The 116,770-nt window shown below is 34.5% G+C and overlaps 5 protein-coding genes and 1 long non-coding RNA gene across 13 annotated transcripts in view; 5 read left to right on the top strand and 1 right to left on the bottom strand.

The window, feature by feature from the left end:
- Positions 1-8,222: 8,222 nt before the first annotated feature.
- Positions 8,223-19,853, top strand: LOC101898941 (protein late bloomer). Its single transcript, XM_005179629.4, has 5 exons — positions 8,223-8,495; positions 18,419-18,601; positions 18,663-18,830; positions 18,890-19,087; positions 19,151-19,853. The coding sequence occupies exons 1-5, from the start codon at positions 8,436-8,438 to the stop codon at positions 19,226-19,228; spliced, it is 687 nt and encodes a 228-aa protein (XP_005179686.1). The 5' UTR covers positions 8,223-8,435; the 3' UTR covers positions 19,229-19,853.
- An 11,225-nt stretch (positions 19,854-31,078) lies between these two features.
- On the top strand, positions 31,079-37,523 carry LOC101899117 (tetraspanin-9). Of its 2 annotated transcripts, none has more exons than XM_005179630.4 (6): positions 31,079-31,238; positions 31,494-31,699; positions 36,515-36,724; positions 36,790-36,954; positions 37,011-37,208; positions 37,274-37,523. In XM_005179630.4, the coding sequence occupies exons 2-6, from the start codon at positions 31,640-31,642 to the stop codon at positions 37,352-37,354; spliced, it is 714 nt and encodes a 237-aa protein (XP_005179687.1). In that variant the 5' UTR covers positions 31,079-31,238; positions 31,494-31,639; the 3' UTR covers positions 37,355-37,523. The 2 variants fall into 2 exon arrangements, with proteins under 2 accessions (XP_005179687.1, XP_011290944.1); XM_011292642.3 differs by having other exon boundaries at positions 31,176-31,318.
- LOC109611938 (uncharacterized) lies at positions 31,707-63,233 on the bottom strand. 3 transcript variants are annotated; one of them, XR_002194198.2, is made up of 4 exons: positions 63,026-63,233; positions 62,785-62,957; positions 49,846-49,904; positions 31,707-31,811 (listed from the first exon to the last, which is right to left on the bottom strand). It is a non-coding gene; the product is annotated as an uncharacterized LOC109611938 (long non-coding RNA). The 3 variants fall into 3 exon arrangements; XR_002194197.2 differs by lacking the exon at positions 31,707-31,811 and adding an exon at positions 49,591-49,735; XR_009342884.1 differs by lacking the exon at positions 49,846-49,904.
- On the top strand, positions 48,727-59,588 carry LOC131804043 (tetraspanin-2A-like). 4 transcript variants are annotated; one of them, XM_059126298.1, is made up of 6 exons: positions 48,727-49,052; positions 49,477-49,582; positions 57,343-57,504; positions 58,742-58,903; positions 59,071-59,268; positions 59,328-59,588. In XM_059126298.1, the coding sequence occupies exons 2-6, from the start codon at positions 49,517-49,519 to the stop codon at positions 59,409-59,411; spliced, it is 672 nt and encodes a 223-aa protein (XP_058982281.1). In that variant the 5' UTR covers positions 48,727-49,052; positions 49,477-49,516; the 3' UTR covers positions 59,412-59,588. The 4 variants fall into 4 exon arrangements, with proteins under 4 accessions (XP_058982281.1, XP_058982280.1, XP_058982285.1 ...); XM_059126297.1 differs by having other exon boundaries at positions 49,474-49,582; XM_059126302.1 differs by having other exon boundaries at positions 48,728-48,777.
- A 3,619-nt stretch (positions 63,234-66,852) lies between the features above and the next one.
- LOC131804036 (23 kDa integral membrane protein-like) lies at positions 66,853-78,922 on the top strand. Of its 2 annotated transcripts, none has more exons than XM_059126277.1 (6): positions 66,853-67,105; positions 67,341-67,405; positions 78,016-78,174; positions 78,237-78,395; positions 78,464-78,664; positions 78,736-78,922. In XM_059126277.1, the coding sequence occupies exons 2-6, from the start codon at positions 67,346-67,348 to the stop codon at positions 78,805-78,807; spliced, it is 651 nt and encodes a 216-aa protein (XP_058982260.1). In that variant the 5' UTR covers positions 66,853-67,105; positions 67,341-67,345; the 3' UTR covers positions 78,808-78,922. The 2 variants fall into 2 exon arrangements, with proteins under 2 accessions (XP_058982260.1, XP_058982258.1); XM_059126275.1 differs by having other exon boundaries at positions 66,858-67,064.
- Positions 78,923-98,011: 19,089 nt separating this feature from the next.
- Positions 98,012-116,770, top strand: part of LOC101899963 (protein late bloomer) — a 19,747-nt gene continuing 988 nt past the window's right edge. Inside the window, exons 1-2 of the mRNA XM_005179636.4 lie at positions 98,012-98,363; positions 116,667-116,770. The exon at positions 116,667-116,770 is cut by the window's right edge and continues 55 nt beyond it. Of these exons, the coding sequence (XP_005179693.1) occupies positions 98,304-98,363; positions 116,667-116,770 (164 nt within the window). The 5' untranslated portion in view covers positions 98,012-98,303. The remainder of the gene's footprint in view (positions 98,364-116,666) is intronic.

The following is a 116,770-nucleotide window of genomic DNA, read 5'->3' as shown; positions in this document are numbered from 1 at the left end:
GCCATTTATTGTGCACCAAACGTGTAATATCAGTCCGAATAGTATGGAATTTAGTACGTACGATCATATTGGACCTGAAAATAAGTACGCCAAATTTGATCGAAATCGGTTCAGATATTGTTATAGCTCCCATATATATTTTTCATTTTTGTCCTCCGCAGCCGTAATATGCACTCTGTAACAACAATATTTGGGGAAATATATCAAATACAGCTCAAAAAAACATTTGCTAAATTTTATCGAGATCGGTTCAGATTTGGATATAGCTTTGGATATATAACTTGTCCGATTTACCTTTGATTGAGCACCAAACGTCTTATATTTTGAAATTTGGCACTTACGACCGAATTGAGTCTAGAAGCTAGTATGTCAAATTTGTTGAAGATCGGTTCAGATATAGCTATAGCTCCCATATATACTGTTCGTCATATTTAGATCTTTGAACTTTAAATTATATTCATAATCGTAGCGTGTATGATTGAATTCTCCCACAAAAACTTTTAACTGTTATGCGGAGCTCTACTAAATAAGCAAAGTGGTGTAGGGTATCATAAAGTCGGCCTTGCCCGACTTTAAGACTTTTGTACAAAATACTTTGTACATACTTTTGAGTGCGGTTGAGGCGCTGGGAAAATCTAGCAATAAACAATAAATATTCTAAAATTACATTTTTCCCAGCCGCCATAAAACACCACAGTGAACAATTCGGTGATCTTGTGCGCTGACGCATACGATAATGTGTGAGATAATAAAGGTTCTGACCCACACGCACAGATATCGATGCGCTCAGTAGATGCACAAGACCACTTGAATGAGATGTCAAGCAGCCCTGCAATGTTCTCCATTCAGTATTAGAATAGATAAGAACAATTGTGTGGCTGCGACTAGGTTAAGTTAGATTAGTTTCAGTAGTACGTAAGAAACATATTCCTTAAATAAAATTAGAATTGAATCTACAGCCAAACCATTCGGTTGGTTTTCTCTTCTCAATCAACTTTCTTTACTGGTTTATTCTGATTTCGTTGGCGAATAGAGCCAAATATCGTAGATAAGCAAATCATATAGATGAGTCTAAAAGTGGAAATACACGGGGCCCTTTGTTTTGGAGATGATCTCAAAATATTTAGGGGTTCAAATGAACCAAAAACAGAAAAAATTCCTGATTACACAATTGAAGCAGTCGACACGTCTGAGAAGAAAGTTAAGAACAGGGAAGAATTCTTGCATTTTGGATGACCATTGGATTATATTTAGCTGTAATATGGACCACAACAACTAACAGCACGACGGAGTGCGTAAATATTGGACAAATGTCCCTGTTCAATATGCTAAGTGTAATATCAATATGCTAAGTGTAATATCTGGGCAGTGATCCGTGACATAATATCAAAAGAGAAATCTTCCAAAATGGATTTGGACATAAGGGGGCTTCTAACATATTGTAGTGTTGTAGGGTATCACATGGTCGGCCCCGCATGACCGTAGCCTTTGCTTACTTGTTTCAAAATGAAAATGTAAATATAAAAGTAAAGCATATGTTTAGGCGACTGTTAGGTTAAATAAATAAAAAACACTCATACATTTTTCGAAAAGCTGGTCAGTTTTAATTATTCTAATGTATTGTAATTAGTTTAAATAATTCCATTTTAATTTAATTAATATTTGTATTTCAAATGGCGTGACATTAATATCAAATAAAAGTTTAATTCAATGGCGAAGTATTGGATAAATTTAATAAATAAAAAAACACTGACCTTGCGATCGAAAAATATGTGTTTTTATATGATTTTTATAACTCTTGGAGGGAGTATTCGATTTGGCCCAAACTTGGTACATCTTTATATTATTTTCAAACTTACATCGAGTTTGGAGTTGAAATATATCGGTACACGCCTTCTGTGACCACTCCCACAAAAGGTTAAAATTTTGTAAAAAAATATTTTACTTCAGAAAGGATTGATGATCTGATTATGCAAATCCTAATATATCAGTATCAGTTCTAGATCAGGTGCAAAAATATCTGCTCACTCAATCAAGTATCTCCCCCACAACGCGTCAACATTTTGAATAAATATAACTCTCATAAAATGCGAAATAAGCTTCCGATAATCTTCAAATTTCACACATTCCAATATTTTTACTAACACAATATATGGTATAAAGATTGTCCTCTTCTTTTGGCACCTCCCCCACGAAGGAGTCACAATTTTGAATAACGAAACGCAGATCAGTCTCTCTTAAAACTTCACACATCCGAATATTTTTTTACTAACGCACGATCTGGGGTCAAGATGATAGACACCTTCTGAAGTGGGTGACGAATTGGATTACTTCTACCATACCTAGTATCTAACGCACATTTCAATATTTTCCAAAAATTATCACATTTCTCTTGTAAAGTGAAAGAAATAGTCGAAATCTGACACGTAATAACATTTATATCCGAAATGGACAATATGAAATGGACAATATTGTGCCATTTCTTCTGAACCACTCCCATGAAGAATAACATATAACGCAAGTCAAAATATATTTGAATAAACGACCATTGGCTGAGGGTGTACAGCTGTCGAGAATATATAACTTATAACTTGTTTTTTATATGTTTTTATTGAATTGATGGAACAAAAAGCAACATTATATAATATAAAAATAACTTAATTTCATTGCTGCATGATATTTAGTAATACCATTAAACAATTATAATTTGGTTATAGTTATTTTTCTCCATTTGTTGGAGCGAGTTTATCTATGTACTTCATTTTTCCATTTGAACTGTATAAACATTTAGCTTTTTTGTTGCACTCTTTTGTATTTAAACAAGTGAAACATAAAAATATCAAATTTTAGAAAATTCAGTTAAAAAATGGGGCTAAAATGATCAAACTATAACTATACACTAATATAGATCTATTATATGGGGCTATACGGAAATGTTGGCCTTTATGGATAATTTATACATATTTTAAATAAATAACAAATTTAAAAAAAGTTCAGTTGAAAAATGTGAAAGAAAATCCAAATACTGAACTCGGGATGCAGAGTTACATAGTTACAGTTTTTTGACCATTTTAAATACCAAATACAAGTTTAAAATAATTTTGTCGAATAATGTGATTAATATTATCAAAATACCAAATATCGGGAGGAACTTACAAAACAGCATTATCACTGGATATGTTACAGGAAGTAGGCACTGCCACCAGGAACCAATAAATGAGTTATCAAATTAGTCGTTCCTTGCAAGTTGCATTGATTTATAATTCTAACTAACGTCATACTTATACCCTTCAACACTATGTTTAATTGGGTCTAACATTTATTATATTTAACTTCATTTTACACTGTGCAAGTCGGTCGGGTTAGCGCCCGAATTGAAGCGTATTGGTTTTGGAGATGCTTGTCAAATGTTAAGAAATTGAAATGGAACAAACACAGTTTGTTGTGAGAAATACCAATATTTAAATTTGACCGAGAATATTTTATAAACGCGAAAGTTGCTTCCTGGCGAAATCACAAAAATGTGAAAAGGGCACTTCTAACCTTTACATTGATGATGATTTCGATGACGTATATAGTCAGCTACAGCAAGGGTTTCACATGGTTGGGCCCATCCCACCATGGAATGTTGTTCGCTTTGTTGTCTGATGATGGGGTTGAACTGGCGATTTTCGGATGTTAGTAGGTCACGACTTTGAATTTTGTTTGTACCACCTATAAATATTCGTCATAGACCCTATAAAGTGTATATATTTATGATCAGCGTACAAATCGAATCGAACGATGTCCGTCCTTCTGTCTGTATGATGAAATTAGGATACATCCCATTATATGACGTAGAGTTTTTGAATTTTCGCACCATAGTTTGCATTATGCCTGCGATGGTTTGTATTGAAGGTATATCGGTCCACCTTTTCGACCACGTAACGGTACTTCTCAATATTCGGCATTTAATTGATTCAAGTCACCTTTTCTAAAATATTGTCTATATAGGTCCACGTTTTCGGTGCTTCCCGATATTCTGTATTTTGAGGATTTTAGCCACATTTTCTATGAAATTGTTTCAAATTTGGTGTTTGTAATGGGTTTAACACCCTGTGGAAAAACATTGCATATAAAGGTTAACGTTCTTCTACTATAGCCCCATATTACGGTATATCCGGATATTCAGTATTTTGAAGATTTTGCCCACATTCTCTAACGGATTTGTATAAAATTTAGTATTTGCAGGTCTAAATGGGTTATACCTTCGGTATCAGAACTTTATCCATATTGGTCCAGGGTTTCTATATAAAGTAACGACCAATATTCGGGTTTTTGATGATTCTAGTCATATTTTTCCAAGACTCGCTATAGATTGCATCTTTGTATTATAAAATTATCTATATTTCTCTCACACCGCGAACACAAACTGCCAATATACAGCAAATTCGGTTCAAAACTATAACTAAAACACCTTAAATCTGATGGAATCGTTGTGTGGGGAGAAATGCAAATTTTACCAAACACATATTATCATTCAGATGTTAAAGTGATGTCTACAGACGAACGGATATGGATAAATCGACATATAATTTTATGTTGCTCAAGATTACTATCTTATTTCGAGGAGTTACAAACGGAATGACAAGTTTCATTTTCCCTCCACAGTATGGTTGAGGTTAGAAAATAAACTACAAAAATTCTTAAAACTAAGCGAATAGTTCAATTAATTATTGATTTGCACAAACAGTTGTAAACAAATTCCAAAAAAGTCAATGGTAATTGGCTCGATTGCATCGAAGTAACATTGAAAACATTCTGAACCACAACCCACTCGTTTCGATACCTCACGACTTGTATCAGGTGTCTGCCTGATGCTTCAACATTTTATTTATTCTTTTCCATTGAAATCTGCCGCCATTGAATCGCTGTTCGAGTGAGTGCCTAAGGAATGTTATGGTTTAGGTGGTGGATAGATGATGTGGTCGTTCATATGCGTACATACATATATGTGTGTATTACTAATCTGACCCACAGTTTCCATATTAATTTTCCGCTTCATTTGGCCCTACAACAAAAATCGATTAAAACAATGTTCGTGGATATGACAACGTTTCCTCAGTGATTTTTATGGCCCTAATGAGTGTCATAAAACCATAACGTCCAGTGAATGAATTTTCGTCATTGTTTTTCTAATTTCTATCGAACATCAAACATGTCTTCGGATTGTGAAGGAGAAACAAACAAAAACACGAATGTTTCACTTTTAGTCAAAACAATTTCAGAAATGTTATGGATTTTGGGTGTATGGTTTTGCATTTTATTTTGGGAAAAGAACACTGGGATGGGATATTTATTTGTAAGAAATTTCAATTTTACTTATTAAAGAGTCATTAACATATTTAAACACTTCAAACCATTTTGAGTATCTAAGTGGAATTAATATGAATATGAATTAAGTAATACGAACATGTCTTCATGTCATTTTAACGGCTGTTTAGCCTATCTAAGAGTGAAAGGGCGAAGAGTATTTTTTCATGACAGTCTAAATTTGCAAAACAATTGTTTGTCTTTAGCCAGGTCCTAAGACATTTTAGGTATTACATTTCCTGAGTTTTTAGTACGGAAATAGTTAACTGAAAAAGTACTTAACATTGGTCTAATTGTGATGTCCCTAAAATGGTCAGTTTAAAATAAGAACTTCCGAAGGTGGAATAATGTCAAAAAGTCTTCATTATCTTTCATTTTGATGTTTTCCGTACCATTTAGTACTTTTCGAACAATTATGGTATGCATTTTCACAACAGTCTCCATATCACAACACCAGATACCAATAGAGATCTCGTTATCAAATTTGAGAGTTCCAGCTTTTCAGGGTGATATACAAAAACTGCAAAAAAGTCAAATACCATAATTTTTAGATTATTTTTAAATTTTATTGAATGAAAGCAAAAAATGTCGGAAATAGCAGCAAATTTTAGAATAAATTTAGATTTGTTCGAATTGGTCACCTTTGGTAGGAATTATGGCCCTTTTCCGGTGAAGCGCTTGCATGAGGTGATCGATACTTCGGTATTTTAGTGCCAACCTTGTTTTCCAAAATACTCGAGACACAGTAGGCCAACGGATTGGTATCCGGAAATTTTGTGCGCTGGAAATGAAGCGAGGAATCTCATTTTGTAACCATTCTTCCTGTTGGAATGTCCGAGTTCTGCGGCCAAAATGTTTGCGTGCCCAAGGCTTTAATACACCCTCCAGAATATTCACTATTTATTCTGATGCCATGGTCGATTAATACGAGCGGAGAGCGACCATCGGCTGTTATGGCGGCCCACACCATCACCATTGCCGACGCTTGAGTTCTGTTCGTTACTTTTCGAACCATTTCTGCTGATGTTGCTGTTTTCTTCCGTCCATTTCCTTGATGTTAGGCTACGCTACCAGTATCAGGGTAACGAGCGATGGTACGGAACACAAAAGATTTATTCACATTTAAATGCTGGAGTACTCTAACTATAGCCACTTATAAAGAAATCACACTATCACGTTTGAATTCCATCACAAATATTTTTTTTTTTGTGGAAAATTCTCACCAAAATGCTTTTGTACGTTTATAATGAGCTCACACGGGAATAATTTGAACAGCTGTCGGACGAGTGGCTTGGAAATGACAGCAGTCTGAATTTTGTTGCAGTTTTTTTCATCTCACCAGGTATATATCACATTTTAGGATACCAAATTTAATACTCTTCAGTACTTTTCGTACAATTATAATACACATTTCCAAAACCCCCCAAATGTCAATTCCAGATTCCAACAGAGTTCTCAATATATAATTTTAGGACCCTATCCCTTCACCCACTATCAATTTTAGAATCATTTAGTACTTTTCGTACAAATATAAGACGCCTTTCCAAAAACATGGATGCCATCAGTAATCTACATATAAAATCTCAGAATTTTATCTCTATCCCTTCACCCAATACTAAAAATAGTACCATTCAGTACTTTTTGTTCAATTATAGTACACATTTCAGAAAACCACTCCATGTGTCCAGCCTACATATGAACAACGACCCTAATACCAAGTTTTAAAACTCAAGCACTATCTGGTCATCCAGTACCATTTTGTAATAAATATAATATTTTTCGTATATTTGTAGTACCAAAACAACATCTTTCTCACCTACCACCAACATGGACCCCAATACAAAATGTCAGCTTCATCCCTTCAACCTAAGCCAAACTGTTCCATATGTAGTACTATTTACTACAGTTCGCACACTTAGTACACATTTACGAAGCCACCGTCATTTATCAAAATTACTTTTCAACCTTGATTCTCATACCGAATTTCAAGCTTTTAACTATCCATTCGCATAATACCAAATTGTACCGTTTTAGATGTTTAGTACCATTTTAGAACTTTTCGTAACCTTAAAGTTCGAATTTCCAAAAACACTTCTAGCGCCCCATCAGTGACTCTCCTACCAAATTCCCTTTGTCCAATACAAAATATTCTATTTTTAGTAAAATTTAAATTTATAAGAACAACTCCCACCAACCGCTTTGCCTGGGAGTTGTTCTTATATAAATACATATCATTATAGCAATATCTATCTGCTAAATATTTTACTAGGTAATATGTTAAGGAGTTCATAATAAACTTCTCAAAATCGGTAAAAGCGAAATCGTTCATATCAAACAAAAAAAAAAAAATTAATAATAATAATAATAATAAAATAAAATAAATAAATAATTTCATTAACCTTGGGAATAAAACAGTAATAAATAAAATGGTGCCATGAATCGGAGTGGTGTAATCTGAAAAGGTTGAATGCATCATTTTTTGGAATGAGCTATTATAGTAATAATTACAATTATAGAAATAATTTAATTTTAGAGGGAGATCATAGAAACCGTTTCAAATTGTTCACTTGTTAAGTTTTTGTCAGGAAACCCTGAATTCTTTTTACTTTCTTAACCACTGTGCAATAATATGTGTGTAAGCAAAAACATGCGACAATGTTGAAGGCAAAAGAGTAAACATGACATCAAAACAAACTTCTTAGGTCTCTCATTTGCGGTCGCACTGTTAGCTTTTTCAGTCATTAAGAAATGAAATAATTTCGTTTTCATTCGCCGAGAGAGGAATTCTCTCAGCCGGTTGTTTAAACATTTGTTGTTTTTTTTTAATATTTTTGCTTTGCTCTGAAGAGGGAAACAGACAGCATTTGTCACACGTTGGCGTTTAGTTCGAACAACGCGCGAATCTTCAACGGATGCTTTTGTGCTGGCGGATCGTCGGTGCCATTTCGTCGATACGAAATACGAATTTGTCGAGTGCGAAGCAAATCTAATTGAATGCAAATACCATTTCTACGATTTTGCATAAATTCCGAATAAACAAAAAAATAAATAATTCTAGTTTAAGTTCAAGTCCGGTCATCAAAATGTACATCTCTAAACGTACCTATAAAATAATTGTGATTATTTTGAATGTGATTTGTGCGGTAAGTCGTTGCGCCAAGGCTCTTTTTTTGGGTGGTTTGACAACCTTGTAAACGATGGTGATGATGACGATGATGCAATTTTATGACATTAAATGTCTTGTAACCGACCACGGCCGACAATGCCTAGACCCGGAATAATTAGTCATTCAACGTCGACATCATACCTATTTTAAAAATCAACGAAACAAAACAAATTTTCGGTAATGTTTTAAAAGACACGACCACTCATTAAATACCGGTTCTAATGCAAAATGTTGTGTTTGAAAAATTGAATTGGTCAGTCATCTGAAGTGGCTCAAAGCTATTTGTATACCCTCCACCTTGGAAAGGAGGGTATATTAACTTTGTCATTCCGTTTGTAACATCCTTAAATATTCGTCGTAGACCCCATAAAGTATATATATTCATAATCAGCATAAAATTCTAAGTCGATTTAACGATGTCCGTCTGTCTGTCTGTCTGTCCGTCTGTCTGTCCGTCTGTCTGTCTGTTGAAATCACGATACAGCCCACATTATTTGACGTAGAGCGCCAAAATTTAGCAGAGCAATTGGTATTGTGTCTAGGATGGTTGGTATTGAAAATAAGATATATCAGTCCACGTTCTGGTATAGTCCCCATATAACGGTACCTCCCGATATTCGGTATTTTGATGATTTATGCCACATTATTTAACGGATTTGTCTGAAAATTGGTATTTGTAGGTCATAACGGGTCCCTGTATGTGTGGCAAAACATAGCATGTATAGGTTCACGTTTTGGTATAGCCCCCATATAATGGTACATCCCGATATTCGATATTTTGATTATTTTTGCCACAGTTTTTAACGGATTTGTCTAAAAATTGGTATTTGTAGGTCATAATGAGTTCCAGCTCCGGTGGCGAAACATTGCATGTATGGGTCCATGATTTGGTATAGCCCCCATATAACGGTACCTCCCGATATTCGGTATTTTGATGGTTTTTGCAACATTTTTTCACTGATTTGTGTAAAAATTGGTATTTGTGAGTCATAATGGGTCCTAGTTCGTGTGGCGAAACATTGTATGTATAGGTCCACGTTTTGGTATAGTCCCCATATAACGGTAGCTCCCAATATTCGGTATTTTGATGATTTTTGACTGATTTTTTCACGAATTTCACTGAAAATTTGGTAGTTGTAGATCATAATGGGTCCCAGTTCGTGTGGCGAGTCATTGTAATTATAGGTCCACGTTTTGGTATAGCCCCCATATAACGGTACCTCCCGATATTCGGTAATTTGATGATTTTTGCCCCCTTTTTCACGTATTTGTCTGAAAATTGGTATTTGTAGGTCATAATGGGTTCTAGCTCCGTTGGCGGAACCTTGCATGTGTAGGTCCACGATTTGGTAGAGCCCACATATAACGGTACCTCCCGATATTCGGCATTTTAATGGTTTTTGCCACATTTCTTCTAATGTTTCCTTTACCCTAAGGTGGAGGGTATTAAAAGTTTGGCCCGGCCGAACTTAATGTTTTTTTACTTGTTTTCTTTGGAAGTTGATAGGGAAAAATATTCTTGAATCAATGCAAAAGTTGCGGAAGTTTCTCTATTTTTATCAAGATTTGTTTTGTTTTCCTTTATTTTATTAATGAATCATTATTGGCTAATGCTGTGTATACATGTACATACATATGTGTGTTTAATCATACATGTTTGTATGTTAACAAACTGACCGCGCTGTGTTCGTTGTGCTCTATAAAATTTTTAAAACTACACTGTCATACATTCAAATGAAATGAAATGGACATTTTTGACATTGACAAATTGAAATTTGATGATTTTACCATTTCTCCTGCAGATGGAAATGTTTTCCAAAGGCAGAGTCAAGCAAATATTGTTATTATTTATTCAGTGAGATTAACTATCTCCGGAAGATGGAGAAATATGGGGGAGATCCCGTGAAAAGCGAAGTTGAATAAGAGAAAGGGTGCATTGCCCAGCTCATAAGCAAAAGCAGTTATCTGATGGAAAATTATTTAAGTTTAAGATTAATGGGGAACGAGACTGGGTTGTAGCGGAGGACGATTTCAAGGAGTCTCTGCATTACATTTTCACTTTTTTTTAAGCCGTGAAGACGTTAAGTTCTAATAAGAAGCAGAACACTAGTAAGTCCTAAAGAAAGACAAAAAGTGACAACTCGATCTCGAACATGAAAAACAATGGTGGCCGTGAAAAAAATATGCTGAGTGGTGATTGAAACCAGTATTGGTTCTGGCAAACTACAAAACTAAACCTAAACTAAACCCCCTTTGAAGAAAAAGATGTATCATACACTTAAAATGCATTATGCTGTGGATAAACTTCGTTTCGCAGGAAGCTTAGAAAGTACGATTAAATTTCGAAGCCTTTGGTCTTCGAAACAAGGTCTTAGTCTTGGTCATCAAACGGGAAGTGACACAAAGCCTTTGGCAGGGATGAGATCCTCTTTTTATATCCTCTGAATCATTTGATACCTCATTTTATGCCTAATCGAAAAAACGATTTTAGACAGAAGATGTCATTCGACGAAATCTGTTTCAGAACATTTGGAGTCTATCTAGCCATAACCATTGGGTCCAAAATTGGTACATCGTAATACTTTTACCATCCGCTACAAAGTAGTACCATCCCCTACGAAGTAAGGACCCGATATAATTCAAATTTTGTATAAAACTTAAATCAGTTGTGAAATTGGACAAGATTGTTCAATTCCTTCTGATACCTTCCCTACAAAGGAGCAATATGTTTATACCCTTCACCATTCTATGGAGGGTATATTAATTTTGCCATTCCGTTTGTAAATCCTCGAAATACTCATAATAGACCCTACATAGTATATTCTTTCTGGATCGATATTCTCCAAATTTCGTATTTAAAGGTCTTTATGTGTAACACAGCCTATGACAAAAAATTGCGTACACAGGTCCACTTCTTCGAATAGGTCCCAACATAACGGTTGGTGTATTTTGATGATAATGGCGACATTATTCACCGGAAATGTTTCAGGATCACGTCTTCGTATAGCTCCCATATAACAGTTTTATTTAAACGGTATTTATCGACGGAATTTTGAAAATTTTCAAGTTTCTACAAAATGGTGGAGGGTATTAAAAGTTCGGCCCGGCTGAACTTAACTGCTTTGTTACTTGTTAATATTCATAACTTTTATATTATGTGTAATCAGTGTCGGGTTTTCGTCATATATTATACCTATATATAAATCGGTCCGATTTTCTTCAAATTTTGGTCATCAAAAGGTCTATATTAGAGCAAGTGTGACAATTATATGTATCGGTCCACACTTTCTGATAACACTTCCACAAGATTCAAAACTTTCAAAGACAAAAATCATTAACGCCCTTACGAAAAGGCTGAAGTTACCATCTTGAATTTTAGCATGCATGGTCTGTGAGAAAAGTTGGGGTTTTTGAAAATTCAAACTAAAAAGTACTAAAAATTTATTGGTCAAATAGATAGAGCTTGATTTCGGAAAATTCGAGTGAAGGTCGCTGATGGGATGTATCAACGGTCTTTTTTACAAATCATTTTTGGAAATTCGAACTATAAGTGTACTAAATGTACTGAAAAGCAGCACCGTATTATGTCAACGGATAGAACTAAAATATTTATAATTGGTATAAGAATTAAGTTGGGTCCATTGCGTTTAGATGAAGAGGTGAATTTGCATATCCATGCTATTATCTGTTCGAAAAGTATTTAATGCATTAAATTATAAATTCCTTTTTCCACATATAAAGCAGCGTGTATTTGCTAGTCTCATAAAAAACGAATTGGTCCATTCTTGATTTCTGGTAGTAATTATTGGCTTACTGCTTCCAAAAAGAACAAAAGAAAGGTTATGACATGTAAGTCTTTACTACAATCATTTGCCAATTGTCGGACCACCGACTCCTATTTTTCTACTTGTTGAAATAGGTATTAACTAACTTTCCATGATTAGTCTATTGGCTTAGTCATAACATTAACACCCATAGAAACCGGGTTTAAATCGCTTAATTAACAACAACGGTTTCCTTAAAGCAACTGTTTGAACATGCTAATCGCTTTCATTGCTACTAGCGTAGTATCCGTAATAAAAAGTAGAGCCCTAGTTTGAAAGTTTGCATATCACCTACCATAATAGAGTAAATGTTACATGTTTAAAAAAGTCAGTCGGTTTTGCCCAACGATGAATACCCTCAGCCTATGTCAGTTAATTAAAATATAACCAATTTTAACTTTTGTGGAGAGGTACGAGAAGGAGTGAGTATATAAATTGTGGGGAAGTAACAAAAAGAGTTGACCTATATACCCCATCTTAAAACCAGATCTTTTGTGAAATTTAAAGGTGAATCTGACGTTTATTTCGCATTTCATGAGAGATATAATTATTCAAAATGTTGACCCGGTGTGGGGAGACACCAGAAGGAGCTGTCCGACATATCTTGTGTGGATGGAAGTATAGGGATATGCCGACTTTCAAAATAATCGAATGCTCATTTTGCGTTTTATGAGCTTCATGGTTATTCAAAATGTTGACTGCTTTGTAGGGAGCTACCGGAAGGAGTGGAGATCTAGGGTCTAAAACCGTTATATCTATGAGGCACATCATATATACCCTCCGTAGCCGTAGGTTGAGGGTCTAAAAAATTTCATTCCCATGGCGCTATACTTACCACATACATATCTAGTTTCCAGATTTCTTGTTTTTATTTTGTTTTTGTCAAATATATTTGACATTTAAAAGTACTCTCTTTCTTTGCCATTTTTTGTTTTTCTTACGAACCGTTATTTTTGATATTTTTTTAATAACAGACACGTTCGCGATTTAAGAATATTGCAGTTCTATTCTATTAGTTTCGTTTTCGAATTTCTGAGCACATTTTAGTAAATTAGTATGGGATTTGTGAAAGGAGTACATTTCTGATCCAAAAATCAGATTTACTGTAACCGGAAAATATCGACAACAATTTGTGAATATTTCAACAAGCGTAAAAAAGTCCGTATAGCAAAAAAAATAAAAAAAAAAAACATTGTGTGGTGCCTTTCGGAAACATTTTAGGGTTGTCGAATATAATCGACATTGGCCTGCAAAAGTTGTTTAATTTTTACAGTAAATAGACGTTTGTTGGCAAACTGAAGTTTTTTCTCCTCATTTTCCCTAGAAAATGGGATCATTAACAGACGATGATATCATGAATAGACTTGAAGAACATTCGGATATTGATGATGTAATCGAAGATGATGACGAGGTTTTATTTGACGTGCCACAACTGCGAGCACAGGACATTTTGGAGAACATGAAGCAATAGCAGATGAAAATATTGACGAAAATCGCCATGCGTATACGCCAAAATGTAAAATAAATTGGCGCGACGTTCGAAAGCCAGAAGATCATGAAGGCATTCCTGTTGTGCCAGTTTCTGAAAAAAACAAACCCAGTTGGAATTGGGACGCCGTTCTCATATTTCAATAAATATATAACAGATCAGTTCTTTTCGAATGCAGTCTATTACACAAATATTTATTGACCTAGCATGGGACAGTTGTCATTCAAGCCTTGCTCGGTAGACGAATTACGAATTGTTTTTAAGGAATCACATTATGATGAGTGTTCTAAAATTTCCCAGAGTAGCTATGTTTTACGATAAATACTTAGGCATGATTAATATTATTATTAGATAAAGCGAAAAGCAAGAGCAATATATGCCTCTGAATGCCAATGTCAAATATATTCGACATTCGGTCTCGAACCTGGGTGACAGGTAATTTCAAACTTACTTTTTTTTTAAATAATGTGCTATCAAATGAACTTAAGTACGGAATTTCAGATTTTTATCTCGACAAAAAATTTCATTGACACTGAAAGGGTTAAGAAGTAAATATATTCTTGATCAGCATGAAATTTATGTCGAATAAGTTTTGTCAGTCTGTAAAAATTAGTATAGGAATGAAGTAGATTGATGAAAAATGTACTCAAATGTCTGTAGAATTTCTGGTATTTCTGAACCACATATAGCCACGTTTTGATGTAGTCTCCATAAATGATACAATTTAGGTATTTTGAGGTTTTGTTTTAAAGCTGGTAGTTAGAGTTCACTGCCGTCTTTGTTTCAGCCCCTTCATAGGAATTGATTTAAATTTCGCTCGTTAATGTTACCATTAGTCGAAAACCGGTATAGACAACAGTTTTCGCAACAAAAATCATCAAAAGTATTGGAAGACATCCTTCTGATGCTTAGTATTTTGTTGATTTTTTGCCACATGTTTCAATAAAATTGTTTGAAATTTGGAATTAATTTCGGAATTTCGATGTGTTTGGAATTTTTGGAAATTTGATATAGTAAGTTCCTAAAAACAAACATAAAATTTACAAATGGTGGAGAGTGCTTAAAGTTCGGCCCTGTAAGTCTAAATACTTTTTTTAAATTGCTTATATGTTCTATGGACCAGGATGTGGGGAATATCAAGGGCTGGTGACTGTATTCGGTTAGTATATCAAAACCCCAAAATCGTTTTGGATTTTCATGCCAAGCCTTTTCAAGGAACCTTTATATAATCTCAACCATACTCAAAGGGTCCCCAATATTTTGTGTTGTACATTTCAAGATTTAAGATAGAGCTCCACTTACCTAAACGAAATGGTGTTGGTGGTAGGTGAACAATTCCAAGAGAAGGTGGATTTCATTAGGTCTATAGAGGAAAGCCGCAAAAGGGGTTCGGGTTCACAGAACGAACGTTTATATTATGGTTCTCAAAATCTACTAATTGTTTTCTTTATCACATTTTTTCACTACACCTTAATATGGAAAGTATATTAATTTTGTCATTCCGCTTTTGAAACTCCTCGAGTATAGACTCTACAAAAATATATCTTTTTATACCCTCCACCATACTATGGAGGTATATTCATTTTGTCATTCCGTTTGTAACTCAACGAAATAATGATCTTAGACCCAACAAAGTATATATATTCATGATCAGCGTAAAATTCTAAGACGATTTAACAATGTCCGTCTGTCTGTCTGTTGTAATCACGCTATCTTTTGAACGAATTGAGATAGAAGTCTAAAATTTTGCACACATGTTCATTTTGTCAGTAGGCAGGTTAAGTTCGTAAATGGGCCATGTAGGACCACGTTTTCATATAGACCCCATATAACTGTTTCTTATATACCATATAATGGTACCTCCCGATATTCGGCATTTTGAGGATTTTAGCGACATTATTCACCGGAGTTGTTTCAAATTTAGCATTTGAAGTTCGAAATGGTTACTACAGACTAGGAAACAGAAAATTGTCTGTGCAAGTCCACTTCTTCGTATAGCCCCCATATAACGGTACCTACCTATATTCGGTATTTTGAGGATTTTAGCGACATTATTCACCGGAATTGTTTCAAATTTGGTTTTTGAAGTTCGAAATGGATACTACAGCCTAAGGCAGAAATTTGTCTATGCAGGTCCAGGTCTTCGCATAGGCCCCATATATCAGTAACTCCCTATATTCGGTATGTTGACGATTTTAGGTACAATACTCACCGGAATTGTTTGAGATGTCGTATTTGAAGTTCGTCATTGAAGCTACAGCCTGTGACAGAAAATTGTCTATGCAGATCCAGGTCTTCGTATTGCTCCTTTATGTACGGTATTTTGATGATTTTGGCTACATTATTCACCGTATTGTGACAAACAAATGCCTATGTAGGTGCACGTCGTACAGGCCCTAATATAACGACTATATTCGGTATTTTTAAAAAAGTTAACAGATTTTTTTGCGAATGTTATTTTTTTCGAAAATTTTCAAATTCGTTCCAAATGGTGGAGGAATTCAATGTTCGGCCCGGCCGACCTTACTGCTTTTTTACTTGTTTTTAATTTTATTGAATGAAAGCAAACAATGTCGGAAATAGCATCACATTTTAGAATAAGTTTAGATTTGTTCGAATTGGTCACCTTTGGCACGAATGATGGCCTTCAAACGGCCAATAAAACCGTCACACGCTGCCCTAATGTTGCTCTATGGTATTTTGGCCCATTCCCGGCGAAGCACTTGCTTGAGGCGATCGACACTTTGGTATTTTTTAGTGCCAACCTTGCTTTTCGCAATACTCCAGACACAATAGTCGAACGAATTGGTATCCGAACGAATTGGCAATTGTGCGCTGGAAATGAAGCGAGAAACCTCTTGGGTGGTGCTGGTGCTGAGTCCTGTTGGAATGTCCAAGGTCTGCGGCCAAAATGTTTGCGTGCCCAAGGCTTTAATACACCCTCCAGAATTTTTTCGCTATGCTACTCGGCATTTATTCTCATACCACGGTCGATTAATACGAGCGGAGAGCAACCATCGGCTATTATGGCGGCCTACACCTTCACCATGGCCGACGCTTGAGTTCATCAAGCGAAGCAACTCTTTAGACTTTTCTTTCTGTTGCGGTGTAAGTTCTTGCACTTTTTGGTATTTCAATGGCTTTACCCCGAGCTCATTTTTCAATGTTTGCCGAATGGAATATTGCGATATGTTCAGCTCACGAGCCATTTATAGGCTACTGCGACGCGGGTTTCGATCAATTCCCTTTTTTAATTTTTCGAACCATTTCTGCTGATGTTGCTTTTTCCTTCCGTCCACTCCCTTGACATGGGGGTACGCTACCAGTACACGTTAACGAGCGATGTTACGAGACACAAAAGGTTTATTCACATTTAAATGCTGGTTTTCCAGCCAAATATAAGGAAATCACACTATCGCGCTTAAATTCCATCACGAATAACTTTTTTTCTGGAAAATTCTTACCAAAATGCTGTTGTACACTTGTAAGCAATATAATGAGCTCTACTGGAATAATTTGAACAGCTTTCGGACGAGTGGTTTAGAAATGACAGCAGTCTGAAGTTGGTTGCAGTTTTTCCTGTATGTCAATGAAAGAGTAATTTAATTGAATGAGAGATTTAATGATTTATCAACGCCCAGACGAAATGGCTGAAGCTAGAATTTTCAAAATCTGGGTAAGGATCAATCTTGGTCCGAAGGTGTCAGGAAAAGTACTAGAACTGTTGCATTTGGAATGTAGGTCAATGATATAGGGTATTGTGGATGCACCCAAGGGTTTTTGGAAATTTTTCCGAAAAGTACTAAAATGTTCTATATGTGGTATCACGTGAACGGTTAGAGGTAAAAAATTGAAATGTGGAATGGGAGTCAAGGTTGTAGAGTAGGGTAAGGATGTAGTTATGGAAGTGGGTACTCGTGTATACGAAAGGATTAAATTTAGCACAGTTTGAATCTGGCGGATCCGATCCGGTCCCATCCTGAAATGGCGGAGTGTAGCATTGGGATATGGAGGTAGTTTTAGAAATGTTTACTTATGTGCACGAAAAGTACTGAATAGTCTTAAATTTGGTACAATTTTGATTTGGGTGAAACGATACTGAAATGCTGAAATTTAGAAATACAATTGCTATTGCATATTAGGACTGATGTATGTAGGTAGTTTTTCGTACTTGTGTGTATTAAATGGTACTAAATTTGGTACTTGGGAAAGGATCGCCTTTAGTGAGGTTTGGTTGATACATAGCGGGGAATTTGGAAATACGTATTAAAAAGTACTAAGTAGTATTAACTTTGGTATTTTGGGGTAGGAATAGAACTGGAAATTTGAAATTTAAAGGGGGTTTTCGAAATTTTAACAATACTTGTACCAAAAGTACTTCAATGCTTTAAATTTGGTACCATTGCTAGTTTATTTACAAATGGTGTCTTTACGTCATAATGGATGGTATTAAAAATTCGGCTCGGCCAAACTTAAAGTTTTTTTCACTTCTTTTATTGTGGAAAGTAAACAATTTCGTCCGGTCGAAGTAAACATCATTTTCAATTGTTAACATTGCTTGATTTATTACGTTACCTCTATTTTCAGATTCTGGGTTCCGTATTGACGTGGTTTGGATCATGGCTCTACAAAAGTATTGACGATGAAAAATTCGATCATGGCGAAAAATTAGCATCCATTGTTATAATGACCTTGGGCGGAGTGTTAATTTTCACAGCAATCTATGGAACATTGGCGACCGTGTTTGAGCTGTCCAATATGTTGATCAGCGTAAGTTGTACTATTTTTAGAAACTTTAAAATATATATCCTGAATTGTATTTAAATTTCAGTTTGCAGTTCTTCTAATCGCACTGCTAGTAATGCAAATCGTATTGGTCAGCATTAGCTATACGGCATTGAATAATGGCGTTTCGAAAAGGCTGGAGAAGGGCTTCGATGAACTATGGGATCCGTTGCATTTGAAACCCAGCGAAAATTTGTCATTCTATGAAGAATGGGTAAGTGGAGAAAAAAAAAAAAAGAGGCTTAATGTTTAAGTTTCTCTTTGACGTTTCAGCTGCAATGCTGCGGCAAGAACAGTCCAGAAGACTATTACCTGCTTGACAAATATCCGCCCACAAGCTGTTGTAAAGATCACAACTGCATTAAGATCCATAATTTGTACAAGGATGGCTGTGCTGACAAATATCGTGATTATGTCAAATCGAAAGTGGAGAATTTCGATATTCTTAGTTGGGTAATCATTGCAACCGAGGTTAGTGAAAATAATGCTTCTCTTCCCACAAAACCGTTTTCTAGTTTTCCCCTACATTTACAGTTTATTGGTTCCATTTTCTCCTGCCTTCTGATCGATAGCATACGAAATTACCGAGATTTGCGGCGATTTTATAGTTGAAGCGAAACACCAACATTTTTATTTTAAGTATTTATTTCCAAATATTTCCATTATTCGAACTTTACAAATGTAATTTACTGCTTAAGTACGAAATTAGTTTACTCTAGTCATATTATTTATTACTATTATTACATTATATAATATTTTAATAGAGTAGATAAGTTATTAACGGAAGTAATTTTTACTGAATTGGAAGACATGATTCTGCTCAGGCTCTTAGAAAGAAGTTCTAATTACTTATTGGTTTAATTGGATCACAGAGACTTAGAGCTTAAAATATGTCGTAGGGCCGGATAAATATGTGATGACCCACACTACTACATTGTTTACAAAAAAATTAGATTTTTTTTTTCAATTTTTTAAATTAAATAATTACGGAAAAAGGTCTACCAACAAGATCAAAATCGAATTTCATGTAAGAATTATATAATTAAAGAAATGAATATTTTATTAATTATGTGCGAAAATGTGTATGAATGTATTAAATCATTGAATATTCGATTTTAAAATTTTAAAGATCCCAGTACATGCGAAATAATAAAATTCAATTTTTTTATAAATGTTAAACCAAAAATGAATTAATTGATTGGAGACTACAAATTTTAAAATTAAACAATAACACTGTACCCTGCGGAGCCGACTATGTGATAGCCTACATAAATATAAACCGCGATAAAGTTTCTGTTTGTTAAAAACCCTTTTCGAATAGAATAGATGGATATCTCAAAATATTGAGATAACAAAATTCCCATTTTTACGAAAGTTATACGATTCTTCAATTTTTAGGGAGTAATGAGTATGTCGTTATGTATGGACGAGCACAACTTGCGCATCTCGGTATCACAGTTTTTACAGAAAATTGCATATCTCACAAACTCTAAGAGATGTTGGGAAACATTTCACGACAAAAGCTTTCACAATCGGAGCAAAACTTAACCCATTTTTTGAAATTTTGATTCGGACATATTTTCGACAATGGTAATAGATTTCGATAAGTTTAAACGACACAAATCGACTCGCAGAGTCGATATCGCAAATGAGCACAAGCCGTGTACAATTGAGGGCAATTTAATTTTTTTTCGAAGTTCCTGAATTGTCAGGAATGTCACAAAATCCAATCGGAATGGTTTGAATTCTGAAATTAAAAATCGATCATTTTTGTTTTAGCTCCTTTAGATTCCCATCGGTTTGGTGAAATGGAATTGCGAAAAGAATTTTAATTTTGTAATTTTTTACACAATGCCGGGAGTTTCGATCAGAATACTGAAGCAAGTATAAAAGCAGAAACTTCGGCACTTTGAATAACCTCCACCATTTGGAACGAATTTGGAAATTAAAAAATAAATAAATAAATAAAATCCTTTAAAAATTCTGTTAAGATCTAAAATACACCGATATATGGTGCCTATACGAACTTAATATACCCTCACCATACATAGTGGAAATACCCTAGAGGAATTTCAGAGATCCCTTCTTGGATCCCTTGTCCTACCCCAGTGGACAGTACAAGTTCCCATAAAAATACAATTCCACTTGCAAAATCATATTACAAACCGAAAAAAAATCATGTTCTGAAGAAGCTAAATACAGAATTAATGCCATTTTCGGTCGGAGTTCGTTCCCGATACATGCCTGTGTAATTCAGGTTTTATCAAATCAAAATTGTTTCTTTTTTCAAATATTTGTGCAATTTCTTTGAATTTAAAAACAATGGCGCGCAATTGAGCACAAACCTAATACTATTCATCACACTTATTTGATCGAAATGATCACTTCAACGGACAGCACATTACCTTTACCGAATATTTAGATATGACAATTAACAAATATCAATTACTTTATATATTCAAACCATTAAAAATCTAATGGGGCTGTCAGTCATTCTAAATTAATCCGTTAAATAACATGTAAAAAGAAGTAAAATTCGGCCCAGCCGAATAACATCCAACATGTGGAAAATAACACTTTTGAAAACTTGTCTATAAGTGATGATATACAAATTAATCTGAGCAGATGTGAGGCATCGGCGTTGATTTGGCCTGCAATTTTGTTTCGAAAGTCTGTGTCTTACTCTTTCTAAGTAAAGTCGAAATAAATTTACCAGAGACTATGGTTGATGACCTATCCAACTAAACATTCCGAGTTCGAATAGACTTCAAGTCGAGATTTGCATGAAACTTCGGATTTCGGCTGGTTGTTTGGTCCGACTTTTGTTCGAACATTTTATCTAGTGTTTAAAATGTTCTTGAACCAAAGGGTCGAATGAGAGACTGAAGATTTTGACGTCGTCGAACCGAAGTGGAGCCAAACTCGATAATCTTGGGAAATTGGCGAAAGGAAAGTTAGAGTTGTCAGACAGATTCTGGACCGAACACGAATATAATATTGGGTGGATTTCTGATTTTTTGCCGACTTTCAAACAGTTTTCGATTCGAATTAGGAAGAAAGGGCTTAGAAATTCTGATGGAAAAGGAAAAAGGAACAACAGTAGACTAATCATGCAACATCCAAAAGAAAAGGTCTAATATTAATCTAAAAATTCGATTAGCTTACCTTTGGCAACGTGTCCACAGGAAATATTACTAAAATCTAGTACCAATAACATGCAACTCACTTCCGAAGAAAACAAATTCTACTTGACCGCTTGATAACAATCACACATTTTTTTTCCACAATGCGTAATAAAAACAAGTTAAAAAGGAGTAAGTTCGACCTGGCCGAACAATGAATACCTACCACCATTCGGAACGAATTTGGGATTTAAAAAAATATAATAATAATAAAATAAAATAAATAAATAATAAATAGATTTGTTAAAAATTTTTTAAAAATCTTAAAAATACTGAATATACGGAGTTGCTGGGGATATAGGAGATATACAAAGACCTTGACCTGCATAGACAATTTTCTTTAATAGACTGAAGTTTCTATTAGGAACTTCAAATCCGAAATTTGAAACAGTTCCAGTGAATAATTTATCAAAAATCATCAACATACTGATTGGGAGGTACCGATATTAGGGGCCTATATGAAGACCTGGATCTGAATAAACAATTTTTTGCCATAGACTGTAGTAACTACTAGGAATTTCAAATACGAATTTTCAAACAATTCCGGTGAATAATGTATCTAAAACGATCAAAATACCGAATATAGGATGGTATCGATATATTCGGGGCCATACAAAGACCTGCATGGACGATTTTCTGTCATAGATTGAGTAAAATTTGAGTAAAATTCTATCATCCATTTACATTTGAGTAAAATTCTATCATCCTACTTCAATTTGGTCGGAAGCTAGAGTGATTTCCAAAGACGGATGGTCATCGTTACATCGACATAGCTGATGCTGATCAAGAATATATCTTCTTTGTGGGGTCGGAAATTTATATTTTGAGGTGTTACAAACGGAATGAACAAAATATTAAGTCCACACTATTGTGGAGGATATTAAAATAACATCTCAAAGAGAGAAAAGCTCTTGTTAACCATAAAGCATACCACACAAGCTAAACAGAAAAAACTCTACAAAAAGACAAAAAATCCTCAGATAAATAGCACCAAATTCTAAAATTTTTCGGAAAAACGCGTCGGACAAAACTTCAGAAGTGGTTCGCAGGGTTGAGAATGATATTGAATTTTGCAGGCGCCGCCAACTTTTTGATGAAAGATATGGGCTGCTGGTCCTTTATGGGTTACAACCCAACTCTTGGACACGAAACAGACAACCATAGTCAATTTTTAGTCTAAAATGACTATGGTAAAAGCATTCGGAAAACTAGGTAACTAGTCTTCCTTTTTTTCCTCGCAAAATTCTTCATCTTTTCTTTGTTTTTTTTTTTTTTTTTTTTTAATTTTAGATCTTTTAGAGTAGACACAATTGAAGTGATTGTCAACCGTAATAAGCGTCAACGCAGCATATCAGTTGAAACATTGCACAATGGTTCCACATCCAGATTTCCTGTCCAAAACTATTTCAACGTTTTTTCATCATAAAAATTGGCCATCACCATATCCATGAAACCAATAGAGACATCGACCAAATCCCAAATTTATTAACATACTTTTTGGTAGAGTTATAGTAGGCATGTCCAAAAACACCTCCTGTTATTCACCCAACCCACCAAAAAGGACCTCGATACCAAATTTTAGAATTCCATCTTTATCCCAACGCCTAACCGCACATTTTGTGGCATTTTGCACTTTTCGTACATTCATAGTACGAATTTTCAAAATCACCTTTTTCTCTTAACTACAGACACAAACATTAACTTCATATCAAATTTCAGGGTTAAAGATCTATACCTTCACCCAATAAAACAAATTGGTAGCATTGGTTGGTAGCAAGTTCTTTTCGTACAGTTAAAGTACGCATTTTCAAAACAATCTGCATATCCTAACCTCAGATACCAACAGCCACCATAAGGATTTAAGCACTGTAATTTCCCCCATTGCCAAATTTAGTAGCAATAAGTACACCTAAATCTTTTTTTACACGGTAGATTGGTTCCAGAAGAAGCCGTGTAAAAAAAACGTGTAAAAAAAGACATTGATCTTATACAAAAATGGGTGATTTGTTCCTAATCTCTTAAACCTATTAAAATTAGTGAAAAACAAGAATTTTTAAGAACAAGAGTTCATGTTTACTTTATTAAATCAAATATATAATGCTTATTTTCACAAGCATAGTAATTAATGATAAAAAGATATGCACTCTAATCTTTAAATTAATATAAATTAAATGTATGGCAAGTTCAGGAACTAAAAAACTATGTTGTGAACGAAAAGAATAGGCTATTCAATTTTTAAGGTAAAAAATAAAGTAAAATAGAATAACTACCGATGGTTTCAGACTTTTTTCTTTCATAAATACTTTTTTGTGATATGAACATACTTCACAAAAATTAAATTTGGCAAAAAAAAATTAAGTACATAAAATTTAAAATCGTGCTAAATGGAATAAAATCGTGTAAAAAATTAAAAACATTCAATTTTCAAACCGTGTTATATCAAAACCGTGTACAAAAAGAACGTGTAATAACGTTGTTGTAGGTATTGATAGAATTTCGAAAAACGCTTTAGTTTGCCTATTCTACCCACCAAGACTCTCAAACCAAAATTTAAATTTCTAGCACTATCCCTTTATCCAATACCAAATTTAGTACTTTTCGTACATCTTTGTACTCATTTCCAAATCCACCACTAGTTACAAACAGAGATCTAAATATCAAATTTCGGAATTCCAGCCATATCCCTTCACTTAATACCAATGTTAATGTTATTTAGTTAACCAAACCGCACAAAAGGTGCAAATTTTAGAATTCCAATTTAACCCCTTAACCAACCTTAGTAACATTTAGTACCATATTTGTTGTACACATTTTGAAAAGCATCTTTTTATCACAAAACTACCACCGACAGGATCCCAATACAAAATTCAAAATTCCAGCTTAAGCCGTTCAACCTAAACTGTTCTAAATTTAGTGCCGTTAAGAAGAGTTCGCAGACTTAGTACACATTTTCAAAACCTTCACTTAATACCAATGTTAATGTTATTTAGTTAACCAAACCGCACAAAAGGTGCAAATTTTAGAATTCCAATTTATCCCCTTAACCAACCTTAGTAACATTTAGTACCATATTTGTTGTAAACATTTCCAAAAGCACCTTTTTATCACAAAACTACCACCGACAGGATCCCAATACAAAATTCAAAATTCCAGCTTAAACCGTTCAACCTAAACTGTTCTAAATTTAGTGCCGTTAAGTACAGTTCGCAGACTTAGTACACATTTTCAAAACCTCCTTCGTATATCAAACTTACTTTCCAACCCTGATTGTCATACAATTTTTTTTTGTATAACTCTATCCGATAACATTTTAGAACTTTTTGTAACCTTAAATTTCGAATTTCCAAGGTGATATATCCTGCACTCATCAGTGGCCATCATTTCAAATTTCAGAATTCTAGCTCATTCCGTTTCACCAATACAAAGTATGAAATTTTTAGTACATTTTAATACTTTTCGTTCCTTTTAAGTAGCTTTAGCCGTTTCGTCTGGGTGTAAATATTCGATCAGTCGGTCTGTCAATTATTTCACATAAGATGAATCGAGAACCCGATGCAGTTCAAACTTTATCCTTGTTAATATTTATATTAGACGGCTTCTCGTACCTCTCACCAATAGATCAATATTTTGAATCGGAATTACTCTTAAAAGTATGTAGTTAGTGTTCAATTTCTATCATGCTTTGCATATTGTTAATAGTCAAAACTCTCATAAAATGGCTATCTTTTGGTACGTTTCTTAAGTGGTCATATACCAAGAGTATATTTGTCCGAAAAATTAAGGATACTTCCTAACTCGTTTCCTAACGTTTAAAACAATTTCACGAAGGTCTCCATCACAATTTTCGGAATCGGGCATACAACTCTTTTTAATAAACTCTTTTTATTTATTTTAGGCGAACAAGGTACCCAGTTGAAATCGACGATTTCATTGTACAAATAAATTACATGCTTATGAAACGCCATCTTATATAATTCCATTTGACAAGGTCTTCGTCTTTTGGTAAATAAATCTTTTACAATATATTGATATGCTTTCTTTCAGTGTATAGAATATTGTTAATGCGCTGAGCGCGTGGGTTTCATTCAGATAGCCATACATCACAACTTGCTGCAGTAAAATATGGTCAAAACAACTATTAAAAATAACAAAACTTTACAGCCGCCCAGTCGAAAGCTTTGCCCACTTACCGAGCGCAAAACAATAACAACGCCAAGCAAAATAGCAATAACTTGCTATGGAATCGTTGTGGGAGGCAGCAAGAATAGATTCAAGATCACTGCCAGCGTCGTTACTACGGCAATCGATTGCAAGAGGAATGATTATTCAGCGGCCACAAACAGTTCTTCAAAGCAGAACCACAGCGCGGTAGAGAAAGCAGCAGCGACAGCCGCAGTCGCTGTAGAAGATAAAATAGTGTATATGGAATATAAAAATATAAACAAACACCGATTTGCTATTTTGAAACATGAAACAGAAATGGCAGTGGCTGAGGCAGGAAATAGTGAGACGTAACGAATTGTAGGTACCTTACATGGAAAACATCATTTTATTTAGAGATAATGAGTAATTTGACATTTTCATGAAGCTATTGAACATAAAATAAATTTATTGAAGTGAAGAAAATTTATAATATGTTATTTACAAAGAAAATCCGAAATGACGAATGCAATGCTATTTAGATAGGATGTGAAACCTGACAATTTTATTGGAAACGTCTTTAATTGTGCCCAAATATTCGTTCTAATTTGTTAACTTTCTTCTTATGCTAGATATAAACGGATGATTGAAAAACGGTACTTAAAACTTGGAAATGTGTCCTTACGGATGTACGCCTAACCTTACAGATTTCAATTCTTTTCTTTAGATGACATCAATATTATTGGCGTATTACTCTGTAGATAGCGAGAAAAAACATTCGAACCGTGTACTTTAATTTAAGCAGTAAATGGACGATCCGATTACCAATACGTCTGACCATAAAAACAATATAAATGTTATAATATCTATTTTTTTCTGGCCAAGCAAAACCTTTAAATAATTTCAATTGAGGACAAGCGTTCAAAGGTGACAAACTTTACTTTTTAATTATGCCAAATCACGCTGCACCTAAAAAATGCATTTTTCAACAATTTTAATATTTGTTTTTGAAAATTCTATCCCTTAAATAATTTCCAGATTTGGCTGGAAGCCATAAAATGATTAAAAGGCTCTCATATTCAAAGTTGGTCCATCCAACAGTTCCAAATCAACTTTTTCTCTACAGAGATTATTGACGTCACTTTCTTAAATCGAAACCAGTAAGAAAAGGACAAATGACGAGCTGGGCTGACTATATAACAAAAAGCGTTGATATTGGGAATTTATTTGATAGAATTCATTTTTATACCTCCATTCTATGGAGGGTATAATAAGTTTGTCATTCCGTTTGTAACTCCTCGAAATATTTATAATAGGCCCTACAATACATACACCTAAGTCTGTTTTTACACGGTCTTTTTGTACACGGTTTTGATATAACACGGTTTGAAAATTGAATATTTTTAATTTTTTTACACGATTTTATTCCATTTTACACGATTTGAAATGTTATGTACTTAAATTTTTAAATTTAAATTTAATTTTAACGCATTAAGATAAAAGGTAAGCCAAAAAATATTTTGTATTTATTCAGTTATTTATGTTTTTTAATTTTGTTAAATATTTTATGTATCCCTAAAAGGAAATGTCAGATAAAAAACTAAAAGAGAAGGCAATTTCTTTGGAAACCAAGATTAAAATTTTAGATCGTCTTCAAAATGGAGAAGGCTCAACTGCTCTTGGTGAAACGTTCGCTTTAAATGAAGCCACAATAAGAACTATAAAGAAAAATGAAATTGCAATTAAGCAATCGGTGATTTCATGAATTCTTGTTCTTAAAAATTCTTGTTTTTCACTAATTTTAATAGGTTTTAGAGATTAGGAACAAATCACCCATTTTTGTATAAGACCAATGTCTTTTTTACACGGCTTCTTCTGGAACCAATCTACCGTGTAAAAACAGACTTAGGTGTATATTCTGGATCAGCGTGAAATTCTAAGACGATCTAGCGATGTCCGTCTGCCTGTTGTAATCATGCTATCTTTCGAACGAATTGAGATATATAGCTAACATTTTGCATACATGCATAGTTTATCAGTAGACAGGTTAAGTTCGTAAATGGGCCATGTCGGTCCACGTTTTCGTGTAGCCCCCATATAACGATATCTCCCGATGTTCGTCATTTTCATGATTTTAGCGACATTATTAACTGGAATTCTCTCAAGATTCGTATTTGAAGTTCGTAATGGGTATTACAGCCTTTGACAAAAAAAAAAAAAAAAAAATTATATGCAGGTCCACGTCTTCGTATAACCCCCATATAACGGTACCTCCCGATAGTCGGTATTTTGACGATTTCAGCAACATTATTCACCGGAATCGTTTCAAATTTCGTATTGAAAGATCTTAATGGGTACAACAACTTATGGCAAATAATTTCGTATACAGGTCCACGTCTTCGTATAGCCCCGTATGACGGTACCTCCCGATACTCCGTATTTTCATGATTTTTGCGACATTATTGCGACATTAAGTTCGTAATGGGCACTACAGCTTATGACAGGTTTACGTCTTCGTATAGTCCCCATATAACGGTTTTAACTTGAGTGGCCCACCGAACTTAGCTGCTTTTTTACTTGTTATTTTTAATGTTGTATGAAGATCTCCGAAAAAACTGCCCATATTCAAGTTAACAGTGAAACCCGCTCGAAGCTGAGCGGGAGAACTTTTAGAAGTAAAAAAAAAAAAACAAAAGAACAAACTCTTAAATTTCTTCGAAAATGGGCAGATTTTACTCTTACCAAGCATGCTTTAAGATTTTGTCATAGCGTTATTGTATTTCTATGTATGTATATTTTCCCAAATCACAATAGCAAACGAAACCAAACGAAAAACGTTGAGGCGTATAGTCGCTAATTGGGTACCAACAAAGCCCATAAAAGAGTTGTTTCTTTTATCCACAAAATCCACAAGGCGTTTGCTTCTAATGTTTTTTTTCTTCTTTGATTGGTACACGATCACCCCCTCTCCCACATAAATATCAAGATCGTCTAAAGAAACTATGGGGCTATCTCGTAGTGAAGGGTAAAATCATTTGGGTCCACTATTTGGTAAAATCCCATCACTTATAATAGAAGCTTTCAACGCGTTTAAAAGCAAATTAACCGCATTACGCTATTGCTGGTTTTGTTTTGGGATATACATAATTTTTTTTAACATTTGGTATAGTTACTATCTGATACTTGGAGGTCCCAATATCCATTCGAACCGTATGTAATTTGGGTTCCAGAGAATAAAAAATCGTCCTATGAATTTTATCAATGTCAGTTGGAATAATGGAGCAAGACCACAAAATCGTGCGACGACAGAAATGATAACAGCGTCATCCAACCACCCCAGTATTCGTTGACCTCGTAACGGACAATTCAGCTTTCGGTAATATATCGTTTAAAGCATAAATCAAATAATTCTCATTCTCTTGGCAATACTTTTAACATATAGTGTTCGGTTTGGGTTACGCCAAAGTATAGTTAGTGATTTTCTGAATCATTATCTGTCCTCCGACTAATATAATCTTTAGCTGGAAATGTTTTTTTTTTTTTTTTTTTTTTTTTTCAAAAATGTATTTTGTTGACCAATGTTGAGATTATTCAATATGGGTTTATTGGGCTTTTATGGTCAAGTTAATCAAATGAAAATAAACGAATTTATTTCATATTTTGCTCAACGTTTCGTTGGCTTGTTTCCAACTTTTTCAAGAGCGTTTTTTATTGAATTATCAGTAATTATGCATTATTTATTTCTTATTAATATTAATAAAACGGGACTCCACAACATTTAATTAATATAATGTAAAAATAAATAATCAATACAATAAGAATCACAGTTAAACTTAAGCTAAATCACAGAACCGTTTTTAAATAATCGCAATTTTTTTTTTTTAACTGGCTTACATTAATATGGCTGGCCGGCAATGCATTTACCGTAACCGTATTACAGCTCAAACATTGGTAATTAATTAGAAGTAGTCATAAACCTTAGTGTTAGCTAGAATAGTTTCCTAGCCATGTTTCCAATAGACGACCCAAGCAGCTAAACATGAACATACCCACAGCGAATGAGTTCTAAATAATCGGCGAAGGCTTAGCCATCGTCTCCAGAGCATACCACACAGATTTGTTGAACCCAAATCCCGATCCATCTTAGAAGGCCTGGACAGTGTCTTATAAAATTATCACCCGTTAGCTGCCGAACCCAAGCAAACTAAGTCGACCTGGATATCTTCTGCCAAGTATCTCTACAGTAAATTGCCATCCCATAACTATTACATCATGAGTTTCCAATCCATCTTGATCCATGATCATCAACGTATACCCCATTATCTACCACCTGATTCATAACCTCACATCATATACGAGACGATCTCACAATACCCAAAAAAAAAAAAATACAGAGAGATCCCTACCACCTTAGCATTGGGACCACCATTAGCGGTACTCCTCGACGTTGTGAGTTCCTTTAACCACTCGTAGACATCGTATTGTACGCGAACATGATTATTACAAAGCTGAGTTTGCGATGATCGCAACTTCAATCCTACCATCAAGCAAACAAAATATGAACTGTGGGGGAAATAAAATACAGATCTAACTCTTTTTAAAAAGGAGCGAATGCTTTTTTTACGTATTTATTGACTCTTGGAAAGTCTATATAAGTTCGGTCAATAAGCCCACCTGACTACTAAGTTTGCAGTCAAAAGAAAGTCAATTCATAATAGTGTAAATACTACTGAGTTTATAGCCAAAATTCTTGTTTTCTATAATTTGCCTTCTCAAATTTAAATTCATTGAAAATAAAAACTACGTTATATTACGTTATAAACGCAAACGTGAATATGTCTGAAACCGAATTCTTAGGAACTAAAAATATATATGAATAAAAATGCGAAGAACGGTTGCGAGCGTCGTCTAAAATCAGAGCTTTTGTATTTTCTACTAAACAACGAACACCTAAACATAAACATTGGAAGCTACCAAAAAAGTATTTGTTTGTCACGTAAATCAGCTAAAGTGCATTTGTCTTCGAATTCATTCAATGTTCAGATACACATTTATTTATATTTCCTTCAATTCAATTTTGAGTCATAGAATTTACGAATCTTACGGGGAATTCATTTAACTGCAAATAGCCAAGGGTGATTTTGTACTCCGACAAATCAGACGAGAAACCAAATGTATCGGCTATACGAAGTGTAGGTGCTCTAAAGCACAGCAGATGGAATGAAATCTTCTGATTTTAGTTGAAAATTGTGAGCGAAACGGAACAGTTTGCTTGTGTGACATTTCCATATCCGATTCCGGTAATGAGATTCTAATCAAGAAAAAATATCATTTCGTGACCAGATATATAGATAATTGTCAATGTCCATCAGATGACAATGTGTGATCATTCATATTCGTTTTAAAATATTTGAGTGACAAAAGAAGAAAATTAAAAAGCAATGCCAAAAAATCAATTTCAGTTGCATTAAAAAAAGAAGAAAAATCGAAAGTTTAAACAAATGCATAACTTACGTCATATTCTATCTATTTTTGTTTATGTTTTTTTTTTTCAGTGCCACCGTGCGAATGAACGAACGTATGAGCAAGTGATAGACAATTAGTGATCATTCTTAAATTATGCCAAAATAGAAAAACAACAACAAATAATAAAGTGCAAAAAATAAAACCAACGCCACAAAATAATAAACAAATATTCAATATGGGATTCGAAACATCAACACTGAAGCACATCCTGCTGCTGCTGAATTTTGTTTTTGCAGTAAGTTCTGTGAATCATTAATTCATCGTCATTTGTTGCATTAATCATTTCACGATAATCGCCATCGTCACTGCACCATAGAAAGCATAGAGAAAGAACTTTTTCGATACATCTAAACCACAATTGAGAAAAAATATGTAAATTGGTATGCTTTATGCTTTTTTTTTAAATAGATAAACATTTTTGGTATTGGAATGTGATTTATTTGCAGATGATATGAGAATATGTATATCATCGAATAAAAAATATTTTAGATCATAAATACTAAAGCCAAATATAGCATTTACCATATTTAGAAAGTTGACATTTGTAGCAGCATTCTATGAGAGTTTGATTGTGTCAGAATATCTATATAATTTTACATATCGCTCAATAGTAAAATTCAGTTTCGAGAAAAGCGTATTTAATGCTGTTGATTGAAAAGCTCAAAAGTCGGTGGGGCCGACTATATGTTATCCTACACCACTATGCATATTTAGTAGAGCTCTCGTATAAGAAAGGTTTATATTGGACATTTCTGATCTTTATGAGATATCTGGTCAAAAATATGATTATGGTAGAGTGCATATTCCGAAAGTTGGAGATTTAAACACCAAATCGGATGAAACATATATATGGGAGCAAATTTGAAATTTTTGCTTCTATGCTAGATAAGTTGAAGGGGTTTTATAAATTTTTCAACTATCTTTTTTACCTTCAGCCATTTGGTAGGGTTTTTTTCATTTCCGCAATCGAAATATTCAAACTTCCATACTTAAAGTTTTAAACTCAACTTCAGTATCTCACTACACATACAGGGCGAGATAAAACAAACTGCAACAAAGTCAAACGCCATAATTTTCACATTCTTCTTTAAATTTTATTGCATGAAAACAAAAATGTCGGAAATAGCATCAAATTTTAGAATACGTTTAGTTTCGTCCAGAGTGGTCACCTTTGGCACGAATTATGGCCTTCAAACGGCTAATTTCAAGTAAACACGATCATTTTGTTTGTTTACAAACTGCTGGACAACGAATGTTTTTTCATCGGAGAAAACCAAATTCGGCATTTCACCACTTTCGGCTAAGCAACTCTACCTCTTTTGAGTCTATTTTCTTTCAGGAGCGGTGTAAGTTCTTGCACTTTTGGAATTTCAATGGCCTTACCCCGAGCACATTTTTCAATATTTGCCAAATGGAATCTTGCGATATGTTCTGCTCACGAGCCATTTTTCGGCCACTGTGACGCTGGTTTCGATCTTTATTTTTCGAACCATTTTTGCTGATGTAGCTGTTTCCTTCCGTCCCCTTCCTTGACGTCGGGCTACGCTACCAGTATCACGGTAACGAGCGATGTTACGAGACACAAAAGATTAATTCACATTTAAATGCTGGAGTGCACTAACGATAACCACTTGAGGTTTCCCTGCCAAATATATTTTGTTTGGATGAAGAGCACGTTTTCACGTTTCCTCTATCCGAAGTATCTTCCAGTCGGTTGACAGCACACTTATCAAAAATCTCATTAACAAATAATGAGCTTATTATTGTATCCTTTAGAAATTGTCGTACATTTAATTCGAATTTCGTAAAACATTACTGCAGAGTTTTAATTTTCCACACATTATACCAATTTGGTACTTTGGCAAATAAAGCGTCACCAAGGCTGGCCCTAATTATCAAATCTCAGAATTCTACTACTGCCCGTTTATCATAGTGGAAAAAATGTTTGTTGATTTGTGTGCGTTTGTGTAATACAATAACGGTATTACAAAAAGTAAGTTAGTACTCCGCAAGAGTAGAATCTACTCCGTTTCGGGTACAGTTTACTCTCACTCTTAATCGAGCAAAACATCCTCGCTGTTATTCCAACGACATTGATTATTTGATTTGAGTGTGAAACTCTCATGTATTTCGGAGGTCTATAAAAAGTTCTATGTTCTCTTATATGTCTCGTTAGTGTCACATGTATGGAAATGGTGTTTAGGTAAAAAAATTTACAAGTAGTACAATATAGTGCTATATTGCATGTTCTGGAACATAAAACATTATGCCTTCCATCCAGTTTAATATGTATTCCAATTTAAAACCGCAATATGCATTACCTTAAAGACTGTGACACAAATTGGAACTCAGTATCTGGGTGTGAGAATTTCTTTTTGGGATTAATAACCCTTTTTGAGAATTAATAATCTGAGAAAAAATAAACCACAATCGTTACATCACAGCTTGGGAGTAATATTTTACTGGAATGTTTACTCCCTACATAACTCATATATAATGTGCATTGTATTATATTCGGCTTAAAAAGGTCGTACAGATTAAATGAATGAGGCAAGTAAAAAAGCAGTTTTGGCACATTAGGAACAAAGGGCTTTATTGTGAGAGAAATCAGAGTCGCTGGGAGAACGGAGAATCAAATAATAGTGTGTTTATACCCTAGGCCACACTGTGGTACAGGATATTGCGCCTTTGTGCATTAGTTTATAACATGCAGAAGAAAACCGAAATGGACAAATATTTACTTTTGATTATCCTCATAGAATCACATTTTGAGTCGGTTTTTGTATGTCCGTCCGTCTGTGCAGTATTTTTGTAAACAAAGTACAGGTCACTTTTATTGTCCCAAATATTTTTTTTTTGGCCCAAGGACGAAATTGGTTATAATCGGTGATAATCGGATCAGTTTTGGATATAGCTCACATATACAGGGCGCAATATCAGTCCGAATTCAAAAGTTTGTCTGGCAATCGTGGACAATAGACAATATCGGTTCAGATTTAGATATAGCTTCCATGTATAGTTTCGTCCGACTTTAATATTCATCTAAATGGAATGGATTTCGGCACAACTGAGGGAATTCAGCCCAGAAACACGTATTTCAAATCGGGTGGGAACCGGTTTAGATACGGCTAAAGCTCCCAGATATATATGTTTCATACGATTTGGGGTTTATCTCCCTCACATGTTAAACTCCTTATCCATATTACGAATAGCATTTCACAACAATTATATTATGTAGATACAACTCAGAAATATCTTTGCTAAATTCTATGGAGATCGGTTTGGATTTTGGATATAGCTTCCATATATATCCTCAAATGTGTAGTATCTACTCAAATTGAGTGGGTTTTGCCATATATACCCAAATTTATACTGGAAGTAAATTAGACTTTAGTGAAAAGAAGTCATGCACTGACTACAATTCAATGTAATTTGGTACGAGAGGTACAAAAGCCTCCGTCAAACCTATCATATATTAGTTCCTTCTGATTCCAAAATATAACTGCTCTAAAATCACAATACACAATTGGTATGATCTACTTTAGGAAATGAACGATTATTTTACGGGAAGCTCTACTAAACATGCATAGTGGGACCTTTCTTTACTTGTTTTATTTCGGGTTTACAAAAGTAAATGCCCCTTGTTTTGTAATTTCCTAAGCTCGGTATGATTTCTTTGCTTTTTAAACGAAAGTTTTATGAGTGGCAAGAGTTATTTCTCATCCGGTGAGTCAAAATCACGCTAAAAATCGCCCCTCACAAATATAAAAAATTCATTTAATCGTTCGATAATATTCGGTTTTTACATATATTGAGTAAATTTAGTAAGAATATGATTGTTTAACATTATCCATCCTAATATATAATAACTCGTAAATTATACTTTATGGATATACATGTTTTTATTATCCTAATATATTTATAATATGCGCTAAAAATTTTAATTTATTGAGCTTTTTTCAAAATCATTATAATTAGATAAGGTATCACTAATAGGGAGTAACACTTCATATTATAATAAAGAAATAGATTTTCGCAATATAGGTATACAGCACCAAGCTTGAAAAGGAAAGAAAATAATAAGCAAGGACTACAACGCTACAATTTACGGTAAAGTTTCAGCAGATCTTAAACAATTTGACTAGTGTGAAGATGACACCTAGAAACATTCCCACATCTGCTACATAATAAAAGTAAATGTTGAACCAACTTGAACCTCTTTTCAAATAATCATCATATATCTGGGATCAATATTTTCTAAAAACATAGGAACTCTAAAACAGCAGATGTCCGTAGTACATCAAATGCCTTATTCTCTCTTTTGGAAAGAACAGAAATTTCACATTCATGTATTTGTGATTCTTATAATTTTGGTATTTTTTCACACAAAATGTGGCCCATTTCACCAGCTAAATATTATCCGATGACCATCAAAAATGATAGGCTTCAGCCTTCAGGTCGCTGAACAGCCTCATAAACTAATTCCATGACTAATGGTCGTTTGTTGAAAACAGTAGGGCAATTTTTAGATTTTTGATCTACTTTAAACACTGGTCTATTAATTGTTTAACCAACATCCCCTTCTTTGACATATGAGATGCATATATTTTGCTAAATTTAACATTGTAGCTGTTAGAATTTACCTTCTAGTGTATTTATGATTTCGCTGGAATAAAAAATATTCGCGGTTTAAATAAAAGTTATTGTCTGTTTTACCCGCTAAATATTTTCCAATGACCAAATAAAATGGTAGGGCCGATTGGTCTCTAATTGGGACCTGCAGGGCAACTAGAAACAGTTTTTGGTCCATAATATCATCTCCCCCATATATAGTTTCCCATGTCTTGGTCCAACATTTCGAGGTGTTAAATAATTTTTGACCCAATCAAACTTATAATACCCCAAAAACACATAGGGTATAATAATAGGGTATCAGGTTAAAAACTCTTTGCTTTTGGAAATATCATTATTATGAGTTATTGAATCATAGACTTCTTATTCAAAATTTCACATCATCAAAATAAACAAAAATATTTTATTATATTTTCAGGTTCTGGGCTTAATATTATTTGGATTTGGAATATTTGTATTGGTCAATGCACCGGAACATAGAACCGTTGTACATGGCGAGGAGACAACGGTGGATATCGGCGAAAATCTCGCTGGTGGTTTGATCATAGCTTTGGGAGTTGCCATTCTTTTCATTTCCATATTCGGTTGTCTGGCGGCCATTCATGAATCCAAACGCAGGCTACTTATTGTAAGCGATGGGATTTTGAAATTTTTATAAAATTTTCCATTTAAATATTTTTATTGATTTTGCAGTTCATTGTCATATTGTGTGCCATGATTCTGATTCAACTTTTATTGTCTAGCATGACTTCTCAGGGCACGCGAGATGGCTTGGCCGGAAGTGTGGAAAAAGGTTTTAAAGATTTGTGGGAAGAAGAGTTGAAAGAACCGGGCGCACTGGCCTATTACGAGAAATGGGTAAGGCAAACATAAATCATGGTACCTAAGTCGTTGAAATTGTTTCCTTTTTTCAGCTGCATTGCTGTGGTGTTAATGGAACGGACGACTATGTTGCCATAAAACACGATATTCCAAAGACTTGTTGTGAAGATGGTCACTGTACAAAGGCAGGAGACTATTTCACTAAGGGCTGTGAAGCCCAGTTCAACAAGTATTTGGCCAGCAAAATGTTAACTTTTAACATTGTCAATTGCCTACTTATTATGGCAGAGGTAAAATATTTAACAATTGTTTGGTTTTGTAATAATTGTTCATTTGGGGTGGATCTCTTTTTCAGATTGCAGCTGCAGTTTTTGGTTGGCTACTCTTCAGCAACTTGAAGAATGAAAGTCGACGCTCGAATCTAACATGGATTTAAATCGATATTTTCTATTTATATGAATTGTTGTGAACTGTTGTATTATTTTAACCAATATTTTATAATAGATAATATAGATATGTATGTATGTAATAATTCTTACAAAAACTTAGCAACTGTTTGCTAACAATTGAGTAAAGCCTAATTTGGTGGAATATATGTAAACTTATTTTGAAAGCCATCGTTGTTCTTAAACCATAAAAAGAGACAGATGACAAATTGGCGAAAACACATTAATATCATAAAGAATGATGTGGAATAATCGACACCTGAACTACAATCCTAAGAAAATTAAATATTTATCTTTACTGGAGAACGCTATATGTTTGGGGTATTAGAAGTTTGCTTGGGCCAAAAATTATGTAACACCTCGAAATATTGGTTCCCGACATAGGAAACTATATATGGATCTTCCTATCTCGCCGAGCTAAGTCTATGTATGAGTCCATGTTGATTTGTAATCACGCTACAGGTCGCAATTATGGCCCGATTCCCACGAAATTGAAAATGGAGGTGGGATTAGGGTCAGAATAGAAGTCTATTATATTTCGAGCTGATCGCAAAATGTTTGGGCGTTGAAATGTACCCAAAATTGAAAAAATCTTGATTTTGCTGTTGTTCTACTGGCAACAATTATAGATCAATCGACGCGGAATTTTGTCAGAGTTTAGGCCTGGGCAGAAGCCTTGCAATTTGGAGGTCATCGGACAATGCTTGGTTTAGTATAATAAACTATAACATTTATGTAAAAAACTACGAATATTTCCACTAACCCGCAAATATTTGTAATCCCGGCGAAATCACAAATACAAGAAAAGGTCACTTCTGACCTTTACACTGATGCTGATAGCGAAGATATTGGATATATAGCAAAATAGTAACAATCTATATGTAAAAGAAATTGATGTTAGTTACATCTGGGCACGACTCTATGACGTTATTCCAAAAACGATTGTGGGGTATCACATGATCGGCCCCGCACGACAATAGCCTTTGCTTACTTGTTTGAATATGTCAAGTGACTGTTACATCGCTCGTAACCGGATTCAATGTTATTCTCCAAGATTCGTGGGTGTAGCTCCAAGTTCAATTTTATTTCCCAATTTGCTGCTGATTTCGACTTGTTTTTATACCCTACAACACTATGTGTTGGGGGTATTATAAGTTTGATTGGGCCAAAAATTATGTAACACCTCGAAATATTGGTTTCCCACATAGGAAAGTATATATGGATCTTCCTAGATCGCCGAGCTGAGTCGATCTAGCTATGTATGTCCGTCCGTCCGTCTGTCCGTCTGTCCGTCTGTCCATGTTAATTTGTAATCACTCTACAGGTCGCAATTATGGCCCGATCTTCACGGAATTTAGAATGGAGGTGGGTCTGGGGTCAGAATAGAACCCTATTTCTTTTGGAGATGATCGCTAAATGTTTAGGGGTTGAAATGGACCAAATACTGAAAAATTTCCTGATTTTGCAGTTGCTCTACTGGTCGCAATTATAGACCAATCGACGCGCAATTTCGCATGTAGCTAGAGTTTAGGGCGGGGAAGAAGCCTACCAATTTGGGTGGTCATCGGATAATATTTAGCGGGTAAAATAGACCATATATTTTGTGTTGAAAAAATTCAAAAATTTTCATTAAACCGCGAATATTTTAAATCCCGGCGAAATCACAAAGCCATGACAAGGTTACTTCTGATCTTTACATTGATATTAACATCCAACAAAACGGATATATAGCAAAATATGTGCGATATATACGTTTATCAAAGAAGATATGCTTGAAAAATCTCTTATATGTCGAGAACGGCTGAACTGATTTCCACAGTTCTCATTAATTCAGAATGGCCTCTTGACAGGAAAGTAAAAACGTCTAAAAAAATCGCATAAAAATATCTCTCTAAAGATGAAAATATTGATTTTGTAAAATTTTCTCATATTTTTTCAATTTTGTCATTTTTTTGGCATATTTTCATTTTGAATTAAACATTTGGTAATATTTCTACAGCTAACAAAACTAAGTAGTTAGGATATCAGGATATCATATACAGATCGCATTTATGGCCCGATCCTAACGAAATTTTGCATGGGGATCAGATGAGGGTCAGAATAGAAGCCTACTCTTTTTGGAGATGATCGCCATATATTTAGGGGTTGAAATGGACCAAAAAACTGCAAAATTGTCAGCAGGTCGTAATTATCGCCCGACCCTCACGCACATTTGAATGGGGGTTACCGGACATTGCAAGAGCCAAGCAGTTTTGGATGGCCATCCAAAAATATTCAATGTACGAAATGTCCATTCCAGTGACTTTTTGGAGAATTCACAAATACAGGAAAGACGCACTTCTGACTATTTCGTTAACGCTGATTTCGTTGAAGGATATAGTCAAATGTCTGTATCTCATATAGATGCGTTTCAGTCAAAAACCAATAATAAATGTTAATCTTTTGCCACTTCTGAGAGATTATAGGTCTTTGGGAAATATTGGTTCCAGATCTAGGAAGACCATTTAAGTGCAACATCTACCAATAAATTGGAAATGAGCAAATTAGTTTAAGTTGCTTCTTATTCGAAAATTAGAGAACGGAACCTGATGGTTTTCTTTTATTATTTGTCACAATATCTTGTGGAATTCTTTCGAGTATCTCGCCTATATAAACTGTATCGTTTATTATAGTGTTGTAGGGTATTTAACGGTCGGCCCCGCTCGACTGTAGCCTTTGCTTACTTGTTTTTCATTGAGAATTAAAAAAACTTATCCCTCTTTTTAGTTAAGTAAGAATCGCATATTCAAAACAAACATGTAATACGCATTTTTTTAAAAACATGTTTACAGGTACTCCAAATTTTAGCGTCATCATATCCACGGATCAAGTTGATGGGTATGGACGCAAAGTGTCCGGCTGGGCCGAACTTTGTATAACATCTAACAGGAAATTTCAAATTAAAAAAAAAAATCGTTGAAAAATACTGGTAAAATCATAAAAATACCCTATATTCGGTATTTTTATGATTTTACAAGTATTTTTCAACGATTTTTTTTATGTGTTTGTTTTCTCTTTTTTTTTAATTTACCATTATAATGAGGCCTATACGAAGACATAGACCTGTACATGCAATTTTTGTCATATGTCATTACAATATTCTAAAACGCAATATACGATACTTGAAATAATTTAATCGGTTCAGATATGCCTATAGCTCCCGTATATATTGTTCATCCGATTTGTTATTTTTGTCCTCCGCAGCCGCAACATGCACGCTGTAACAACGATATTTGGGGAATTATATCAAATACGGCACAGAAATAACTTTGCTAAATTTTATCGAGATCGGGTCAAATTTGTATATACCTCCCATATATATCTTCGTCCGATTTGTCTTTTATCGTGCACCAAACGTGTATTATCATCCCAAATGTAATGGAATGTGGCACTTACTACCAAATTGAAAATAGTATGTCAAATTTGGTGAAAATCGGTTCAGATATACCTATAGCTCCCATATATATTGTTCATCCGATTTATTATATTTGGTCTCCACAGCCGTTATATGTACTCTGTAACAACAATATTTGGGGAAATATACCAAATACAGCTCAGAAATACATTTACTAAATTTTATCAAAATCGGTTCAGATTTGGATATAGCTCCCATATATAACTTCGTCCGATTTACCTTTAATTGTGCACCAAACGTCTAATATTTGCCCAAATTAGATGAAATTTGGCACTTACGACTGAATTGAGTCTAGAAGGTAGTATGTCAAATTTGGTGAAGATCGGTTGAGAAATAGCTATAGCTCCCATATATACTGTTCATCCGATTTGTCATATTTGTTACTCACAGCCGTAATATGCATTTCGTAACAACGATATTCAGGGAAATATATCAAATACAGCTCAGAAATATCTTTGTCAAATTTTATCGATTTGGATATAGCTCCCATATACATTTTTATCCGATTTCAAATTAATTGTGCACCAAATGGGCAATACAAGTTCGAATTTAAAAGATACAAATTCTTCGGTATATTTAGTCCTTTGAACTTTAAATTGTAATTATAATCATAGCGTGTATTATTGCATTCTCCCAAAAAAAACCTTTAATTGTTGTGCGCAGCTCTACTAAATTAGCAAAGTGGTGTAGGGTATCATAAAGTCGGCCCGCTCGACTTTAAGACTTTCTTTACTGGTTTCAGTCCTATATTCCTGCCCGGAGTCGTTATATAAATTTGCTTTTCTATATCTTTCTTTTCGGAAACGAATTTATCAAATTAGCTTCTATAAAATTAGTTTTCAATCATCAATAACACTTGTATATGACTTTACTTAAAAAACAAGGAAAAAGACATTAAGTTCGGCCGGGCCAAACTTTTAATACCCTCCACCTTAGGGTAAAGGAAACATTAGAGCCCATTATGACCAACATATACCAACTTTTAGACAAATTCATGGGAAAATGTGCCAAAAATCATCAAAATACCGAATATCGGGAAATACGGCTATATGGGGCTATACAAAAACGTGGATCTATACATACAGTGTTTCGCCAAAAGAGCTAGAACCCATTAAGACCAACAAATACCAATTTCTAAACAAATCCGCGAAAAAATATTGCAAAAGTCATCAAAATACCGAATATCGGGAGGCACCGTTATATGGGAGCTATACCAAATCGTGGGCCTATACATGCAATGTTTCGCCAAAGCAGCTAGAACCCATTATGACCTACTACTACCAATTTTTAGAGAAATTCGTGAAAAAATGTGTCAAAAATCATCAAAATACCGAATATCGGGAGGTACCGTTATATGGGGACTATACCAAAACATGGACTTATACATACAATGTTCCGCCACACGAACTAGGATCCATTATGACCTGCAAATACCAATTTTTAGACAAATCAGTAAAAAAATGTGGCAAAAACCATCAAAATACCCAATATCGGGAGGTACCGTTATATAGGGGCTAAACCAAATCGTAGACCCATACATGCAATGTTTTGCCACCGAAGCTGGAACCCATTGTGACCAACAAATACCAATTTTTAGATAAATGCGTGAAAAATGTGGCATAAATCATCAAAATACCAAATGTCAGGAAGTACCGTTATATGGAGACTATACCAAAACGAGGACCGATATATCTCATTTTCAATACCAACCATCCTAGACACAATACAAATTGCTCTGCTAAATTTTGGCGCTCTACGTCAAATAATGTGGGCTGTATCGTGATTTCAACAGACAGACGGACAGACAGACAGATAGACGGACATCGTTAAATCGACTTAGAATTTTATGTTGATTATGAATATATATACTTTATGGGGTCTACGATGAATATTTAAGGTGGAGGGTATAATAACTACCAATCATTCCCCAGCAAAATATTCATAACAAATCGGCTAGCACGAAATAGGGAGTTGTGTTATGGACTTTAATATTTACTTAAATAACAACTTTTATTGCCCAAAATAAACCAGGAAAAATCTGGTGGTCGCATGTGCTATCTTCAGCATTTCTGGTAATAATTACCACATACCCTCTGCATTTTCAGTATCCTAAATATAATGACACGACATTACCTCAGCTTTATCAATGCATATTAACGTGCGGGACGATTACTAACAAATTTGACGAAAGCTTTTGTACTCCTTGGAATGGTGGCTAGGATTGGTGGCTCTTTCCGAAACCTAGGTATTCCCTGTCTTACCCCCTGGTAAACATTTCCATCGTTCTCCACTAATAAACAAACGTTGTTTTTATAAAAACAACAATAATTGGAGCGATAGATATATGGGAATCGAGTTTCACACAATTGATGACACATATATATGAGAGTGTTTGGGTCTAGGCTGATTTCGGTGGTATCTCAAACCTGAAAACGGATAAAGATATATGTATAGGGGTGGTATATCCAAATCTGAACCGATATTGATAAAATTTGAGAGAGGTAATTCTGATATCCAAATACCATTGTCGTGGGGTGCGTATTACGAATGTGAGGGCCTTAAACACCAAATCGAACGAAATATATATACGGCAGCATTATCTATATCTGTTAAAAATATTACACATATAACGCACAATAAAATGGAAATCTGACTAAGATATACAGGGTGAGATGAAAAAACTGCAACAAACTTCAGACTGCTGTCATTTCTACTCGTCTGACAGCTGTGAAAATTATTCCAGTGAAAGCTCATTATATTGGCGTACAAAAGCATTTTGTTCAGAATTTTCCAAAAAACAAAAGTTATTCTTGATAGAATTCAAGCGTGAGTGAGATTTCTTTATATTTGGCTGGAAAACCACAAGTGGCTAATGTTAGAGCACTTCAGGATTTAAATGTGAATAAATCAGTTGTGTCTCGTGCCATCGCTCGTTACCGTGCTACTGGTAGCATGGCCCGTCGTCAAGGAAGTGGACAAAAGAATACAGCAACATCAGGAGAAATGGTTCGACAACTAAAGAAGCGACTTGATCGAAACCCGCGGCGCAGTGGCCGAAAAATGGCTCGTGATCTGAACATATTGCAATATTCCATTCGGCAAATTTTGAAAAATAAGCTCGGGGCAAAGCTATTGAAATTCCAAAAAGTGCAAGAACTTACACCGCAACTGAGAGAAAATAGACTCAAATGAGCTAAAGAGCTGCTCGCTTGGCCGAAAGTGGTGAACTGCCGAATTTGGTTTTCTCCGATGAGAAAACATTCTTGTCCAGTAGTTTGTAAACAAACAAAATTATAGTGTTTACTTGCCAAAGAGGTCAGCTGAAAATGTGCACCTTCGTTTGGCCACCAGAACTCAAGGTGATGGAGTGGGCCGTCATAACAGCTGAAGGTCACTCTCCGCAAGTATTAATCGAAATCTAACGACGATATATACGGGAACTACATGCAAATATTGTCTGATTATCTCAAATTTCAACAGGGTTCGTCCTTGATCAAAGCTAGTAATGTGTGGAAAATTTCATCTCGATCGGACAAATAATGCGATCTGTACTTTTATTACAAAAGTACATGGACTGACATGCATAAATCGACCCAGGATGTGATTCAAGGAACATCATCAAAAGAAACTATGGATTTGTTTCATTTTCTTCTGCATTGTACAAATAAATACAGAACGACCCTGTACCTGTGTGGCATAGGGTATAAAATCGGGGTTAGGAAGCTTTTGTGTAAGTAATTTCTAGTGCCAACATGTGCCTGTGAACCCATTTGCTAGGAAGTAATTATTTTATCTACTTTTAGTGGTTCAAAACAATTACTTATTTCTTGCGAAATGCCCTCGTCATAATAATGGGTTTGTAGCCCGATTTGTAGTTAGTATTTTTGCTGGGTGATTATAAATAATTGGTCGGTGAATTTTAGGTTTATGATGCAGTTTTTATTTCATACCATAAGAACTTGTCAATATTGTTATTGTTCATGTCTCATCTTTGTTTTTGTTTATGCCTTTAATAAAAATTGTAAAAGATTTGAACACAAACAGAAAGTGTAGCCACAAAGCGAATGTTCGAACGCATGGCAAGTAGTTTAAATCGTGATGCATTTAGGGAGGATACAACAGCGTTCTGAAACTAAAAATGAATAACTAGTTTTTAATTTTTAATAGTTAATTTTCGACTTGCGAATTAATATTCGGAATCACATCAATGTAAATCCAAAAATGTCGGTGAAAAAGTTGCCTAAAAAAGGGAATGAAGACACTATTTAAAACGTTTGGCAACTCGCATCGACAATAATAGTTTGTATTGTTTATGGTAAAGTTTATACAATGTCATTAGAGGTGTAAGAAATTGAAATAAAATAATAAGAAAGATATTGGGAGAAAGAAGTGTGTTCCATAAAAGTACGATTTATGTTTATATTGTGGCTTTGTGTAATTCAAATTATTACCGATATAAACATAATTTGGTGGAAATTATTGCTCATATATTAGACATTATAAATATTATAATTAAATATATATAATTTATTTATAATTTAATTTGCACAAAATAAATCGTTATCGGAATCATATTTCGTGCACTAAATATGCATCGTAAATCTGAAATCAGATTCACAGACACATATAGGGTAAGTGTGCCTAAGTTCGGCATGTCCCAGTAGTCGGCACTTTTTATTTTTAAGCCCAAATAAATGAAACTATTATAACTAAATGTGTTTTGTTTACTTCAAATATATTGTCAGCTATCTTTGTGTACAATTTCGCTAAGGAAAGATGATTTATTCTAATAAAAGTTAAATTTTTGTCTGTGAAGGTCCTCAACAATCCATATTCTTCAGAAAAGTACAATAAAGACGTCGAATCAGTTTAACTAAACAAAAATATTATATTTTAATGAATTCATTTATTATTATTATTAATTATTCTTACAAAAAAATTGGTATGCCAACTGTTGGAACATGCCATACCGACAATTAGCAAGTGGTGCCGACTACTGGCAAAAAAGCATTGTATTAATAAAACTACAAATTTATGAAAATTAATAAAAAGTTATTAAAACTTTATTATTGCAAAAACTATACAAAATTTGGAATCCGAATAAATTAACTTTGTAATAATTGAAAAGTTCCACTCTGAATGGTGAGCGATTAAAAACGCGAAAATCCTTAAAGTGCCGACTACTGGTACACTTACCCTATGGGAGGTATACAATAATCTGAGCTGATTGTAACAAGTTAAATGAACGTTACACGTCTTCCACATTTTGGTGTAACATTTCAACCCTCAAAGGAGCCACAAATCCAATCGATCGAATTGGGAAAAAGTGATATTTTTTGTCAGAAATAAATAACCTTTTTTAATTGAAAAATATATGCTATTTTTGATAGTAAATACTAAGTATAAATATTTTTTTTGGTCAGAGAATGACTACGAAATTTCATCTAGAATAATTCTTACTTTGACATTTTCTCCAAAAAATCTATCTTCTATATCTTTAAAAAAGAGGAAAATGTTTGCATGTTTGATTGATTGTTTGTAGTTTATGAACTCGAAAACCGCTGAACAGATTTCCCTGAAAAATTCCATATATACTGCAGCATCGCCTGAAAGTAGCATAGGCTATAAAATTGTTTTAATTTCCACTTGGAATTGGCGATATAGCATCCGAATCGGAGGTACCTCTAGAAAATTTTGTTTTTGAATGCACATATATATTGAACGATTATAGATACAGTCTCCAATTTTAGAATGTGTAACGGAAATCGGAATAAAAATAAATTTGACAAAGGATATTCAAATCGGTTTAGATTTGGGAGCTATACCCAATACCCATATATATTTTCGACCGATTTCATATATTTGATGCACCAAATACGATGTGTATGTCCGATTCCAATGAAATTCAGGGTGAGTGACGAAATTTACTAAAATAAATAATTACGTACGATAATACATTTACCAAATTATATTGAAATGGCTCGGATTTCAACATAACTCCCATATATATTTTCGATCGATTTCGTTTATTTGATGCACCAAATACGATATGTATGTTCGATTCCAATAAAATTAGGAATGAGTGGCGGAATTTGATTAGAAAATAATTTTGCCAAATTATATTGAAATCGGTTCAGATTTGGATATCTCAAATATTTGATGCAACAAACACTATATATTTGTCCGATTCCAATTAAATTTGGAATGACTGGCGAAATTTGGTACAAAACTAAATTTGCGAAAATTATATTGAAATCGGTTCAGATTTAGTTATAGCTCTCATATATATTTTCGACCGATTTCATTTATTTGATGCACCAAACACGATTTGTATGTTCGATTCTATTAAAATTTGGAGAAAAAATCCGAAATAATTTGGAAAGCACTTGAGGCTTGGATATAGTTTCCATATATTTGCACCAAAGACGCTATGTATCTCCAATTTTAAGGAAATTAGGAATGTATGGAAGAATTTGGTCTAAACATAATTTTTTCAAATTATGTAGAAATCGGTCCTGATTTTCTCATGGTCAGTTGAATCTGGAATGTTCACGCGTCGGCAGACCGACCGATATGATTGTATACACTCCTGAAGGAAAACACATATTAAACAAAAAACAGGTAAAAAAGAAACAAAGTTCGGCCCACCCGAATTTTAAATACCTTCCACAATTTTGAAGGACATTGGAAATTTTCAAAAAAAAAAAAAAAGAAAAAATTCGTAGAAAAATTAAAACCCTTATATGGGGGCAATACGAAGACGTGGTCATTCATAAGTAATTTTTTGTCATGGGCTTTTGTACTGATTCCGAACTTTAAATACAAATTTTGAAACAATTGCGGTGAATAAGACGTGAACCCGCATGGGCAACTTGTAGTCATAGGCTGTAGTACTCATTTCGAATTTCAAATACGACATTTGAAACAATTCCGGTGAAAAATGTCGCTAAAATCATCAAAATACCGAATATAGGCAGGTACCGATATATTGGCGAAGTACGAAAACGTTGACCGACATGTCCCATTTACGAACTTAACTTTCTGCTGTCAAAATACACATGTGTCCAAAGTTTTTTGCCTTCTATCTCACTCCATTCCACAGATAGTGTGATACAACAGACAAACAAAGAGACACACAGACAGGCAAAGAGATTCACAGAAAGAAAGACGGACACTGCTAAGTCGACTTAGAATTTTACGCTGATCAAGAATATATATACTTTATGGGGTGTGCGACAAATATTTAGGCATGTCACAAACGAAATGGCAGAGTTAAAAGCCCTCCTTTAATTAAATTGTTCGACCTAATTTTATGCAATATACAAAAAACGTATTGCATTTTTTCCATTTCGTTTACCTTTCGTTACATTCTAATACACCTATAATTGCGGCATAAACACATCATTTTAATACACTTTATCCAAACAAACATTCCCCGGTAGAACTGAAAAATTAGTCTACTTTAATGTTCAACCTCCCCCACACCCAGTATTCTCAGTTGGTGCTTGATTTTTGGATAATAAGTGTTTGTGTGTGTGAGCATTGTTTGTTTGTCAGCATGTATGCAAGTGTACGGCAGAATGGTGTGCCAATGATATTCAACACTTCACCATTGACTGGTGATGTTGTTCGCAACTGAAAAAAAACGACACAAACAAACACAAGTTGCGGAAGAAAAATCGTGTCAGTGAAAACACAGAAATTTCCCTCCCAAATACACGCACGCACACATACACCGCCACTCAGATGTCAGTTTTCCATGCTATAGTTCTGCCACGAACTACGCCACGAGGAAATGAGAAAGCGTGGTGAATTTTCTGCCAAACTCACACACACCGTTGCACAAAAAAGCATCTTTCCGAGTGGCAGATGAACCTGCATAAGATGCCTCTCGTAGCTTTTCACCTCAGTAACACTTGTTCCTTGAGACAAAGGTGGTCGTGAAATATAGTCGAGCGGGTAAAACGAGCGTTGCGAACGACATGAGGAAATTGCTTTAAAAGCGAACGAACGCGTGTACATAGTGTGCCTTCAGCCAGCATAAACAAACAAAGCCAAAGACCAGATAAGCAGGAGGGAACAGAGAGACGAAGGGTCATACTGACTGAGTAGCGGACAGACAGACAGACAGACATCGGTATCGGCCACAGTATATGGTGTAGTGTTTATTTTCAGATTTTTCAGAAAATCTGATTCAAACAGCATCACAAGAATTTTGAAAAAATTTTCTCTGGGTACGGTACACATGGCATAATGTTTTGATGTATTTTGGGGGAACACGTTCCGTTCCGTTTCGATGGGGTTTTAGTTTGTTTATTAGATTTTGTTGTTGTGTCTATGAATTTTTCTAAAACAAAAATTTAAAAATTTAAAAATGATTTTGTCGAATGCTGTCATGTAAATTCACTCATCTGTGTATTATGATTTTGATTTTGCCCACAATTATTGTTTGCCGAATCACATTTCGCACATCCTGCCACTTAAGTTTATGTAACAGAGCAAGGATTTGAATGCACGTCACACTGACAGACTGACAGACATACGAAATTGACTATTGTTTGGCTTAAACGTTTTGATGTTTGTTTTCATAGCTTTCGTTTTTTCTTTCTTGGTGGTCTGTGTTTCTCTCTCTCTGTGTGTGTGTGTTATTTTCAGTAGGATTCCGTGACTGGAAAGGTTGAAGGAAACTGCCGTAAAGATGAAAATGTCATTCTCAATTCCTGTCTGGAAATATGCTCTGCTAACCTTGAGCATTGTAATTTCGGTAAGTAAAACGAGAACACCACCAAACATATCAAGTTTACTAGGCCTCTGAGAGTGTTCCACAAAAACAAAGTGGGGCAGCAACAAAACCAGCAATGCCATCAGCAAAACATTCGCATTGTCATTCGGTGTCAAAGTAAAGAAGAAGGCCAAACTAGTCAAACAAAAACACAGTTGTAATGTGACCCTGAATTTCAAAACATGCACGAGGATGGATGTACGACACCAATACATATGTACATACACACCTATATATATACTCACCATACACCTAGCACATGTCCTTATGTACTTGACTCTCGTTCCATGTCCATGTACGTTACCTGCAAAAAGCAAAAAAAAAAAAAACAAGGAAAACACACGAACGCCCAAACTAAAAATAAACTCAGAAGCAGGTCAAATTGGAATTTTCATTTCACCTTCCGGAGGTTGCTTTTAAGTTATTCATATAATGTGTCAGATTTTATTATGTGAAGTGTGTGTGTGTGTGAGAGTGTGTTTGTGTCTCGGTGCAACATATCCGTCAACAAAGTTGAGAACAAAACGACGCGTTCCAGAATGTGTAAACAAGATAGTAGCCAGCCATTCTCTGCTACTTGACATGGCAAATGAGTTGGTTAAAAATTAATTGAGTTTTTTGTTGAATGTTGTTTAAGTTTTTGAATGAATGATTTAAAGATTAGTAATTTCATGAGAAAGTGGTTAACTTATTGATAAATTTCGTTAATAACCGAAATTATGGACCATTGAGATTCGTAACTCATCGACATAATCATTTAAGCCCCGACTCTAACCTTTGTAGGTATCGATCGAGATGGCTAAATGTTTGTTGTATTTTGGGATTGAAGATCGGGTATATCGGTTCACGTTTAAGCCCCATATGACAGTACGTAAAGATCTTCGATATTATTATGATTTTCAACATATTTTCTAACGAAATTGTTTTATGGTTGGTGGTTAAAGATCTCAATGGAAGATCCTATGCCGGAACATGGGTACCACCTCCAATGACAAAAAATTGTCTAAATAGAACTACCAGTGTTTGGCTTGCTTGTTTGGGATACCATAGTATTTTGTTGTTGCAAAATCGTCAGGCAAAATCCCATTATTGTTGTGGTATCCCAAACAAGCAAGCCAAACACTGTTCTATTAACAGACACAGGCACGGTCGACGAAGGGGTTTTTGTTGTAACAGACAAAACAAACTTACATGGTTATGTTACTTCGTTCAGGTTGAACGAAAGCATAACAAGTGGAGAAAGATGTAAATGTTTATAAGTGCGGTTGTAAGATTTAGAAGATTTTCCAAAAGAATTTTAGTTTTATGTAATTCTTTTGTTCCTCTTCTATTGAGCTTACGATCTCGTCACTTGGGTAAAAAATGTTTTTTGTCATAGAAGTTATTTTTTTTTAAATAATATTTTAAAAAAATAACTTCTGGGGAGAATATCCCAGACAAGAAACAAGGGAACTGATGAGGATTGGTGGCTCTTTCCGAAACCTAGGTATTCCCTGCCTTACCCCCTGGTATACATTACCATCGTTCTCCACTCATAAACAAACGTTGTTTTTATAAAAACAACAATAATGGGATTTTGCCTGACGATTTTGCAACAACAAAATACTATGGTATCCCAAACAAGCAAGCCAAACACTGTTCTATTAATATCAAATTTTATGCGATATCATAAACTCCATTCATTCCAGGTTTCTGGGTAAGAGAAATATTTTGATATAGGAAGTTGTAAAGAAGCGCTGACCTCTCCATGTTAGGGTTTAAATGTTTGTTTGTGTGCCTTTGTGGGTGAGGTACCAGAAGAGTGGACCGATGTATCCCTTCTAGATCTTGTGTTAGTAGAAAAAGTGGGGTGTGTGAAATATGAAATCTGAATCGAATCAGATGTTAATCCTTTGATCCTTTGTGTGGGAGGTACTTGATGGAGTGCACCGATATTGTTTATTTTCGCTCTTGACTTAGCATTGATGCAAATATTGCGATTTACTAAATTGGATTATCCTATATCTTCCTGCGCAGTAAAATATGTTTTTGAAAATTTCGACTTTTTGTGGGGGAGGTACCGGGAGGAGTAGACCGATATTGCCCATCTCCGAAATCGATCTAAGTTTGACAATAATACTACGATGCACCAAGTTTGAATCAAATCAGACAAACTGACGTACGGACATCGCTAAATCGACAAAAATGTAACTAAGTCCCCAACTGATACCGATCCACTCTCCATGGGTCTCCATAAATGATAAAAATTTAAATATGATCAATGTAAACAAAAATTTAAATTTCATATATATAATCATAATTAGGCTTAATCTCATTATTGTTGTTTTTATAAGAGCAACGCTTGTTTATTAGTGAAAAGGGTGATAATGTTTCCCTGCCTTACCCTCTGGTAAACATTTACAAAGACATTTTTGGGTCTTTGACGTTTATTAGTTATTAAAAAAACAATGAGTTGATATGTTGAGTTATGCCTTTAGAGATATGCAAATGGAACTTTGTCATATATGTACCTGTTATTCATCCTGAGTTGCGTTTTCCAAAAAGTTTTGTAATGAATTTAATTTTAATTTAATGAATTTTATTATCTTTGTCCAATTACGTCCACTGTAAAGTTATTTAGATTTAAAACAGAGAAAATTATTATTGCAGTAGTTTTGTGGTATAATTATATGTTTATATTGCCACATAAATTACTACAATATAAATTCCATCAATAATTTCCTCGAAATATTTGGGTATATATGTATTCAACTACAAATAGGGTAAACATGATACAAAAACGCATGTACACATACCAATTGCAGGGAAGTTTAAATTTCAATTTAATTGTACATCTAGATTCTTGGCAGTATTTCACTTTAGTTTATTTTAAACAAAACAAGTAAGCAAAGGCTACAGTCGAGCGGGGCCGACCGTTAAATACCCTACAACACTATAATAAACGATACAGTTTATATAGGCGAGATACTCGAAAGAATTCCACAAGATATTGTGACAAATAATAAAAGAAAACCATCAGGTTCCGTTCTCTAATTTTCGAATAAGAAGCAACTTAAACTAATTTGCTCATTTCCAATTTATTGGTAGATGTTGCACTTAAATGGTCTTCCTAGATCTGGAACCAATATTTCCCAAAGACCTATAATCTCTCAGAAGTGGCAAAAGATTAACATTTATTATTGGTTTTTGACTGAAACGCATCTATATGAGATACAGACATTTGACTATATCCTTCAACGAAATCAGCGTTAACGAAATAGTCAGAAGTGCGTCTTTCCTGTATTTGTGAATTCTCCAAAAAGTCACTGGAATGGACATTTCGTACATTGAATATTTTTGGATGGCCATCCAAAACTGCTTGGCTCTTGCAATGTCCGGTAACCCCCATTCAAATGTGCGTGAGGGTCGGGCGATAATTACGACCTGCTGACAATTTTGCAGTTTTTTGGTCCATTTCAACCCCTAAATATATGGCGATCATCTCCAAAAAGAGTAGGCTTCTATTCTGACCCTCATCTGATCCCCATGCAAAATTTCGTTAGGATCGGGCCATAAATGCGATCTGTATGTGATATCCTGATATCCTAACTACTTAGTTTTGTTAGCTGTAGAAATATTACCAAATGTTTAATTCAAAATGAAAATATGCCAAAAAAATGACAAAATTGAAAAAATATGAGAAAATTTTACAAAATCAATATTTTCATCTTTAGAGAGATATTTTTATGCGATTTTTTTAGACGTTTTTACTTTCCTGTCAAGAGGCCATTCTGAATTAATGAGAACTGTGGAAATCAGTTCAGCCGTTCTCGACATATAAGAGATTTTTCAAGCATATCTTCTTTGATAAACGTATATATCGCACATATTTTGCTATATATCCGTTTTGTTGGATGTTAATATCAATGTAAAGATCAGAAGTAACCTTGTCATGGCTTTGTGATTTCGCCGGGATTTAAAATATTCGCGGTTTAATGAAAATTTTTGAATTTTTTCAACACAAAATATATGTTCTATTTTACCCGCTACGAGTATAAAATTAGCCATTAGTTGATATAACACGGATTTCGGTTGTATGGAGGAATTCAAAACCGCCCTCCAATTTTTATAATTATGAAAATTGATACTTCACCATTTTGAACTTTTTACTACATTTTAGTGCAAACTTTTAGAAGCTCAATTTCTATTTGAAAATAATTTAATTAAAGCAAGACATGTATAATTATTGATAAAATAAGTTAAACAGATGTAAGCCCTCAGCCAATGTTCAATTATTTATATATATTTTGACTTATGTTGTCACTGTTCAAATTGCTGACCCTCTATGGTGTATGTTCCGAAGGAATGGGCCAATATTGCCCATTTAATATTGGACCAAAATTAATATATTGCGACGTGCAAGATTTGGGCTACATTGGTTACTTCCTACACTTTATATGGAATATGTGAAAATTCTTAGAAAATGTTAAAATGTATGTCAGGTACCAGATACAGTCGACCGAAGTATTCCATGTTCATACTTCATCCAATATAAATAAACATATTGATATGGGCATATTTACAAGAAAATCGAACATTTATATCCAATTTTATACGAAATCATAAATTTCGATAAATTCCATATTCCATCCAACTCAGGTTTCTGGTTGAGAGAAATATTTAGATATAGCAAGTTGAAAAAAAATCGCTTATTTGTTTCGCAAGTTATGATAGATAGTATTGAAAATTGTGACCCTTTGTGGGTGAGGTGCCAGAAAGGGGTTCGCAGATATTATCATCAGATTTTGAGTTAGTAAAAATGTTTGTATGTGCGAAATTTGAAGAGGGTTGGCTCCTTATTTCAATTTCTTTGAGCATTTTGTTTTTCAAAATCTTGAGCCCTATGTGGCGGAAGGTTCCAAAGATATGGCCCCATCTCTACCATCATTATAACACATCTTGTGTTGATGGAAATATTTAGATGTACAAAGTCTGAATGGAATCGGATGTTAATTCCTCGTTTTATGAGATTCATTGTTACTCAAATTTGAACCTTTATGAAGGAGGTACCAGAAGGAGTGGAACGATATATTTCGTCTTCACACCAGAAAATAGGTCATTAATAATATTGTGATATGCGTAATTTGAAGACAATCTAACTCATACATCGCATTATATAGTCAAAGTTTTGACACTTTGTTCTGGGAAGTACTTGAGGGAGTGGACCGATATTGTCCATTTCCGCACCTGACCTAGCGCTGACGCAAGTTATAAGATTTGCCAAGTGGGAGCCAAATCGGAATATTCTTTCCCTTTTTTTTTTGAAATATCGACCTTTTGCGGGGGTAAGTAGAAATTCGCAAAACGTCTTAACATCGTCAGACAAAACTATACAAAATTATTTGAATACTCTCCACCATACATAAGTTCGTCATTCCGTTTGTAACTTATCGAAATAATAATTTTAGACCCAACAAAGATCACCATAAAATTCTAAGACGATTTAGCCCTCTCCGTCCGTCCATTTGTTGTTATCACGCTAGAGTCAAAACGAATACAGATAGGAAGCTAAGATTTTGCACCGATCTGCTTTTGTCTGCAGGCAGGTAAAGTTCCACGATATCGTACAGCCCCCATATAACGGTACCCCCGCTATTCGGAATATTGACGATTTTAGCCACATTTTCCAATGGAATAGTCTTAAAATCCACACAAGGATATCCCTCTGAGTACTTTACCCCCTGGAAGAGAATTATCTATGTTGGTCTACATTTTAATATAGCACCCAAATAATGCTACCCCGGGATATTCGGTATTTCCAGAATTTTCGCGACATTATTCACCGGAATTGCGTCAAATTTCTTATTTGAAAAAAAATCACTTTTCCAGCACCACGTCTTCGTATAGCCTCCAAGCTCCTTCCAAATGTTAGAGGGTATAAAAATTTAACTGCTTTTTTAGTTGTTAGTTCTAATTTCCTAAAAAAATTAAACTTATCTCAGGTGACGTACTAGTAATGCTATTTCTAAGTAGTAAAAAATCAGTTAAATTGACTTTTTATTTCTTGAAACAGTTAGAAAATAAATTATGTAAAAGTTGTATCTCAATACCGAAATTCCAGTATTCGAGGGGTGTGCGTTATTTCCGTCATTAAGAACATGCAATCCAAATTTCAAACAATGTTTTAAAAAGTGGTTAAAATCGTCGAAATCGACCGACTATAGAAAAACATGGACCCATGTAGGTAATGTTCTGCCACAGCAGGTAGAACTCATTATGAACTCCAAATACGAATACGAATTTTAACCAATTCCATTAGAAACTATGACTAAAATAATCAATATACCGAATATAGGGAGGTACAATTGTACAAGCAATAGTTGTTTATGTATTGGGTCAATATTTCGAGATGTTATATAATTTTTGGCCTCACCTATCGTATTTAACATTGACTGCCCAACATTTCTCGAATTTTAAAGCAAATTTGCCAGATTATTGATTGGTTTTGGGACGAATGAGTCGAAAGTTGTATTCGATGTGCGTTTAAACTCTTAAAAGTTGTAAGAGTTCCGGGAAAAAGTGATTGGATTTCTTTCGGGAGTACCTTCGAGTGTATTATTTAAAAATGACAGTTAAATGTCAAAAATATAAAAACAACATCATTAAATGTAAAAAAAAAAAAATTATGTTGCCTCAAAAAGATTTTTTTGTTTGCGATAAAAATTGAATTTGGTTGCTCTTTGTTTCCAAAATGAAGACAAGCGATTGGAACGTAATATTTAATGGCGTGGCGTAAGTAACAGTTTCTTAAAGATGGAATAAATATTTGCATATTTCAACGTGTTTTTTCAGCTTTGTTAGAAATTTTCTGACCCTAATTTTACGAAAAATGGAGCACATATGGGGCTTATGTAAAAGATTTTATGTTTAATGTTTATGATTTTTTTTAGATAGAACTTTGCTTTAATGAACTTCCATGTTTCATTATTACACAAACTTTTGTTATGAAATGCAGTTCTAACATTGGAAATAACGAAGATTTCACAAAATGAGATCAATACTAAATGTGAAATCTACATTGCACTTTTTCGACAGGTCATTTTGTATTTTTCTCAGAACCTACAACTTAAAATAGTTTTTTTTAAGGGCTATGTCAGACAAATGTAGAAATTTTAAATTTGAATTTTTGCAGTTCATTAGATAGGATATTGTGTCTAAACATTTAGAATGCCGAATATTCAACTAAAATTAACTTTAAATAAAATTACCCAATGAAATGATTGCCATTCCAAGATCTCAACAAAGGAACAGTCGATTTATATTGATTTCATTTGTTTAATTTTCTTCAATCGATTTCAAATGAAATTTTTCTTCATTTCCACCAATTGAAATGACATCATCCGAAACAAAGGTGTTTGAATCATTGGAGGAATACGTATACCCATATTTTCTTCTAAACTCATTGTAATTAATGAAAAAAATATCAAAATTTCTTTTATACGTAATGGGGTTTACTGATCCACACATACTCACACACAAGCATACTCACATGTGAATGTACATATAAATATTTTTATAATTTGAATTTCTGCTGTCTGTTTGCAATGTCTTTGTGCCAAATATTATTTTATAGATATGCCACAAAATTTTAAATTGCATTTTTTCAATCTGGCTCTCGCTGAGACTTCTTTGTGGCTAATTAATAAATAAATAAATGAATTTACTACAAACATTTTGTTTTCTCTTCGCTCTCTTCGTTGCAGATGCTGTGCGTGGTACTGATATCGGTCGGTGTCATTACTCTCGGCGGTGCCGGCTCTCCATTGGGTGCCTACACCGCCAGTCTCTTGGGTTGTCTAGTTTTCTCTCTCTGTACAGTGGGATCTTTTGCAGCTCTGAGAGAATCGCATTTGCTGTCTATGGTGGTAAGTATTTTGGTGATGCTTCAAATGTATATATATTTTGAAATTTAAAAATTAAATAATTTTATATTACAATTACTGGGTATTCGACAGAGTTCAATGATTCTTTGTAAATGATTTAGATTTCATGATGGCTTTACAATATTTATTATTATACCCTCCACTTTAAAACAGAGGGTATATTAACTTTGTCATACCGTTTGTAACATACCTAAATATTCGTCGTAGACCCCATAAAGTATATATATTCATAATCAACATAAAATTCTAAGACGATTTTGGATGTCCCTCTGGATGAAATAACGATACAGCCCAGATAAATTAACGTAGAGATTCAAAATTTGGGCAAACAATTTGTATTGCGTCTAGGATGGTTGGTATTGTAAATGATACATCAGTCCAGGTTTTGATATAGGCGCATATAACGGTACCTCCTGATATTCGGTATTTTGTCCCATTTTTCCACATATTTGTCTAAAAGTTGGTATTCGTTGGTTATAATGGGTTCTAGCTCCGGTGGCGGAGCATAGCATATAGATTCACGTTTTGGTATAGCCCCCATATAAGGGTTTTGATGATTTTTGCCACATTTTTCCACGGATTTGCCTAAAAATTTTGTATTTGTAGTTCATAGTGGGTTTTAGCAGTGGCAAAACATTGAATTTTTAGATCCACGACATTCCTATAACGCACATATAACGATACCCACCGATACTCAGTATTTTGATAATCCTAGTCACATTTACCCACGAAATTTGGTTTTTTGATAAGTTGAACTGCATTATGTAAAAGGTCTTACTGGTATTTGTAGTTTAAAGTGGAAACCGTTTGAATTCAGATACTTTTATACAAAAATGTTTCTTTACCCAATAGGGAGGGTATTCCATATATCCAAGGAATCTTACTTCAAAAAACTTCATAACAAATGTGGAAAAGTAGAGGAACTTGCCCCTTCTATTTAGGTAACATTGCCATGTAAACTTCAAACCGCTGATACCCAAGTCTTCTATTCTTTGATCTACTTTCATAATCAGCTGGATTTTCCTTGTAATTATTTTTTGAAAGAAATACTTATATTGTGTACCCACTAAGAAATGTCGTTATGAGAAAGATCATTGTTAAGAGTATTGGTATAGGGTGATACCATGATCGGTGTTTTAGCCTTTTCTAACTAGCTTTTTCAATATTTGTAAAAAATATATGGTACATAATTTTATTTTTCAATTTTTTTATATTTCAGTTTGCGGGACTTGGCGTCTTTACTATTGTCTGTGAGACCATTTTCATGATTGCCTTTGCTGTGATGAAAGAAGATTTCATGGAAATGACAAAACAACGTGTCGAAGACACCTGGCAACAGGAGTTGGTTAAACCGGGTGCTATGCTAGATGTACAAATACAAGTAAGCAGAATAATATAAGAATAACACAGATAAGAATAAAAATGAGATAGATATGCACTTCAAACGAAATGTAGCACCGAAATGGGTGACAAAATTCTCTCCAAGGACTTATTCAAAATTGTAATTTCCTATTTCCAACTTATGCCCACTTTTTATTTCATTTACAGTACGAATGCTGTGGCTTAAATGGTCAACAGGACTACCTAGAAAAGGGTGATAAACTGCCTTCCAGTTGCTGTTATTTGGGCGACTGTTCCGATAGTGATAATATATTTCCTAAAGGCTGTGAAGTTATGTCAATCAAATTCATTGACTCCCAGAGTGACAATTTAATTTTATCCTTAGTTGGCTTGGTGGCCTTTGAGGTAGGAGACTTTCGATCACTTTTAATAAATGTTAATGACATTCAATTTGTATTTTTCAGGCACTTGGCATAATATCGGCATACTATTTGGCGAAGGCTGTCCAGGCTCGGGGCGTTAAATCGGAACAAGCTGTTTTGGAATAAACTTTGTTATAGCGATTACGAATCTTGTTGAAACTTAAAATTGTTATCATAATTTTTACACTTAGAAGAGAAAATTGTCTCATTGTAAGAGACCCGTAGTTTCCAAGGTTTATTGATTCAATTCTTAATTACGTTTCAAAGTTTATAAATACAATTTTTTAATACTACTATTAAAAATAGATCATTTTATTTATCAGTGTTCATGACAGTGGCTCGAATGGCCATTGTACATTACTGAAGAGATGAATGGTGAGAAATTTGACTTGTGTTGCGATATTTTATTTTAAATTCGAGAGAATGCAGTTGATCCATACATAAGGCGATTAAGGATAGGATAAAATTCATTTGAAATTATTCAAAATCTAATTATTTACATTAATAGGCTATTTATACCCTACACCACAAGGTGGTCAGGGTATCATGTCTTTGTGCATTTGTTTGTAACAGGCAAAAGGAAACGAGATAGACCCATAGCTCCTTTTGATGATCTGCATAGAATCACATTCTGAGTCGATTTATGCATGTCCGCCCGTCCGTCTGTCCATGTATTTTTGTGAACAAAGTACAGTTCGCATTTATTGCCCTATCCAGATGAAATTTTGCACAAATCATTTGTTTGGCCCAAGGACGAACCCTTTAAAATTGGAGATAATCGGTTAAAATGTAGTTTTAGCTCCCATATATATCTTCGTCCGATTTGCCTTTTATTGTGCACCAAACGTGTAATATCAGTCCGAATAGTATGGAATTTTGCACGTACGACCTGAAAATGAGTATGCCAAATTTGATCGAAATCGGTTCAGATATAGCTATAGCTCCCATATATATTGTTCATCCGATTTGTTATTTTTGTCCTACGCAGCCGTAATATGGACTCTGTAACAACAATATTTGGGGAAATATATCAAATACAGCTCAGAAATACATTTGCTAAATTTTATCGAGATCGGTTTATATTTGGATATGGCTCGCATATATAACTTCGTCCGATTTACCTTTTATTGTGCACCAAACGTCTAATATTTGCCCAAATTGGATAAAATTTGGAACTTATGACCGAATTGAGTCTAGAAGCTAATATGTCAAATTTGGTGAAGATCGGTTCAGATATAGCTATAGCTCCCATATCCCCACAGTCCTAATATGCACTCCGTAACAACGATATTCAGGGAAATATATCAAATACAGCTCAGAAATATTTTTGCCAAATTTTATCGAGATCGGTTCCGATTTGGATATAGCTCCCATATATATTTTTATCCGATTTCAAATTAATTGTGCACCAAATGGGCAATACAAGTCCCAATTTAAAAGATACAAATGCTTCGGCATATTTGGTCCTTTGAACTTTAAATTATAATTATAATCATGGCATGTATGATTGAATTCTCCCATTAAAACGTTTAATTGTTATGCGGAGCTCTACTAAATTAGCAAAGTGGTGTAGGGTATCATAAAGTCGGCCCCGCCCGACTTTAACACTTTCTTTACTGGTTTTATCTTGAGATAAGAAAAAACCCAGAAAATGCATACATTAATTGAATTATAGTTTCATCAAAATATAGTAACTTTTTACACCCTCCACCATACACACAGGCAGGTCAAGTTCATAGATGAGCTATATCGGTCCACGATATCGTATAGACCCCATATTTTTCAATGACCCACAAGAGGAGTTCCTTCTGAGTACTTTACACCATGAAAGAGTATTGTCTATATAGGTCCACGATATCGTATATCCCCATATAACGGTGCCTCCTCATATTCGGTATTTTGATGACTTTAGCTACATTTTTCATAGGAATTGTCTAAAAATCCATACTATAAGCTCTTTCTAAGCACTTTACTCCCTGGAAGAGAAATGTCTATATGGATCTACGATATCGTATATCCCACATACAACGGTACCCCCCGATATTCGATTTTAGGAGGATTATTCACCGGAGTTGTTTCAAATTTCGCATTTGGTGTTCGTAATGGTAATATAATCTATGACAGAAAATTGTCTATGCAGGTCCAGGTCTTCGTATAGGCCCCATACATCAGTACCTCCCTATATTCGGAATTTTGAAGATTTTAGGTACAATATTCTCCGAAATTGTTTTAAATTTCGTATTTGAAGTTACTAAAAGGTATTACAGCCTGTGATAGAAAATTGCCTATACAGGTCCAGGTCTTCGTATAGCCCCGATGTAACGGTACCTCTCTATATACGGTATTTTTATGATTTTATCTACATTATTAACCGGATTTTTTTTAAGATTTGTATTTTATTATTGTAATGGCTTATGACAGAATTCACCTACGCAGGTTCACGTTTTCGTATGGATCCCAATATAACGGCGACTTCCTATATTCGGCATTTTTAAGATTTCAACAGATTTTTTAACGGATTTTATTTTTTTTTTTTTTTGAAAATGCCCAAATTCGTTTCAAATGGTGGAGGGTATTAAAAGTTTGGCCCGTCCGAACATAATGCTTATTACTTGTTAAACTTAAAATTTAATTTTGAAATCGGAAAAAAACGGAGTACGAATTGATTATAGCATTCATGTGGTTGTAAAGTTTATATCGTAAACAATCCAAAATAGAGGGGGCTAGGTCCTACCTCTTTAAAATTGTTAATATTTTAGGATTAAGATCCCTCGGAATCCGTTATTTTCCATTGATTGATCTTCAGTATCCTATGTAATGTTACAGCTATCAATACGAGGATTATTTGGTGGAAGTCGCATTTAGATGAGTTTCAAACGGGCGTTTTTATTCCTTTTTTTCCCAAAAATATGGTCAAGAACTCGCTTTCAGAGGGATCGTGGGAAGTGAAAACTTTGTACAAAATGAACATTGTACTAAAAGCCAGGAATTCATAAATGTTAAAAAGACATTCTAGGGTTCAAGCTGTACTTCACGTAAGTTTATGAAAAATTCAGCTTCAAAGCATTTTTAGAAGAATGACTCATCAAATTTTATGTCGGCAAAGAAATCTCTTCTTACATTATATTGCCAAAAAGCGAAAATAATTCCTCCTTTTTTATGAAGTTTTCGAGTTGATGCATGAAAGTAATATAAAATTCCGTTATACGGAGAAAGTATCAAGAGAAGGAACATTCTACACTAAATTTTACTAAAAATCTTCGAATGTAGGTTTAATGGTTTTTAAAGAATTATATTCGAAATTTTCGAAGTTTGGACTAAATATGATACTCCCTTCGAGAGGTATCGTGCACACCAGCCAGCCAAAGAGACAACGGAGTTCTCTTTTTTGGTGTCGTCACAATAAAACATCGAAATCTCGAGGTTTTTTAATAAAGCCTTTCGAGATTGCAGTGAACAAAAAACTTCTAAAAAGTATTGAGTTTGAAGATTTACTTACCTTACTAAATTCTCTTGAATATGAAATATAAAACTTCATTATGTTTCAAACCCCACTGGAGCTCCGATACAACGGTGTTCCTCTACATTTCTAGTTTCCGTGAATAGTCTTTTCAATCTTGGCTTTAACATGCCGCTTTTTCGGTATTTTGATGATTTACAGGGGTTCACATTCTATTTAAAATTTTCCAATATATGAATCTACAAATCTAGTTCCTGCTGATACATATAGCGCTACTTACTGATCTCATGTATTTTGAATTTAAAACCAGTTTTGCGATAGATGGAGAAAGGAAAAAATCGCCGTAGCCAAACTAACAGTTTTTCTAATGTGATTTGCTTGGAATTTCGGTAATGGAATGAAAAAAAAAATAATTCACATTCTTTTCAAAACACACAATGTCAAAATGTAATTTATTTATATTTTGAATTTATTTCATTCCCAGGCCTACCGACGTACGTCTTCAATGTTTTTAACCACAAGAGTGTATTACACATGGTACAATGAATTCAAGGTAGGGCAGAACTACCATATGATTTCAATTTTTTTATTTTTCTGGCTTAATATGTCAACTTAATTTTCTTATGTGTGTGTCTTCTTTTCAATAATAAAAAAATTGTTCACAAAATATTCAAATTCGGGTGTTTTTAAAATGCTTATTGCAACGTATGCATCGACAAAGTCTACAGTTTTTGTCGCGAAATAAACCATAAGAGATATATAGAACATGATTTTGAAAAGAAATGTTGACCTTTTATTCAGTTTTCGCGGTTTTAAAATATTTATTCAAAATCAATGCAACAAGTTGTTTGCTTTTTTATTGTTTTGATAGCAATTCTGACATTACAAGCCAAACAGGTAGACCTCTATACTTGCAATTTTTTCAAAGTTGACCTACCTTCTCTTCATTGTACCATGGTATTACAGTTTTTTGTGATACCTTTTCCAGCAAAAATTGTATAATATTGGTTCACCGATGTAGCCAGAAATACCTTATACACTAATTTACCCAACCCAACTGAAACAAGTTAAAAAGCAGTAAGTTCGGCCGGGCCGAACTTTTAATACCCTCCACCATTTACAACGAATTTGGAAATTTTCAAAAAATAAAATCCTTAAAAAATTCTGTTAAAATTTTAAAAATACCGAATATAGCCGTTATGTTGGGGTCTATACGACGTGGACATACATATGCATTGTTTGTCATAAGCCATTACCATATTCAAATTCGAAACTGGACCCGCACCGACAATTTTCTGTCACAGACTGTAGTTCCCATAACGAACTTCAAATATCAAATTTTAAACAATAAAATACCAAATTTGAAACAATTCCAGTGAATAATGTCGCTAAAATCATCAAAATACCGAATATAGGGAGGTACCGTTATATTGGGGCTATACGAAGACGTGGACCTGCAAAGACAATTTTCTGTCTTAGGGTGTAGTATCCATTTGGAACTTCAAATACCAGATTTGAAACAATTCCGGTGAATAACGTCGCTAAAATCATCAAAATACCGAATATAGGGAGGTACCGTTATATTGGGGCTATACGAAGACGTGGACCTGCAAAGACAATTTTCTGTCTTAGGGTGTAGTATCCATTTGGAACTTAAAATACCAAATTTGAAACAATTCCGGTGAATAACGTCGCTAAAATCATCAAAATATCGAAAATCCGGAGGTACCGTTATATGGGAGCTATATGAAAACGTGGACCTACATGGCCCATTTACGAACTTAACCTGCCTACTGGAAAAATAAACATGTGTGCAAAATTTTAGCCATCTATCTCAATTTATTCGAAAGATAGCGTGATTACAACAGACAGACAGACAGACGGACAGACAGACAGACAGACAGACAGACAGACGGACATCGCTAAATCGACTTAGAATTTTACGCTGATCAAGAATATATATACTTTGTTGGGTCTGACATGAGTATTTCGAGGAGTTACAAACGGAATGACAAAGTTAATATACCCTCCATAGTATGGTGGAGGGTATAAAAATAAGATTTTTGAAGCAAACTGCTCAGAAAATATCTAAAAGGTTATCCGATTACATCGGTGTACTGGTTTCCTTAAAGATAACATTCGCCAACAATTCTTTGTATAAAAATACCAAATATAGCCGTTATATTAGGACCTGTACGACATGCACATACATAGGCATTGTTTGTCACAAGCCATATTCAATTTCGAAACTTGAAATAAACGGTGAATAATGTAGTCAAAATTATCAAAATACCGAATATAGGGAGGTACCGTTATATATGGGCTATACTTGCACAGACAATTTTCTGTCTCAGGCTGTAGTATCCATTTCGAAACTCAAATGCTATATATGAGGCTATAAGAAAACGTGGACCTACATGGCCCATTTACGAACTTAATCTGCCTACTGGCAAAATAAACATGTGTGCAAAATTTTAACCTTCTATCTCAATTCGTCGAAGGACAGCGTGATTGCAACAGACAGACAGACACACAGACTGACAGACGGACATGGCTAAATCGTCTTAGAATTTTAAGCTGATCAAGAATATATATACTTTGTTGGGTCTAAGATCATTATTTCGATGAGTTACAAACGAAATGACAAAATGAAAATACCCTCCATAGTATGGTGGAGGGTATAAAAACGTAATCTTCCAAAATGGATTTGGACAAAAAAGGGGCTTCCAAGATATTGCAGTGTTGTAGGGTATCACATGGTCGGCCCCTCACGGCTATAGTTTTGCTTAATTGTTTCGGCTTATTTTTAATTTTTGCATGATTAATATCTGTTTATGACGCACCAATTGTTTTGTTTTGACAAACCAGATTATTGCTCGCAAGTATTTGCAGGAATTCCGACTGATTACTATTCATAATTTTCTTGGAAAAGAAAGAAATTGCTGGACAATTCCTGCAGGAAAAGTAACCAGATACACCTACTTCTGTGTGTGAAGATGATGAAAAGAGTTGGCAGATGTATCCCGATTTTAAGCTACATTTAACAATATTAGTTCCGATTTTAAGCCTCTCTAAAGCCGTAAAGATCATACTAAATATTCACCTCTGCTAAATATATAGAATGATGATAATTATTACATAGTTGGAACAGATTTGTTTATAATTTAACATATTAACTAATAGTCAGTAGAAGGCAATATTTCTGGGAAGATAAATATTTTCAGATATTGGGACACATTACAGATGTTGTTAGGTAAGGTTGAAAAGAGGTGCGAAACAATTCGCCGCATGCCCTGTTGGGCATACACTTAAGCCAGTATAGGCCTGTTGTACTCTAGTCTAAGGGTTTTTTCGAAGAAGACGGAGAGTTCACAGTCTGTTATATTTTTGAAATTCGCTTGCCTTTTTGAAATTTCTTATCTGTTTTATATCATTTACCATGACCTGATTAAGGTCTGGTATGGAGTCGTTCCCTAAGAATTGGGATCTGATATTTCGTCATCTACCCCGCATGCCCTGTATATGCTGTTATGCACAGCCTATCTTGTACAGATGAGCTTGTAGGCCCAGGTGCCCGTAAGGATGCCTGTTACCTCAATGATTTCCTTCTTACCTTGTAATAAAAGGTTCTTCGTTTTTATATCATTGGGATCGCTCCATAGAATTTTGGTGGTTTTCCCTACGTCCTCATTCTTCAATAGGGATATGTGGGCGTTTTTTGCCCATGTCTTTAACACTAGACGTGACGCATTTAGCGGCACTGGATTGTCTACGTTTACTGTTGCTAATTCCCTGCCCGTTTTAGAAGACGACAGATCTTGTTAATAAACTTCTGAACATATTTCTCCCAAGAATTTTTTTATTTTGAATGTTTGATTGAGTTAAAGGCAAATCTAGTGTTAAACAATATTCCACGTCTCTCACTTCAAGCTTTTACGAAACGAGCTTTTTTTAAGCCAGAATCATAATTTTATTTATATTTCTCGATTTCGCTTTGAAATTCTGTTAACAAGCATTCTCTGCTGTTAACTTAACAGCTATCATTCATTATTGCTGATCGTGAACTGTTCGCTGCCGCAGAAGGTAAGGGGAAGTCCAAAACAAAAAAACAAACGATATTCGGACAACTTCAGAATATACAAAGCGATCGTCGAAGGTGGACGTGTCTGCTCCCACTATACCGCAACTTTTTGGCATTTTTAAATTCGTTTGTTTGGACCGAATCGAATATTTGAAAACAACGCGTTTGATTTTCAACGGTGACAGCATAAAATTGAGAAAAAATACATATTCGCGCGAAAACATATAAAAACAAATTGGTATATACACATAAACCTACATACAGACATAATACATACATGTACATATTTTGGATATTTTAAAAACAAATGCTATAAAAACAAGTTGTTGTTTTTTCTCGGCATTTGTCTATGAGAAAACAAGAGAACAAAAAAAAAACAAATCACGTCAAAAAGTCAATAAGATTTGTGTCTCAAAAAAATCCCAAATAACTAATAGAAGTCCAGTGTTGTATCAATCAAAGTGTCAACAATTTTAAATTAAATTTCACTTTTGTCTTTATTTTTCGAATCTAGTCAAAATGGGTTGTACCTCGGACTGCATGAAATGCATTTTGAATATCTTCAATGTTCTCTATGGCGTAAGTATTACCAATTACTAATATTTCTCTGTAATTATAATTTCATTATTTGGATAAAGAAGAGTGTCATTGTTGTTAAAATATCCCCGACGTTAACCACTACCAATGGTGATGCCATGATGATCATGATGATGATATCATCTTCAGGCCATATTGAGAATATTTTCGTTTAAATAGAAATACAAATAAATATTGTGTCTATAGGTAAGCCTGAGAGTGTTGCTTATGTCTTAAGTGTTAATCATCAGAGATCAGGGAACAAAACAATTTGGATATTGTCTTCGGCTATGGATATTTAACAAATTTGCATAAACATACATATGTTTGTTTTATTCATATGGCCATATCCAAATGATCACATAAATAAGTATCTAAATTATTAGTTTACAGAAAATATTCAGAATGTAAACAAAATAGTGGGCATGGCTGAATTGGAATAAGATCTAAATATAGATCCTAACAAGCGTTATTGGAATGTGGCAGCCAAATCAACGTGGAAACATATTAAAATTATTTATGCGCTTTAAAGACGCTTAGCACTCAATGTTCCATATTAAAATTCTAGAAGAATTCTTGAAATAATTTGGATAAGTCATACTGCTTTCCAGCACTTAAAATGTTCAATATTGAAAATTTTCAAAAAAATATTTAGAAAAAAGGTTATTTTTGTGGCTTCTGCTCTCGATAACATTTCTAAAAGAGAGGAAAAAATTAGAAAATTATTTTGGTGATTAAAAAAGTGGGAGGAGTTGGAACTGGTGATAGATAGATTTATGTTTGACTAAAAAAGCCTTGCGAAACTACTCATTGTAATTCAGACAAAAAAATAATTATATTTTAATAAAGTCAAATAATATCGAAGACATGCTTTTAAGCTTTTAGTAGTCCAATTTGAAATGAGTATTATAGCTGGGGGAATGGTGGTACATTGGCATAACAGGTGCCCATTAATTTCAATGTTGTCTTGGCAGAGACTACAGTGGATGATAGAATTTTCCATTTGATCGTTCCCGATCGGAAATAAACCGGTAAGGCAAAGTCAGAAGACGGGCGGGCCGACTATATGATATTCTACACCACTATGCGTATTTAATAGAGCTCACGTAACAAAAAAAGTTCATTTTGGGAATTAATGTGAATTATATAACTTCGATAAGAATTATATTAAAAATGTTTATTAGATCATGTTTATTAGATGTTATGTTATTAGATCGGTTGAATATGAAAAATTCTATTCAATTTGGGTTGATATTACATATATGGTAATCGGATGAAGATGTATATCAAATCTATATGAGAATCTGAACCGATCTCTATAAAATTTGGCGAGGATATTTTCGAGCTATATCTGATGTCCGGTATTAAATATTCTTGCTGTGAAGTGCATATTACGCATTTGACAACCATATATGTGGAGCTATAGCTATATCCGAACCGATTTTTACCAAAATTTCAAGTACTTGCTTCTAGGCTGAATATTGTAGGAAGTGCCAAAATTCAGTCCATTTGAGCTGATTTTAGCCATTGGATGCAAAATAAACCTGATATGTGTTGAAGATATATGTTGGAGCTAAATCAAAATATGAACTGATCTTGAGATTATTTTATACATGAAACATATGTATGGGAGCTATAGCTATATTAAATTTGAAGTACTTGTTGCTAGTACTTGTACTTGCTTCTAGACTGAATTTCGTCGGAAGTGCCAAAATTCGGACCATTTGAGCTGTTATTAACCATTTGGTTCACAAAAAACTTGAAATCGGTTGAAGGTATATATGGGAGCTACATCCACAAATTTCAATGGGGTTTTTCCAAACAAATATTGTTTGGAAAATTTCATCTCAATCGGATAATAAATGAGACCTGCATTTTGTTCGGGTTCAGATCCTCAAAAGTAACTATGCGTTTATATTGCTTCCTTCTCCATGTTACGAACAGACACATAAAAATGTAATACGCTTACCACTATGTGATGTAGCCGCAATCAGCCGCATGAAAACAAAGAATTCCACTTGAAAAATACTAGAGTTTCTGGCTCTGGATTATTCATATTTTGTCCATAAATTCATAAATTCCGGTTATAGGTACCTTCCTTTATACCGTTACCCTTATGCCAACATAGGGTTTATATCATTTAATACGGCCAAAATGTACTTCAGCTATTTGGGCGAAATCCATTTCTGGACGTTTGTAGTCGATCTAGTCATGTCCGTCTCACATGTCCGATCACACTAATTCTCGACGGAAGTATCCGATTTGGTTCAAATAAGGTGCATCGTAATATTATTAACAAACAAACATTGAGATCGATTATGGGCGTAATGGACTCAGTCCTCTCTCATTAAAATTTGGTAAAAAATAATTCACCTTATAAAATGGAAAGATGGAATCCGATTTCTTTTACATGCACATCCTTATATTTAAAACAGCCCTCGGGTAGATGAGAAATGGATGAAATCGGTTCACTCATTCTGATGTCCCCCCCACTGAGGTGGAAACATTGCAAATCTCATATTCACCCACGAAGGGCATAATTGTTGAATATCGTCCTCATATGTCTACTGTTTGAGGTATATCTCAAATTAAACGAATCGGACGCCCTATATATTAGTCCACTGCTTCATGTGAAATCAGTGCACAAACTAGTGCGTAGCTGCTAGTTTGTTTTATGTGGCGCCCAAGCATTTTGTACCACTTTCAGTTGCATATATTAGGTGAGGGTGCAATTTTAGTCACCTTCATTCATTCAATTCATTTCTTCCTATTCTATACCTATTATATAATACAAATTCCATCCAAAGTTTGACAGACCAACCCTATAGACCAAATTTATTACATATTCTTCCGACTCAATGCAGGCTGCAATGAATAAGTAAACGAAATTTAATAAATTTTTGATATAAACGATAAAGGCGTGACGTCGTACCCTGATGTATTGCCATCATTTGCGATTACCTTTAGTTTCAATGGAACAAACTTGAAACGTACGCGTATTTGTTCTAGTCGATTACATTCAATCCACATGTTTTGAATTTCAATTCGTGTGTGTGATTTTTTGTATTATATAACTTAATAATGAGTTGAAATTATAAGCATTACAATGCTTGTCACGTTTGTTATTTAAATAATATTCGGTGATTTTGATGTACAATATATAATTATTATTTTTGTATGTATATCATATGTAAATACAAATCAATCTCATGTGATATTGTTTTGAATATTTCATTAAAAATAGTTTTTTTTTTTATTAGTTGGGGAGTCCCCAGACATGCTAAGTGTCTCTGCAACTATATCGTATTACATGCATATTATAATACATATTTTTTTATATATTTAACACCTGTTCACATTATCATCAAAATTTGCTAAATAATCATGAGAGGATAGCAAATTTATTTTTTGTGATTGCTAGCTCGACGGATCATATCTCTCATTTAAACAAATACACTCCATAAAATCTGAATGAAGAATGTCTTCACACAAAATTGATGGTACATTTAAACTACTAAAGTTTATTTCGACGTCAGCCGAATTATACTCTTCTTCCCTAGAGTAATCATAGATTCACATATATATTTAGGACGATTACAAAATCAGGCAATATTTATATTTTGGTTCGTTTAAATCCCTAAATAGATAGATGATGAATAATAATTGTGACCCACAGTTTAATATTAATCTGATAAGAATAGAGTTATGTCTGAGGGACTGACTGCCGGTTTCTTCAACGCTCAGTCGCAACGACTGAAGCAGCAATCTTGAAATTTTGCATATGTGTAGGGGTGAGATAGGGATGGGTTTTTGTAAGTTTACTGAATGTTTTTTTTTTTGGAAATTCCAACTATACAGGGTGAAATGAAAAAAAACTGAACCAACTTCAGACTGCTGTCATTTCTAAGCCATTCGTCCGACAGCTGTTAAAATTATTCCAGTCACAGCTCATTATATTGTTCATAAGCGTAAAAAGTATGTTGGTGAGAATTTTCCAGAAAAAAAGTAATTCGTAATATTATGATTTCTTTATATTTGGTTGGAAAACCACAAGTGGCTATCGTTAGAACACTCCAGCATTTAAATGTGAATAAATCTTTTGTGCCTCGTACCATCACTCGTTACCGTGATACTGGTAGCGTAGCCCGACGTCAAGGATGTGGACGGAAGAAAACAGCAACATCAGCAGAAATGGTTCGAAAAGTAAAGAAGCGACTTGATCGAAAACCGCGTCGCAGAGGCCGAAAAAAATGGCTCGTGAGCTGAACATATCGCAATATTCCATTCGGCAAATATTGAAAAATAAGCTCGGTGTAAAGCCATAGCAATTCCAAAAAGTGCAAGAACTTACACCGCAACAGAAAGAAAATAGACTCAAAAGAGCTTAAAAGTTGCTTCGCTTGGCCGAAAGTGGTTAACTGCCGAGTTTGTTTTTTTTCCGATGAGAAAACATTCGTTGTCCTGCAGTTTGTTAACAAACAAAATGATCGCGTTTAGTTGCCAAAGAGGTCAGCTGAAAATGTGCACCTTCGGTTGGCCACTCAACACCAGAACTCAAGCGCCGGCCCAGGTGATGGTCGCTCTCCGCTCCTATTAATCGACCGTGGCATCAGAATAAATGACGAATACTATTCGGAAATATTCTGGAGGATGTATTAAAGCCTTGAGGACGCAAACATTTTGGCCGCAGACGTTGGTCATTCCAATAGGACTAAGCACCATCGCACTCAGCACGCGCTACTCAAGAATGGCTACAAAATGAGGTTCCTCGCTTTATCTCCAGCTCATAATTGCCACCAAAATCTCCGTATACCAATCCGTTGGATTATGGTATCTGGATTATTTTGAAAAGCGAGGTTGGAACTAAAAAATATCAAAGTGTCAATCACTTCAAGCAAGCGCTTCGCCGGGAATGGGCCAAAATACCACAAAGCAATATTCGGGCAGCGTGTGACGGTTTCATTAGCCGTTTGAAGGCCATAATTCGTGTCAATGGTGACCAATTCGAACAAATACAAACTTATTCAAAAATTTGATGCTACAGGGTTGCCCATATTCGACGGATCCATCTGGCAACGCCATAACTTTTGACAGAGATGTCACATCGCTTAATGACATACCGCGTTTGAAGCGTCAGTCCAAGCAGATTTTTACCATGAACCAATACACGCCACGCGAGCGCTCTGAAATTTACATTTAACAGAAGAAGTCAATTGTTAAAACTCAACATGCTTTTAAAATATTAAAAAATGTGAGAAGTGCGCCTTCCCGTACAAAATTCAATTGACCCAAAGAATGTTGCCTGCGGACAAGCATCGTCGATTGGAATGGGCCCAAAGGGCCCAAAGGTCCGTCGAATATGGGCAACTCTGTATTTCCGACATTTTTTGCTTTCGTTCATCAAAATTAAAAAAAAAATGTAAAATTATGGCCTTTGACTTTGATGCAGTTTTTTATCTCACCCTGTAAGTGCAAATCTCCATACTATTTGGGCTGATATTACAAGTTTGGTGCACAATATAAGGCAACTTTGTTTATAAAAAATATATGGACAGACAGACGGGTCTATCTCATTTCCTTCTGCCTGTTACAAACAAATGCACAAAGTGATGTAGGGTATAAAAACACATTTCGTTGAGTAAATTACCTATTTTACAGTGCTGTGTTTTGTAAACGTGATCTTCATGCTTAATTTCGCAAACTGAGTTGACTCATTCCATTAGTATGTATGTGATGTCAGCTAGTTTCATGCATATTCCTAACGGAAAGTGAATTTCTCCAAAAGTACAAGATTGATTCATATGCAAATCTTCATTTTCTACACATTGTTATAGGTGAAAATATTTTCTTATTTATTTTGCAAATATGCATCTTCACGTCATATATCTTCGCATTACGTCATACAATCGCTATATGATGGCGCAACAATGCCAAAAAAAAAAAAAAAAACAAAAAAGAATTAAATATTTTATTGATTTATTTTATTATTTATTAGTAATTCGAGACATTTGAATTTGAATTTTTGAAAGCGTGTTAACAAAGACATCAACACAATGTTGTGGGAAGAACTTGTTCTTTCTAGTCTTCATTGAAGCGGAGAATCACGTAATTAGCTATTTAAATACATATCAGCGACGAAAATCTTTCTATTTGATTTTAATATTCTAATTAATTGTTAAGACTTTCTTAATAAAGGAAGGTAAATCGAATGCCTTAGACTAATCAATGAAATCCCACAACCGTCGATTCTAGATATCTAATTACCAAAAAAAAAAAAAAAAATACCAGGTTTGAAGTCAAACTCGAGTTAAAGTCAAGTGGAAGAATAATTAAAACTAAAACAGCTCTGTTAATATTAAGAAATGTATAACATAATCCATTCAATCATTTGATCAATCATTTACTATAGTACCTATAGGGTGAGATAAAAAAAAAAACTGCAACAAAGTCAGACGCCATAATTATTATTTTTTTTTTAATTTTATTGAATGAAAGCATAAAATGTTGGAAATAGTATCAAATTTTTGCATAATGTTAGATTTGTTCGAATTGGCCACCTTGGCACGAATTATAGCCTTCAAACGGCAAATGAAACCGTCACACGCTGCGGTATTTTGCCCTGCGGTTTTTTGGCCCATTCCCGTCGAAGTGCTTGCTTGAGGTGATCTACACTTTGGTATATTTTAGTACCAACCTTGCATTCCAAAATACTCCAGACACAATAGTCCAACGGATTGGTTTCCGGAGGCCATTGTGAGCTGGAAATGAAGCGAGAAACCTCATTTTGTAACCATTCTTGGGTGGCGCGTGCTGAGTCCACCAGAATATTTTCGCGATAATATTCGGCATTTATTCTGATGCCACGGTCGATTAATACGAGCGGAGAGCGACCATCGGATGTTATGGCGGCCCACACCATCACAATGACCGGCGCTTGAGTTCTGGTGGCCGAAGGCGCACATTTTCAGCTGACCTCTTTGCTGCTGGACAACGAATGTTTTCTCATCGGAGAAAACCAAATTCGGCAGTTTACCGCTTTCGGCAAAGTTAAGCAACTCTTTAGCTCTTTTGAGCCTATTTTTTTCTGTTGCGGTGTAAGTTCTTGCACTTTTTGGAATTTCCATGGCTTTACCCCGAGCTCATTTTTCAATATTTGCCGAATGGAATGTTACGATATGGTCAGCTCCCGAGCCATTTTTCGGCCGCTGCGACGCGGGTTTCGATCAAGTCGCTTCTCTACTTTTCGAATTTCTGCTGATGCTACCAGTATCACGGTAATGAGCGATGGTACGAGACACAAAAGATTTATTCCCATTTAATTGCTAGAGTGCTTTAACGATATCCACTTGTGGTTTCCCAGCCAAATATAAAGAAATCACACTATCACGCTTGAATTCCATCACGAGTAATTTTTTTCTGGAAAATTCTCACCAAAATACTTTTGTACGCTTGTAAACAATATAATGAGCTGTCACTGGAATAATTTTAACAGCAGTCGGACGGTGGGCTTGGAAGTGACAGCAGTCTGAAGTTGGTTGCACTTTTTCATCTCATCCTGTATGTATACAAGAGAGTAAAGAATGACCGACTGACTGCTTCATCAAAGCCCAGGCAGAACGGCTGAAGCTAGAATCTTGTGCGAGGGTCACTCTTTAATTTTGGAAATTCGTACTAAAATGGAAGAAAAAGTACTAAAGTGGTACCAAAATCTAACTAACTAACTGAGTACTAAAATCATCATATGTGATACCATTTGGTATTAATTAAAAATAGAGGATTTAAAATAAGATTTAAGTTGGGGAACTAGGGTTGATATGAGGTGGTGGTTTTGGAAAGTATAAGAACTGTATTAATTGATAGTAAATTTGGTTTTGGTGAACGGGTGTAGCTGGAATTTTGAAATTTTGATACTGGTTCAGTTAGAGAGAAGTATATGGAAAATCGAACTTATAGTAACTAAAAAATGTGTTTTTGAGCTGATTTGTGGTGTAATTTTGATGATAGAAACTTCATATTTAGCACGTGGGTTATTACTGATATGGTCCTGGAGAAGAAAGAAGAAATTCCAACAACTTATGTGTAGGATAGCATTGTTGCAGGTATTCGATGGAGTGCTGTCTTTGAGCTTGAATTCTGAAAGTTGATATTTAGCTTTGCCTAGCGAAGCACAATTTTTTTTCAAAACTCGATTTTAAAATACGTGTATCAAAAATGTACTAAAAGCGAGAAGTATATCTATAATTTCCAAATATTGTATGGGTTTTACTTCTAATGTGAAGAGGCGATAACTTATATACTGTTAAAGCTATAATTCCGAAATTTGGGATATAGTTTTGCCCAAAGGTGCTGACATGTTTTGCAAAATTCAATTTACAAAGTCGCCCTTTTTGAGTACCAGAAAGGGTCCAATTGAACTGAAATTCTTAAAATTGTCATAAAGGTGTAAAGGGCTGCTATTAGGAGGATTCTTTGGAAATTCAAACATATACGGCACGAAAAGTACGAAACTGGAACAAAAAGATGCACTGTCCTTACGCAACCGGTAGGGGCTAATACTTTGAAATTTTGTTCGATCATTACTCTTTGTGCGCTGGTTGATAAAAAAAAGGAACGACAAACTCAATATATCCATTATAGTACGGTGTAGGGTATACAAATATCATTAGAATAGTTTACGTGTGAGTTTCTGAGTACAGCCTACCTATTTCCTTCACATTCTTCAGACAGCAATTATTTTTCTTAAATATCATCCAAATATGGTCAAGTAATAAACTTAGAAATATTCTTCTTTTGAAGGCCAATAAAATGTGGTTTGTGGATAATGCGTAATCGCAAAGCACTTACCGCCCCAAAATTCTTTAGCTACGTTAAAATCATATTATTTATTTATAAACAAATTGAAAATATTCCAGTTTCGTATAACTCATTAAAATATTGATGCTTATGTTTCAAACACTTTCACTGATACAAATGCAATATATCAGTATTTCAAACGATATAAATATTAAATCATTTGTTTAGAATATGTGAAAATTCGTTTGCGCCCATTCGAAGATGTAGATTCTTATTGTTTATAGAATTCCATTTCACACATTATGGCAAACAAGCAAATCCTATATTTCTTTTTCATTCAACCAAAAGTTCAAAAACATTTCATACAACAACAAAGTGTAGCAACAACAAAAGCAAATCAGCACAAACGGCCATGAACTGGCCTGAATTTATTTTGAAAGGAAACAAGTGGTTGTACGAAGATGCCTTTGACTTGAGATAATCAGTCAAAATACAAGCAGATGTAAAATCATCATCATTAGGAATTTTTAAATATGTGTTTACAACAACACACGTTTCATTTAATTATTTATTTTTTTTTTTTTTTCATTTAAAATTTTTATTACAATTATCATTCAATAAATTCCAAAAAGATTTTCGACCCCACAGAAGATTTTTTTAGTGGCAAAAGTTATAAAGTTGTATGATAATAGATATAGTATTAGCAAAAGATTTGTAAATTCTGTTAAGTTTGCCAGTAAAAACAGGACAAAAGTAGGGCGTGGCTGAGACTATGACACCCTCACCTCACTATGCATATATAGTAAAGCTTCTCGAACAAATAAACATTTATATTGAGAATTTGTGGTTAGTTGATAATACGAACCATGATCGTTTTTGAACGCGTATTATGGTTTTAGAGCAGTTATAATTTGGAAACAGAGGAAACTAATATATAAGAGGTATATCCTACCCTGAATCGATTTGACGGAAGAATTTTTCACTTGTATGCGTCGTCCATAGAATATCATCAAATATCAAATGTTAACCTTTTGTAGGAGAGGTACCAGAAGGAATGAACCGATAAATACCATATTACCATCAGATCTCTGCTTCAGAGAAATATTTGGATATACCGAATTTGAAAAGAGTCGCTGACTTGTTTTGCAAGTTATAAGAGATTGAGTATGAGAGTATTGAAAATTGTGCCCTTTTGTGTGGTGGTTACCAGATGGGGTTGGCGGACATCTATAATCTTCACACCACCTATCGTGTTAGCTAAAATATTAGGATGTGTGAAATTTGGAGAAAATCGGATCCTCATTTCGCATTTTATGAGCGCTTCTTCTATTCACGGTGTTGACATGTACCTGAAGGATTGGACCGATACATCCCATCTTCACACCAGATCTCTTGTTAGTAAGACTATTGGTATGCATGATATATGAAGAGAATCAGATTCTTATTCCAAATCTCATACCTCGATCTAAGTTTGACACATATGGCCGTATCAAACAATATATACCCTATGTAGCCATGGGCTGAGAGTATAGAAATGGAATTGTGTCGCACAGTGTAATTAAGGTACATGTAGCTGTACTAATCCCTATAATTTTCTGAGCAATACTTATCTAAATTAATATAAATAACCCATTCTTATCTACATAAAATAACCCATAATACCAAGAGATCACAGTGTGAGCTTGAAACATACCAGAACATAAAATATGCCCAAAATTTAATCTATGATTCGAAATTATAATTATTTTCTAAATAAAACATTTACCTAAATATTTCTTGTAAATATTTAACATCTTTTCTTTATCAATTTTTATTTTCAGATTTCTGGAATTGTTCTAATCGTTTTCGGAGTCTCCTTATTGCAATCGGCCAATATTGTACAACTGTACATTATTATTGCAATGGGTGCCATTAATTTGATTGCTGCCATTTTGGGCTGCTGTGGTATTTGCCACGAACACGTCTGCATGACAGCCACGGTAAAAAAATAAAAAATCCAAATTCAAAATATTTTAAAATATTTTAAATTCATTTCTTACAGTATTCCCTCTTCATTCTCTCCTCATTGGTTGGACAAATCTACAATAAAATTAAGCCAGCTTCCACGGATGAAATCAAGAAGATCATTCGCAGCACCATAAAAGCAGTATGGGATGAGGAACTTAAGACTCCTGGTGCCATGGACTCTACACAAAAATCGGTAAATTCTTATTACAATTCCTATTCAAAATCCATGTCAAATAACGGGCTGTTTTATTCTCTTTTCAGCTCAAGTGCTGTGGTCTCGATGGCCCTACCGATTATCAAAGAAATGGTCGTTTTGTTTTGCCAGCCAGTTGTTATCCCGATGATGTCTCCACTGCTGGTCATGCCTTCTTCAACGTCGGCTGTGTTACGGCCAGTGAAAATAAAGTATTTAGTTTGGCCAAGTACCAAACATCCAGTGAATGGGGTGTTATTGCCGTTACCGTAAGTATTTGGCGATACATCAAATGACGAGAGTTGAGAGTAATGTTTTTTATGGGTTTTTGTCATTTCAGGCCGTGTTGTTTATCTTTTCGATTTACTTGGTATTCCGTTTCAACAGCAGAAACAAACGTTATCGTTACTAAAATGGCCATTATTTTTCGTGCATACTTCTAATGCTCGGCTATTTGTATTTTTTTAATTTTAATTTTTTTTTTGTTAACTCTGCTCAATAAATTTTCTAACTTTTGTATTGATTTATTTAGTTTAGTTTAAAGTCGTTATCATGGTACAATATTTACAAGGTAGGCCATAAAAAATAACCTGAATAAGATTTTTGCTAGTGGTATCCTTAGAATGCACTTTTCACAAAAAAAAAAAAACGAGTGTAAAGTTTCGAAAATAAATAGTGAGCCCTATCCAAAATTCTATTTCTATCGATCGCTCGAACTCAAATAAGAATATTTTGTAACTCTACGAATATTTCGTGCACTTTAAATACTAGTTTCAAAAAATATAGTCTTGTCTTAGCCCGAGTTAAAAATTGTAATGTTTAGCTCTAATTGATCGTTGTCTAATAATGTTGTACAGTTCTCTACCTTTTAATAATGTTTGCAACCTTTAAGTAAGGTCCTTAAAAACAATTTTGTACCTCTTAGTACTTTTCCTAATCTTACAGTAGAAATAAACAAGTTAAAAAGCAGTAAATTCGGCCGGGCCGAACTTTGAATACCATCCACCATTTGGAAGGAATTTGGAAATTTTCAAAAAATAAAGTACTTAAAAAATTCTGTTAAAATTTTAAAAATACCGAATATAGCCGTTATATTGGGGTCTATACACGTTTACTACATAGGCCTTATTTGTCATAATCCATTACCATATTTAAATTCAAAACTTAAAAAAAAGGTTAATAATGTAGCTAAAATCATTAAAATATCGTATATAGGGAGGTACCGTTATATCGGAGCTGTGCGAAGACCTGGACCAGCATACCGAATTTTGGGAGGTTCCGTTATATGGGGGCTATACGAAGACGTGGACCTGCACATACAATTTTCTGTCATAGGCTGTAGTATCCATTACGAATCTCAAATACCAAATTTGAAACAATTCCGCTGAATAATGTCGCTAATATCATCAAAATACCAAATATCGGATGTACTTATACATGGGGGCTATATGAAAACGTGGACCTACATGGTCCATTTACGAACTTAACTTGCCTACTGGAAAAATAAACACGTCATTTTGTGTAATTGTTTGTCATAGGCTGCAATTTTTTTGTTATAGGTTGTAATTTTTTGTCATAGGTTGTAGTACCCATTAAGATTTTCAAATACGAAATATGAAACAAGTGGCGAATAATGCCTCTAATATCATACGGAATATGGGATAAAGAGAGATACCGTTATATGTGGACTATACAAAGATGTTAACCTGCATAGAGTAAGTAGAGTAAGTTCGGCCGGACCTATCTTTCGATACACCACACCATTATAAATACAGAGTGAAAATGAGGACCTATATCAAATTTTTGTAAGGTCGTTAGACATCCATTAGAAACTTAAAATACAAAATTTCAGACTATATATGAGTTGTTTATCGATATTTTGAAGTTTGTGGGAGAGATATTAGCGAAGAGAGATGGGAAGAGATGTTAGACGAAATATCCTGAAGTCAAACGGGCTGATGCGATACCCACAACGTAACGTATTTACATTTATACGTACGCCTTAAGGTATGCTTTATAAATTTTAAAAAAAATATTTTTTTGTTAATAAACATTCCCAATTCAATTTCATTTACGGTCTGTTAATGTCGAAATAAAAAAAACAAGTAAGCAAAGGCTAAAGTCGTGCGGCCGACCATGTGATACCCTACAACACTACCATATGTTCGAAGCCCCCTTATATCCAAATCCATTTTGGAAGATTTCGTTTTTGAAATAATGTCAAAGAGCCCCGCCCAGAGGTTACCTTTGTTTTTTGACCCGAGAATTTAACCAATATTTACACACTCCGTACAATTTCACGCGAAAGTTGTGGTCCATTTTGCAGTCATCCAAAATTCTAGACTTCTTCCCTGTCTTTAACTCTCTTCCGATGCGAAATTCCGTGTCGATTAGTTTTCAATTGTGGCCTATAGAGCGACTACAAAATTAGAAAAAATTAAATTTTTTTAGTCCATTTGCACCTCAAAATGTAGATTTTAAGAACAATATGCTTTGATTCTGACCCTAACCGTACCCCCATGCAAAATTTGGTGAGGATCGGACGATAATTGCGATATGCATATAATACCCTCAAAACGTAGTGTTGGGGGGTGTAAAAATTTAGAAAATTTACAATTCAAAATTGTAGTAAAATTGAAAAAATCGCATGCGATAAAAATATGACAAAATTGAAAAAAAAATCGACAAATGATATTCACTTTTTATTGGTATATTTTCCTGCGATTTTCTTAGATATTATCGTTTTCTGGCAAGAGACCATTCCGAATTGATGGGAATTGTGAAAATCGGCCCAGCGGTTCTTGATTTATAAGCAGAATAAATAAGATCAATTCTTTTGCATATATGTTGTACCTATTTTGCTATATATCCGATTTCTTGGCTATTAGCATCACTGTAATGGTCAGAAGTGATCTTTTAATGTATTTGTGATTTGACTGTTGTTGAAAATATTCGCGGTTTAGTGGAAATTTCCAATTTTCTTATATAAAAGTTAGGGTCTATTTTACCCGCTAATTATTGTCCGATGGCCGGTTTCTGCCCACTCCTAAACTGTAACTCCATGTAAATTTTCGCGTCGATTGCTTCATAATTGTGGCCTATAGAGCAACTGCAAAATCAGGAAATTTTTCTGTTTTTGGTCCATTTCAACCCCTAAATGTTGTGCATCCATCTCCAAAAACAATAAGGTTCTATTCTGACCATAACCCCACCTCCATTTTCAATTTCGTGAGGATCGGTTCATAATTGCGACCTGTAGCTTGATTACAAATTAACATGGACAGACGGACGGACGGACACACATAGCTAGATCGACTCAGCTTGGAGAGATAGGAAGATCCATATATACTTTCCTATGTGGGAAATCAATATTTCGTGGTGTTACATAATTTTTGGCCCAATCAAACTTATAATACCCCCAACACATAGTGTTGTAGGGTATAACAATAAAATTAAGACGCCCGTTCCAATGTATGTTAGAAATTTGATATGTTTTTGTTAATTTCGATGATTTTAATGTGTAAAACCACCACCACCTTCCTTTTCTTAAGATCTAAGCCTTTTTTAAATAGTATTAACCTATTCTCTAAGATATGGGAAAAAAATGAATCAACACACTGATATAGGTTAATTTGTCAAATATTTGCTATATTTAGAGCATTACAATTTAAAATGAACAAATGGTCAAAAGGAACGACTCAGCTCATCGAAATATCGTCGGTATTATGTTTACCAAAATGTAATGAATATTGAGAGCTTTTTGAAGGAGAAGGTGGTGCCCATTATGAACTGTAAATACCAAGTTTGAGATAATTCTGTTGATTAAAGTGGCTAATATCAGAAAATAATGAATATTGGGAGCTTTACGAAAGTGTAAACCTGAAAAGGAAATATTCTAACATAAGGGGTTAGTAACCATATCTAAATGCCAAATTTTGAAAATTCCGGTAAAAAATGTTACGCAAAACATAACAATACCGAATATCCAAAGGTATAGTTATATGGGTATTCAATACCAAAATTCCTGCAGACCTAAAACACAACTGAGCAACATTTTATCAACATACTTCATTTCGTTCGTAAGCTAGAGTAATTTCCACAGACAGACAGATGGACAAACATCGCTAAATTTTGCTTTAATTTTCCAAATCCTAATATTTGCTTCAGTTCTAGGACTCGTGCCAAAATAAATAGTATTGGCCCACTCCATCAAGTGCCTCTCCCAAAAAGGGTCAACATTTTGAATAATAAAAACTCTTAAAAAATATGATGTAAGAGTCCGATTGTCTTAAAATTTCACACATCCTACTATTTGTATGAACCCAAGATCTGGTAGTAAGACGGAATATATCGGTCCACTCCTTCTGGTACCTCCCCACAAACGCTCAAAATTTTCAGACATGGTACATCTAAATATTTCCATCAACAGCAGATCTGTTATAAAGGTGGTAGAGATCGAAGCATTTCTTTTACTACCTGCCCCACATAGGATTTTGCTCAAAGAGAGCGAAATAATCATCCAACACTCTTCTAAATTCACACATACAAATATTTTTGCTAACACAAGATCTGTTGCGAAGATCCTTTATATCTGCGAACCCTTTCTGGTACCTCACCCACAAAGGGGCAAAATGTTCAATACTTTTATCTGTCATAAATTTCGAAACGACTCAGCGATTCTTTACAACTTGCTATATCCTAATATATATCTTTCATCCAAAATCCTGAGATGAATATGGAATTTATTTCTTTCCAAACCCATTCCATAGAGGGTCAAGAGTTTGAAAATTCATAACAGAAGTCAAAATATTTTAAAATGATCGAACATTGGCTGAGGCTGAGGACCGATACTTTTTTACTTGTTTTATTTTTCCTTCATGAGCATAAACAAACAAATCGATAGGTCTACTCTTACAGCTGACCATGAGAAAAACATGATCCCATTCCCATCTCTGAGTTTTCTGTAAATTTCCTTGTCAAATTTCACTGCAAAGAAAACAGGTTCCCATCTCTTACCTTCTTAATTCTACCATGGCAGGATCATACCAAATTTACTCCTCATACATGAAGAGTTTGTCAAAATTTCATTGGAATCTGTCATAATTATACCCTACACCACAAGGTGGTCAGGGTATTATGTCTTTGTGCATTTGTTTGTAACAGGCAAAAGGAAACGAGATAGACCCATAGTTCCTTTGATGATCTGCATAGAATCACTTTCTGAGTTGATTTATGCATGTCAGTCCGTCTGTCCATGAATTCTTGTGAACAAAATGCAGGTCGCATTTATTATCCGATTGAGATGAAATTTTGCAAACAACATTTGTTTGGCCCAAGGACGAACCCTATTGAAATTGGAGATAATCCGTAAAAATTTAGATATAGCTCCCATATATATCTTCGTCCGATTTGCCTTTTATTGTGCACCAAACGTGTAATATCAGCCCGAATAGTATGGAATTTTGCACATACAACCAAACTAGGCCTGAAAATAAGTATGCCAAATTTTATCGAAATCGGTTCAGATATAGCTATAGCTCCCATAGATATTGTTCATCCGATTTGTTATTTTTGTCCTCCGCAGCCGTAATATTCACTCTGTAACAACAATATTTGGGGAAATATATCAAATGCAGCTCAGAAATACCTTTGCTAAATTTTATCGAGATCGGTTCAGATTTGGATATAGCTCCCATATATAACTTCGTCCGATTTACCATTTATTGTGCACCAAACGTCTAATATTTGTCCAAATGGGATGGAATTTGGCACATACGACCGAATTTAGTCTAGGAGGTAGTATGCCAAATTTGGTGAAAATCGGTTCTGATATAGTTATAGCTCCCATATATATTGTTCATCCGATTTATTGTATTTGTTACCCACAGCCGTAATATGCACTCCGTAACAACGATATTCAGGGAAATATATCAAATACAGCTCAGAAATATCTTTGCCAAATTTTATCGAGATCGGTTCAGATGTGGATATAGTTTCCATATATATTTTTATCCGATTTCAAATTAATTTCGAACCAAATGGGCAATACAAGTCCGAATTTAAAAGATACAAATGCTTCGGCATATTTAGTCCTTTGAATTTTAAATTATAATTATAATCATAGCGTATATGATTGAATTCTCCCATAAAAACTTTTAATAATTAAGTGGAGCTCAACTAAATTAGCAAAGTGGTGTAGGGTATCATAAAATCGGCCCCGCCCGACTTTAGGACTTTATTTACTGGTTTGGCAAACAAAATTTAAAACCAAATCCCATCACACAATCCAAATTTCATTTAATATATATATATATATAGCGTATATATAGGGTATATATAGCGTGTTTGATGCATCAAAAACATTAAATCGGACGGAGCTTTATCAAAATCTAAACCGATTTCAATAAAATTTGGCGAATTTTTTTTTTTGTTCTGAATTTCGTTACAAATTTCATTGGAATTGGAGATACATACCGTGTTTGTTGCATCAAATACATGAAATCGGCCAAAAATGTATATGTGAGCTATATCCAAATCTTAACCGATTTTAATATAATGTTGCAAATTTCCGAGATTGTATCTGTAATCGATCAATAGATATTTACATATAAAATTTAATTTTTTTGGTGGCACCTCTGAATCTGATGCTGTATCTCCATTTCCAAGTGTAATTAAAAAAAATATATATAGTCTATGTTATATTCAGGCAATGCTATAGTATATTTCGACATTTTCAAGAAAATCCGTTTAGCAGTTTTCGAGTCTATTATTTAAAAACAAACAATCAAACGTACAAACAAATTTTTTTTTTTTTTTGAGGCGATTTTCTGTTTTAATACTCAAATCATTTAAAATTTGGGACCAATTTCTTTCAAAACACTTAATAGTTTTACACAATAAAACACATCCAGTTACAAAAATTAATTATTAAGTTTTCTCATTTCAATTAAAAATTAAAATTTGTTCATTAATTTTGTGTCCACTCTGTCTATACGTTGTACTTGTTTTTTTGTTTTATTTATTTCTAAACAATAAAATCGCCGCACATTCTGTCACGCTGTTGTGAACATTGAGAAATGATTTAATTATAGAACGATTACGGGTGCAAAAACAATGGCGTCACAACTAAGACTTTGTCAATTATGATTCACCGATTCCGATTCATTCATTGTTCACACAATGATCCGCATTCAAATACGCGAAAGCTGATTGATAACCTAATTGAGCTTTAAGTCGGATCTGGGGATTAGAATTTATATGCATGTCATTGTTTACAATTTTACGCACTCGTGTGGTTGTTGTCGCAAATTACAATGGCTTAAAGATTATATTTTCTGTGGGGTATGTATTACAATACAACCTTGCTATATTCATATGAAAAATGTATTTTTCTTTTCTCCCATAATCTTGAGATATAAATATGCGTCTCGAAATTCATTTATAGTTTTATCTGAATGAATCGACTAATATTTTATTTGAAAACTAGCAGCTGGAACGAAAATAAGTCCATGTTAAAATAGGGGGTTATGATATTTTTTTTTGTGGGTGTATTAATACCTCTAAAAAAATATAGGTCATATCTACACCCTTATAAAACGAAACTTCCTTAACTCAAGTTTTCATTTGGTGAATGGCCAAAATTTACTTCGTTGCAAATTGTTTTGCTGTCTTAGCTTTTTTGCCGCTGGAGAGGTTGAACTTCTATCTGAAAACGGGTTTTAAAATGTCTGGGGGTTTCGAAATCTCTGTTTTGGGAACATTTTGTAGGTTGGTCAAAACGAGAATATGCAATGACGAAATAAAAATGTCAATGTTATTAACATTAACAACAAATGCACTTGCATTCAATTCTGAAAACACCAGACAATACAACAATAGATGTTGTCCACTGACAACATGACACTTTGTCACTTATAAACGCCATGGTGAGCACGCCACGTAAACCACATAAATGCATTTCATAAACCTTTGGTCGACCGCAATTAAACAGAAAACTAAAGCAGACATTGGAACGGGCAATTAAATGGGTAAAGCGTTTCGCTTTCATTGTGATTGAGCCAAAGCCGAATATTTTTGTTTATTCTTTTGTTATTGTTGACCAAGGGGTGGGGTAACATACATCTCTTTTACTTCTTTTCTTTAGTATTTTGGTTGCCAGAGAGAAATTCTCGGACTGTGTGTTGAAATTTGATACAAGCTCCAAGCGACCAAACATATTGTAGTTCTTAGTGAGTGGACACATGCAAACAGTTAAAGAGAATGGGGCACAGTGTCGCGCATCCATTAATCTAGACCGTTCTCAGAATTCTTATTGTAAACAATGTTATTTCTGAAGAAAGAAATATTTTATAACACTTGGCTTTTGTAATGATCTCTTATTTACAAAAGCATGACTTAATTTCTTTCTTAACACCAACACAGGCAAAATCGAATTCCATAATTTGAAACATGTTTTTGTATACCCTCAATCATATGGCTAGAGAGGGTATACAGGGTGAGCTGAAAAAACTGCAACCAACTTCAGACTGCTGTCATTCCTAAGCCCCTCGACCGACAGCTGAAAAAGTTATTCCAGTGGCAGCTCATTTTATTGCGAGAATTTTCCAGAAAAAAAGTTATTCGTGATGAAATTCAAGCGTGATAGTGTGATTTCTTTATATTTGGCTGGAAAACCACAAGCGGCTATAGTTAGAGCGCTCTAGCATTTCAATGTGAATAAATCTTTTGTGTCTTTTATTATCGCTCGTTACCGTGATACTCGTAGCGTAGCCCGATGTCAAGGAACTGGACGGAAGATAACAGCAACATCAACAGAAATGGTTCGAAAAGTAAAGAAGCGACGTGATCGAAATCCGCGTCACAGTGACCGAAAAATGCTTCGTGAGCTGAGCATATCCCAATATTCCATTCGGCAAATATTGAAAAATGAGCCATTGAAATTTCAAAAAGGGCAAGAAATTACACCGCAACGGAAAGAAAATAGACTCAAAAAAAGTGAAGAGTTGCTTCGCTTGGCCGAAAGTGGTAAACTGCCGAATTTGGTTTTCTTCGATGAGAAAACATTCGTTGTCCAGCAGTTTGTTAACAAACAAAATGATCGTGTCTACTTGCCAAAGAGGTCAGCTGAAAATTTGTACCTTAGGTTGGCCACCAGAACTCAAGCGCCGGCCATGGTGATGGTGTGGGCCGCCATGACAGCCGATGGTCGCTCTCCGCTCGTACTAATCGACCGTGGCATCAGAATAAATGCCGAATATTATGGCGAAAATATTCTGGAGGGTGTATTAAAGCCTTGGGCACGCAAACATTTTGGCAGCAGACCTTGGACATTCGAACAGGACTCAGCACGCGCCACCCAAGAATGGTTACAAAATGAGGTTTCTCGCTTCATGTCCAGCGCACAATGGCAAAATTTGAAGCTATTTCCGACAATTTTTGCTTTCATTCAATAAAATTTAAAAAAAAAATTAAAAATTATGGCGTTTGACTTTGTTTCAATTTTTGTTATCTCACCTTTTTTTGCGAACGAATCGCCGGGAATCATTTGCAAACGTTTGCTGTGCGAAATGATGACTGCTACATTTTCTATTGTATGATGATATAATAAATTTATAAAAATGGCATAAATATTACTTAATATTAATTTTTACTTTATTTGTAATGAGTAAATATGCAGGGAAACGTTTGCAAAAGTTTCAAATGAGTTTTGAACTGTTTCGTTTTGAATGTTGCGTCATCCAGCCGTATACATTTCACCTTGGAAAGGTGGAGGGTATATATATTATATATTCGTAATCAGCATATAATTCTAAGACGATTTAACGATGTCCGTCTGTCTGTTGAAATCACGATACAGCCCACATTATTTGACGTAGAGCGTCAAAATTTAGCAGAATAATTTGTATTATGTCTAGGATGGTTGGTATTGAAAATGATATATCGGTCCCCTATAGTCCCCGTATAACGGTACATCCCGATATTCGGTATTTTGATGTTTTTTGCCACTCTTTTTCACGGATTTGTCTGAATTGGTATTTGTAGGTCATGATGGGTTCCAGCTCCGGTAGCGAAACATTGCATGTATGGGTCTACGATTTGGTATAGCCCCCATATAAAGGTACCTCTCGATATTCGGTATTTTGATGATTTTTCCCACATTTTTTTCATGGATTTGTCTAAAAATTGGTATTAATTGGTCATAATGGGTTCTAGCTCCGGTGGCGAAACTTGGTCCATGTATAGGTCCACGTTTTGGCATAGCCTCCATATAACGGTATCTTCCGATATTCGATATTTTGATGGTTTTTGTCATATTTTATCACGGATTTGTCTAAAAATTGGAATTTATTGGTCATAATGAGTTCTAGCTCCGTTGGCGAAATATTGTATGTATAGGTCCACGTTTTTGTATAGCTCTATATAGCGGAACTTCCCGATATTTTGATTATTTTTGCCACACATTACCCTAAGGTGGAGGGTATTAAAAATTCGACCCGTGCGAACTTAATGTTTTTATACCCTACACCACAAGGTGGTCAGGGTATTATGACTTTGTGCATTTGTTTGTAACAGTCAAAAGGAAACTAGATAGACCCATAGTTCCTTTTGATGACCTGCATAGAATCACATTCTGAGTCGATTTATGCATGTCCGTCCGTCTGTCTGTCCGTCCGTCTGTCTGTCCGTCCGTCTGTCTGTCCGTCCGTCTGTCCATGTATTTTTGTAAACAAAGTACAGTTCGCATTTATTGCCCTATCTAGATGAAATTTTGCACAAATCATTTGTTTGGCCCAAGGACAAACCCTATTGAAATTGGAGATAATCGGTAAAAATTTAGATATAACTCCCATATATATCTTCGTCCGATTTGCCTTTTATTGCGCACCAAACGTGTAATATCAGCCCGAATTGTATGGAATTTAGGCCTGAAAATATGTATGCCAAATTTGATCGAAATCGGTTCAGATATAGCTATAGCTCCCATATATATTGTTCATCCGATTTGTTATTTTTGGGGAAATATATCAAATACAGCTCAGAAATACATTTACTAAATTTTATCGAGATCACATCAGATTTGGATATAGCTCCCATATATAACTTAGTCCGATTTACCTTGGATTGTGCGCCAAACGTCTAATATTTGTCCAAATGGGATGGCACTTACGACCAAATTGAGTCTAGAAACTAGTATGTCAAATTTTTGTGAAGATCGGTTCAGATATAGCTATAGCTCCAATATATACTCTTCATCTGATTTGTTATATTTGTTACCCACAGCTGTAATATGCACTCCGTAACGACGATTTTCAGGGAAATATATCAAATACGGCTCAGAAATATCTTTGCCAAATTTTATCCAGATAAGTTCCGATTTGGATATAGCTCCCATATATATATTTATCCGATTTCAAATTAATTGTGCACCAAATGGGCAATACAAGTCCGAATTTAAAAGATACAAATGCAGCTCTACTAAATTTGCAAAGTGGTGTAGGGTATCATAAATTCGGCCCGCCCGACTTTAAGACTTTCTTAACTGGTTTTTACTTGTTTTTGTTTTATTTTGTTAGATGCGTATCTACACAAACAGTACAAAATAAAAAAGAACAAGTCCCGTTATCTTAATATCGGTATTGTTTTGAACTACGAGAAAACACAAAACGAAACGATTGCAAACGTTTGATATAGTTTATTTTGGTACGCTGCATATATTCAGAGCATATGAATATATGCAGCGTACCAAAATCTATCTATATGTTCATAAGCTCACGTAACGAATTTGAATACCACATAGATGTTGTTGTTGTATTCTAAAGGGTGATTATTACTTAATATCATTTTGACAACACTGATTTAAACAGCTCAGGCTCAGGCTCGTCTCGTATTTTGTTTCATCAACATCTTCAGTTTGGTCTATAATTTAACCATGAAACGTCTTATAAACGAACAATGCTTGCAAACCAATGGATTTTATTATCCAACGGCGTGCTTAGTTCATCACATGCCACTTCAATTTTTGACTCAATGGGTCATAAGTAAGCAGAATTAAAGATCAGCCAGAAGCATTGCAAAAGCGACCATTACATGCCGAAAAATGCACACTCTGTTGCGGTTTATAGAAAAGATACTGCGAATCATAACATAGCTGAAAATTTTGAATGCTGCCGTGAAAAGATATTCAGCCTTTTTTTGCCAAAATGCAAGAGTTTGACTTGCATGACTTATGGTTTCAACAATACAATGTCACAGCACGCGGATTACGGTTCGTACAGTACCTGTCAATTGACCGCCTATATCGTGCGGTTTAACTGTTTTTCATTATTTTTTGGGGATATGTTAAAGTCCATGTGTATACAAACGAGCCCGCTTCAGTTGACGCATTGGAAAATTACATAAAAACATTTATTCTTAAGATACAGGCCGAAATGTTGGAAATAATATGCCAAAATTGGCTTATAAAGCTGATTGGGCCATTTGGGGAGCAGCCGCCTGAAATCATACTTTAAAGGTTTCGTAAATGTGTGAACGCAACCGCAAAAATTTTTTAAGGTCAACAACTAATATAGGCCAGCAAATACCACATCGTGCTTTTTTAGAAAACATAATTCGAATTTTATTTTTAAATTTTCATATGAAAACAAAATATTGAAAAATATATTGATTGCCTTATAAAAACCGAATCAATTTCTTGATTATTTGAGCGTATTTCCCCCACTCATTCATCTTCTATTGCGATTGCATGAATGCAGATACAGTGTACACAAATTCGTTTAAAAATTGTTATCCAGAAATATGAATCCAAAATTAAATGAAATTGTTCCAATTTTAATGCTAAACAAAATTGGCAACATATATGAGGAGTTTTGACTACCATTTGTGCTATTTATTATTAGGGAGCAAAAAAAATATTAGCTAAATGAGTTGAAAATACATTAAAAGGTAATGTATATAAATGATATTCTATATTAGAAGTAGGATGAAAATATTGGTTTAAAGAGTAACAAGTACAAAACCTAAGGTCACTGATTCGTATCTCCGCGCTGATTAGATGATCAGCAGTAAAACCCCTCAACTAGGCAAACAAAATATCAAAGCAAAACATAAAGTGAGGTGAAATTAAATACAGATACAACCCAAAGGTCCTAATACTGAACGACTGCTCATTTGAACTTTTTTATTAGCACTTGGAGAATATTTAATATTTTTGTAGAAATATTACTTTAAAAATCATCAAACTTATGTTATACACCTTTTTTATAAGAATACAATAAATGTTTCATTTCCAAAATTTACTTGTGTTCCAATTTACTCGAAGTATTATTTTTCAATACGAAAATATATTTATGTACGAAAGGAATATTTTTAGAAATGTTCACACAATTTATTTCGCTGTTAAAAACGTCTAGTTACGGTTATGGGTGTTTGGCGTATCGATCAGTAATTTCTAATTGCGAACTTTGCTAAGCAGAAATAATTTATTTTTAATGATTTGGTTCGGAAATTCCGTATATTTTGGTCAGTGTTAAAATTTATTTGTACTTTCGTCCAACGGTTACACAGTAGCTAAAAGAGTGGGGAGGGGGGTAGATTAATTAAATATTAAGAATTCAACTTTGAGATAGAGTTTTAGGAGAGATTTTTAAAGTCGACATTCGTCAATCGCATATTCCGTATTGTGGAGGGAAGACAACGGCACTTACATCCCTAATGATGAGAAACCAAGTCATTCACTTCCAAAGGACTCCAAATCTATTAATGTCTCTCCCTTTCTATTGAAACCCTAAGAAGGTTAATTGACGTTGAAATCGGAACTCTACTGCCCCCGACTGACAACAGCACTGCTCGGCATGCCTATTTGAAGGCTAACCCGTTGAGATAGCGCAACATGGTATCGAGGGTCACATCGAGAAAAATATTAGGGGTTCTCTATTCACCTTGGCAGCTTTTCTCGATTCGAGGGAGCCTTTAAAATGTCACATTTATATCCATTCATAATTATCTTTCAAAACTTGATGTACGCCAGATTTTCATAAAATGGATTGATGCCATGCTCAGCAGCAGAATCATTAATTCACACATTCGGGAGATGATACCGGCCAACAGGGGTACAACGCAGGGTGGTGTCTATCACCATAACTATGATTGATAGTGATTAATAGCATAATTATGGAACAAATTGGAAAACGATATTGTTCTTTTAATCGCAGAGAAATTCCTGCATATTATCAGAAGCCAAATACTTCGGCACTGTTCTCGACCACCACTTACACTGAAAGATGCTGAGGAAGGTTCAAAAGAAACTAAGTTGCAGTTATCTCTTGCAGGAACTCGATAGGTAAAAATTGGGGTCTTAACCCGCTATATTAAGTGGATATATGAATCAAATTTTTCCCCGATTGTAGCCTATTTTCTTTGTGTTCAACGATTTATTCCAATTTTTTTATACCCTCCACCATATCATGGAGGGTATATTTGCTTTGTCATTCCGTTTATAACTCCTCGAAATATTCACAATAGACCCCACAAAGTATATATATTCTGGATCAGCGTAAAATTCTAAGACGATCTAAATCTGTCCGTATGTCTGTTGTAAAGACGCTATATTTCGAACGAATTGAGATCGAAGGCTAAAATTTTGCATAGAGGCATAGTTTATCAGTGGATAGGTTAAGTTAGCAAATAAGCCATGTCGGTCCAAGTTTTCGTACAGCCTCCATATAACGTTAGCCCCGATACTCGGCATTTTCTTGATTTTTGCGACATTATTTACCGGAATTATTACACGTCCTCGTATAACACCCATATAGCGGTACATCCCTACATTCGGTATATTGATGATTTCAGTAATATTATTCACCGGAATCGTTTCAAATTTCGTATTGGAAGATCTTAATAGGTGCTACAATCTAGGACAAATTTCGTATGCAGATCTACGTCTTTGTATAGCCCCCATATGACGTACCTCCCCATACTCGGTATTTTCATGATTTTTGCGACATTATTCACCGTAATTGTTACAAATTTCGTATTTAACACAGCCAAAAAATGACCAAAAATTTCATATGCAGGTTCACGTTACCCCCAAAAAACGGCACTTCTCGATATTCGATATTTTAATGATTTTAGCAAAATTATTCACTGGAACTGTTTCAAATTTCGTATTTGAAGTTCATAATGGGTACTACATAAAACTGTCCCCATAAATGCTTTTTTATTTGTTAAATATGAAGTTGGCTCAAATGTATGAAACAGCACTGATACTAGTGACTACATATCACCACGATGGAACTTAGAATCTCTTGACATCAACATACTTGACCAGTAACAATCCACCTTTATTCGGTATAGCTGTCTATTCTGACGGTTATGTGGGACAGATGCTGGGGTCTCCTGTGATATCCTTAATATCCGGAAATCTTACAAACTTAGCAACAGCTGCTGTGCATTCCAGGCAGAAAGGCCTGCTACTTACAAAAATTATAAAATTTAAAAAAACTATGGATTCAAAAGTCCATAAAGTCCCTTTTCAACAACGGGTCAAAATTTTTGAATAACCATGATGCTCTTAAAAGGCGAAATGAGCATCGGATTCTTTTCGAACGTGGCACATTCGAATACTTCAATCAACACAAGTTGCAGTATGTAGATGGGATATATCTGCCTATTCCTTATGGTACCTCCGCCACAAAGGGTCAACATTTTGAACAATTATATATGTCACAATATATGAATAAGGACCCAATTCTCTTCAAACTCCGCACATCCAATATTCTACTAACACAAGATCTGGTGTGAAGATATCGGTCAACCCCTTCTGGTACCTCCTCCACAAATGGTCACAATTGTCAGTATTTATACAGGGTGAGATGAAAAAACTACAACCAAGTTCAGACTGCTGTCATTTCTAAGCAACTCGTCCGACCGAACATATCGCAACATTCCATTCGGCAAATATTGAAAAATGAGCTCGGGGTAAAGCCATTGAAATTCCAAAAAGTGCAAGAACTTACACCGCAACAGAAAGAAAATAGACTCAAAAGAGGTAAAGAGTTGACTCGCTCGGCCGACAGTGATGAACTGCCAAATTTGGTTTTCTTCGATTAGAAAACATTCGTTGTCCAGCAGTTTGTAAACAAACAAAATTATCGTGTTTACTTGCCAAAGAGGTCAGCTGAAAATGTGCACCTTCGGTTGGCCACCAGAACTCAGGTGCCGGCCATGGTGATAGTGTGGACCGCCATAACAGCCGATGGTCGCTCTCCGCTCGTATTAATCGACCATGGCATCAGAATAAATGCCGAATATTATCGCGAAAATATTCTGGAGGGTGTATTAAAGCTTTGGGCACGCAAAAATTTTGGCCGCAGACCTCAGATATTCCAACAGGAATCAGCACCATCGCACTCAGCACGCGCCACCCAAGAATGGTTACAAAATGAGATTCCTCGCTTCATTTCCAGTGCACAATGGACACCAAAATCTCCGGATACCAATCCGTTGGGCTATTGTGTCTGGAATGCACAAGCAAGCGCTTCGCCGGGAATGGCCATAATACCGCAGAGCTATATTCGGGCAGCGTGTGACGGTTTCATTGGCCGTTTGAAGGTAATAATTCGTGCCAAAGGTGACCAATTTGAGCAAATCTAAATTTATTTCAAAATTTGAGGGTGTTTCCAACATTTTTTGCTTTCATTCAATAACATTAAAAAAAATGTAAAAAATATGCCTTTTGACTTGGTTGCAGTTTTTTTGATCTCACACTGTATATTAAACAACTTCCGAAATATGTCAGTGACTCTGTTCAAGATTCGTATATCTAAATATCCCTTTCAACCTGGGATCTAATGTACCTTCCCCACAAAAGTTGAACATTTTGATTTTCATTTATTCGCATAAAATTGGAAACAAATGTTCGATTTGAGGTGAAATAATTCGGTCCATTGTAAGGCGGGCTTTTCAATATTTTCCAAAAATTATCACATATCTCATAAAATGTGATATAGCCTTAATCTGGCTCGGTGTAAAATTTATATCATACTTAGGTCAGATACGAAATGTACAATAATGAACTCTTCTTCGGAACTTTCCCCATAAAGAGTCAATAGTTTGAATTATTATAACGCAAGGCTTGGGGTATACATGTGTCGACAAGACCGAATGATACTATTAAACTTGTTATTTCAAATTTTGCCATTTATGTTGGAGGTATTTAATAGAGTTGACCAATATTGTCCATTTTCGCACCTGATGTAAAACTAATGCAAAAAAATGGGAATTTGAAAATTTTGCTCAAAATTTGATGATGTTTTTCTTGTTCTATACGCTGAATTATTTTCTGTGAAAATTTTGACCTTTTGAGGGGGAGTTAGCAGAAGGAGTGAACTGATGTTTCCCATCTCCGAACTCGATCTAAGTTTGACAATAATATTACGATGTAACGAGTTTGGATCATAACGTATAATCCCTTCAAGAGTTATCGTGCGCACCAGCCAGACAAACGGACGGACAAACACCCCTAGATTGACTCCAAATGTCCTGAAACGGATTTGGTTCAAGGGACCTGCATCCGTTTTTATACCCTCATCGAATGGAGGATATATTTACTTTTTTCTTCCGTTCAGACTATTCCATTGAAAAATGTGCTTAAAATTATCAAAATACCGAATATCGGGGGGTACCTTTATATGGTGGCTATACGCTATCGTAGACCTATATAGATAGTTTTCATCTAGGGGGTAGAGTACTCACAAGGAACTCCTTGTGTGAATTTTCAGACAGTTCCGTTGAAAAGTGTGGCTAAAATTATCAAAATACCGAATATCGGGAGGTGCTGTTATATGGAAGTATACGATATCGTGGACCTATATAGACAATTCTCTTTCAGGTGCTCACAATTCTCAGTAAATTGCTCATAAAAAACTCCTTTCAATTTCACGCTGATCAAGAATATACTACTGCAAAAAAAAATATTATTTCGATGAGTTACAAACGGAATGACGGAATGACTATGTATGGTGGAGGGTATAAAAACACCTTTGTCTTATATAGATTTTTCAACGGAATTATCTCAAAATCGGTATTTTGGCTTCGCCATAATCCTTCTCTGCTAAATAATTGGCAATACTCGCTTACCCTCTAATTTTTTACCCGTTATTCGATGTTTTGATAGTTTTGTAGGCAACGAAATGTTTTCACATTTTGCAAGTTTCTTCCAAATGGTAGAGGGTATTAAGAGTTCGGTCTGGTCGTACTTTCTTGCTTTTTATTGATTTAATTTATGTTTTATATTGCGACCTCTATATAGATTTTACCAAAATGACGTACATCGTTAAATAGATTAAGAATTTTATGCTAGACATGAATATACATATATGTATCGAAAAATATTTCAAGGTGTTGCGAAGGAATGAGAAAGCCACATAACACCCATTTTATGGTGGAGGGAGTAAAACGCGCTTCTTTTCAAGAGGGGGTAAGATTTTTGCCACATTTGGTAACACGTTGTACCAACGAGGCATTTATTTGAACAAACAAATGATGACGTCTATCTTGGCGAAGAGAATCAACGTGAATTCGGTCGATGTTCGGTAAAATCGCAAACTGGACCGGACGGCTCATGGAGAAGATGATATTGAAATCATAAAAAAATGTTTTAAATTTAAGACCTAGACAAAGATAAAAATGTAAATATATTTGTCGAGATTGAGGCCACAAATCTGTTTATCCATAGATCCAGTAGATGTTGTAGCCAAACAAGTTCCAAAATCGACACGCTGACATCAAATATTACAACCAAAAGAACCAAACGAGAAACAATTTGTTTTTATTGTTTTTCCATGTTGTTTCGTTTCCGCAAATGTTGTTTTCTTTTCAGAGATTATCATTTTTGTGGTTGGTTTAACGATCGGAACACATTTTCTATTCTTTATATATTCGGAGCCAGCAACAAGTTCCGAAATTGATTTTCAATTCAAATTCAAATTGGGGGAGACAATGTGTTGGTATGTTTGCTGTGTTTGTTTTGTAAACGCTCTAATAACTCCCCCCAACAAGAACAACATCGACGAGATCCATTTGTTGGCTGGCGTTCAAGTATTCTACAGATTGTAGCTTTGCGCTCTGCCATGGATTTCTAATTCGTTAACAACCCACCAACAACAACACCAACCACCAGTGGCATCAGAACTGGCAGCTGTTGCTGTGAACTCGCTCGCTCGTTCGCTCACTCACTTGCGGTGTTTACAGATTTCAGTTTTGGGCGAGAGAGTTAAACAAAATTGGGCACCGACCGTTTGAACTGGAAGCGTTCGTCCGTTCGTCGTCTGTCATCTTTGCGAGTATGTTAATGTGGCTGAGAACATCGCCCGGTCACATATCCCCTACCCATCCATCCATCTAACCGAGTGAACACTTATGTATGTTTGTAGGTAGGTATGTCGGTTCTACTGAGCGTTCAAAGCTTTCAATTGCCAGTGTGCTGTTGTTGTTGTTTGTGTACTATTGTTTTCTGTTTACATTCTGTTTATTTTGTTTCTGTTTTTTTTTTCGCTTTGCTCTTCCATCTCCGGCTGTGTGTTTTCGCAGAGCAAATGCAAATATTAACAACGTTTGTGTTTTGTTGTTTAGTTCATTCGCGGCCGTGGCCCTTGACAGTTGTCTATTTTCTCGTTTTTGCCGTCACACAGCGTTACGTTGCGTTCTTTCGCGCCTTTCGTTCGTGATTTCATTGAGTGTTTGAAACATCGCGGCATTACAAAAGAAGTTTCGACATAAAAGTTCGTGTTGTGCGTTTCGAACACCGGAGAACACAGCTAATTTGTTTAATTATTCCGTCGAATAATTACTCAAAAATTTAAATTTTGAATACCCTCAAACCAAACACACGAAACTCCGAACCAAAGAATCATGGGTTGTGCAACCAGAACCATCAAATGTGTCCTGCTAATATTCAACACGCTATGGGCCGTAAGTTTCTATTTTCGATTGTCGTTGTTGTTGCTTTCCATCTGTGGTTGGGGAATAGACCTACTAGTAACTACCTTGAAACGATCTACTTTACAATCCTCAACTTTGATTTGGAATTTGCAAACCAGTTTGAACTTTCTCTCGTCAGTTTTTGTGGTTTTTTACAAATACCTTTGCCGTGGAATTTCCATTTCCCTTCTAGGGTTTCTATGCTAATGACAATGACAATAATGACAAATGATGTTACCGGTGATGACGATGAAGATAATGATGACCGCCGTCATGATGACGGTGATGATGTAGTTGGTGTTGACGTCGTCTCTGCCCACAGTTTGATATCAAATGTTCCCAACAACACTACCCAGCGTGTTTGGCTACTGGTTTAAACATGTCTTGTGTATCACCTTGGAGAATGATATCATCTCAGGCTAGCTCAAGTCGCTTTAGCATACATATTTGAAGAGCGTGTTGTGCGTGTTAAGTCACCGAGTTTGTTCTATTACGTTATAATAATCGCACGATTGTATCTGTGTTCATCTGCTAGCAGCAACAAATGTGGAGATTGATTGCCTGCCTATGACCTCCGACTTCCACACCCCGTTCCTAACTCGAACATGTGTTAGAACATAACCAACAGTGTTTAAAATTACAAAATTAGACGTTGAATGAAAACAAGATTTCGGTTAGTGTTGACATTTTATACCCCACAACACTATGTGTTGGACGTATTATTAGTTTGGGCCAAACAGTTTGTAACACCTCGAAATATTGGTCCTGGACATAGGATGTTACATATGGATCTTCTTATCTCGCCTAGCTGAGTCGATCTAGATATGTGTAACCGCTGGTTCGTCTGTTTAAATTGTTGGAACGGAATGTTGTTCATGGGAATAAAGTTTAGGGCTGGGCAGCAGCCTACCAATTTGGATGGTTAGAGGGTGAAATGGACCACAATTTTTGTGAACAAAAACACAAAAATTCCCATCTCTACCATTTCCATCTATTATAGCTACATATGAAATTTCAAAGTAAAAATCCAAGTTGACAAATCTAGTAATATTATCTTCGATCTAACTGGCCAAATCCTATATTATTTGCAATCAACAAATCTAAAAAAAATAATAATTAGAAATTACACACATCAAGATTTAAGTAGTCACCAAATCGATCCAAGAAATTTGGAGTTCATCAGGGAGTCATTTATTGAAAGTAGTTCTATATGATACGCTGATTTCACCTATTCATTTACTCTTCTCTATTCTGCGAAATACAAAAATTTCAGCCAAATCGATTGGAAACCAGTAAAGACAGTCCTAAAGTCGGGCGGGCCGACTTTATGATACCCTACACCACTTTGCAAATTTAGTAGAGCTCCACATTACAATTAAAAGTTTTTATGGGAGAAATCAATCATACACGCTATGATTATAATTTAAAGGACTAAATATGCAGAAGCATTTGTATCTTTTAAATTCGGACTTGTATTGCCCATTTGGTGCACAATTAATTTGAAATCGGCAAAATACATATATGGGAGCTATATTCAAATCTGAACCGATCTCGATAAAATTTGGCAAAGATATTTCTGATCTGTATTTGATATATTTCCCTGAATATCGTTGTTACGGAGTGCATATTACGGCTGTGGGTAACAAATATAAAAAATCGGATGAACAGTATATATGGGAGCTATAGCTATATCTGGACCGATCCTCACCAAATTTGACATACTTGCTTCTAGACTCAATTCGGTCGTAAGTGCCCATTTGGGCAAATATTAGACGTTTGGTGCACAATAAAAGGTAAATAGGACGAAGTTATATATGGTAGGTATATTCAAATCTGAACCGATCTCGATAAAACTTGGCAAAGATATTTCTGAGCTGTATTTGATGCATTTCTCCAAATATTGTTGTTACAGAGTGCATATTACGGCTGCGGAGGACAGAAATAACAATATATATATATATATATATATATATATATATATATATATTGTCAAGGACTAAAAATATTTTTGGTTAAGAATCTGACATTTTTTCATGGTTTTGATCTACAAACCTAGTGCTTCCAAATTATCTTGGAATTTTCACAATTTTCAGAAACGTTATTAGACAGTGAAGTTAGAAAATTAGCAGCGAAGTTCTTCATTTGTCGAAAATATTTTTTTTATAAAACAAATTAATTATTTTTTCTTGGTACATATTATGTTTAGAGACTCACAATGAAATTCTATAGCGAAAAAATCTTTCTTTGACAGTTTACCCAAAATGCGAATTAAAAAGGGAGATTTTGACTTTGTTATAATTTTTCATTTTTTTTTTGTATTAATTGAACCGTTTTGGAGGAGGTACGAGAAAGAGTGATCCGTTCCATCCTATCTTCATGTCAGATCTAAAGCTGGTGAAATATTAATATAGGCGAATTTCTTTCATATTTTATAAGATTTAAACCTTAATGGATGAAGGAGGAGGAGAAGGAGTTGATCAACTTTGTGAACTCGATTTAAGTTTGAAAATTAAATTACAATATGCCAAGTTTGGAGGAATTTACTGTCCACTCAGAATTTAAAGTGTGCATAAGATTAGATCGACTCCAAATGTCCTGAAATGGATTTCGTCTAAAGAGAACAAGGGCCCGTTATTCGAAAAGACTCATTTTGGCGGTATCAAATGGTATACATTCAATGTTGTCATGAAGGTAGCCTAAGGGTACAAATATTAGTTAGTAGTATCCAATTTTTTTGAAACTTTTCAAATAATAATATTTATATCACACTTAGATCAGGTGCATAATCGACAACTCCGCAAATATCAATAAGAGATTTGGGGTTAAATTGAATTACAGCGGTTCACTTCTTCTAGTACCTTTCCCACAAATGTTCAAGATTTTCGAAAAAAAAGTGAGAAAGAAGTGAATAGCCGACATAGTTTAAACGTCATTCACTGTAATACTTGTATCACAATTTTGCACTCCTTTTCCACAAAATGGCAACATTTTGAATGGAAATCCAATTTATGGGCTTCGTCAAATTAATTACATCTACTCCAACATTCTCGTATTTTTTTTTTTTGATTTGGTCAAACCAGAATCCAAGATACCACACACCTATGCTATACCGTGGTACGGGGTATTACATCTGTGTGTTTTAGTTCCTCTTGTAAGTTGATTTATGCAAGTTCGTCTGTCCATGTATATTAGTAAACAGGATTTATTGTTTGGCCCATGGATAAAAACTGAAATGAAATTGGCGTAAACTGGTTTATATTCGGTTATAGCTCTCATCGATTTCACCTTTATTTAAAAATTAAATAGATTTTGGTACATACTATCCAATTCAGGGTAGGAGAAGGTTAATAAAATTTTCAGATATAGCCATACATATATTCTCAAAGCTGTCTCTAGAGCTTAGAAATACCTTTGCCAAACTTTGTACAAATCGGTTTAGATATAGTTATAGCTCCCATATATACTTCATCAGAAATTGATATAAATGACATATAAACTGTGCTACGTCTGTCTAATTAGGTTAGTTTTTATATTTAAGTCTTAACAAAGTTATAAAATGCACTCTTTAGCAATGATATTTGTTAGGAGAAGTCATCATGGTAGACTTTGTAGTCTCCTTACCACCCAAGCCTAAGTGATTGTCTGTCCAAAAATATTATAAAGAGCAAAAATTTAATAACGCTTCAGACAAGCTTTTTTGAAGAGCATCCTGAAACGTAATGTTTAATTTATATTCATTTATTTATTTATTATTATTATTATTGTTATTATAATTATTATTATTATTATTATTATTATTATTATTATTATTATTATTATTATTATTATTATTATTATTATTATTATTTATTTATTTATTTATTTATTTTTCTTTTTTTTTTAAAGAAATTCAGGCTTTTCTGTCTACTTATTTTCATAAAAGTAGTCAGACATACTGCAATAGCATTTGAATGATATTATTCAATTTTATGGCTCTCTAGAGTCAAAGTAATAAGAACTCGTAAAAGTATAATTAATTTAAAACGTGTAAAAATAAATCTCTCAAACAATACTATGTTAATTACAACTACTTCAACCTATAATAGGTCTTACCTAATAATTAGTTTAAATTGGATGCTATTACATGGCAAGTTATGATTTTGATAAAACAATTTAATTAAAAATTAATTGTGATTGTGTGCATATAATGTAATTTTAATAAAAGATTGCATAAAAAATATCTAACATATCTATTAAAAATTAATTCGATTAAAATTTATTAAAATAATTTTTATTCGAATTCCAAACACTGTGCCTGTCTGCCCTCTTGTGGAATTCTAATTGATGTCATAGACAATATCTGTCACTTTATTACCCAGGTCAGGGTGTTTCATTAAATTAGACTGTTTGCCAACTGTCAATAAATCAGCGATGCTATGCGTTTTTTTTTTTTTTTTTTTGCTCTAATGTAATTGAATATGAATGTGAACAATAATCCTAGCCGCAGAAAGAAAAGTACAAACTCTACTAGGGATGATGAAGACCAAAAAAAAAAAAATAATAATAATAAAAACAATAATAATATATAAACGCAAAAAAGGAGTGGTTGCGCTAGTCTCGTGTAAGTTGTAGCAAAAGTGAGAAATGAATTATTTCATAGAAATTATTACATGTTATTATTCAATTAGAGGAAATAGTTTTAGCACGAAAGAACGTTTAGCACATATAAGTAACGATTACAAAATTATAACACACATGCAAATTTTATTTCCGCAAGTAGGTCTAGAAAGGAGTGGGCTAAATGGGGACATGGATTTTTTAAAATACTTAGTAATGCTGCTAATATTGCGATTTTTACGATACAAGGCGTCCCTTTAGAACATTTAAACAATATTTCCACTAATTCGAATAATTTCTTAAATTCTTCTTTTTTAAATGTTATTATTATTATTATTATTATTACTATTATTATTATTATTATTATTATTATTATTATTATTATTATTATTATTATTATTGTTATACCCTACAACACTATGTGTTGGGGGTATTATAAGTTTGATTGGGCCAAAAATTATGTAACACCTCGAAATATTGGTTTCCCACATAGGAAAGTATATATGGATCTTCCTAGCTCGCCGAGCTGAGTCGATCTAGCTATGTATGTCCGTCCGTCCGTCTGTCCGTCTGTCCATGTTAATTTGTAATCACTCTACAGGTCGCAATTATGGCCCGATCTTCACGAAATTTAGAATGGAGGTGGGTCTGGGGTCAGAATAGAACCCTATTTCTTTTGGAGATGATCGCTAAATGTTTAGGGGTTGAAATGGACCAAATACTGAAAAATTTCCTGATTTTGCAGTTGCTCTACTGGTCGCAATTATAGACCAATCGGAATTTCGCATGTAGCTAGAGTTTAGGGCGGGGAAGAAGCCTACCAATTTGGGTGGTCATCGGATAATATTTAGCGGGTAAAATAGACCATATATTTTGTGTTGAAAAAATTCAAAAATTTTCATTAAACCGCGAATATTTTAAATCCCGGCGAAATCACAAAGCCATGACAAGGTTACTTCTGATCTTTACATTGATATTAACATCCAACAAAACGGATATATAGCAAAATATGTGCGATATATACGTTTATCAAAGAAGATATGCTTGAAAAATCTCTTATATGTCGAGAACGGCTGAACTGATTTCCACAGTTCTCATTAATTCAGAATGGCCTCTTGACAGGAAAGTAAAAACGTCTAAAAAAATCGCATAAAAATATCTCTTTAAAGATGAAAATATTGATTTTGTAAAATTTTCTCATATTTTTTCAATTTTGTCATTTTTTTGGCATATTTTCATTTTGAATTAAACATTTGGTAATATTTCTACAGCTAACAAAACTAAGTAGTTAGGATATCAGGATATCATATACAGATCGCATTTATGGCCCGATCCTAACGAAATTTTGCATGGGATCAGATGAGGGTCAGAATAGAAGCCTACTCTTTTTGGAGATGATCGCCATATATTTAGGGGTTGAAATGGACCAAAAAACTGCAAAATTGTCAGCAGGTCGTAATTATCGCCCGACCCTCACGCACATTTGAATGGGGGTTACCGGACATTGCAAGAGCCAAGCAGTTTTGGATGGTCATCCAAAAATATTCAATGTACGAAATGTCCATTCCAGTGACTTTTTGGAGAATTCACAAATACAGGAAAGACGCACTTCTGACTATTTCGTTAACGCTGATTTCGTTGAAGGATATAGTCAAATGTCTGTATCTCATATAGATGCGTTTCAGTCAAAAACCAATAATAAATGTTAATCTTTTGCCACTTCTGAGAGATTATAGGTCTTTGGGAAACATTGGTTCCAGATCTAGGAAGACCATTTAAGTGCAACATCTACCAATAAATTGGAAATGAGCAAATTAGTTTAAGTTGCTTCTTATTCGAAAATTAGAGAACGGAACCTGATGGTTTTCTTTTATAATTTGTCACAATATCTTGTGGAATTCTTTCGAGTATCTCGCCTATATAAACTGTATCGTTTATTATAGTGTTGTAGGGTATTTAACGGTCGGCCCCGCTCGACTGTAGCCTTTGCTTACTTGTTATTATTATTAGTATTATTATTATTATTATTATTATTATTATAATTATTATTATTATTATTATTATTATTATTATTATTATTATTATTATTATTATTATAATTATTATTATTATTATTATTATTATTATTATTATTATTATTATTATTATTATTATTAATATTATTATTATTATTATTATTATTATTATTAATACTATTTTTTAAGCTAACTATCAAAAAGTGGGTCGGTTTTTTTCTGGCTCCTTTTTTAAGCATTTGTTACATTTGGCATTAGGATTTTTTTTGTCAAAAAATTAGCTACAAACTTTCATTTATTCATATTGCTCTTTCTAAAACTAGACCTCTTATTTTATTGTGCAATTTTTGAAATACTAGGTCTCGACCCTGTTTCTTAAACCCTAAAATACTAACCTGGACCTACTTTGATCATTTCAAATGTCAAATTTTAGATTCAGCGACGAAATACCTAAATATTGTTTTGTGCGCGGACCGGACTACAAAATTTTCGTGGGCGTATGTGGGCTATACGATATCGTGGACGTATATACACATTTTTCAGATGCTCATGTGCTTAGAAAGAACTTCTAGTATGTAGTGTTAGACTATTCCATTGAAAATGTAGTTAAAATCATCAAAATACCAATTATAGGGAGGTACCGTTATATGGGGGATGTACAATATCGTAGACCTATGTAGACAATACACTTCCAGGGGGTAAAGTACTCAGAAGCTATATTGTGTGTAGAAATCAGGAAGAATCATTATATAAGGGCTATACCTAATTTGGGTAGGATTTATACCATTTCGATTGCAAAATAACTTAGGAGTTAATTTCTTAATCAAAATAACGATCTCCGTTTGAATTTCATTAGCCGGACATTGAAGTTGTTGCTCATTTAGAATTTACATATTTTACGGGTTCTTCTAAGTATATTTCGATGTGTTATAAATAAAACAAGTACAAAAGCTGTAGGTTCGGCCGGGCTGAACTTTGAATACCCTCCACCATTTGGAATGAATTTGGCAATTTTTAAAAAAATTAATTCCGTTAAAAGTTCTGTTAAAATCTTAAAAATACCAATGTAGCCCTCATATTAGGGTCTAAACGACGGCGTGGACTTGCACAGGCAACTTTTGTCGTAAGCAATTACAATATTCAAATGCGAAACTTGAAAAAAATCGGTGAATAATGTAGCTTAAATCATCAATATAAGGAAGTACTATTATATGGGGGCTATACCAAAATATGGATGCGCATATACAATTTTCTGTCTTAGGCTGTAGTATCCATTACGAACTTCAAATACCAAATTTGAAAAAATGCTGGTGAATAATGTCGCAAAAATCATCAAAATACCGAATATCGGAAGGTACCGTTATATGGGGGCTATACCAAAACATGGTCCTACGTGGTCCTTTTTCAATACCAAAAGTCCTGCAGACATAGAGTGATTTCCACAGACGGACAGAAGGACAGACATCGCTAAATCGACATAGAATTGTATGCTGATCAAGAATATATATTCTTTGCGGGGTTTAAAATGTATATTTCGAGGTGCTACAAACTATATATATATATATATATATATATATATATATATATATATATATATATATATATATATATATATATATATATATATATATATATATATATATATATATATATATATATATATATATATTTTCATTCACTTTCAAGAAAATAAAAATACAAAAATAATTTTGAACGAAAAATAATATGTGTAAAACTAAAATGACCCAATTTTTGCTTGGTCAAAACTAAAACAACTTTTAATTTTTTATTTTAAAATAATTAAATTTTGGCTAGTAGTCGACAGCATAACCATTATTTTTGATAGCAGCTGCACACCTGCGAGGCATTGAATCTATAACACGCTCAATTGTATCCTTGCGTGTGCTTTCCCAGGCACCCCGAATTCTTTAGAAATTTCCGAATCTCTTTGATCTTCCTATCTACGATACTCCAAAGGTTTTCTAAGGAGTTTAGGTCAGGTGATTGTGCCGGCCATAACAAAACATGAATTTTTGACTCCCGCAACCAATATTTGACAACTTTTGATACAAGTTTGGGATCGTTGTCATGCTGAAACACCCAAATCAGCCGAATATTTTACTCAGCGTAAGGGAACAACGTGATGTCCAACACATCTTTGTAAACAAACCGATCCACAACTTCCTTTATTTTATGGATAGGCCCAAGTCCATAGAAAGAAAAACAGCGCCACGCCATTTTTGACCCTTCCTCATGCTTCACTGTACATTTGCAACACTGCGGCTTGAGTCCTTCATTTTTTGGTCTTCTCACCGTAAAATTTTTCACATCTGAGCCTTTAATATTAAACGTAGACTCATCCCAGAAATAATGTTTTTTTCCATTGAGCTTGATTCCACTTAATATTATCGTTTCCGAAAGCCATTTTGATTTTTTCAGATATAAATGGTTTTTTGATGTCTTACGGGCATGCAGACCAGCTGCCACTACTCGTATACGCACTGATCTCGAGCTTATATTCAATGATTGCTCTCTCACCAATCCAGTTGAACTCTTAAATAGTTGTTTTTTATTTCTCAAACAATTTGTGGATCAGTACGGGCTGAAGTTCTTCACGGCCTTCATCCGTTATGGACTGTTGCTACTGATCCAGTTTCAAAAAACTGACTTAGTATACAGAAATAATTATGAAATTACATAAATATTTATGAAATATTTCTCGGAAAACATTTTCTGTGATATGTTGTTTTGATAGTCACTGATAATTTGCGGTTTTATTCAGGTACTATATTTGCTTCTAGCCATTTTTAAAAATTTTTTGGGCAGTACTTAAAAAAAAAAACGAAAAGAAAAACACATACTGTTGTAAAAAACTTCTCAAAAAGAATTTATGACAAGCGAAATTGTCGAAGGAAGCAAAAAGCGATAAATATCACAGTAAAAACAACTGAAATTGCAGCGGTTATATGAATGTACAACAGAGTTGAGTTTGTTTTGTCCAAGCCAAAATCGGGATAATTGACTTTACCAAACATTATTTTTTATATAAAAATGAATTTTGGTTTTATGTTTTAGGTTTTTAAAAAGTGAATAAAGTACCTAATTTAAAACAAGAAAAACTTTCTAATTTTCTTAATTTTTGAAAAAGTTACAGAGCATTCATTCTCCTTGTAATTTCAGTTGCTTTAGTTTTGGCCACCAGTGTATATAAAATAAAAACAATAAAAATATAAAAATTGAACCTAGTGTCTTACCGAAATTAGTGCGAACATCCAGTATATGGAGATCACCGATACATTTTAGGGGATGTGAATAAGAATAAAAACTTTACTAATCAAATTCCAAGCTGCTATAATTTGTATTGGACAACTTTGACCCATGGCTTTTCGTAGCTTTCTTCTGGGATCTCAAAATTTACAATTAAAAGTTGTGTAAAAAAATGTGAATCACCAGTTTAATAGTTTAATTATAATTATTTATTTAGATTTCTAAATTTAATTTTGTGGCGACTAGACTTCACATTAAAAGTTAAAGTTAAAATTTTATATTATAGATGAGATTATGCCTTGTATCCCAGGGCCTGTATTTTATAACTCAATAAGACGCTATGATTAATTCATTATTAAAATTCAACGTTTTATGTCTGGCAAACTTTTGCTAGTCTTTTTATAACAGCAATTTTGAAATAGTTTCTAATCGAATATTGTATTTCCTTAAACATGTTATTTCGTATACAAAATGTTGCCCAAAAACTGTTTGGAATTCTATTCAACAAAATACGATGACGCCAATGACACATACACATGTGCCGACAAACCTCAAACCCAACATACATATAGCCATGTTTTCCCACCAAAACGAAACGAACCAAACCACCACTCTTTTTAATGAGTACTCTTCTTGTAAGGCACTTGAAATGCTCAATTTTCAAATCAAAATATGTCTTAATTGCCGCATTTTCTTTTTGTTTTTGGGTGCTCTTTGGATTCACTTCGTGTTTCTGGGCATATTTTTAGTTTATGGGTGCGTAGGAAAACATAATTTTCGAAAAATGAAATTAAAGTGTTTTCCTCGTAACTGTGCCTGCTGTGTTTGCTTGTGTGTTCGCCATTGAGTTCATATTTTATGGCATAGTTTTCGTTGTTGTTGAAAATAATGGAAAACTGGCCATAACCATAATGAAATAGAAACAATGCAGACGTGGGTGCTGAACTTAATATTTATGTAGCTAGAGTCTAGTGAATATCTGTGGAGAGAAAACAAACTCGTAGACATTTGTTTACTACACCACTTTGGCATCGAACCTCGTTTAAGTTTTTTTTGTGATTATTAAGCGATTCAAAATACATAAATGGCATTTGATTAATTTCACTCCATAATGAGATCGGCCCCCTTTTTTAGCATTTGTTTATTTTCATTTGTTTTTCGCAAGCATGCCAATCACATTGAGCGTTGGATGGAAAGGCATTTAATGCGTCTGCCAGCAATGCCAAATAGTAGCTGTAATAGCGGTGACGATTGTTTGCTGTTGCTTTATCAAAATCCAATTAATATTTCAATCAAACGTTAATGTCGTGCGATCTTGAAATATCTATGCATTCGTTTGGATAATACTGAATACTGAGCTCAATATTTAGCACGGCCGTACGCTGTATAACGTGGCGAAGAGGGGGAGCAAAATCATCGCTGCTGTATCATTAAGAAACGTTATAGTGTAGTAATAAGATTTGCTCTAATATTCTCATGAAAAAATCACAATGCTAACAAATTATGTAAATCACATAGCTGTATTTGGAATATTCGGTAGTATATCGGAATCTCTGTAAAATTAAGTTTATATTTTGCTCTACAATGACATATTTATATATACTCATGAATGAAGTCGAAAAGGTGATCTCAATACAATTACACTTGGTCTACCTGATATGTATTTTTGTAACAAAATACAGCTCGCAATAATTGGCCGATTAAGATTATTACACAGTTTTGCCAAATGACGAACTTCTTGAAATTTGTGATGATCGGTCCAGATTTAGAAATAGCTCTCATATACAGGGTGAGATAAAAAAACTGTAACAAAACCAAATGCCATAATTTTTACATTTTTTTAATTTTATTGAATGAAAGAAAAAAGTTTAGGTTTGTTCGAATTGTTCACCTTTGGCATGATGGCCTTCAAACGGTCAATGAAACCTTTACACACTGCCCGAATGTTGCTCTGTGGTACTTTGGTCCATTCGCGGCGAAGCGTTTGCTTGAGGTGATCGACACTTTGGAATTTTTTAGTGCCAACCTTGCTTTCCAAAATACTCCAGACACAATAGTCCAACGGATTGGTATCCGGAGATTTTGGTATCCAAGGTCTGCGGCCAAAATGTTTGGGTGCCCAAGGCTTTAATACTCCCTCAAGAATATTTTCGCGATAATTTTCACCGTTTATTCTGATGCCACGGTCGATTAATACGAGCGGAGAGCTACCATCGGCCGTTATGGCGGCCCACACCATCACCATGGCCGGCACTTGAGTTCTGGTGGCCAACCGAAGTTGCACATTTTCAGCTGACCTCTTTGGCAAGTAAACACGATCAGTTGGTTTGTTTACAAACTGCTGGATAACGAATGTTTTCTCATCGGAGAAGCTAAATTCGGCATTTCAGCACTTTCGGCCAAGCGAAGCAACTCTTTAGCTCTTTTGAGTCTATTTTCTTTCTACTGCGGTATAAGTTCTTGCACCATTTGAAATTTCAATGGCCTTACCCCGAGCTCATTTTTTAATATTTGCCGAATGGAATATTGCGATATGTTCAGCTCAGGAGCCATTTTTCGGCCACTGCGACGGGAGTTTCGATTAAATCGCTTCTTTACTTTTCGAACCATTTCTGCTGAAGTTGCTTCTTCCGTCCACTTCCTAGACGTCGGGCTACGCTACCAGTATCACGATAACGAGCAATGGTACGAGACACAAAAGATTTATTCACATTTAAATGCTGGAGTGCTCTAACTAGCCACTTATGGTTTTCCAGCCAAATATAAAGAAATCACACTATCACGTTTGAATTCCCTCACGATTACCTTTTTTCCTGGAAAATTCTCACCAAAATACTTTTGTACGCTTGTAACCAATATAATAAGCTGTCACTGGAATAATTTCAACAGCTGTCAGGCGAGTGGCTTAGAAGTGACAGCAGTCTGAAGTTGGTTGCAGTTTCTTTTTTCATCTCACCCTGTATTTTTATTTTAAGTAAAATACAGGTCGCAATAATTGGCCTATTAAGATTATTACACAGCTTAGCCAAAGGACGAACTTCTTGACATTTGTAATAATCGGTCTAGATTTAGATATAGCTCTCATATATATCTTCATTCGATTTTACGTTTTCTTTTTTGCCATATGCGACCGAAGCATAGCATATTTCAACAGTGAAATGACATTGAAAGCTCAATAAATCCTTGCTCATCCTTACATTTTGCATGTAAACATAGTTGTCCCACTGAAGTTCATTCTATAGTTTGTGGAAAATGAATCGCCAAAACTGTCTGACGCGTGTCAATTCGTTTCGTTTTTAATGAATGATAAGTTATGACATAACAAAGTTATTCAGATTTCATGCAAAATTTTATATTTAAGAATGTTTGAAATGCTTCAATCCAATTTTTTACAACAAAAAGAAAAAAACACCTTAAAATATAGAAAAACATTTATGAAAAAATAATTTGTTTAATTAAAGGGTGTTCCAATTAGAACGTAATTTTTAAATTTGGCGCCATTCGAAGTATCACGCGAATATGCCGGCGACGACTCAAGCCATATAAGAGCAAATTGGACGCTTCATGAACAAATGCGGCAGCATTTAGGCAATACGGACATTGAAAGTTTCATTAAAAGATCGCGTGTCTACCAGCATAGCCGCGTCAGCCATGAGCACAATATCTTGTTCTATAAATAACCTCATTCTATCTACTTTACGATGAAATAAAATATCATGATTTTTTAAAATATCTTTCCGAACCGATATCTATAAAATTTGGAGGATGTATATCTGAGCAGTATCTGATATCTGGAACCAAATAGAATTGTTGGGGAGTGCATATTACGAATGTGAGGGACTTAAACATCAAATCAGATTAAACATATATGTGGGAGCTATAGCTATTTCGGAACCGATTTTCACCAAATTTTAAATACTTTCTTCCGTGATAAATTCCTTCGGATGTGCAAAAATCCATTACATTCGGCCGAATAATACACATATAGTGCACAATAAAGTTTAAATCAGATAAAAATATATATGAGATAGAACCCACTAAATATCTTCTGGGATAAGATTACTGGACTTAACTTGGCCATGTGTGCTGAAATTCATTTGATTCGTACTGGTATTACGCATTTGGTGCACAATACTGATGAAATCGGATGACCGATTATCGCCAATTTCAATAGGGCCAATCTATTGATTTGTTGAAATCACCTCAATCAGACAATAAATGCCAGCTGTACTTTGTTTACAAAAATACATTTTGTATGGTAAACATCAATGTGATTGTAGCCCAGACTCCCTCAGATATGGTTAATATTCCTGACATTTTTTGTAACTTTGTCATTCCATGTAACACTTCGAAATATTTGCCGTAGACCAATTGAGTACATATATTCCTGATCATAAAATTCTAAGCCTGTCCCGTTAAAATATAGATCTAGGTTACAATTTTCAATATAATAGATATAAATATGGCACAAATATTTGTAGCACCCCTAAGATATTTGTTGTTAAAAATTGCCCACATTTGGTTATAGATCCCATACAACACTCCCGATTTTCGAAGGTTTTGGTCCAATTTTTTTTTATATTCTGGATTCTTGTGGGGTAGTTTTACTCCCCTCCCCCCATTTTGATTTTTCCAACCTTTTGATTTTCTGTATTTTGAAAATGTTTCGTATAGATTTAGCCCCAAATTAAAGGAACTTGGCCATATATCAATATAACAATTTTACACGTATCACGGGGGAAGAGTATACAAAATTCAACTCAGCCGAAATTAAAGCCGCCTTTACTTGTTCTCTATAGAGTTTCCCTTAAAAACAATTGGACAATGTCTTGCACAATTTTATTTTGTAATAAAAATGTGAATTGTTTTTCTATGCAAAAGGGAATATTCTTCAACTAAAAAGTATAGGAGTGACTCAGTATGAAATGTTCCCATTTACCTTAGAATTATGTAAAATGGTTTTAACTTTAAATCGATTTCAGTGAATTAATAAATATTTATATTACTTGAAAAAATTGCAAATATGATTTACGAATATAGCATATAGTACCGGTGACAGCAATGAAACAGCAGTATGAGTAATATTAATTTCCAACATTTCATGAATCATCCGTTTAATTACAATTAAAAAAACTCTTAACTTAAATAAATTCTAAAGAAATTATATAAGATTCTTTATAATTTTCAATATAAATACCAGAAATTGTAAATAAAAAATAATAGTTAGCGCAGACTAACAAACAGTTGAGTTTTTTCTTTTTAATGACAACCATTTGAAATTGTGTTGGTTGTAGGAGGTGTCTGTGTTTTATGCTAAATATTTGCAGCAGTTCTCTTCCTTTGATGTTTGATGTTCCCATGCTTATGACCGCTGACAACAATGAAAATATGCCACTAGTTTTCAATGCCATTTTTTCAGTAATGATTTAATTGCAAATGACCAAATGCACATCTCATTAGATAATTTTAGGAATCGGTTCGAAATTGCATCATTGTGGACTGAAAAAGACTAATATTGTTGTTGCTGAACAAACATGACTAACATTTGTTGTCGTTAAAATGAAATTAATGTTGTTGTTAATTTAATTTGTATGTTTCTTTTTTTCAACTTAGACAAAAAATGCTTAGCATTTGACTGGACAAATTAAATTGTTTATCATAAATGAAGCACAGATTTAGGAAACTGTAGAGCAACACAAAATTAAGCAACAACATCCTTATTTTCTATAATGAAATATTAAACCATAAATGAAATACTGAACGCAGTTCGTGCAAAAAGTTACAAAAGCAAGAACATATCATCAGTCATGATGGGATGTGATTTTCCCTGTCCTATTAAATTTTCCGGTTTTGTTGTCATAATAATGAACATATGTGTTTAAGTAGGTTATTGTTAGGGAGATAAGAGGTCAGAGTGATAACAGTGTTGAAATAGTTATTGGTTTTGAATATTTTCCCCATAAGATATTACATATATTATAGTAATTACTCCTGCTATGATTTTTTCTAATTATTGTTGCCATTTTAAGTAAGTGAGTGGTCTTGATGGTTTCGACTCTGAAGGTGAATTTTTATTGAATTTAAGTGTTCACCATTTTTGCTCTTCAGGGCAATTGTTATGTCTGTTGATATCACCCCATCTTTCGAACGAATTAAGATAACAGGCTAAAATTTTGCCCATATGTGTGCAGGTTAAGTCAGCCATGTCGGTCCACGTTTACGTATAGCCCCCATATAACGGTAACTCCAGATATTCGGTATTTTGATGGTTTTTGCTACATTACATTTGTCATGGGTACTTCAGACTATGAAAAAAATCATTATGCCGGTCCACGTCCTCCTATAGCTCTCGTATAACGGTTTTTATTTAAGCGGTATTTTTCGGAAATTTTGGAAATTTTTCAATTTCTCCCCATATGGTGTGAGGGTACTTACTAATAGTTCGGTTGGCTTAGCTGCTTTTTAACCTTTTCGGCTATCTTTTATGTTACAGTGTCAATAAGTGGTTAACAATTATTGCCTTAAAAAAACTACATTTTGTTATTATTCAACATTTTTATCTTTTGTGGGGAAGTAGGAGAAGCAGGGGTTCAAATTGTCCATGCCAACTCTAAACCTTAGTCTTACAATGTGTACCCAATGTAGTCCATGATCCCTTATGCTCTAATACAGGTTTAAATATTTGAATGGGCTTATTTTGAGGATATTGGCCTGGGTATGGAGGGTATATTAAGTTTGTCCTTCCATTTTTCCAAATTATATATCTTCTTGATATGCATAAACTGCTATGTCGATTTAGCGATGTCCGTCCGTCAGTGGAAATCACTCTAGCTTACGAACGAATTGAAGTAGGCTGAACAAATTTTACTCAGATGTGTTTTAGGAGGACTGCGGGACATTTGGTATTACGTCCACTTTTTGGTATAGCCCCGATATAACTGCAACGATTTCGTTTTTTAAGTCATAATTTAAACCCAAATTTGAACGAAACCAAAACGCATATACAGGATGAGATGAAAAACCTTCAATCAACCTCATACTGCTGTAATTTCTAAGCCCCTCGACCGAAGGCTGTTAAAATTAGTCAGCAGAAATGGTTCGAAAATTAAAGAAGCGACTTGATCGACACCCGCGTCGTAGTGGCCGAAAATGGGGGGTGTATAAAAGTCTTGGGCACGCAAACATTTTGGCCGCAGACCTTGGACATTCCAACAGGACTCAGCACCATCGCACTCAGGACTCGCCACCCAAGAATGGTTAGAAAATGAGGTTCCTCGCTTCATTTCCAGCTCACGATGCCCACCAAAATCTACAGATACCAATCCGTTGGACTATTTTGTCTGGAGTATTTTGGAAAGCAAGGTTGGCACTAAAAAATACCAAAGTGTCGATCATCTCAAGCAAGCGTTTCGCGGGGAATGAGCCAAAATACCGCAGAGCAACATCCGGGCAGCGTGTGACGGTTTCATTGGCCGTTTGAAGGCCATAATTCGTGCCAAAGGTGAACAATTTGAATAAATCTAAACTTATTCTAAAATTTGATGCTATTTCCGACATTTTTTGCTTTCATTCAATAAGATTTAAAAAACATGTATAAGTTATGGTGTTTGACTTTGTTGCAAACAGCAGACTTCTGGTGCTGAAACGATTAGTCAGGGTCAAAATTTTTAATTGCGATGAGGTTCATAAAATGCAAAATAAATGATTATTATTTCCAAGCTTGGGACATCCCAAAGTTTCTATCAACACAAAATCTGGTATCTCTCCCACAATAGGTTTAAATTTCTCTAGTATAAACAATTTTTTTCTCTTAATGTGAGATTTGATTTGAATATGATATTTATTGGTCTACTCTTTTTAATATCTCCTCCGAAAGGAAGGATAGGGTCAGGTCAAAATATATTTAAATGGGCGTCTATATACTGATGATATACAAAAGGCAGAACCGACAGATACTTTTTAACTTGGGATAAGGTAAATAATTTTCTTTACAAAATTTCGAACCTTGTCGGAGTACTAGAAGAAGTGGACCATTATCGTCCATATCCGAACTCAATCTAAATTTGGTAATAATATAAGGATGTTATGAGAGTTATCGTGCGCACAGACGTCCGCCTGTCTGTTCCTTTCGGAGGAGATATTAAAAAGATTAAAATTGTGCTGAAACAGATTACGTCCGAAGAGACATTGAATCTAAAACCATTATTTTTATTACACACAGTTCTGCCGTATTAAAATATGTAGCAATATGGCAGCAAGGTTTAATGAATATTCTAACTGGTCTACAAGTCAATCCCTTTAATTATGGTGTCGGTCAGTAATATTAAGTCTACATTTATACTTGTTTTCAAGCAATTGTTGAGAAATCGAGTTATTGAGAAACATTTATTAAATTAATCCCTTATTATAATTTCAGATCTTTGGCGTATTATTGCTGTTGTTAGCAGGATTCGGTTGGGATGCGATGCCACAAAATTATGGCATCGGCATTATTGCACTGGGGTGTGTAATTTTGTTGAC

This window comes from Musca domestica, unplaced genomic scaffold, assembly GCF_030504385.1.
Source record: "Musca domestica strain aabys unplaced genomic scaffold, Musca_domestica.polishedcontigs.V.1.1 10, whole genome shotgun sequence".
In the NCBI taxonomy this organism is placed as follows: domain Eukaryota; kingdom Metazoa; phylum Arthropoda; class Insecta; order Diptera; family Muscidae; genus Musca; species Musca domestica.
Note: the sequence above shows the minus strand (reverse complement) of the source record. Positions and strands in the feature narration are given on the sequence as shown.

Excerpts from the sequence above, each read along its gene's own strand:
- LOC101898941 (XM_005179629.4), top strand. The coding sequence starts at position 8,436 with ATGTACATCTCTAAACGTACCTATAAAATAATTGTGATTATTTTGAAT. Across the intron at positions 18,602-18,662 it reads TGTCCAATATGTTGATCAGC|TTTGCAGTTCTTCTAATCGC; the intron begins GTAAGTTGTACT and ends TTTAAATTTCAG. Across the intron at positions 19,088-19,150 it reads GGGTAATCATTGCAACCGAG|TTTATTGGTTCCATTTTCTC; the intron begins GTTAGTGAAAAT and ends CTACATTTACAG.
- LOC101899117 (XM_005179630.4), top strand. The coding sequence starts at position 31,640 with ATGGGATTCGAAACATCAACACTGAAGCACATCCTGCTGCTGCTGAAT. Across the intron at positions 36,955-37,010 it reads TGGCCTATTACGAGAAATGG|CTGCATTGCTGTGGTGTTAA; the intron begins GTAAGGCAAACA and ends TCCTTTTTTCAG. Across the intron at positions 37,209-37,273 it reads GCCTACTTATTATGGCAGAG|ATTGCAGCTGCAGTTTTTGG; the intron begins GTAAAATATTTA and ends TCTCTTTTTCAG.
- LOC131804043 (XM_059126298.1), top strand. The coding sequence starts at position 49,517 with ATGAAAATGTCATTCTCAATTCCTGTCTGGAAATATGCTCTGCTAACC. Across the intron at positions 57,505-58,741 it reads CGCATTTGCTGTCTATGGTG|TTTGCGGGACTTGGCGTCTT; the intron begins GTAAGTATTTTG and ends TTTATATTTCAG. Across the intron at positions 59,269-59,327 it reads TTGGCTTGGTGGCCTTTGAG|GCACTTGGCATAATATCGGC; the intron begins GTAGGAGACTTT and ends TGTATTTTTCAG.
- LOC131804036 (XM_059126277.1), top strand. The coding sequence starts at position 67,346 with ATGGGTTGTACCTCGGACTGCATGAAATGCATTTTGAATATCTTCAAT. Across the intron at positions 67,406-78,015 it reads TCTTCAATGTTCTCTATGGC|ATTTCTGGAATTGTTCTAAT; the intron begins GTAAGTATTACC and ends TTTTATTTTCAG. Across the intron at positions 78,396-78,463 it reads TGGACTCTACACAAAAATCG|CTCAAGTGCTGTGGTCTCGA; the intron begins GTAAATTCTTAT and ends TTCTCTTTTCAG.